Raw genomic sequence first — 144,179 nt, 5'->3', positions numbered from 1 at the left:
CCATATAAAACCAAATAAAGGATGGTTGGTGGTACAAATCCAGATAGGCACATGACAAGACAAAGGTATGCAGGGGATGACAATGGCCATTTCATGCCCAGATGTAACGTCTGCCAGGGCAGAGTAATCAACAAAGAGGCTTCACAGAAAATCTTTTTTGCGCTAGTACCTAGATGGCAACATGTCCCTGTAATCACAAATTATGCAAGTGGCGCATGGTATGTATTGATACTTCACACCATGGACAAGTAATGCATGTACCACAGCATCATGTCAGGAGGCACAGTAGTGCACATAGAAAACAATGTGATGATTAGTCAACGGTGTGGTGTACAAACAGTGAATGATACACAGATAACATAAAGCTTGTGGGGTGCACTACAATGACCTTTTCCCATCTGATCCACAGGTGACCAAAAACCGACTACAGAGGACAACACCAGCAACCTGCAGAGCCAGTCTCCCCCCCCCCCCGGAACATGGACTCTCGGATGTTGACTCCCGGGATTCTTTGGACCAGGAGCTCGAAGCTGGCCCATCTGGTGTGTCAGGGTGCAACAGGTCCCAGGACCCCAACGTCCCCCCACCACATCTGCGGCAATTCTAACATCTCTGCAGACTCTTGCTATTTTGGTTGATGCATCCTCCACCACTACCACCACCAGTGCTGCCTGCAACACTCTCCTTGTCCCAGAGGATGACCTCCCCACCCCACCAACTGAGGAGAGCAGGGAGAGGATGTAGGTGCTTACAGTGGTGAGGCTGCAGGTCAGTGGCAGCAGGGCAGGTGGGAGGGGCCTGTGCCACAACCAACACCTCCATCTCCCTCTGGTGGGCGGCAGGATGACAGTTCATCATCCTTCTCTGCGGCCACAGAGAGGGGTGAGTCCTCAGACTCCCAGGCCCTACAACAAAGGCCCCCCCTGCCAAGCGATGAAGGGTCCATCCTAAGAAAACTCTGGGAGTATCTGTTGGCTAAGCACCTGCCAAATGCCAGTCATGGAGCCAGCCATGATGGCAACCCTCTTCACCACTGCATTGACTTTTTGGACTGCCCTTCCCCCACACTGCCGTGTGAATGGCATCTGTCTGTTGGACTGGATCACCATATCTATGTGGTGACTACTCGATTATCTAATTTACCATAACTGTCAACTCACTGCTTCACTAATCACCTCAATGTAAATGTTCACCTCCCTCAAATGTCACCATTATAAATAAAAAAACTCCTTACACACATGTTGTTGTACCTGTTCCGTCTTTATTCCATGATTACAATGTACCAGGAGCCTGGAATATATGTAGGCAAGGAGAGGTGGAAGGCACCTAGGAAAACACAACAGAACAACATTCACCAGACTGGGTGTGGCATCACAGACATCACACGACACTTAACATCAAGATAATCCTACATGCACACATCACAATGGGCAACAGGTACAAACATACACATCCAGTAGATGTTCCTAAATGAACTGTCTCAGAAACATTGTCAGCCACCACTGAGTCTACAACCGGCTGCAGTCACAAATCTCACATAGACCTTCACAGCAACAGTAACATCATCAGACAATGGGTATGTTGTACATTGTCACCTACCTTCAAGTGGAGTTGCGGGTGATGAGCTGTTGACGCAGGTCAACACCTTCCTCTTCTCCACTGTCCTCATCACGGGACACCAGTTGGTTTGCAGGCTGGGGCCTTGGCTGCTCATCATCATTCTGGATCGGGGAAATCACGGTGCGAATGGCTAGGTTGTGGAGCATGCAGCATGCCAGTATAATCTTACACACCTTCCTGGGCGAGTACATCAGTGAACCTCAGGTCTTGTCTAGGTAGCGGCAATGTGACTTCAGCAGACCAAAAGTACGCTCCACCACACAATGCTTCCTCCCATGGGCATCATTGTAGCGGACGTCAGCTGGTGTCCTGGGATTCCGCAGTGGGCTCAACAACCAAGGATGGTTGGGATATGCAGAGTCACCGAGGTGTGACAAACACTGATAAAGATTGCAATGTCTCTGTGGCCGAGGATAGCAGGTCACACACAGCACGCTATATGACTAAGCATACTCACCCACAATCCATGCACGCTCAGGAAGCAGATTAGCCATCAGCTGGGGTACAATGATGTTTCGCAGGATGTATGAGTCATAGGCCGAGCCAGGTAATTTGGCACACACATGCGAGATGATCATATCTACCTGGCACACCACTTGCAAATTTATGGAGTGGTAATGTTTATGATTCCTGTAGATGTGCTCACATGCCAGTGTTGGTATAAGCCCAACATGGGCGCAATCGATGGCACCAACAACATGGGGGATATGTTCGAGGGGATAAAAATCTCCCTTCACAGCTACCAATTCAGGCCCCCTGCGGAAATGGATATATCTGCCCTTGTAGATCATCATGGCGGACAGAACATCATGCAGCACCAAGCTGAACATAGGTTGTGACATCCTACTTGCGCTGGACACTGTGTGATGGAATGATCCAGTGGCAAAAAAATGCAGGGCCATCATCACCTTAGACGGGAACGGTGTGATTAGCTGGCCGCAACCTTGTTGCAGCAGCCATTTTATCCTCTGGGAACGATTACCGGGGCTGAACATTTGTGTGAAAGCTAACATAAGGAGTCAGGGTGGAGATACTCTGAACCCATGTTTGTGAAATAGGTGTGTTAGTGACACAAGTTATGTGTCCAAATAAGTTTTCTATTTGCATGTGATATTTGCATAAATGCAGCAATCACCAACCCAAGTCCCCAAAATACCTACTCGCCGGTCACTGTCACACACTCATGAAGGCAGTCACAAAATCACTCAGACACTTATACACCTATTTACATACCCACTCACACACTTATACATCCAGTGTCATACCCACTCAGATACTCATGCACTCACTCACATACTCTTTCAGGTACTTCTGCACCTACTTGCAGACTCACTCGGAGAGTGATGCTCCCATGTACAGACTCACTCAGAAATTCATGCACCTACTTAAAGACTCAATAATAGACTCATGTGTACAGTCTCATACCTACTTAGAGACTTTACACCTACTCACAGACCCAGCTGGGTACTCATGCACTTACTCACAGACACATTCACAAAATCATGTACCCACTTACAGACTCACTCGGAGAGTCACACACCCATATGGTCACTCCCACACTCAGCCACAGACCCTCCCAGAGATTGAATTAGTCAAGTCACTCATACACTCAGAAACTAAGTCAGATATACCCACTCCCACTCACCCACCCAGTCAAGGCTCATGCATCTACTCACAGATCTACCCAGACACTCACCATCCCAGTCACAGCCCCACTCAGATACTCATGCATGTAGCCATTCACTCACCCACTCGGAGACTTATGTTCTTACTCACAGACCCATTGAGACACTCATACACCCACTTACAGATCTACTCAGACACTCATAATTCCACTTAGGGACCATCTCAGACACTCACACACCCATACATATAAGTTTTTAAAGCAGTTATGTGGTTAGTAATGGATGTATTGTAATAGAATGAATTTTTTAAATTAACATTTTTGAATGTGGTGATGGTGGTGGTGGTTGAATGTCTGCTTTTGTTTGTGATTTTACAACGTGATTGCGATCATCGCAATGTCATCGCGGTTTTCAAAAATTCCCCCCAAAATTATTTGACAAGATAATGAAAAAAATGTCCGCTAGGGTGGCTCTGACGAGAGCCTTTGTGTTGAGAGTGTGTATAAAACAGCTACAGAGAAGACTGTATGTAGAGTTTCACGTTGCTTAGAAACACCCTGTTCCCTTTGTCTGTAAAGTGAACTCCATCACTCCTATGTATTCCATGCATGTGAAAATGCAGGTTGTTGTTATAGATAGAGCACGTATTATGGTCTCTGAGGAAAGCAGAAACTGTTTTATTAACATGTTTCCTGGTTTAGTCAATCAGTGGACAGAATTGATTTGACCACTTCAATTTCTGTCATTTGCGCATATTAGAGTACACCAAAACAGTGTGAGAGAAAAGGGACATCAGTTCTGCAAAGGTATCTTTCATTAGGATTTCCAGCTCCACCCAAGTCAATGTGCCTAGGTCATTGCCACCACAGTGCACAATCATGAGACGAGGAGCTCGGCAATCCACAATGCATTCAACCAAAGCCAGCAACTGATGAAACTTTAACACTCTATGGCCAAACCAAGTAAGCTCCACATTTGGCAAACCCAAGTCTCTGTCAATACCTCTGTTTTAGGCAGCCTCTTTAGCACAATAGATATGGCTGTGGTCCATAATCCACACTCTAAGCATTTTGAAGTGAAGGAGCAATAGCAGTCAGGAGAAGGCTGAAGCTGAATAAGGTAGTTTTCCAAACGAAAAGCAGTTAAAATGGAGGTGTTTTAAATAAAATGATATTTTTCATTGGATGCTGTCCAAATGAAAGCGAATAAAATTAGTTAGTGTTTTGGATGCCTTGGCAAGAAGTCCTATTATTGTCTGCTGTTTAAATATGAGGATATGCTTTTGAATCATCTGTGGAGTAAACCACACCTGCTACATCTCATTTGGAAGTATCATGTTCCTTCTAGAATGTGCTGGGAACTTGTGACCTAGTGGTTCCACTGGTTTGCTAGGTACGCTGAGCTAAGAGTGTGTTGGGGGAAAAGGTTGTTACAGAGAAAGATAAATTTTTTAACCATTGAGGGGTTGTGACACAATTAAGTAATGGCAAGATTTAACTTCCAACTCAGGACTATGTAATAAACTGTTCTTCATTATTTAAATAGCTGTTGATTGAATGTATTACATTTGCATAGTAACTGAAAACAATTGCAATACAAAACATCAATTTAAAAATAGAAGATCATAGTGATTTATTAAATACACATTAGTAAATTCCATGGACAGTTAAAATTTTAAATAAGTTAGATCACTAACAAGTTAAAACACTTTGATGCTAGTGCAACTTGCTGCTGGGATAATTAATGTAGTCAGTGCAGAATTTGTTGCTGAATCAGGCAGTGCAATCTGTCCAGAGAGAAGCATAGCAGAGGGTCCAATTTGTACAATTGATGAGGACTTTCCGGCTCTACCTCGGTTGGAACGGCCTCTGATCTTGGGTTAAATGAAATTGCGCCATGATCGCTGGTGTTTAAACTGCCTGCAGTAATTTGTAACTGGGTCTACGTGGAGTAATAACCAGAAGGGCTGCTCCTAACCCCAGGTGAGGCTTTATTTTGTGATGCAATTTTTTGCTCAGCTAGCGCAAGAAATCACACTAATCTTCAGTTTAGTTGTGGTGTAGCTCGGTCAAAGTATGCCAAATCTGCTTGCCTCCTTGATCGAATTTCTCTTTAGTTAAAGTTTTTTTTTAGCTGTCTCCTTTCCTGCAGCAATTCCTTGCAGGAGCATAGTAAATGGGTAATGTCTCCCTGGCCGTTTTTGCACAGGTTGCAAGAGATTGCATTTGCCACACTTTTCCACAATGAAAGATTCTGGGAGCACGGGATCATGCAAGGCGAAGCTTTAAAAATGTTAGTTAAAAAAATTTGGGATATCCCAAACTAAAATATTTTTGAGGGGCCAAGATCTTATAGTTGTTCAAAGTCATTCAAGTGTGAGATCTGGCTGAAGGCTAGGTGATCTATCTGTGTGTTCCAAAGTGCCAACAGCCCAGTGCTTGCCAAAGCCTAGTGAAGGTAAATGTTTGCAGGGGAATTCTCCCTTAATTTGGATGTTAAGTTTTACAAACTTAATGCTAGCACCAGCCCTTTTCTTTTGATCTCTTCCTGATGTCTGAAGGATCTGTCCATGTCTATGTAGACTCCTAGATACTTGTAAATCACCGCCGGTTCTATTATGTGTGCACCCAAGTGCCAGAGTCTCGCTCCTTTCGTCTTATTATTAATAGACATTTTTATTGTTTTCTTTGGGTTAATTGTCAAGTTGTTAGTATCTGTGTAGTACTGCATTATGTTGAGGAGATGTTGCATACCGACTGCTGTATGCAGAAGCAGAATTACGTCATCGACGTAATGAGATTGGACAAAATTTTACCCCCCAGCCTGGGTGCATGTGAGGTGCAGAAGATGAGTGTCTGCGGTAAGTTAGCCATAAATAAATTGAATAAGGTAGGCGCCAGCATACACCCCTGTTTCAGCCCTTTCGTTGTTGTTACTTTTCTCGCAAGGTGGGTCGCTGTTCCTAGTTTCGCCTGTACCCAGGTGTCTGTGTGGAGGAGCGAAAGCATTGTAAGTAGAGTGTTTGGAATGCCCCAACAGGCTAACTTTGCCCACAGTCTGGCCCTATCCACATTATTGAAAGCAGCACTAAAGTCGATGAAATAAGAGTGCAGCTGCATTTTCTTCCATATTGCTACATCGATAAGCAAAGTTGTTAGGATGTTGGTTGTTGTGCCTGTTTTTTTGCGGAAGCCTGTCTGATTTAATGGTATTCTTTCGTTTTGCATCAACCAAGGCAGTAAATTCCTCCATCAATGTTCCCACAAAATATTTGGCCTTGTTGTCAATCAATGCCACTAGTCGGTAATTGCAAGGCAGGGCCTTATTGCCACTTTTGTGAATCGGGATGATCATGGAGCCTTATATATATTGCAAAACAAAAGAAGAGTGTCAAATGCACAGGTGTCTATGTAAAGACACAGCGGCAAAGACTGAAAAGGACTGTGAAAAAACCCCTATTATTGACACATTGGAAACCTTAGGGGGTTTTATAGGAAGCCCTCACTCACCAACCTGGTTGGTGACATGCTTTATCATCGGGCCCACCAGGAGAAGCCGAGTGCCTCCCTCGTGTGCTACAACGCCAGATTACTGCGGAGCTGGATTTTGTGACAGTGGTGTGAAGTGATGTTAAAAATGTCTAATGCTGTACCAATCACAATGATTTATTTACTGGTCAGTTTAGACATGGTTAAAAAAGGATATGTGTGGAAAAACGACCACAAATTATGATGGGAGTTTCCACTTAAAGTGGGGTCAACATGTTTCTGCCCTTTCTAAGTGTAAGAATTACGTGGGCATTCGTCAGGACCGTGTAGCGTGTACCTTGGCGGTATGGGCGCGCTAAGGCCCACCCTGACCAAAGGACGTGAAAGTTAAAACCGTTTTATGTGTAAAACAGGTGCAAAACAGAACACAAACCACAAGTTGTGGGATTTACCTCCACTCAGAGGAACCTGTGTAGTCTGGAAAGGAAAAAGAGAAAAAGAGACGAACATACATGTAGGACAAAACATTTAATCAATGTTTAAAAGTATGAAGTTGTCTGGACAGTCTCTGCGTTTAGGACGCTGTAAATTGGTCTAGAAGGAGACCTGGTGCCATAAACATATTTTAGTGCCAGAAGCGCTGTAGGGGTGCCCAAAGGGCATTACAGGCATGTGGGCATGCACTATGGCGGAAAAATGTACAGGCCGCGGGATAGAGCGGCTGTGTTTACAGCACTCGTGAATAGAGATCAATCGACCGAATAGTCGTGGTCTGAAGTGCTACCTCCTGCAGGAATAGGGAGGACACACAAGTGTTGATATTTGAGATCTCACTTGTATAGTAAAAGATCCACGCCCCATGGGTCTCGGGAGGGGGGTGGAGGCGAAAATGGCACACCCTGTAAGTCAAATAAAGGAAAGGAAAACCTCGTGAATTTGCGCGGTTTCACAATGAAGACAGACAGGACATGTACTTAGCTCAGAGTTACTGATGCGAATGATCCTTACGCCCGCAACGCCTAGCACCCTCGTGGCACCTAGCTGCTCCTGCTCCGGACCCCGTGGATGTGGGTCTCGGCGCCGGGGACGCTAATATGGCGTGCTAGTCGGGGCCGGGGAAGGCGGGGTAACCGCAACCAATCGGAGGCTGCTCTCACGCTGAGGCTTGGAGGCAGAGTCCTGAAAGCACCAATCCTGAGCCGGTATCAAAGCGAGGCTTGAGAAGCAAGATCGCTTGGTAGGCTTTAACCAAAGAGAGGTTTGGAAAAGAGGAACGAGGCTTGGGAAGCAAGTCTCCTCGTTCTGTGTGAAAGGGTTGGCATGGCAACGTATTTAGATAGCTGGGGAAGACAATCCTCAGCACTGAATTTGCCAAGATATCTGGACAACATTCACACCGTAATTGCTATCGATATTTCAAACAGAGGGAATGTTATTAAGTAATTTAGGTGGAAAAGATTCCATCAGGAAAAAGGAGAGAGATATATTGATACAGGAAAGGACAGGAGCGAGGAATTCGCTTAGTGTTGTAGCGAGCCCTCACTGCGACTGTTTAGGAACACTACAAAGTCTGACACCGCTGGGGATAAATGCTGGTAATGTAACCCAGTTTAATGTGCAGTAACCGGTGTTTACATTAGGTTAAAGGTACACTGACTATATAAGGCAAGAGTTTCAGCGTTTCAGTACTGTGGACTACTGGGGATGAATACTGGTACTGTACCCCAGTTCGATGTGCAGTAACCGGTATTTACATTAGGTTAAAGGTACACTAAATATCTAAGGCAGGAGTTTCAGCGTTTCAGTACTGTGGACCACAGGATCTGGTCGTTTAATCCATTAAGGTGTGTGCCCAATCTATACACCCACCGCTGTTCTTTTTCAAACAGTATACTAGCAGTGTTGGCAGTTGTTTCAATCTGCTCTATGATGGTCCAACTCATGTCATTTGGTGTGTGGTTATGCTGGATGAAGTGCTCGCTTAGTTTTGTAGTCACTTTGCGGCATCTGATATTGCTGCAATGCTCGCAAATGCGTTGTTTCACCTTTCGAGTCGTCATCCCAACATACCTCTTCCCACATGTACAGGTGATGAGGTATATGACGTTCTTTGAATTACAGTTGGTATGTTTCTTTTGAAACCAGGTTTTCCCCGGTTCTAAGGACAGTTCTTTTGTGTGGGACGTCAGATGACATACTCTACAGTTGGAGCATGGGTAGTGCCCTATTATTGGTGGTAGGCCCCATGCATTGGTGATAGATCCAGGGCCTAAAACAAAGAGGTCGCAGAGGAGGTAGAGGTGGATCCAACTATCATAACCAGCAACAAAGTTGGCCCACATTTGGGACCCCGTGTAACGGCCAGCCTCCGCTATTTTTCCAACAACCACCACCCTTCCACATGATGGGTTGGAATCCTTATATGCAACCCCAATTCCTCCAAAACCAACATCAGATGCCTTTTTTAGAGAGAGGCGGCAGGGGCAGGGGCAGGAGAAGAAACAACCGACAAGGCAACCAACATGTCACATGGGAAACAGAGGACCCAGTAGGGAATCATACCAGGAGCAAAACCCCGACACTAGGCACAAGTACCCAGGGAGTCTGATAACCAATCTCTCAGACAAAACTCTAACCACCATGGAATCCAAGGTCCTAGAACGAGGCCTAGGTTTCGCTCCCACTGCCAGACCTGACAAATTCAAACTCCACTGCGAGCTAGCCGAATTTTTCAGGAAGTTGAAACTAAAGGCTTTTTTTGAGTCTAAACAAGACTCTAGTTACGATGCCCCTCCATCTGATACCAATCTGAGGTTGAAATCAACATTCAACCCACCCCCACATACAATCCCAGCAGAAATTGTAGCCTTCGAACAGGCCGTGTTAAATGAGATGGAAGCTTTATCCACGCCTACACCTTTTAAGAACTTCTCTGCGGCAGAATACCAAGCCCTCACTACCCTAAAAAATGACAGCGGAATTACAATAAAACCTGCAGACAAGGGAGGGGGCATCATCATTCAAAACACCCTAGACTATGAGAAAGTCTGTATGGATCTACTCAACAATGAAACCAACTATACCCTTCTGAGGGAAGACCCCACCCCGGAACTGAGAACTCAGATCCACAACATAGTAAGAGAAGCAGAAGAAAACGAATACATCTCTAAAAATGAGGCATCCTTCCTGATGGCGGGAGGTAAAACTATTCCGTATTTCTACACCCTACCAAAAACTCATAAAAACAAAATTCCACCACCAGTGAGACCCCTAGTGTCGGGCATTGGGTCCTTACTGGAACCACTGTCAACTTTTTGTGACCATTACCTAAAGCCTCTGATACAAAAAAGTACCACATATCTCAAGGACACAAAGAATTTGCTACAACAACTTGAAAAGATTACTTTTGAGGCAGACTCGGTTATCCTGGTAACGCTCGATATCGAGAGCCTATACACTAGCATTCCCCAAGACGAAACCCTAAAAGTTCTAGCAACAGCCCTAGACTCCATCGTCTGGGATTACCAAACACCAAAGTCCTTTATACTCCAGTGTGCGACGATAGCTCTCAAGGAGAACTACTTCAAACACAAGGGCAAACTATACCTGCAAACCACTGGAACTTCGATGGGCAGCACATTTGCTCCAAGCGTAGCGGGGTTGTATGTCTATGATTTCGAATCTAGACACATCTTACCATCTGACAACCCTTTTTCCTCCTCCATAGGATTATGGAGGAGGTATATTGATGACATCCTCCTAATCTGGAAGGAAAGTGAAGCATCCCTGGAGCAGTTTTTGAACTGGATCAACACCTTGGATACCTATCTCAAGTTTACACACAGCTACAGCAGAAAAGAAGTTATCTTTCTTGATGTGGAAATCATGGTCAATGGTACATCCTTGACCACAAAAACACATTACAAACCGACTGCAAAAAATAACCTCTTGGAATTTACCAGTTTCCATCCTAGACCACTGAGGGAGAACCTTCCCTATGGTCAATATCTCAGGATACGCAGGAGCTGTAGCAGTGTCATAGACTATAAGAACCAGGCATCAGACTTAACCCAGAAACTGAAATCAAGAGGGTATCCGACCAAGATACTTGAGATGGGCAACAAATGGGCCAGAAACCAACCCCGTGAGGCCCTCTTAGAGGACACTATCAGGGAACCAGCAGAAATACCTCTAACATGTGTCACCACTTATAGCACCCTTTCCAACCAGATGAAGAAATCTATAAACAAACATTGGAGCATAATCAGGGGTAACAGAAAAGAGTGGCAGAAACCACTTTTCTCGTTTAAAACACCAACCAGCCTCTAGGATACCCTAGTGAATACCCGACCCAAGGTCGATAAACCGAACCATCCGAACCCTGGATCTATCACCAATGCATGGGGCCTACCACCAATAGTAGGGCACTACCCATGCTCCAACTGTAGCGTATGTCATCTGACGTCCCACATAAAAGAACTGTCCTTAGAACCGGGGAAAACCTGGTTTCAAAAGAAACATACCAACTGTAATTCAATGAACGTCATATAACTCATCACCTGTACATGTGAGAAGAGGTAAGTTGGGATGACGACTCGAAAGGTCAAACAAAGCATTTGCGAGCATCGCAGCAATATCAGATGCCGCAAAGTGACTACAAAACTAAGCGAGCACTTCATCCAGCATAACCACACACCAAATGACATGAGTTGGACCATCATAGAGCAGATTGAAACAACTGCCAACACTGCTAGTATACTGTTTGAAAAAGAACAGCGGTGGGTGTATAGATTGGGCACACACCTTAATGGATTAAACGACCAGATCCCGTGGTCCACAGTACTGAAACGCTGAAACTCCTGCCTTAGATATTTAGTGTACCTTTCACCTAATGTAAACACCGGTTACTGCATTAGTATTGTTCCATGTAGAATGGTCCTTATCCGCTCTCTTTTTTGTTCCGTGAGTTTTTCCCATTCAGAAGTATGGGAAATAGCTTGGGATATTACAGGATCTGCAAAGATATTGGGATCTGCTAGTAATTCATCCACTTCCGCATCAGAGAATGTGAGCCCAACATTAGCCATTTTTGTAAGAAAAAGTTAGAGGTTAACACCAAAGGAGAGTTACTCAGTGTTGACCTTGATTAGAACTCTCACAGCTGTGCGCTGCTAAATGCTATGAAACAATCAGAGAGAGAGAGAGTGTGTAAGGCACTCTTATTCCCCCGGGTTATGTATGCAAAACAAAAGAAGAGTGTGAAATGCACAGGTGTCTATGTAAAGACACAGCGGCAAAGACTGTGAAAAGGACTGTGAAAAAACCCCTATTATTGACACATTGGAAACCTTAGGGGGTTTTATAGGAAGCCCTCACTCACCAACCTGGTTGGTGACATGCTTCATCATCGGGCCCACCAGGAGAAGCCGAGTGCCTCCCTCGTGTGCTACAACGCCAGATTACTGCGGAGCTGGATTTTGTGACAGTGGTGTGAAAAGTGATGTTAAAAATGTCTAATGCTGTACCAATCACAATGATTTATTTACTGGTCAGTTTAGACATGGTTAAAAAAAGGATATGTGTGGAAAAACTACCACAAATTATGATGGGAGTTTCCACTTAAAGTGGGGTCAACATGTTTCTGCCCTTTCTAAGTGTAAGAATTACGTGGGCATTCGTCAGGACCGTGTAGCGTGTACCTTGGCGGTATGGGCGCGCTAAGGCCCACCCTGACCAAAGGACGTGAAAGTTAAAACCGTTTTATGTGTAAAAAGGTGCAAAACAGAACACAAACCACAAGTTGTGGGATTTACCTCCACTCAGAGGAACCTGTGTAGTCTGGAAAGGAAAAAGAGAAAAAGAGACGAACATACATGTAGGACAAAACATTTAATCAATGTTTAAAAGTATGAAGTTGTCTGGACAGTCTCTGCGTTTAGGACGCTGTAAATTGGTCTAGAAGGAGACCTGGTGCCATAAACATATTTTAGTGCCAGAAGCGCTGTAGGGGTGCCCAAAGGGCATTACAGGCATGTGGGCATGCACTATGGCGGAAAAATGTACAGGCCGTGGGATAGAGCGGCTGTGTTTACAGCACTCGTGAATAGAGATCAATCGACCGAATAGTCGTGGTCTGAAGTGCTACCTCCTGCAGGAATAGGGAGGACACACAAGTGTTGATATTTGAGATCTCACTTGTATAGTAAAAGATCCACGCCCCATGGGTCTCGGGAGGGGGGTGGAGGCGAAAATGGCACACCCTGTAAGTCAAATAAAGGAAAGGAAAACCTCGTGAATTTGCGCGGTTTCACAATGAAGACAGACAGGACATGTACTTAGCTCAGAGTTACTGATGCGAATGATCCTTACGCCCGCAACGCCTAGCACCCTCGTGGCACCTAGCTGCTCCTGCTCCGGACCCCGTGGATGTGGGTCTCGGCGCCGGGGACGCTAATATGGCGTGCTAGTCGGGGCCGGGGAAGGCGGGGTAACCGCAACCAATCGGAGGCTGCTCTCACGCTGAGGCTTGGAGGCAGAGTCCTGAAAGCACCAATCCTGAGCCGGTATCAAAGCGAGGCTTGAGAAGCAAGATCGCTTGGTAGGCTTTAACCAAAGAGAGGTTTGGAAAAGAGGAACGAGGCTTGGGAAGCAAGTCTCCTCGTTCTGTGTGAAAGGGTTGGCATGGCAACGTATTTAGATAGCTGGGGAAGACAATCCTCAGCACTGAATTTGCCAAGATATCTGGACAACATTCACACCGTAATTGCTATCGATATTTCAAACAGAGGGAATGTTATTAAGTAATTTAGGTGGAAAAGATTCCATCAGGAAAAAGGAGAGAGATATATTGATACAGGAAAGGACAGGAGCGAGGAATTCGCTTAGTGTTGTAGCGAGCCCTCACTGCGACTGTTTAGGAACACTACAAAGTCTGACACCGCTGGGGATAAATGCTGGTAATGTAACCCAGTTTAATGTGCAGTAACCGGTGTTTACATTAGGTTAAAGGTACACTGACTATATAAGGCAAGAGTTTCAGCGTTTCAGTACTGTGGACTACTGGGGATGAATACTGGTACTGTACCCCAGTTCGATGTGCAGTAACCGGTATTTACATTAGGTTAAAGGTACACTAAATATCTAAGGCAGGAGTTTCAGCGTTTCAGTACTGTGGACCACAGGATCTGGTCGTTTAATCCATTAAGGTGTGTGCCCAATCTATACACCCACCGCTGTTCTTTTTCAAACAGTATACTAGCAGTGTTGGCAGTTGTTTCAATCTGCTCTATGATGGTCCAACTCATGTCATTTGGTGTGTGGTTATGCTGGATGAAGTGCTCGCTTAGTTTTGTAGTCACTTTGCGGCATCTGATATTGCTGCGATGCTCGCAAATGCGTTGTTTCACCTTTCGAGTCGTCATCCCAACATACCTCTTCCCACATGTACAGGTGATGAGGTATATGACGTTCTTTGAATTACAGTTGGTATGTTTCTTTTGAAACCAGGTTTTCCCCGGTTCTAAGGACAGTTCTTTTGTGTGGGACGTCAGATGACATACTCTACAGTTGGAGCATGGGTAGTGCCCTATTATTGGTGGTAGGCCCCATGCATTGGTGATAGATCCAGGGCCTAAAACAAAGAGGTCGCAGAGGAGGTAGAGGTGGATCCAACTATCATAACCAGCAACAAAGTTGGCCCACATTTGGGACCCCGTGTAACGGCCAGCCTCCGCTATTTTTCCAACAACCACCACCCTTCCACATGATGGGTTGGAATCCTTATATGCAACCCCAATTCCTCCAAAACCAACATCAGATGCCTTTTTTAGAGAGAGGCGGCAGGGGCAGGAGCAGGAGAAGAAACAACCGACAAGGCAACCAACATGTCACATGGGAAACAGAGGACCCAGTAGGGAATCATACCAGGAGCAAAACCCCGACACTAGGCACAAGTACCCAGGGAGTCTGATAACCAATCTCTCAGACAAAACTCTAACCACCATGGAATCCAAGGTCCTAGAACGAGGCCTAGGTTTCGCTCCCACTGCCAGACCTGACAAATTCAAACTCCACTGCGAGCTAGCCGAATTTTTCAGGAAGTTGAAACTAAATGCTTTTTTTGAGTCTAAACAAGACTCTAGTTACGATGCCCCTCCATCTGATACCAATCTGAGGTTGAAATCAACATTCAACCCACCCCCACATACAATCCCAGCAGAAATTGTAGCCTTCGAACAGGCCGTGTTAAATGAGATGGAAGCTTTATCCACGCCTACACCTTTTAAGAACTTCTCTGCGGCAGAATACCAAGCCCTCACTACCCTAAAAAATGACAGCGGAATTACAATAAAACCTGCAGACAAGGGAGGGGGCATCATCATTCAAAACACCCTAGACTATGAGAAAGTCTGTATGGATCTACTCAACAATGAAACCAACTATACCCTTCTGAGGGAAGACCCCACCCCGGAACTGAGAACTCAGATCCACAACATAGTAAGAGAAGCAGAAGAAAACGAATACATCTCTAAAAATGAGGCATCCTTCCTGATGGCGGGAGGTAAAACTATTCCGTATTTCTACACCCTACCAAAAACTCATAAAAACAAAATTCCACCACCAGTGAGACCCCTAGTGTCGGGCATTGGGTCCTTACTGGAACCACTGTCAACTTTTTGTGACCATTACCTAAAGCCTCTGATACAAAAAAGTACCACATATCTCAAGGACACAAAGAATTTGCTACAACAACTTGAAAAGATTACTTTTGAGGCAGACTCGGTTATCCTGGTAACGCTCGATATCGAGAGCCTATACACTAGCATTCCCCAAGACGAAACCCTAAAAGTTCTAGCAACAGCCCTAGACTCCATCGTCTGGGATTACCAAACACCAAAGTCCTTTATACTCCAGTGTGCGACGATAGCTCTCAAGGAGAACTACTTCAAACACAAGGGCAAACTATACCTGCAAACCACTGGAACTTCGATGGGCAGCACATTTGCTCCAAGCGTAGCGGGGTTGTATGTCTATGATTTCGAATCTAGACACATCTTACCATCTGACAACCCTTTTTCCTCCTCCATAGGATTATGGAGGAGGTATATTGATGACATCCTCCTAATCTGGAAGGAAAGTGAAGCATCCCTGGAGCAGTTTTTGAACTGGATCAACACCTTGGATACCTATCTCAAGTTTACACACAGCTACAGCAGAAAAGAAGTTATCTTTCTTGATGTGGAAATCATGGTCAATGGTACATCCTTGACCACAAAAACACATTACAAACCGACTGCAAAAAATAACCTCTTGGAATTTACCAGTTTCCATCCTAGACCACTGAGGGAGAACCTTCCCTATGGTCAATATCTCAGGATACGCAGGAACTGTAGCAGTGTCATAGACTATAAGAACCAGGCATCAGACTTAACCCAGAAACTGAAATCAAGAGGGTATCCGACCAAGATACTTGAGATGGGCAACAAATGGGCCAGAAACCAACCCCGTGAGGCCCTCTTAGAGGACACTATCAGGGAACCAGCAGAAATACCTCTAACATGTGTCACCACTTATAGCACCCTTTCCAACCAGATGAAGAAATCTATAAACAAACATTGGAGCATAATCAGGAGTAACAGAAAAGAGTGGCAGAAACCACTTTTCTCGTTTAAAAAAACAACCAGCCTCAAGGATACCCTAGTGAATACCCGACCCAAGGTCGATAAACCGAACCATCCGAACCCTGGATCTATCACCAATGCATGGGGCCTACCACCAATAGTAGGGCACTACCCATGCTCCAACTGTAGCGTATTTCATCTGACGTCCCACACAAAAGAACTGTCCTTAGAACCGGGGAAAAGCTGGTTTCAAAAGAAACATACCAACTGTAATTCAATGAACGTCATATACCTCATGTAAATGTAAATGTAAATGTAAATGTACAGGAATTTATATAGCGCAAATCACCACGCGGTTTCTAAGCGCTTGCTTAGGGAACCCGTCCTGGTATTCCCCTGTTAGATAACCCCAGCAGGGTATCCGCAAGGTGAAAGCCAGGCATCCCGCCACGAGGGGCCGTTGTGGAGATTAAGCAAGCTATTGCCCAGAGTCGCAGAGTGTGAACCCGTGAATCGAGTAGGCACCGGAGCGAGAATTGTCGAGTCCATGGACATTTTAGGACTCAAGACCCCACCGAGCCGGGAATTGAACCCTGGTCCCGGGCTGACCTCTGCTTCCAGGTCTGCCTCCTCTAACCAGTGAGCCACACTTCTTCTGTACATGTGAGAAGAGGTATGTTGGGATGACGACTCGAAAGGTCAAACAACGCATTTGCGAGCATCGCAGCAATATCAGATGCCGCAAAGTGACTACAAAACTAAGCGAGCACTTCATCCAGCATAACCACACACCAAATGACATGAGTTGGACCATCATAGAGCAGATTGAAACAACTGCCAACACTGCTAGTATACTGTTTGAAAAAGAACAGCGGTGGGTGTATAGATTGGGCACACACCTTAATGGATTAAACAACCAGATCCCGTGGTCCACAGTACTGAAACGCTGAAACTCCTGCCTTAGATATTTAGTGTACCTTTAACCTAATGTAAACACCGGTTACTGCACATTGAACTGGGGTACAGTACCAGCATTCATCCCCAGTAGTCCACAGTACTGAAACGCTAAAACTCTTGCCTTATATAGTAGTGTACCTTTAACCTAATGTAAACACCGGTTACTGCACATTAAACTGGGTTACATTACCAGCATTTATCCCCAGCGGTGTCAGACTTTGTAGTGTTCCTAAACAGTCGCAGTGAGGGCTCGCTACAACACTAAGCGAATTCCTCGCTCCTGTCCTTTCCTGTATCAATATATCTCTCTCCTTTTTCCTGATGGAATCTTTTCCACCTTAATTACTTAATAACATTCCCTCTGTTTGAAATATCGATAGCAATTACGGTGTGAATGTTGTCCAGATATCTTGGCAAATTCAGTGCTGAGGATTGTCTTCCCCAGCTATCTAAATACGTTGCCATGCCAACCCTTTCACACAGAACGAGGAGACTTGCTTCCCAAGCCTCGTTCCTCTTTTCCAAACCTCTCTTTGGTTACAGCCTACCAAGCGAGCTTGCTTCTCAAGCCTCGCTTTGATACCGGTTCAGGATTGGTCCTTTCAGGACTCTGCCTCCAAGCCTCAGCGTGAGAGCAGCCTCCGATTGGTTGCGGTTACCCCGCCTTCCCCGGCCCCGACTAGCACACCATATTAGCGTCCCCGGCGCCGAGACCCACATCCACGGGGTCCGGAGCAGGAGCAGCTAGGTGCCACGAGGGTGCTAGGCGTTGCGGGCGTAAGGATCCTTTGCATCAGTAACTCTGAGCTAAGTACATGTCCTGTCTGTCTTCATTGTGAAACCACGCAAATTCACAAGGTTTCCCTTTCCTTTATTTGACTTACAGGGTGTGCCATTTTCGCCTCCACCCCCCTCCCGAGACCCATGGGGCGTGGATCTTTTACTATACAAGTGAGATCTCAAATATCAACACTTGTGTGTCCTCCCTATTCCTGCAGGAGGTAGCACTTCAGACCACGACTATTTGGGCGATTGATCTCTATTCACGAGTGCTGTAAACACAGCCGCTCTGTCCCACGGCCTGTACATTTTTCCACCATAGTGCATGCCCACATGCCTGTAATGCCCTTTGGGCACCCCTACAGCGCTTCTGGCACTAAAATAGGTTTATGACACCAGGTCTCCTTCTAGACCAATTTACAGCGTCCTAAACGCAGAGACTGTCCAGACAACTTCATACTTTTAAACATTGATTAAATGTTTTGTCCTACATATATGTTTGTCTCTTTTTCCTCTCTTTCTCTTATTCCTTTCCAGACTACACAGGTTCCTCTGAGTGGAGGTAAATCCCACAACTTGTGGTTTGTGTTCTGTTTTGCACCTTTTTACACATAAAACGGTTTTAACTTTCACGTCCTTTGGTCAGGGTTGCCCTTAGCGCGCCCATACCGCCAAGGTACACGCTACACGGTCCTGACGAATGCCCACGTAATTCTTACACTTAGAAAGGGCAGAAACATGTTGACCCCACTTTAAGTGGAAACTCCCATCATAATTTGTGGTAGTTTTTCCACACATATCCTTTTTTAACCATGTCTAAACTGACCAGTAAATAAATCATTGTGATTGGTACAGCATTAGACATTTTTAACATCACTTTTCACACCACTGTCACAAAATCCAGCTCCGCAGTAATCTGGCGTTGTAGCACACGAGGGAGGCACTCGGCTTCTATAGATCAAGTTTTTAGATTTGTTTTTATTTACTGGCGGGTGGTAATACTCAGTAGATGCACGCTTTTTGCGGCATTTGTCGACCTTAATCAGCGTTTGATTTAGTGCCGCGCGCCAAAATGTGTCTTTGCAGGTCAGGGTATGCCACTTGATGCACTGGCTTTTTTAATCAAACTTCACAACGCTAATTTTGCCCAAGTTCGCTGGCGTCAGCAAGGAAAAGTAACAAACAGGTTTCCCATTTCCAGGGGATACGCCAAGGGTGTGTACTAAGTATGGGCGCAAAATCCGTTCCGCTTGCAAAATATTCGAATTTTCGGCAATTTTGCGATCCGGGAATCTCGCGAAATAGCTGAAAAATTAGCACATTCGCTCGCGGGCGGATCCTTTTGCACATGCCCGAGTTGAAGCTCAAATATTCAGCCCAAACAACTAGTGAGCACGGTTTAGGCTAGGCAGGTGTGCTTCCTCCCCATATCTACCGCCTACAATTGGATGTAATCCTTGATGGAGGTCTTTGCATCCACGAGTTTCTCTAGCAAAATCCCTGTGTAGTTCCTGTGACCAGGAGGCTGCTTTCTTCTCATGTGCTGCTCTGATCGGTCTCTGACCCTTAATAAACAAGAGGCATGTGAACTTGCCTGGAAGCCCCACCCGTTTGTCCCCGCCACACACACACTAGGGTATGCAACGTTTTCCCGCCCTTTCCTCACTATAATGGACAGCTCACTCGAGGGACCTCGGTGCCCAAACACCTAGTGAGCACGTTCAAGGCTAGGCAGGTGTGCTTCCTCCCCATATCTACCGCCTACAATTAGATGTAATCCTTGATGGAGGTCTTTGCATCCATGAGTTTCTCGAGCGCAATCCCCATGTACCTCCTGTGACCAGGAGGCTGCTTTCTCCTCATCTGCTGCTCTAATCGGTCTCTGACCCTTTTTAAACAAGAGGCATGTGAACTCGTATAGAAGCCCTGCCCGTTTGGCCCCGCCCCACACACACCTTTCCTCACTATGATGGACAGCTCACTCAAGGGACCTCGGCGCCTTACAGCGCGGTGGCAAAGTTACAGACACACATGTGACAAATGGCAAAAAAATCCGCGAACTCGCAGATTTTATTGCCATTTTGCGTGAATTTGTGGAAGCGAATCCGCAAAATTCGCCCATACTTAGTGTGTACTAGCACCAACTCTCTTCTCGCTGTACATTAACAGGCTGATCCAGTAGTTTGAGAATCACCCTACAGATGCCCCCCGGTGGATGGCAAACTGATCCCTCTGCTAATGTTTGCAGATGACACCTTGTTATTTCTAAAACCCAGCAAGGCCTTCAGAAGGCCATAGTGCATTTCGAGGTATTCTACAAGGATTATGGTCTTACCATTAATGTGAGTAAGACTATGTTTATAGTGCTTCACAAGCACAAGCTTGTAAGAGGGAGGGTGGTCCTGAATGGTGCATTGTTAGAGCAGACCCAAGCAGACCCAAGTCTTTTCTTACCTTGGTATAACCCTGAGCTCGAAACTCGATTGGAAACCCCACACTAACCAGCTGGTTATCAAACACGCACAACTAGCAGGTGCCCTAATTAAGGAGCTTCACTTCTCATCAACACAATCTATTGCCCCAGTGCTGAAAATCTATGACACCAAAGTCAGCACGTCAGTTCTTTATGGGGCAAAGCTGTGGGGGTTTAGCAATTTAGCATCACTAACGAGCGCCCAAAATACGTTTTTGAGTGGTATAACTGGCCTTCCATCATCGACCCCATTACTGCCCCTCCTATATGATCTGGGTTGCCAACGACTAGAGGATACAGCTCACTATAGACCAGTGGCATACTGGAGGAGACTGTGGGTAACTCCAGAACTCCCCCAGTTTGCTCGGGCATTCCTCGAAGTTAGAGATGCTGACAGCGCCCGTAGAATCCCGTGGATGAGTGAGGCAAGGGCGGTGTACACTGCCATGGGCTTGAGTTCTTTGTGAGAGAATCCCACTCCTAATTATTTTCCGCCTAGAAAGGTCTTTAGAGAGCTATATTGGACAATGGTCTCTTTGAGAAGGTTTAGGCACTGTACTAGCTCTTCGCTCTCAAGAGACTTCTTGGAGCTTCAACACAAAGCTGTCTACGAGGGATACTGGGATTTTATCACGCTCCCCGGAGACCGTAAACGGTACCACCAATTTAGGGTGGGAACGCTCCCTGTAAATTCCTTTATTGCCAAATGACATGCTAATACTAACCCAAGTTGTCTATTCTGTCCATCTCAGCCGGAAAGCATAGCACATATTTTGTTTATTTGCCCAGAGTACAAGTACCCCAGGCATGCGTGGTTGAAGCCTATTTGTCTGAAGATAGGCATACCACAGGTTCTGAGGCACTAAGGAACTTAAAAAGTAATTGCACAGTACCTGTAGCTATTGCTGTCGCCAAATTATTCTGTAATGGATGGACTAACTTAACGACCACATCTCCACCTGAACTACACTGTTATTGATATGAAAAACGGAAAGTTACGTGCCTCTTTTTTTAAAAAATATGTTTGTTTTTTATGATATGTACATTGAAATAAAGACTTTATGAATGATAATGGAGCCTTTCCATTAATCAGGGATTATGCCCAGTAGTCTCACTTAAGAGAATAGTGGTTGAAATAGACTTGCCCACTCTGCCACGCTCAATTTGAACGGGAAACAACCTTTACAACGCAACTTTTACAACGCACTACAATTACAACGCAACCATTACCACGCATGACACTGCAACGCATACAATTACAACTCATGACATAAGAACGCGGTCATTACAACGCATACCATTACAACGCATAGTACCCTTACACTATCCAACACTTACCCTACTGTTGCACCCCCTGGAGTTAGAATAGTCATTTTTACCCCTACACTATCTAACACTTACCCTACTGTTGCACCCCCTGGAGTTAGAATAGTAATTTTTACCTCTACACTATCCAATACTTACCATACATGCAATGTAATGGTATGCATTGTAATGGTATGCTTTGTAAAGGTAGTATGCGTTGTAATGGAATGCGTTGTAAAGGTAGTTTTTTAAAATTCGTTGTAATGGCATGCGTTGTAATGGAATGCCTTGTAAAGGATGTTGCGTTGTAAAAAATGCGTTGTAAAGGTATGCAAAAGTATGTGTTGTAACGTCATACATCCGTTTGAACAGGGCAGGTGGGATTCCGTTTGAGCCTGGCGCCCCTTCCTTTCTTCCCTTTGAGATCTGCCATCTAATTAGGAGCAGCTCTGCAGCATGTGAGTTTTTCTCCTGCGGTTCATCTAATTCATAAGATGAATGTGGGTCTCCAACCTTTATTCGAATGGCTGCGGAATGGTGATCTGGTGATGTCATCTGTTGGCCAAATGGGGAGGGGCCTGCAGTTTGATGGTTGAAGTGATTTTTTAGATAACTGGCCTAGGTTTCCTCTAGTATGTGGGAAGAGGCACCTCCATGCTGTGGGTGGATGAATGTGTTTACCATTTTCCAGAAGCGGGTGCTATCATTATGGCTTATGTTGTAAAGGAGCTGTGACCAGATGTCATCTTCATGATTTTTACTAATGCCCCATTTCAGCTTCTTTAGTTCTGTTCTCTGTTGTTGCAAAGATGAAAGGAGACAGGTGTCCCCTGAATCATGTTGCAAGGATCTTATAGAGCCGTTAATAGATATTTTGAGGTCTTTTATTTGCGTCCCTTGTGCTATTGTTAGCCTTTTTCCTGCTTGGTGGCCAGAGTGTGCTTCATTTTTATTTGCGAAGCATGGGGTTCTATATAGGTGGTTGTAAAAAGTTCACAATATGGTATATGATTCATTTCAGTCGATTGTGAGAATATAAGATTGATTGCTGATCCGGACAGGGACTCAACATTTTCTGCCACAAATGTAAATCTCTTGTAGTTTGAGGTATAACTGGAGGCCCAGAGTGGAGCTGGCTGAATGCCGGATGGTACGGTAGCAGCTATGAAGAATTGTTGCGGGCGGTGATCGCTGTCTCCCTTGTCACCCATTCTAAAGCCAGTTATGAATGAGAACAACGACAGACTGGTGAAAGTGTAATCCAGGTCATTGAGCAAGTTGATACGGAATAATGACTGGCTACAGGGGGGATGTCGCCGGAAAATCTACCAATTAGGGCCCTGAGGTTAAAATTTTCTAGGTCCTCTGGAAAGCGTGTCTTTTTTTAATTGATTTTTCCATGGATAAAGCCACATTGAGCAGGTATTACGCAATTGGATGATTAAAAGCTTGCTTGCTTACCTTCAGACGTTCCCAAAAGATATTGGTTCAAATCCCCTGACAGAATGAGGTTGTGCGTGTCTACACTGCCTATATAGGTTGTAAGTTGGCTAGTTAGCTTCACAGAATCAGTTGCAGTGTGTTTTGGGTGGATGTCTGCATTGACGATCATTATATTGTTTTGTGCCCCTGACACGGAGAAATAAGTTTGACTGCTAAAGCAACCTCAGTTGCAGGGCCGACTTCAGATGCTGACGATATGGTGGTTATGGACATGTAAGTTGCCAGCCCTCCTGAGGAATGCCCCGATTTTCCGCCTTTTGTGGCTGGTGTGGCAAAGCATAGGAACCCCTTCAGCAAGATTATATCAAACAAGTTAAGGTATTGCAGGAATTCTGGGTCTGAAGTTTTTGTGGCTCAGACTTTAACATTCCATGAGCAGAGGCAAATCTCCATTTCTTTTTTTGCACTATTGCCTGCGTCCAATTGCCTATGTTGTCATTGTGTCTCTGGCAAAAGGCTAATAGTCCTTGTAATTAGCTTTGGATTCCGAAAGCTGCTTTGGGGAGCTATTTCTGCCTTTGGGAAATGTGCTGGATGCCCAGATTGAGAGGCCTTCGTTGTGAAGAATCACCCAGTGCCCCTCTGAGAGCAGAGATTGGGGGCATTGGGCAGCTCTTGAGACTGGACCTTGGGCTGGGGATTAAAAAAGGCGCTGGGTAGCCTGAGTTTTGGTGAGGAGTAACAATAATGCCCCAAGCTTTAAAGGTGTGGTACTCGTCTAATACTCTCTGTGCAATTGCGATTGTTATCCACGTGGCCCTCGTTGTCTCCGGCATTACTGAGTTTTTGGGGTTGAGAAACTCTGTTGCAAGAAGGTCAGTTGAGTTTAGGTCTGCGAATTTGGGAGTAGCTCGTAGTAATCTCAAGATGGTCCCCAGTTCAGGATGTCATGATACCTTTTTAAATGTACTCAGGTTTGAGCAGTGTAGAGGTTGAACCTGGTGTCATTCTGTTTGGGGCTTGCACATGGGTTGATGGATCTGTGGCGTGCAGCTCAAGGGCATGATGGTAATTAAGTTGGAGGTCTTCCATCAGTTGGGGTTGCTCCTCTTCTCTAGCATGATGGTAGTTTGGTTGGACGTCCACCATTGATTGGAGTTGCTCCTCCTCTCTGGGGGAGCTGTGATTGATTTCGGTGCTTGCCGTTGTGGGTGGCATACCTGGCGGCATCTGTTGCTGCGAAGGCAGAGTGCCCTGAAGCAGCTGGTCAAAGTCGTTCCGTAGTTGCTTTCCTTTTCTGGGTTTGTCATGATTTTGGGTGTTGGAGTTCGTGCAGATGCTAATTCAATCATTGTTGACGTGGTGATTGGCAATGTCCCTCCTAGTTTCGTCCCTTCTGGAGTCCCAGCCTCTTAGTGTTGCTGGATCTGGAGTTTCTTGAGGTGCTTTCTGTCCCTCAGACTGAATTGGATACTTTGCTGGCTTTTGCGGCAGTGATAAGGGTGTTAGACTTAGGTCTATATTGTCTTTTCCTCTATAAGCGACTGTCATATCCGGAAGCAAGTTCCTGTGTCCTGTATCGGCTAGGGGCCTCTCTGTATTAAGGAGACAATGTGGTGCTTCGGTACCTGGATAGTGTCTGGTTTGTGCCGGGACTTTGTTTTGATTGCCCTTGACTTTTGTGTTGATGTCTGATTTGGAGCACTGTTGGCTGAAGATTGAATAGGTGGCTACTTGATTGGGAGGAAGGGATTTTTGGTTGCGACTGTGAGAAGTTGGCCTGATATATGATGCTCACTAATTCTAGTGATCACCTTGTATCAGTCCAAACAACCCCTTATGGTGATTGGTTGTAAGTCAACCTTATAGACCAGCTATCCTAGTAGCGTGGACAAAAGCAGTCTTTAGGCTAAACTCTTTTGGCATGTGAAGCCAGCTGTTTTACCACAATATAACCCCTTGAATACCAGATGAAAGGACACCACACAGGTTGTTATGAAAATAAAAATATATTTATTAACTAACATACACCTCTGAACTCTTTATGAGGTCAGAGGGCTAAGCACATGACAATACTACAAAAGGAATACGAGTTCGCACAATATTTACACGAGTGCCTTAGGGGCACGACAAACCATATACTCAAAACAATGGAATGCGAGGAAAGAAAGTACTGTAAGGAGATCCAGAGGCTGGAGGATCGGTGGGACTATGCTACGAACTAGGTAAGTAAGGAGCAGGAGGCCCACGGGACTCACGTGCAGAGTGGAAACTCTCACGCGGGATGCGTACCAACGTCTATGGATCTTACAGTTTACAAAGTTACGGATTCCGGACGAACCCGGCTGGATGGAGGGGAAACAACAGTGGACCTGGACACTAGGATAGTGAACACAGACTTCAGCACCTAGAAGCTTTAGTTACCTAACCCACAGGCTGCAGGTGCATAGGGTTGAAGTAGTGTCGGGTTTGCTGCGTTGATCCTGGTGATGCCTGAAACAAGGAGTGGCTGGCAGGCAGCCAGATGGAGGAGTCCGGTGGTTCCAAGGATGGAACTAGGAAGAAGGAAGTCCTGAAAAGGAAGGGGACAAAGTCTTGGTCACTAGCCAGTGACGGTGCTGGAACCATGAGGGAACCAGATGCTGTCTCCGCGTTCAGGTGGAAGAAGGGTCGCTTCTCTCTGTAGCTGTGCGGACCAGGAGCTGTTCTTCATGACCAGGCTGGAGGCACAAACTGTCCCACGTAGTCTGCTGCTGTTGGCGGTGTCGGATCGTCGATCTGGACAACAGGCCTTGGCTAATGCAAGCCATGCGGTGGAACAAAGATGGCGTCTTGTGTGGACCAGGAGGGTCCGGGCTGCTCCTCTTTCACAAGGAAGCAAGGGCCAGTCTGGGGGACCAGACTAGCAGTGTCGAAATCTTCAGGTCGTCGTCTCAGAGGTCACTAGCCAGCCGGCAAGTGACCAGACAACAGGAAAGCAGCAACCAAGCAAAAGGGCCCCCACGCAGATCACGGGGATGCTGGGGGGCTGGTCTTTGGTGCAGGAGCTACGTCGGTGTGGGGCTTCTCAGTCCCCAATGCACTCACTCGAGGAACCCTCGGGGGTCATGCTGGAAGTGCTGTGCAGGTTTCTTCAAGATGGCCGTCTCCACGTTGCTCGTCGCATCCACGGGTCCCAGCTGTGCTGTGGATGTGGGTAGAGGTCAGAGGGGTCTGGAGGTCTGGGTCTTGTTGAGCTGGGTCGTCAGATTCCGGGAAGGAAGGACTTGCAGCAAACCGCACAGGAGCTTGATGGTGCCTGCGAAGCAGGATGGTCACTCCCTGACCATAGGGGAGATTCTTCAGTCTTCTGGTGTCCAGGAGGTCGAAGGTCAAGAGTTCTTCGTGAAAGTTGTCAAGAGTAATCTAACTGGGAATGGGACCAGCTCCTACCTTTATTCAGCTAAACGGGGCTGCTCTACGACTAGGTCCCTCCCCTGGGTGGGACCAGGAAGGGGGGTGGTTACACCTCCTATCCTTTGTCCGGTTTCCCGCCAGGGCTGGGGCTGGAGTGCCCCAGCAACTGGTTGGAACCGGTGTATGCACAGGGCACCTTGTGTGCCCCAGGCATGTCTCATTCCTTTCAGCCTTGGCCTACCTAATACACAAAGTCCTGTCTGGGGTGGTGCTAGCACCTCCCAAGGCAGGAAACCCTTTGTCTGAGCCTCCCTTGCTGGAAGGGCTCCCAGCAGCAGGAGGTCAGACTTGTGTCTGTGGTGGCAGCATCCATCTTGTGATGCTGAGGCTCGAGTTAACTTTAACCGGGGTTCACAGTTACATACATGTCGTGTCCCTCTAGAAGGGTGGAATGCTACCCCCGTCGCCAGAATTGGCAAGGGGGTAGTATTCCAATTCGTATGACACCTTACTCGACATGTTTTGATAATGTTATACCAGAGTTAGCATTTAACTGCGAGGATTATAATGCACTTAAGAGTATATGGTATAGCGTTATCATGGAACAGCTATTAGGACTTGGTTTCGCAAGCTGCAAACGGGCTCAGCTCATGCCAGAGCACCATCTCACATAATTCCAAGCACTCTGCCTTCAGGATTGTTAAGGCCTGCCATAGGAGTGACTTATAGGAATATATGTGTCCATTTTAGGGTTAGATATAGGAATACTATATCTAAAGCAAAGGGTGTTTACACCACCTTGCCCCAGCTGTCGTGCAGCCAGTTGTGTCAGATTTGGGTGGCCAGCCAGGGGTGGCATAATACATGCTGCAGCCCCTGGTAGGCCCTGGGTGCACCTATGCCCTGGGTACCTAAGGTACACTGTACAGGGACTGATAAGGTGACCCAGTATCCAATTGGATATGTACCTAAGGTACATGGAGTCCATTTTAACAGAGAGAGCAGGAAGCCTGGGGTCCTGAATAGCAGGATCCCAGGCCAACTAAGTCAAAAACCAGCAAAACACCAGGAAAAAAGTTGGGGTAACCATAGTCAGATATCCACCTTCCTACAGCGACCCTTTCTTTTCTGCTGAAGACGTTGTTTGGCATTTGTCTTTATGGTGAATGGTTCAATTTTGTCTATTTTTGAGGGTTCTCTGATGGTGCCAAAAGCCCACTTACCTTGCTGAGTGACTGAGTCTGTGCGATTGATGTTCTGAATGATTAGATTGATATAACCTCCTCTTTTGTTTCCAGGATCTGATATCGGGCCCCCAGAGGGGGAGCGTGCGGGAGTAGATGATGTGTTCCTCAGCTCATTAAGCACAGTGGTAATGATTGATGGAAAGGTTGATAGCTTATACACACTCTTACTACATCTGCAGCTCAGGTGTGCCTCTGTTTGTGCTCTTCTTATAAGGCAGTTGAGATCCCCCAATTTTAGTTTAATAGAGAAAGTTGAATGCCCATCTTGTCGGATTGATATTGTAGTGCCTTAACCGACAGTTGCATGGTATTTAGGAGAGCGACCCAAGCATTTCCATCTTGTGCAATTGGGCTCTCTGCTCCCTTTGGCTCCCCTTTAGACTTTTCCCTGGGTGGTTGTTTGCCATCCGGTGGATTTGGCTGAGTCATCTTCAAAGGGGACACTCCCGAATGGTGGTCTGGCGAATATGCTGCTAGCAAATCTTACCATTCTTGAGTGCTCAGATAGGATAAGAGCGCCCTTCCTTCCTCCTGCTTGGTATGATTGATGTTAGCTGTGGGTGATGGTGCAGTTGAGCTGGGAAGGTTAAGGTCCAAAGTTGCTAGGTTGATTTTTAGATGCTTGCTTCAGGGGTCATTTCCATGGGTACTGATAGAGAATTCTGCCTGCTCCTCCTAAAGGCTGAAGCGCTTGAAGAGGCAATGGGAGATTGGTTGTTAATGTTGCCGTTTTCCTTATGCATATGACGGCCTGATTCTGGTAGAGCAGTTGAAACATGCCCCTGCTGAGCAGCCCCTTCTGCAGGGGGCATGGATGATATTATTGATAAGTTAACTGGGTTTGCTAGGGCCTGAGCTTGCGCCTCGGGCTGGTCAGCCGTTTGCAGAGTTTGCTGGGATCCTAGTGTTCCAGTTATGGGTTCAGATGGGTTTTCATGGGTCAACGATGATGCTGAAGGTTGACTAAGATGACTCAGGGACATAGGCAATATGCTAGTTAAAGGTGTAGGTGCCTCTAGAATGTCCTGCGTGTAGTAATTGTTGGACAATGTAGATATGTGGAGAATAGTGGAGGGATATCCGGAGCTGCACTCGAATGGATCCAATCCTTCCTGACTGGGAGAAGCCTCCAGGTCCGCCAGGGCGACTGTTATTCCAGGGATATCGGATTGGACCAGGGCGTACCCCAGGGATCGTCCCTGAGCCCCACCCTATTTAATCTGTATGTTTTTCCAGTGGCACCGATTGCGGAGGGCCATGGTCTGCAAATAGTGTCCTACGCCGATGACACGCAGCTGGTTATCTCCCTTTCACGTGCGCCCGGTCTTGCAATGGACAGTTTCAGAGCCTGCATGCAAGACCTTGCTGCCTGGATGTCCACCAACTGCCTTAAATTAAATGGCAGCTAGACCGAGGTGCTCATGGTGGGGGGGAACCCATCTATCTGGTCGTCGGCGTGGTGGCCTCCATGCTTAGGCGAGATCCCAACACCCCGTCAGGAAGTTAGGAACCTTGGAGTTTGGCTTGACGCTGACTTGTCCTTTGGACCTCAGATAGGCCGTGTGGCGGGCGTCTGCTTCAGCGTCCTAAAAAGTCTACGGAAGGTCCTAGATCTCCTCCCCACGTCAGCCCGTAGAACGCTGGTACATGCCCTCGTCGCTTCGCGCCTGAATTATGGCAACCTGCTATATTTGGGAGCAACCAGTAAAGCAATAAACCGCCTCCAGGTGTTGCAGAATGCGGCAGCTCGCCTCATTCTAAAATGTCCTAAAAGATCGGCCTCCAAAGCTGCCCTTCAGACCCTTCACTGGCTCCCAGTGAGGAGTAGGGTCGAATTTAAGGCCCTTTGTACTTGCCATCGCATCCTTACTGGGAAGGCACCAGCACCGCTCCAGATTCTAGTCACCAGGTACGTACCCACGCGCGCCCTGCGCTCCTCCTATGGAGGCCTATTAAAGGTCCCTAGGATAAGGAGGGCCCACATGGGAGGAAGATCATTCCGCTACCTGGTGGCAAAAAGCTGGAACGCCCTACCTCTCAACCTCCGCCTGGAGTCATCCGAATCCAGTTTCCGGAAGAGGCTAAAAACATACCTATTTACAAGATAATCGAGCAACTCCACGATCTTGTCTACTTGAGTTCTTCTGTTTCAGCGCGGGGACACGCCACCTGAGCGTAACCAGGCGCTCTATAAAATTCCCTTATTATATATGATCCTCCGTGAGTGATATGGTTGGCTCGTTGGGCTGGGTGTGGACTAGAGCCATGGTTTGTTGTAGAAACTGAAATGTTTGTGCAGGTTAAATAGGGGACTGAAGGCCTTTGAGTGCTGCATTACTTGAGTAGAGAGCATCACCGATATCTTTTAAGAAATTGAATTTTGTATAGATTTTTGGTTGAGTTGGAGAAACCATGAGGTTAGAAGAGGCTCCCCTTCCTCTTGTTGGTGCGCTATCCATTGGATCAACCCCTGTCGAGGTTAGGGAAGTTTGGGCACTAAGTTGAACTGTGGTAGAGCAAGATTTGCACTTCTTTCCCTTTCTCCCAGCCAGCCTAGGCAGGGCGGGCTCCCTTGATCGCCCTTATCTCATTGTGTGGTGGCAAGTCACCCTCTAGGACTCCCTCTAGAGTGCTCTACTAGTGCCCGGAAATGAATGACCAGGTGAACTGAAGGTGACACCCTCCCTCCATTGCCAACCTTTTCTTTAAGTTGCCACCAATAATGCTATCTCTTTCAGTCAGGCCTGTGGCATGCGCTATGTATCGGGTCTGTTGAAAATTTGTTGAGAGCTGAAGAGGGTGTGTAGGGGAAAATAGTGGTAGTGACAGTTGTTCACTAAAGTCCCACTCATGCAGGGAAGTCTCTGGACCTCCTGTGACCTCTTGTGGGTGCTATTGCACTATGAGTCGTCTTGGTGCTGCATTCTCTGACTTGGTGCTAGTACTAGTGCTTAGTGCTGCTCGGTGCTTCCCTCTTCTTACCACTTCCCCTCACCTATGCGGTGTGGATCCTTGAGCATGGAGTGTAGAGTCTGGACACTAATGTTGGGTTGACGTTAAGCAAAGCAGGAGCGAGTTAACTAAGTGTTCTTTGCTCCATCCCTGAACCGAGCCCTGCAATCGGGACTTTTCTCTCTATGGGCAGCTCATTGATTCTGGGCCGTTGCTTTATCTCTCCAGGCTCTGCTCTTCCATATATTCGGATTCTGTCAAAATCTGAGGTCCCTGATCCTACTCAGGTGGGGGACAGGACCTGCCTACTCTGGTTCAGGGATTGCCTTTCCTACGGGCTCCCTTCCTTCGCTCCAGGCCTGGGTTTTCCCTCTACTTTGCTCCCCCGGGCCCCGGCGCTGGGCTGTGCAGCACTAGGCTCCGCTGCTTGCTCCATGCACCATGAAGCGCTGCTGCTGCTCGAGGGAGGTAAGTCCGCGGGCAGAACCGGGCACTGCTCTCTTATACCCTTCACTGCGTTACTCTCTTAATTTGCCCGCAGCTTTTAGGCGTCCATGGCTTTTTCCATGCTATTTTTTGTTTCCTTATTTTCCTAGCGTTTAACCCAGCTTTTAAACAGGACAAAATAATTTCCTCATAAGAAATGGGGGGTAGGGGAGTGGCCACGAGGAGATCCAGTGACGGAAGGGTGCTGCTGTGCTGCGGTGCCACAGTGCCGAAGAAGCGCTGACACTGCCTCAGGCATAGGCACAGGCTGGAACTCAAGCGGAAGTCACGAGCACCCGCAAGCCGCACAGAAACAGCTAAAAGGTCTTTTAGTTTTCCAGAATTACTGGGCGCACTTCCCTAGTAACCGCAAGGTAATGTTCTAGATGGTAACAAGTTTAGGCAATGAGGCGAGCGGTAATACCTCTGAACCGCTCAATTTGTGGACCAGCAAGCTAATCCACTCACAATAGAAAAACGACTTTGCCCCTGCACTCAAACAATTTAGTGAAATCAGATTGTAACTGTAGTGTTAGTTTCTTTCACTTCGTAAATAATACATTGGACAAATCTAAACATGTAGTCAATCTCCGAGAAAAAACTTATATGCATGGAAATACATAGATAGAAACACAGTCTATTCTTAGTGTGGGCACTTCTGTTTTATTGTTCCATTTCAACAGCCAACACGTGTTTCATCGCAGGGAACAAGCTGCAAATCTTCAGGGCTGGATAAAAACATAAAATATATTTTTTTTGGGAACATGTTCTTTTTGTGTAAACACATTTAGGTAGTGACTTGATAGTGTCAACCCAATGTGACAAAAGCATGCCATTTTATGTGACTTTGTACATTATTAAATCAACTTAGCTAGTGATGTCTGTGGGTCAGAGATATGTATAAAGCCCACAGGGACAGAGAACACTGGCTGGATCAATGTGTGAAGTGGAAAGGTGGAAAATTCATTCGTTATTGTCGTGACCCAAAGTGACTTAGAATTGGTGCTATTTAAAAACAAAAGAACGAGAGGTGGACATGTTGTCGTGAATTCTGATATTTACAATTTCGGACACTTGTACATATACTATTTACACACATTACTTTTCATAGAGTGAGTACTATGGTTTGTTGAGAAATTGTTTTAAGACACCTTAAATCCCTCTCGTGTGTATAGTCCATTCTGTTCGGTAAATGTCCTACCTAGATTAGGAAAGCCTTTAGGACTAGAAACAATCCCTGCGGATGTCTAGTCATCTGTCGTTGTTGAGTAAGTGAATTCTGAAGGAAATGGCCGGTCAGTGTACACGGCTCTGTTCCATGTCTGCAAGGGGTAAGGGGAAAGGAAAAAGAGAGCAAGGGAGATGAGTTTGTAAGGGATATAATGGGTTAGCAACAGAACCGCTACTAACGATGTGTAGGGTATTAGAAAATGGGCTCTCCATATTTCTGGAAGCCGAAGTTACTCCCAGTAGAGGCCCATCTTGAATAACATGGTAAAACACTCACCCTCGTGAGAAAAAGTTTTGGTAGATATTCGGTCGGAAACCCGCCCAGTCCGGGCGTGACGTGGAATCCTGGTTTGGATATCCAATTAGATTAGCGGGTTGTAAGACATCTGGGAAATATAATATGTGTAAAACCCAGTAAGGAGCGGTCTAGTCGCTGATTGTTAGAGGCGTAGAACAGCACATTTAAGATAATGAGTTGCATCATAAGTGGCATAATACAGCAGGAGCCTACCTTATTACTCCCCATGAGAAGAATTGACCGGGAGGAAAACTACGTTATCTGTGGGCGGGTACGCCGTCTTGTCAGCGTAGGCAACTAACCTATTGTAAATAAATGGCAGAGAAAAATATTGGCAGTTTTAGTTGAGAGAGCACTTCGAAAACGGCATATAACTGCTGTCTTGTGCGCTTTGCCTTACAGTAGAAGACAATAAGCCTATTTCTGAGTAGAGGGTATGGGAGCTCGCTTACCTTATAGTTGTCGATCTCCCTCTTTTAGATTTCCCGGTTGCCGTGTTCCAGGTACGGACACGTGACCGGAAGTCAAACTGACTTAAATAGTGCTGTTTCATTTAGAAAAACAACTAGACCGTCATTATGAAAACCACTCCTTATTAATAGATGGCACAGAGAAGAAGAAATACTATCTTCCCTGTTGTATAAGTACATCGTATACTTCTTTTCTTTAGACGTTTAAGAAAAAATTGTTGCCGCTTCTGTGTACGGGTATATTGCAAAATGAGTCGCAAACGGAACATTATTTGCGTCTGTGGATCTTTTTCATCCGAGGGTACATGGCCGTTTGAGTAGTGAACGTCCAAATGGCGGCGTTACTACGAATTTCTTGTTGTTAACTGCTTCTAGTGATTTAGAAGCCAGTTGAAAAAAAAAATAATAATAATTGGAAAAAAATAATAATAATTATATCCAGTTCAAGAGGGTACTCTTGGATTGCCAAGTGCACTCTCTCGTGTAATTATCAATTCGTCGGGGATGAGTGAGGTGCCATCATAAATGGCACCTGTAGTTGCAAGATTAAACCCAGTGATAGCTTTTGAAAAGACGATAAGAGGGATAGTAGTGGCATAGTTGTGCCTGTTAGTATAGGTTTATGTTACAGACATTATTATTTGTCAGTGTATGGCATCTATTTTGATTGCTGGTTAGGTTGTGACACATGAATGTAAGTACCTGTGCCGTAATATTATTTGGTTTCTTAGTTATCAGTACGTCTCAGGGTGGGTAAAATGGATCCCTCCAGTCTTTGCTCTTAAGAACCAGTTATCGTTACGTGAGCACCGAGTAAGTGACAGTGATCTATACAAACATTGTCTAGTTATGCACACAAGCGAAAACACTTATTGCTCAAAAGATGAAAATGTTCAACATGTAAGCATATAAATAACTTTTTTTTGGGTAAAGCAAATAATTACTAAAAGGCAAAAAATTGTTATTATTAATTGATGAAAAATAAATCCCAATGACTACCATATTGTTCATGAATCTGTGGTGCCTAGTCTCCCAGAAAGAATTGCAATTCCGGGTCATAGTTAAGGCCTAGCTCTATGCTTCGAAGACGCATAATCCAAGTTGCTTCTTTGCGTCTTAAAGCAAGCTCACGGTTGCCCCCCCCTAACATGGATGGGCACAGTTTCAATTCCGAAGAAGGATACTTGGAAGTCTTCAACATTAGGTTGACATTTAGCTATATGTAAAGCTACCGGGTATTTAGGGTCCTGCTTTTGAATTGCCCTCATATGTTCTGACATTCTGTCTTTCAGAGCCCTTATTGTGCTGCCAACATACTTCTTGCCGCATTGGCACTCAATTATGTAGACCACATATTTCGTCATGCAAGTGATATTCACTCTGATTGTATACAGTTCTTCAGACGGTCCATTAAAGTACTTTGTTTTATGTTTGACCCACTTGCACATGGTGCAAAAGCCACATTTGAAGAACCCATCGCTCCGTTGTGTTAGCCAGTTGGGGGTCATATCGCTTCGTGGGACCGTAGGACTCAGCCTGTTCCTTAGTGTTCTCCCTTTGCGATATGTGATCTGAGGAGTTGTTGGGATCATTTCTTTTAGTACCGTATCACCTGTTAGCAGACCCCAGTGTTTATTCATGCTGTTCCTGACCGAATATTGGAGTGCGTTGAATTCGGTAATCATTCTCACTGTTTTGTCGGTCACCTTCCTGTTGTCTTTAATCCCCAAGGTTTCAGGTCTCTTAATTTTACTTAGTTTCCTTTTGGCCCTGGTTAATGTCGTCTTTGGGTAACCACGTCTCTCGAACCTCTTCTCCATGTCTTCTACAGTGATACTGAGTTCGTCGTCTTCGCTGCAATTACGTCTAGCACGAAGAAATTCTCCTAAAGGTATGGATCTGATCTGATGGAAAGGATGAAAACTATCAGCTCGTAGAATTGCGTTGCAGGATGTAGGTTTCCTGTATAACTTGCTGTGTAAAGTGTTTTCTTTTACATAGAACTCTAAGTCCAGAAATTCTATTTGTGACTTGCTATGCTTCATAGTGAAACTGAGTTCCCAATTGTTAGAGTTAAGATGTTCGAAAAAACTCTGTAATAGTTCCTTTGTACCAGTCCATAGCAAGATGCAGTCATCTATGTAACGACCCCAAAACAAGATGGAGTCAGTGTATAGGCTGCCTTGTTTACACCAAATGTGGTCTGCTTCAAACGCACCCATAAATAGGTTAGCAAATGAGGGTGAAAACTTAGAGCCCATAGCTACTCCCCGTTTTTGTTGGTACCATTGTTTATTGAAGATGAAAAAATTGTTGTTCAGGATTAAGTTCATCATTGTGATTAGCATCTGCGTATGTGCCCAAAGAGATGCCGGCCGGTTAGACAAAACACGGGCGACTGCTTCTATACCTAAGATGGGATTAATACTAGTGTAAAGTGCGACAACATCCATAGTGACTAAGGTGGTGCCCGGTTGCCATTCAATATCTCCCAAAAGGCTTAGAATATGCTTCGAATCCTGGATGTAGGAGGGTAGATTTCTAACCAGTGGGTCCAGAAACAGATCCACATATTCTGCCAATCTTTCAGTTGGACCCCCTATTCCAGATACTATCGGTCTCCCCGGTGGAAAAGGGAGATCCTTGTGAATCTTCGGAAGAGTGTAGAGCCATGGGTATGTTGGCTTGAAGACTTTTAGATACATGTATTCGTCTTCATTTAAAAGACCTGCTTCTTTCCATTGTCGAAGTTTGTCGTTAATGGTTAATGTCAATGGGCCTATTGGGTTTTGTGCGATCGGTTCGTAACAGGAATGGTCTGCTAATTGGTTTAGTATCTCATTGTTGTAGTCGCCTGTGTTCATAACTACAATATTTCCTCCCTTGTCAGCCCCACGAATAATGATGGTGGGATTGTTGGTGAGTATAGTTAGGGCATTGCGCTCTCCTTTTGTTAGATTGTCTTTGAATATAAAAGATTCATTAAGTTTCTTTGTATTGATTTTATTTAAGTCTTCTAGAACATGTCTGTGAAAATTATCGATGCTATTGCCTCCTGGAAGTGTGGGTGTCCACGTGGACTTGGATTTAAGACCACTGGCAACCCCAAGATCTGTATCAATGTTAAGTTCCTCCAGTAGTTGCTCCATTTCAAAAGGGCTATCTTCTCGTTCAGTTAATGACAACAGCAAGTGAATTGATTGTATATCCTTTATTGTGTGTACATCACTTTCCAATACATCAGGAATGTTTCTGACATTCTTTCTAGTGGGTTTTTTACCTGCAAAGTGCTTTCTTAGTTTTAAATTACGGACAAACTTAAAGAGATCTATTTTGCTTTGGCAAACGTCTCCGGTGGAGTACGGATTAAAACTAAGGCCTCTCGCAAGTAAATTAGTCATGTCTTGAGTGAGTGGGAAAGAAGATAGGTTAATAACCTGAACCTCTTTGTTCTCATTGTTTATTTCCTTGTCACCCCGGATCTTAGTTTTTTGCAATATTCTTCGTTGCCCGCCCCTGCTCCCCCTGTGGGTTTTTGAATTGGTGCGCCTCTTGGGGGTTGCACCCTGTTGCCCTTGCGGATGCGTGCCATTTCCACTAAAAAAGCAGTGCTGGTGGCATCTGAGAGGTCCCCCATTTCAGGTTCTGGTTCACCTGTACCTGCAGTACTCAGGGATGTATTACTGGATGAAATGGAGCTGGGAGCAGACACATTACCCCCAGGTTTGCTGGTGTTGGTTGAGGGAATCATTGCATCGTATCTACGGGCGTAAGTAAAGACTCTACCATTACGGTAGTCGCCATCATCTCTCTTTAATTGTCTCGCCTTTCTCTTTTTAATCTCTGCCTGATGTTTGAGCAAGACCTCATCCAAGATAGTATAGTTCTTCACAGTAGGTTCAGGCAAGTTTAAGTCTTTTATTTCTTGTTCTAAGGTGGCAATTTCTCCTTGTAACTTAGTGGACTTGCGGTCTGCGCTTTCTATCAGAATGTCCATAAGAACAAAGGAGTTATTATTGAGAGAATATTCCCACTTTTTCATTAGATCCACATCAAGATCGTCGTATGTTGGAAAGATTTGGGAGCGCAAGCCTCTAGGTATCTGTTTTAAGCGCATGTACCGCTTTAAAGTGGTGGCATTCCACCATCGTGAGTTCTCTTGTTTTTTCAATTTTTCAAGTTTTTGGAATTTGTCCTTTAAGCCCTCTTTTCGAGGGGGACCAGAATTGGCAGTTGCTGTGTGCGTGGGCATGCCTTTGGCTAAATTTTCGAAGAGGTCCGCAGCTACTTTGTCTCTATCCATATTGGAATAGAGAGGTTTAAATTTGTATGATTCTTGAGTATATAATCGAGTGGAGAAAGATGGCGGGGGGGCAGCCCTCTCTGGAAGTCAAATTACACAGAAACAGCTAAAAGGTCTTTTAGTTTTCCAGAATTACTGGGCGCACTTCCTTAGTAACCGCAAGGTAATGTTCTAGATGGTAACAAGTTTAGGCAATGAGGCGAGCGGTGATACCTCTGAACCGCTCAATTTGTGGACCAGCAAGCTAATCCACTCACAATAGAAAAACGACTTTGCCCCTGCACTCAAACAATTTAGTGAAATCAGATTGTAACTGTAGTGTTAGTTTCTTTCACTTCGTAAATAATACATTGGACAAATCTAAACATGTAGTCAATCTCCGAGAATAAACTTATATGCATGGAAATACATAGATAGAAACACAGTCTATTCTTAGTGTGGGCACTTCTGTTTTATTGTTCCGTTTCAACAGCCAACACGTGTTTCATCGCAGGGAACAAGCTGCGAATCTTCAGGGCTGGATAAAAACATAAAATATATATTTTTTGGGAACATGTTCTTTTTGTGTAAACACATTTAGGTAGTGACTTGATAGTGTCAACCCAATGTGACAAAAGCATGCCATTGTATGTGACTTTGCACATTATTTAATCAACTTAGCTAGTGATGTCTGTGGGTCAGAGATATGTATAAAGCCCACAGGGACAGAGAACACTGGCCGGATCAATGTGTGAAGTGGGAAGGTGGAAAATTCATTCGTTATTGTCGTGACCCAAAGTGACTTAGAATTGGTGCTATTTAAAAACAAAAGAACGAGAGGTGGACATGTTGTCGTGAATTCTGATATTTACAATTTCGGACACTTGTACATATACTATTTACACACATTACTTTTCATAGAGTGAGTACTATGGTTTGACACTCGGGGTGACAAATGCAAAAACAACAATTGATGGACAGAATGCAGAACAATGTCATACATTCACCCCAGTACAGAGATCTGGGCCTAAATGCATCGTTTTTTTGCTCACCATGCCATTCCAGTTTGAACCCAGCCATATGCAAATCAGTCTTGACCCTGTGCCCCATGGTAACAGTCCAGACCGAACTGCATGCTCAGACGTGAGTCCCATGCTCTCCACACCACTGGAGTCAAGCTATCCAGGCTGATGACGGCTTATAGCCAGAAACCGGTCCTTGGATGCTTGATTCCGGTCCAGGAAAGACATGGCTTGGCAGTTCGGGCTGGACTGTTCCCATGAGGCACAGGGTCAAGGCTGATTTGCATATGGCCATGTCTGATCTGGGGTGGTGTGGAGTGCAAAAAAACGATGGATTTAGGCCCAGATCTCTGTACTGGGGTAAATGTATTGCATTGTTCTGCATTCTGTCCATCAATTGTTGTTTTTGCACCAACCAAGAAGAAGGCACGCTCACAAGGCTGTAGGAATACGCATCCTTATTTTCTAGGGTCTCCCTCGACCACGCGACTAAAGAGATGCGTTTCAGCTCCAAAGAACCCTTTGTCAATCTGATAACTTTTTAAATATATAAAAAAATGTACATTAGAAATGAAGATGTTTGTTACAACCGCTCTGTCGTCAGCATATGCAAGAACACAAAGACGTTCTAGCCCAACAACGACAGGTTTGATCCCAGAACTTCTCTCCAACATATTTAAAAAAGGAATGATATATAGGGCGAATAAAAGTGGAGAGCAGGGGCAACCCTGCCTAGTCCCTCTGGAGTTGAGCACTAGTTCTGATTCAAGCCCTATTGTACATATATTGGCCACAGGAGCACGATATAAAACCCGAAGAGCTTCAATAAACCTGGGCCAGTCCCTATCTGTTGTAGAACTCCCCATAAAAAATTCCACGTGACATGATCGAAGGCCGTTTCGCCGTCTAAAAGAATCAGCCCCAAATCACTGCCCTGCACCTTTGCTATGTCAAGTAGGGTCACAACCTTTTTGATATGATTAATAACCCCTCTACTGGGTATAAATCCATGCTGTCTTTGAGACACTAATGTAGTAATAATTTTGGCCAATCGATTTGCTAAAATTTTGGCGTATATCTTCCAATCACAATTGACTAAGGATATTGGTCGATAACACGTTTTATCTTTCTTCTCAAATACAACTATATGTGCTTGATCCCAGATTCCCGAGCGGACCCACTTTATGCGGCTTGAAAAGTTGATAGCATATCCAATTTTAGGTCAGAAAGAAAGCCTTATAGACCTCCGAGGGTAGCCTATCAGGCCCCGTCGCCTTGCCATTAGCAATACTAACTATGGCCTCTTCTAATTCCTCTGCAGTGATTGGACTGTCTGAAAGCTCTACTTCTTCCTGTCCCAGCCGCTCGAATACTAGGTTATGTAGCCCTATCTCCAAAGTCTGGCCCCCTACTTTGTCTTCTGTGTATAACTTTTCATAGAAACTGGGAAAGATTCTTAAAATCTCTTGGGGATTATGTACCAAAATGCCCTGTGGGTTTTTCATACCATCAATTCGTTGCAAGGCTTCTTTTGAGCGGAGTCTTTGCATTAGACAGGGCCCAGTGGCTTCACCACACTCATAGCAGTCTCCCTTATATAACTGGTATTTAATAGCGTTATCCTTGCTCCATTGCAAGGTAACTTTAGCTTTACATCTAGAAACATTGGATTGTAATTGTCTGATATCACCATCTGCCAAGGTCTCTTGGACTAACCTTTCTTCAACTACTTTTAGATTGAGATATAATTCCTGAGCTGCTAGCTTTACATGCCACTGTTTATGCAATCCATATCACAAGTCTTCCCCCCTATAACCAGCTTGGAAATCATCCCAAACAAACCAATATGAGGTAGAGTTACGGTTGTTTTACAGAAAATCCTTAATTTAACCGTCGCAGCTATGCCAGAAATTAAACACCTAGCAAATTTGTTTGGTTCTGTCTCAGATTACATACTCAACGCTACCAAAACCCAGATTATTTACATAAATCAAGCTACAGTTAATGAGCCTAGAATCGTTAAAGAAGTAACATATTTTGGAATCAAGATCAGGGTGTGTCTAAAGGAATTAGTTGAGATCAATTGGGGCTCCATTATAGCTAATGTAAGGCAACTGCTGGAGAGATGGGAATGTTTACATCTTTCACTAGTTGAAAGATGTAACATTCTCAAAATGAATTTTTTATCTAAGGTTCTCTACTACTTTAGGTCAGTTCCATTGGAACTGTCTCGTGTGCAGCTACAACAATTGCAGTCAATATGTGCTAGATTCTTATGGACCCTGGGGAAACCACACAGAGCAATGCATTTTATGACTCTCCCCCGAGAGAAAGGAGGGTGGTCGGTCCCTGATTTCCCTTTTTATTATTACGCCTGCATATTACAGAACTTGCAAATACTTTTAACAGGAGAAGAATTGGGCAATACTGCGGAGGCCCTGTGGTAAATAAATAAATAATACCTCTATTTTTGACTAGACATACAATAACAGATAGCTCAATAAATAAGAGTCAAGATTCGAGGTAGCTGGAGTTTGCAGGTTTTAATACAGGATAAAGGACAGGAACAGGACAACCTGCACGGGAATAGGATGGCAGGGCCCGGCAGCTGCCGGGGCAGGATCTGGGATGAGCGCGCTAACTTTAATAACAGTGCACAACATATATATACTAAAACAATTGCATTAGAGTTCATACAGTAGGCGTAGCAGTGGGCGGGATTCATAGCAGTCGCGAAAGATAAGGCATAAAGTAGGTGTAACAAGAGGCGTGAACAGGGCGTATACATAGACATGTGATGTAAACGTAACAGAATATGTCATAAAAGGGGCGGAAACATGGAGGGGGCTACCTAAGGAGCCGGGACCTCTAACCTAGTGGTGCGCGCAAGCGGGCAATGACGTGTTACTAGGAGGAACTGGGGGCTATGACTTCTGCGCTAGAAGGGGAGACTACAGTCTGGAAAGTCAGGGTGACATGTACCTAAACACTATCTAGTATCTGATGTTTAGAGAACATGTTGATAGAATCCAAAAGTTATCAGGGTAAAGGCTAACAGACTCTAAGACTGGTGCATACATAATTCTACATGTAGTGCGTGTTGAGGAATATTAAATGACCATTAATACAGTATTTCTCTCAAATGGAGACGTAAAGGCTAGACCATGACGGAAACTATTGATACGATTCAGTAGCTTAGGAATGCAGAGAAGGAGAGCTGGACAGATAACTAGAATCATAACATACTCTTGGCAGACTGGCAGGCAGAGCCAGGCCGAGCCGGGCACTGTGAGGCAGGAAGTAAGTGAAGGGTCAGGGATACAGGTGGGGGCTGTATCGCTCCTCGGAGAGGGTTCAGGAGACAGGAGCTGAATCTGAGTCCGGGCCCTTTTGAGGCCTAGAAACGGGGACTTTACAATGAAATAACGTGCACACTGAGAAGCGTGGCAACGTAACTTTACATAAGCCTAATACTCGTAGCTTTCACGAGAACTGGAAACTGGCATACTAGAGTTGGACACAACTGTAATTGCGTCTTTAACCGATCATGGGGAATACATATGCATATTAATCATGCACATACAACATAGGATGGGGAACACGTAGGGACATAGAACATGGCAAAATTTACTTTTCCACATTCCCTCCTTGTCACTACGTTTCCATCAGGAAACATCTATATTCATGATACCATCTATCATTTCATACAGTATCATTTGCTCGTCTCGAATTGTCTTGGAACGGGATCTAGGACGGGACTTAGGAATAGGAATACAAGAGGTAGCACAAATGCCGCAAATCGCAGGGCCACATTGTATACAGAGGCAGCAACTGAATATGATCGCTACTGCAATACCTAGAAAGGACAATACTTTCCATCCCCAGGCAGAAATTATACTCCAAAACCAACCGGACCATGTCCAGGTGCCTGGATTCTGGTGTAACTGATGGGCAATTTTATGAAGTCTGGTTATAGCTGAATAAACAGACGGCGCGTTATTAGGAATGAAAATGCAGCAACTAGATCCGATGACTCTACATGCTCCTCCTCTATCGGCCAGTATGACGTCAAGAACGAGACGATTTTGGAGCACGACAAATCTCATAGCAGATTGTTCTTCGGTTAAGTTACCTAGAGCGGAGGCAGTCTCATTCACAACTGCTTCAAGGGTTCTGGTTAACCTACGGATTAGCTTACTATTCTGGATAGGGCCTATAAAGAAGAAGAAACCTTTATTGAAATCTGTATACTGTTCTAGAGCAGTTTCAGTTTGATCGACAATCGGGGACTCGATCTCCCTTCTATGTCTAATATGTACTAGATGTGTGTTTCTATGATAATCGGATGGGGCTAGGAAAACTGGTGGCAGTAGGAAGGCAATGTAACAGGTTCCATCCCAATCGAGGGGCAGACGAACATATGCGGTCTGACCACAAACAAAATAAGAATGACGTGAAGCTTTGAAAATAGATTTCCCACTGTCACTATACTTGACAATAGTAGTACAATCACTATGTCCTACATGTGCGGAACCATTCTTTCTGACACATAATTCGCCTTTGACTGGTAGTACTGAAATAGCAGGTAAGTCTGGAGTAGGATCAGACTGAACATTCAGGACCATGAAATTCGAAGAATAATTACCTAAATTATAAACTTCATTTTCTAGATCTAACCCTGTTCTGTGGGGAAGACCTTGCTTGTCTGGAAAACATGTACTATTCAGAAGGGACATATCTGTTGAGGATGACGTTAACATGGACCAGGCTCCACATGAACCATTATGTGAAAACGGATAAGGAAACAGTGGCAGAACTCCCTTCGGTGTCTGGAAAGGGGGGAGTCGACCACACACCCAACAATTAGTGGCATTGCTGGTCTGGTGTGAATAATGTAACATACGGATAAATGTATTGTTGCGCATAGCAAGACGATAGGATAGTTCATGAGGAGGCAGATCACTAAATGTGTGCTCTACTGTAGCATTAGAAAACATATGTACATGAGAAATTGGGAAACATAAATGAAATGCATAACTTGTGCAGGTAACCATCACACTCAAAAACAATATAAAACTTAGAAAAATGATACATCGGATTGAGTTTTGACTAACTCTCTCACTATGGGGGTCTATCTCATACATGTCAGATACCTGTCTAACCGTTTCACCCGAGGGGGACTTAGACAATTAAACTGGCTGACTTATTTTACTAGACCGGAGCTTCTGTTTATACTCCTGCTGCGGAGTTTTCTCTAACAGGGAGGGCTTTGAGTCAAAGTCAATAGCGGGACAGTCCTTGAGAATAGGGCAATTTTTAGACTCGGAAGTGTCTGTAGAAGTATCATTGAATGTTTTAGTTCTTAGTCCATGAAATTTCTTGACGTGAGACAGGTGCACCCAGCCTTTTCTGCCTTCCAACTTCACGGCCGTACGGGTGGTCAGAAGGACTAGCTTCGGCTCCTTCCAGCGAGGTTCCAGCGGACTTGAACGATCGAAATTCCTGATTAAGACCAGGGTGCCAGGAAGGACCTCGTGTGGCTTGACTTCAGTATTGTCGGGAAATGCAGCGGCAACCTGTGAACGACAAGAGTGTAGGGCAGACATCAAGGAAGCTAGGTAATCTGTCAGCATATTACTGGAAACATCTGTAATACTGCGGGGTCTAGGTGTACCCCACATGTTCGGGGGTCGGCCGAATACGACCTCATAAGGGGACAGACCTGATCTGGAATGTGCGACCATGCGCATATAAAACAAAGCAACTGGCAGGGCAACTAACCAGTCTACACCTTTTTCTTGACAGATCTTGGCAATACGGATTTTCAAGGTTTGATTATGTCTCTCTACGAGACCGGCTGCTTCTGGATGGCGTACACAATGGAACTTCCACTGGTACCCTAACAAAAGGGAAACGTGCTTCATAAGTTCAGATGAAAATGGCTGGCCGTTATCAGAATACATGACCCTAGGGAGTCCATAGCGGGGGAAAAATTCACGAACCAGCTGCTTGGCAGTGGTCGCGGCTGTATAATCTGGGACTGGATATGCTTCTGTCCACCTGGACAAAGCGCATACAACTACAAGGACATACTTGAAACCTCGACATCGCTCCATCTGAATATAATCCATCTGGAGGACTTCAAAAGGGTGGTCAGGAGGCTGGAATCCACCTTGTTCCACCGGGACACTTTTACCTGGATTGAACTGGCAACATATCATACAAGTACGGACTTTCTGCTTGGCTGCAGCTCGTAAATGCTTGTTGAACCAAAGGTTCTGGATACTGTCTATCATGGCTTTTTCTCCTAAGTGTGCTGGACTATGTGCGATGTTGATAATGACTTGAACCATAGAGTCGGGGAGAAACCATGTGGCTTTTCCCTTCGTCAACCATCCCTGATCTGTCTGGACCCCTCCTTGTTCGGACCATTTCTTGATTTCTTCAGGAGTAGCATGTAACTGTATATCTATGACATCTTGTGTAGGGTCCTTAACTGTCATACAAGTAGTCTGTTCTAGAGTGGATGACGGTGTCTTGTTAACTGGTATATCTGGTGTCTGTGCTGTAAGCTTGGCTGTTCGATCTGCTAGATCATTACCTTGAGAAATAATGTCAGTAACTTTCGTGTGTGCTTTGCACTTCATGATAGCGATAGATGTCGGTAAATGTATTGCATCTAACAGAGCTTGAATAAGGAAACCATGCTGAATCTTGGTTCCATGAGAAGTCATGAAACCTCTCTCTTGCCAGAGCACTCCGAAGTCGTGTACAACTCCGAATGCGTAGCGTGAATCTGTGTAAATGTTAACTTTCAGGTTCTTGGCGTGTATGCAGGCTTGAGTCAGAGCGACTAGCTCTGCTGCTTGAGCAGACAGGGTGTCAATATGGTGTGTTTCAATAACTTCAGTGTCAGTAGTCACTGCATACGCGGCTACTAGTTCTCCTGTACTTGTTCTCATACATGAACCATCCACATAAAGTGTCAGGTCGGGATCTGGTAAGGCAATGTCTGTCAGATCTTGTCTTGGCTTAGTCATAGTGTTAACAACTTCCACACAGTCATGTGTGGCAGGATTTGAAGTAACTGACGGTAACAGTGTAGCAGGATTTAGAACGTTGCAGCGTCTGATTTCTATGTGTGGCTGGAACAGTGTCAGTTCATAACCTGTTAAACGTGCAATTGTCAAGTGTTGGGTCTGTGTTCGGTTTAAAAGAACTTCCACGGAGTGTGGAACTTGTACTGTCAAGGAGTGTCCTAATACTATGGAATCACTTTGTCTGATAGCTAGTGCTGTGGCTGCAACTGACTTGAGGCACGCAGGCAACGCCTGGGCTACTGGATCTAGTGTGCTCGAAAAATAAGCACAGGGCTTGTATTGTCCTGCTTGATCTTGTGTAAGAACAGATAATGCTGTACCTTCACGTTCCGTGACGAAAAGTGTAAAAGGCTTACTGTAGTTCGGTGTAGCTAGAACAGGTGCTTGGCATAAGGCTTTCTTTAATTCATTAAAACTAAGTGTATGTTCAGATGTCCAAGGGAGAACAGTCGATACGGCTGCCTCCTGTGTCGTTAACTGTATCAGTGGCTTGGCTAGAAATGCATACTTAGGAATCCATTGTCTGCAATAAGAAGTAAGGCCAATAAAAGCACGTACCTCCTTCTGTGTCTTGGGCTGTGGAAGACTCGCTATTAACTGGATACGGTCTGGTGTCAACTGCCTACCCCACTTGGACAGTAAGTGGCCTAAGTAGATCACTTGCTGGACACAGAACTGAAGCTTCGAAGGGGACACCTTGTGCCCCATCTCGGCTAGGAAATACAGAACTGTAAGTGACGCTCGCTCGCAGTCACGTTCAGAACGGGCTGTGATCAGTAGATCATCGACATATTGGAGTAGGGCAGTGTCAGTTGGCATGTGAATATTGTCTAGTTGTCTCTTAAGTGCTTGACTGTAAATACTAGGACTTTCTGTGAAACCTTGAGGAGCTCGTGTGAATTTATAGCTCCTTCCATTTAAACAAAAACCGAAAAGGTACTGGCTGTCTGGATGAATTGGAACACTGAAAAATGCGTTCTTGAGGTCTATTACTGTGAAAAATATTGCCTCAGAATCAATAGCTGTCAACAGAGATGAGATATCTGGAACAACTGGATACTGGGGAATGATACATTTATTGAGTTCTCGAAGGTCAATCACTAATCGATATACTGGGGGTGCATTTGGATCAGTACGTTTCATGACTGGAATGATAGGAGAATTACATACATTGGAGTCAGTTTCTACAACCACTCCTTGGGCAATGAGCTCGTCAATAATTTTGGATAAGGCTGCTACAGCCTCAGGTGGCAATTTATACTGTCTGATTCGTGGCAAGACTATTCCTTGTTTGAGAGTCACACGGTGGGGTGTGATTTGCATAAAACCTACATCGGTTGGACCTTGCGCCCATAAATGCTGCGGTACGTTTAACAATCTTGGATCAAAATCACGTAATACATAGTGACCTTTAAAGTCACGTAAAAACAAATGAACTCCCTCTGGGGAGCAACATATTACTGCACCTAATTCTTTTAATGTCTTGATACCTAGTAAATTTTCTGGACATGACTTCGTGAGTAACAGATCAGTAGTTCGGGACAATGGACCTACTTCTAGAGAAACTGGTTTTGAAATCTCGTTAACAATTGGCTTTCCTGAAAATCCAAGGGAAACATTTCTTGAGCCTGAGAGCGGAGCCCCTGGAACCTCGTCATGACTGATTGTAGTCCTACTTGCCCCTGTATCAATCAAAAACTTTCTATCTTTCCCTAATACTTGACTGTGTACATAGGGACCCTCTTGATCTACAGGTATCTCGATGAGAGGCAAGCCTACCTCCCTCTCTAGGCTGTTTCATGAATACTGCTGATACTCTGGATACTCTGTCTGAGCATATTGGTACATTTGCTGTGTAACATGCTGTGTTGCAGCTACAGGCTGCGATGCTGGAACTGTCTGTTGTGCATTCTGTGGTAACTGGGAAGTCTGTGTAACTTGTTCTTGTCTAGGCGGACGTGGTCTTTCTTTAGTCTTACCAGTAGCTATGTTGTGTTTCAGAACTGCACACTCGTTTATAAAATGACCTGGCTGTTTACAGTAATTGCAGGTCCCTTTAACGGGAGCTGCAGGATGACTGGCTTGATTCGGACCTCTTTTCTGACTGTCTTGTGGAACAGATTGTGCAACTAATACTTTCATTTTCGTGTCTTTCATACGTCTCCTTTCGTGTTCTTGCTCTTCCCTGATTCTGTTCTGGTAGTACTGGAGCATCTGGAGCATTTGTGACGGGGTATTAGCTTGCCAAGAACTCTCGACTTTCAAAACTCGATTTTTAACTTGTGGACTTGAATTCTCGACTAGTTTAGTAACAAAAAGATGAGGATATGACTCACTACTCGTCTTGAGACCACTATTAATAATAAAACATTTCTCGAATCTAGAATAAAAATCACTAGTATCTTCGTCTTGTTTCTGTTTGCATGCTGAGATGGCATCCCAGTCTTCCTTTTTCGTGGCTAATAACCTAGACAAAACCTGTATCAATAATTCTGGTAATTCTTTACATTTATCTCCAACACCGGTACCTGGTACTCGTATCTTATCTTCAGCTTCTAGAGCTGTCCAATCAATCTTTTTCTCTCCCACCTCCCAATCTTTTTCCTTGAGTTTTTCATATATGCCCGCAGGCAACAGGACTTTTAGCATTTTAATAATATCTGGATACGTGTATTCTCCCATACGGAGCATGTCTTTTAATTCTCGGTGGAACCCTGCTGGATCTTTGTCGTGACAGGGAATTAACTTCTTCATTTCTAAGAGTTCCATCTTGGTAACTGGGGTGTAAACAAATACTCGTTGCATTTCACCACCCTCTGTCCTAACTGGGTGTACTTCTCGTAACGGATGCTGTCTGTCTACGTAAAACGGTTTACTTTCTGGAGGTGAGACGTGAACAAAATGCGGGTTCAAAAACGTTCTATATTTATGGCGCTGTTCTAGAATGACACTAATTAAATCGGTACCTAAACCTTTCCATCTATACTGGAGTAACTCGTTCAGAACATCATGTAACGGACCTGGATCAGAATGCTGACCCTCATACAATGTGATGAGGTGCTGGATCATATACATACCCACCAGTCGCTGCTCAGCTGGGGGTAGTTTCAGAAACATTTGTGCCACGATTTCGTCTGGAAAAGTGGTAGAATCAGTAGTCCATCGGACTGCTGATCGGGCTAGTTCTTGTTCATGCATGGTACTAAGTTCACTATAACCGATTCGTGATTTCAGAATGTGATCGGTAACTTGAAATACTTGTTCAAGATTTTCTTGTTCTGGTGCTGGAGGAGAGAAAACTTTCTTGTGATCTGGACGTGAATGTCGGTCGGGAAGTCTAGTTCTACCTACATACGCTATTCTGTCGGGATTCTCGTTGTCTACCTCTTCAGTAGAAGAGTCACTTTCTTTCTCGGACACTTGTCTTGCTTCTCGTTTCTCGTGTAACCTTATTATTTCCTTACGAATTTTCTTGCACATACTCTCTATACAGTTCTGTGTCTTGTGTCTTCCCTCGGCTATATTGTCACTCCACCTGGTCAGGACTTTCATTTCTTCTCGATCTTTTTCTGGATAATCTTGTTCTCTTATTAAACAATTAATTATGAATTTTAACAGCATGAGCTGAATCTCGACTTTTCTTTTGTTCATAGCATCGCCAATACTTTCTGGATCTTCTCCTGTACGGATAAAACGATATATTCTGTCTAGATATTCCTTCATATTTGGCAGGGTGTCCAAATATTCGGTCACCTTTCTTATACGCAATGAATACAGGACCATACCATCATCGCCTGGGACTGGGTCATAACGGCATTCGGTAAGTGCTTGCCTGATTTCTGCGACGGACTGATATTTGGGCGTACGCTGTAACGCACGTTCATGTAACTCGACTAACGCTAAACGTTTATTTGGCGGCGGGGTACCAGGAGGACCTCCTCCCGCGGCCCCTAAACTGGAATCGTCGACTGATACTCTTCGTGCTGGCAGAGTGACTGATGTAGCGGGTACTTGTAATGTGGGCTGGACCAGGGGTACCGTAACAGGTGCTGCTATAGGTGCCCCGGTGGCTGGAGGAACAGGAATTACATTATTTACAGGAGCTGGCGGAGCAGTATTTGCGTATTCTGGGACTGTGTCGTCCAAATAGGACGAGAGAAAAATATCAGCTGCGGTCGGTTTGTGACGTAGCTTGGTCGGAACTAATGGCGGCGGAAAATTACTGGATGCCTCCGGGGTTGCTTTTGGCAAGCCCTCGGCAAGAAGAGGATACATACCCTTAATGAGGGCATTTCTCTGTCTGTCTGACTGTTCGGTTTTAACTCGTTCACCTATTTCGATTAATTCCCTTTCTTGGGCTCTTTCTAAGGGTTCTCTACTTAATTCTGACTTTCTGATTTCTTTTTCAGTTCTTTTATGAGATTCTTTGCGCCATAACTCGATGGCATCTTTCTGTGACTGTCTGGCTTTCTTTTTCCATAATGCTTCTTCTACTCGCATGATGCACTCGGCATCCCATGTACCCGATACGGGCCATCTATACTTTTCTTCTAACTGTTTGGTGTACTCCACCCATAAATCTAGATATAATATGGCACTTATGCCATGCTTATGATACATAAAATGACCTGGACTGTCCCTAGGCGGGACAGGAACTGCTTCTTCTAACAGACCTTTTCTAGTTCTTAACTGACGTAACTTGGAGAATAGAGGCATGACTGGGTTGGAGTCTAGACACAATACAATACACAATGAACACGATAATTACTGAAGAACACCACTTTCATACCACGACATTGAAATACATGGATGACATTTAAAATACAAAATACTACCTGGAATACTGAAAACAGAATACATGAATTTCTCGAGAACAGAACAGACTAGAACAGAAACTAGATGCACTGCTAAAACAGTACGAAACTTACCGGTCTCATAAAGAGACACGTCAGGACCCGCATCCACCTAAGTGGACACTTCGTGTTGGATCTGTGTACCCAAACCCACGGACCAGAGACAAATTAATTGACCCTGTCTAGATACTACCCCAGCAACGGTACTCACCGGGCAGCAAGAACGGAAGGCCTCGGACTGGACTGGACTGCTACGACGACGGACGGACGAACTTCGGACTTCAGTTACGGGTGGGCCTCCGGATACCTCGGACCTTGGACTCTCGGCTTGGGCTCTGGTCGGGACTCGCCGCGTTCCTCCACCGCCTCGTCTGGACGCTGGACCGCAACCTCCGTCTCCTCCGTGGGCCTGAGGGATACTTGAAGCAGAAATATCTGCACGTGCACGGTATGGTTCCGTCACGGCTGCAGAGGGTCAGGGGGCTTGCGTGGCTTCTCCGGCGCGTGGGGAAAGGGCAAGTCCCTATTCGGGCGCCATTATGTGGTAAATAAATAAATAATACCTCTATTTTTGACTAGACATACAATAACAGATAGCTCAATAAATAAGAGTCAAGATTCGAGGTAGCTGGAGTTTGCAGGTTTTAATACAGGATAAAGGACAGGAACAGGACAACCTGCACGGGAATAGGATGGCAGGGCCCGGCAGCTGCCGGGGCAGGATCTGGGATGAGCGCGCTAACTTTAATAACAGTGCACAACATATATATACTAAAACAATTGCATTAGAGTTCATACAGTAGGCGTAGCAGTGGGCGGGATTCATAGCAGTCGCGAAAGATAAGGCATAAAGTAGGTGTAACAAGAGGCGTGAACAGGGCGTATACATAGACATGTGATGTAAACGTAACAGAATATGTCATAAAAGGGGCGGAAACATGGAGGGGGCTACCTAAGGAGCCGGGACCTCTAACCTAGTGGTGCGTGCAAGCGGGCAATGACGTGTTACTAGGAGGAACTGGGGGCTATGACTTCTGCGCTAGAAGGGGAGACTACAGTCTGGAAAGTCAGGGCGACATGTACCTAAACACTAACTAGTATCTGATGTTTAGAGAACATGTTGATAGAATCCAAAAGTTATCAGGGTAAAGGCTAACAGACTCTAAGACTGGTGCATACATAATTCTACATGTAGTGCGTGTTGAGGAATATTAAATGACCATTAATACAGTATTTCTCTCAAATGGAGACGTAAAGGCTAGACCATGACGGAAACTATTGATACGATTCAGTAGCTTAGGAATGCAGAGAAGGAGAGCTGGACAGATAACTAGAATCATAACATACTCTTGGCAGACTGGCAGGCAGAGCCAGGCCGAGCCGGGCACTGTGAGGCAGGAAGTAAGTGAAGGGTCAGGGATACAGGTGGGGGCTGTATCGCTCCTCGGAGAGGGTTCAGGAGACAGGAGCTGAATCTGAGTCCGGGCCCTTTTGAGGCCTAGAAACGGGGACTTTACAATGAAATAACGTGCACACTGAGAAGCGTGGCAACGTAACTTTACATAAGCCTAATACTCGTAGCTTTCACGAGAACTGGAAACTGGCATACTAGAGTTGGACACAACTGTAATTGCGTCTTTAACCGATCATGGGGAATACATATGCATATTAATCATGCACATACAACATAGGATGGGGAACACGTAGGGACATAGAACATGGCAAAATTTACTTTTCCACAGCCCCATCTATATACCAGATGGTCTTGGGGACCGAAGCTAAGAACTGTTTGTTTAAAAAACTAGAGGGCAGCTATTACAAAAGAACACATTTTAAGATCATGGTCACAGCCTTCAAGGGATGGAAGGTAGTACGGAAAAGCCTACAGATTAAAAGTGTGTCATACTATACTCCCACCTTGGCAACAACAATATTACCTGCCATTTTTTGGGATCAGATTGTTGATAATTATAGGTTAAAAAGCATTACTCAAGTGGGGGATTTCTATGCTGAAGGGGGTTCATCTTCCTCCTTTTCAATATTGGCAGACAAGTTCCATTTGCCTAAGAATCCGTTTTTTAAGTTTTTACAAATCTATGATTGTTTTATATAAATGGCAAATCATGAGCAAACCTCATACATTGATAGAAGCTATTAGGTGCCATCGTAAGATAGGGACACTGCATAACTTGCTGTTGGAGACTAGGAGGGAAGATGTTGATATGCATGACCTTAAATGGGAAAATGGGCTTGGAGAGCAGGGTGTGTCTCTGTCACGTTCGATTAACATAGCAGGGACAATTTTAATCTTGGCCAATTTAAGAGCACAACACTATAAGACTGCATTTATTCTGTATCATACCCCTGCAAAGATGTTGAAGTGGGGTTGGGTTAATGATGGGAAATGTTTTAGCTGTGGAGCAGACACTGCTGACATTATGCATATGTTTTACTCATGTGAAAAAGTATTACATCTTGTTGAACATATTGAAAGGTTTCTGTCAGAAATAACAGGGGCTGGGATGAAGAGTTCCACCTCTCTGAGGCTCTTAGGAATTGGGGAAGATCTATGGCAGGAATACCTGTGTACAAATTCCACTATCTAATTTTTATTGCCACGGCAGAGGCTCTGCTGTGTATATCGTCTATGTGGTTACAGCAAGACGCACCAACTTTTGAGTTGTGGAGGGCTAGGTTCTTTAATTTGTTCAATCTAGAATACAGCCTCTATTCTGTCAAAGGGGTTAGAACGCATAGACTTGGTAAATATGGCTGGGGTCCCATGATTGATCCTATGATGGATTGAAACAATTTTAGAAGAACTATGAATTTGTTCTCTCCCTTTATTTATTCTATAATATTATGTGATACAAGATGTTTATATATTTTTGTATGTGCTGTGGATTAATACAAAATTATAAAAAAAAAAAAAAATGAAGATGTGTATGGGAGTTTGATGTTTTAAATGTCTAAGCATTATGTGCAGAATATATACATCTATATTATTCACATCCTGGGAGTTGTGGCAGTTTTGGTCACAATTTTAAACAGGAGTAGTGAAGTCAGAAATAAAAGATAACAAAATGTGCTGCATCTGTGCATGAATTATAAAGTAGTAATACTTGTTACTTATGTATTAGGAAGTGTTTGTTGTGGTTTTTAACTTATATGACAGGTTTGCATATACTTAGATGGTGAAATATGGATTTTGTGGTTGCAGATACTTATATGTACGATGAGACTCATGAGTATTATTAAAGATATAGAGAACTATATATTTATGGAAAGATGGCATGAAGGTGTATATCTATTATGAAATCACATGTATGTTTGCGTGATGATTTTTGTTCCTTAAGGCTGTTGAAAATTTCATGTATATGGTGAGGGTGGTGTATTTCTTTAAACATTCTATGTTTAAAACTGAGGACAGTTAACAGTGCAGAATTTCTCTTGAGTGTTCTTGTGCTAGCTTCACTTGGTGTGTAACTTTATTTACTGAATATGTTTTAAAGACACAAGAAATATTTGTGAAATGATGTAGATATGCCATTAAGAAAAGGGTTTGTGCTTTGAAAAAGTGAGAATTGTTGTTTTCAGTTTTAGAAACTTACTGATGCATGGGCACGCTGAGTAACAGAACAATGAATGCTCTTAAAGAGCCATGTATGCAATTATATATCAAGTGTTATAGCTAGACGTATTCAATCACCAAGATACTACACTCTTCCAATCACACAGGCACTAATTATGTACTTATTGAACTTCACAGGCAACACCCATGATTTCATCCAGTCACCCAGATAGTAGAAATATAGTCATGTAAATATACAGCCAATAACTATGCAGATATGGAACCACTGATGTAGTTCCTACATACTCAGGGAATCATGCAAGCACTAGCGAACTGAAGCACCTTTGAACCCAGCAGCGGCACTGTGAAAACTACAGCGGCATCTTTTTTAAAGGACTCTGCCTACCTCTCGCCGCACCCGCTCCGCGGGTGCCGCATCGTTTGTTTGGACACCGGGGCACAGCCAGGGGACTGCAGCAGGCTTACCGGGTGAGTGCGGTCAGCGGGGCTGCGAGCGTGCAGGGGACTCCATTTCCCAGGAGTCCCTGCTAGACCATTTCCCAACTTCCGGTCCGCTCTCCCCGCTGCCGCCCCCCGCCTCCCTGCTGTATTTAAGTCTCCTCCACTCTTCCACCTGTGGGACGCCCTAGCGAACTGAAGCACCTTTGAACCCAGCAGCGGCACTGTGAAAACTACAGCGGCATCTTTTTTAAAGGACTCTGCCTACCTCTCGCCGCACCCGCTCCGCGGGTGCCGCATCGTTTGTTTGGACACCGGGGCACAGCCAGGGGACTGCAGCAGGCTTACCGGGTGAGTGCGGTCAGCGGGGCTGCGAGCGTGCAGGGGACTCCATTTCCCAGGAGTCCCTGCTAGACCATTTCCCAACTTCCGGTCCGCTCTCCCCGCTGCCGCCCCCCGCCTCCCTGCTGTATTTAAGTCTCCTCCACTCTTCCACCTGTGGGACGCCCTAGCGAACTGAAGCACCTTTGAACCCAGCAGCGGCACTGTGATGCAAGCACTACTTATATTCTGAGGGACTCACTGAGGCACTATCTATGCACTCATCCAATCATCCAGGGAATATTGTTGTACTTAACCAGAAACACATGCATTTACAAGTATTAGTGAGGGATATGTGCTCTTTTTGAACCATCTGGTGAATTATATATGTTACCTGTCACACACTGTTTGCATGTACTCAGAAAAATTAGCAAGCTATATGCTGTGATATGGCTTAATGTGCAGATTTATATATGCAGTGTTTCTCAAAATTTTAATCTGGCACATTTAAGTAGAAAAGTATTGAAACACTAAATATACCAGTGACACAGTTGTAGAGAGACACAGAAATAGCTCTTATATTGTGTTTTTAGATTTACAAAAATGAGACTGTATGTACTTTTACACTTTGGTTGATGTTTATTTTAACATTGAGTACATAAGGGATAAAGTGGTCTTTTAGCATGTGTGAGTGAGTACTGAGTGAGTACATTGAAGTCACTGCTTGTGGTTATTTAGATACGTTAATTTGTAATTTTAAAACTGCAACAGAAAATAAAAAACGTTTTTCCATTATGTGTGAGCCAGTAGTAAAGTAGGTAGTACATTGGCTAGAATTAAAATTCAAATATAGTTTTTTTTTGCAGAGCAATATCTGCATAATTACAGACAGAATGCCTACAAAATCCTGGAGGAAAAGGGAACAGAAGCAACTACAGTATCTTTGCAGAACTGAGGGGCAAAATGAAAAAAATGGTGAACGAAAAAAGAGCTATTGGTAAGAGTACAAAGTCAATTCTTTAAAATATGTGGACATTACCAAAGATTATGAAATAATGGAAATAAAATTCAAACTATGAGAAAGAATAACAATGGACAAAATCTATATAACAAGAACAGGTAAGAATGTAACAAAGATGGACACACCTTACCCAGGAGACAGAAGCAATTTAAGTATTTATAAATATACTGAGAAATATGAAGAAATATAAAAGAAAGAGACATGCACCGAAACAGAAAGAACAAGTTGAGAGTGTAGTTGATAAGGCCTTTTCTTTGAAGGTGAAGCTTTTTATTTTGATTATAAATAGAATGAAGACTCTTGACAAAATGTTGTTGTGCATGAGGAGACAAAACTAGAAAAAAAGATTAGTGAATAGAAATAACTTTTGTACAATTTTTAGTGGAGAATGCATTCATACTTCTAGCACAGACTCTTTCTTTAATGAAGAAAGCTATCTCCAGGATAATAGATTATGTCATGCGATCAATTACAGCACTCCTATAGTGAAAGAGGTGATGGTACCTACAAATGTATAATAAGTTATTGGAGAACAGGTGCAAGAAAATTGAATTGTAGTAGTGTTTGTAGTATTCTACAGCAGTGTTTCAAAAACTGTGGTCCGCGGACCCCTAGGGGTCCGTGACACATTCCCAGGGGGTCCTCAGGCAGCAGCTTTAAAAGCACTGCAAAGTTCCAAGTATAATTAGAGGTGTTCGAGCAACAATAAAAGTGTCAAAATAACACCAGTAATTAATGTTTCTGCAGGAGAGAGATGAGTTTTGTCCAGTGGCAGCTTGACTTATTTAATGTAGCACAGAAGGTTAATATGCCTCTTGCAAAGAGAGTGTACCTGCAAAAAAAAATTTTTAACTTTGTTTTATCTGCATAAGTCGGTAGGTTACTGCTTTTGTCACAGAGATTCTTTATTTACTGTGCAGTTTATAAGTGACAATAGTGATCTAGCACAGTGACGTATAAACTGGCATCAAAAAGATGTTTGCAAACTGCATGGTACAAGATAGTAACTTATGTTTTTTTCCCAGTCTTTCATTATCCTGATGCTGCTAAAATAGTTTATTTGAATGGAAATAAAGTTTCATTGTTAAAGTCAAGGCTAAACACTGTGTTATGCCTACCAGTATGAATGACATGTGAATACTACAACTTGTAGTCAACTTTGCCTTATGTAACATTTTCTATACACTGGTTTACATTGTCTCTATGGGGCAGATTTACAAGGAAAGTGACTCAGTGAGTGCTGCAAGCCCTTTGGCTGCGCCGCACTTAGTCACTTTCAAAGCACAGGGTGAAACATATTTACCTCAGTATGTTGCATCTCAGTTCTCTCTCTGCTCTGGTGCACAAACTGCTGCCATGCGCCGGCACAGGCACCCTTACACCATGGTGCAAGGATCCCTGCATTGTGGGGAGATTGTTTATTTGCAGGTTGGATTCCCTTTCTTGCACAGAAACAATCATTAGAGGGGATTTCACCTTCCGAAACAACGAGGAGAAATGAATACATTTCTTCTTGTTGCGCCTCCCTACGCCTCCCTCGGGGAGGTGTAGCATTCAGACGCATTTCCAGATTTACGATTTCTCGTAAATCTGGAAATGTATCTGGTTTCATGGGTATTGCGTGGGAACACTTACTGCAAAACCCATTGAACGCACCTTTCACGCAAAGTGCTACATGCAAAGGGGGCATATTTACAAGAACAGGAAAAGTCACGCAGGGTGGCTTTTCCTGACCTTGTAAATATGGGGCTATAAAATGGGGCACCGGAGCATCATTTTTTGTGATGCACCGGTTGCGCAAGGGGCTTATAAATCTGCCCTATATGTGTGTGTGTTGCAAAGTGCTCTGACATCCTTCAATGGTATGAGTGATGCTATAAAACAAATGAAATACATGTGACAGAGGGACTATGGAGAGATGAGAGGCACTGTTGGAGGGTGATAATAAGGGAATCATTGAAGAAACCCAACAAAGATTGTTGTATCTTGGTGCATAGTAAGGTCATCATTTATTATTCTTTAAAAGCGAATACAATTCAATATATAATGATAAATGTGTTGTGGAATGCGCAATTGTTTCCTAAATTGTCTTGGGGGAGAGCCTCCCTAAGCCCCCTTTGCATTGGTTAGACTCATTCACTGCACTTGGTGTGCACCGTATGGAGACTGGCCTGAACACATTTGCGAGGGCTGCTTTGGGTTTTCCGTCTGGCCCTGGCAGGAGCAGGAGCCTCCTACCGTGAAATAAAACCAACCATTTAAAAGTTAGTCACAGAGATGCAGCCCAACCTTTCTAGCTTTTGCAGATTCTTTCAATATAAAATACTAAAAACCCTTAGTAATTTGACTATTTGTTTTGTGTGCACACCTGTGTTTATTTTTTTCGAATTACTGTTTTAATGTTTGAAATTTAAATCATACAGAGTGCTTGGGGGTCCCCGGCTTCCAGTGCTCACTCAATGGGGGGCCTGAGGAGCCCAAAGTTTGGGAACCACTGTTCTACAGCAATTCATTGATATATTAAGGTAATTTCTACATACCTTTCCAAGCTGAAGTTTAAAACACAAAATAAGTACTTAACAAGAACTGGATCCTTTTAAGGTTAGAAAGGATACCCACTAGCTTGTTTATCAAACAAAGGGGCATATTTGAAAAGAAGTGACAGAGATTGCGGTGTTTGCCTTCTTGGCTTAACGCCGCACTCTGCTTCTTTCAAAATGCAGGGCTGCACCGTATTTACAAGAATACGGTGCAGCCCTGCTTTTCACTCTATGCTGGAGCTAAATTAAGCAGCCCAGCACCATTGCAGGCACCCTTGCACCATTGTGCAAGGGTGCCTGTGTTTGGGGGAATGATTGTTTATGTGCAGAAAGGTGTCCCTTCCTGCACATAAACAATCTTGAATGGCAATTGCAACTCGTCTTTTTAAAAAGGATTGTGTTATGTGCAGGAAAGGACAGCTTCCTACACATAAACAATCATGCATGGCATATTGGTGTTTCTATGTATGCTGTACAATGCAGCACACATAGAAATAGCAAAAAAGAGGAGAAACAAAGCATTCCTCCTTGTTCGCCATTTTAAGACCACATTCTTTTTTGTCTTAATTTTGATGCTGCCTTCTATTTAGGCCACACTTGTAAATCAGGGGCAGCAGCAAAATCAATGAGTGTTGCAGCGGAATGCCCACTGAAACACCCATTCTCCTATGTAAGTAGTGTTACAATAAATTAGAAGATAATTAAACGAACAACACATAGATATTAGATACCCATTTTGCAAGATAATAAAATGCCTGCTAATGCAGTATAATTATGAAGGGCCCACAAATAAACCATAAAACGTATGATTCTTTGCAGCATTGCAAAGGGGTGTTATGGCCGGCTCTCCAGAACTCCACAATCCATGCAGTATGATGCCATTGGGGTAAACTATGAAACCAAATCTTGAAGTTGAGATTGGACCTCTGAAGGGACCCTCTTTCCTGGTGTTGTTGCAGCTGCTATTGAAGATGAAGGTCCTTCAGCCTTGCGTTGCCTTCTTGCGGCTTTTACCCTATTGCTATGGTATGTTTTTAGATGGTAAAGCATGGATGTAGTACTGAAGAATATTTTCTACTTGTACCCCTTGACCATGTCTTGTGGCATATTTTGCATTGGGCAAATCTGCTCACTATGAACTCCGCTTAACCGCATCGCTGCGGCTCATTTTCCCGCTGTGTGCTAAACATTTCAAAATCCCGCGGCTCATGACGAGCTCAGCTCGCCATCAGCGTACAAGAGGTGTACTTCATGACGAGCTGAGCTCGTCATGAGCGTCCAAGGGGTTAAAGAATATTCAGGATAAATTGGCCTATTCTTCTAATTATTTTAGTTGAAAAGTGTATCATACAATGACATTCCTTTATTTCCTGGTGACATGATTTTCTGTTTTGTTTTAAATATTTTTTTGCGGTTTTGTAAAGTTATGAAAAGATTTTGAGGGTTTTATGGTCGGACACATTTTCTATGTTTTGTTTTAAAATGATAGAACATGAATGTCATCCCACATGAATATTTTTTGTTCATCCCTCTAAAGTGGATATTTTCACAGAGTATGCATTGCACTACTTTTTGAGAAGTTACATAATTGGATTTTACAAACTCTAGGAAAACACACTGCCAACCAAAAAGAACTTTTCAAACGAAACCCCCAACCCCAGCCATTCATTCTAGCTGCACAAAAGCAAATACCCATAACCTCTAAAAACACCTCAAAAGAGAACTCAGTCTTAAAGCTACAATCTGTAAAAAGGGAAGCAAATGCTGTCAAACCTTAACAGTTCATTAAATAGAGACAGCAAGTCTTTGACGGAAAGAAAGACTAAACAAGTGCATATTCAACAACCATGGCAAGGAGAACTTACAACATAATCAGGAGGTGAAACCCATAAGGTAAGCCTGAGGGGAAGAGACCGTGCAAGGCCCCCCTCCCAGAACATCAAAAACATTGAATTACATGACCTGGGAATTGAGACTCCAAAGGATTACATACAGCATCACACTCTTGATATGAATACACAATGTAACTTTCTAGCAGGCATGAAAATATATACAAAGAGCTTACAGTAAGCATGTCAGATATTTGTGCACATACGCTGAAGTTAAAGATTTGTCATGTAGCGCTATCAGCAAGTTCAATATAAACTGGAGATTTATACGGTACATATATTTATTCCTAGATGCTTGTTCAATTTTCTGAGACATTATACATTGTTGAAGAATGAATAATGTATGGGTGACTCATAAATTGTTCAAGTCACAGTACACTTGTAAGAATTGCTCTAATGGTGTAGGCTATTCTGTTCTCTTCAGGAATATTTGTAATGTATTTTTAACAACCTGCAGACTGTAGAGCCGTGTTGTGCATTTCTTATCAGTGGCTAATGTGGAGCTGTTGACTTAAAGTTAGACTTCAAGCATGTCAGAAAAAGTATTTAAAAGGTGCATCTTATCAAGCTAAATAATCATCAAACACTTTTTTGAATGGTTTTCAAAGTTTAAGAAATTGTTGATCACATTGCTATCTATAGAGGTATTACCAGGGCAATTAAAAAAGTAAATCACACTTACGAGTAACTTTCACGTGTAAATTTACTCTTACATAAATTGCTGATTGCTTTAATGTCTACAGAAACATTACGTTTCAAACTCACCTTATTACCAGTAAAGAGAGAGCATAATATTTACTAAATGTGAATAATTTCAGAGATGTGCTTCATGTTCTGCATGTTGAAAAACCTGTTAACACTATGAAATTTAAAGAAAACTGGGTCTAGCTATAACTCGCTGAATGAAAAATGTGTAGCAACCTTTCACATTCATGGAATGACGTCATCAGTGATGCGCTCCTCCTGCCCTTACTCCATAGCTGATTGTGCTGCCTGTGTCCATGCCCAAATGGTCAGCTTGCTGCCTCTGTCCTGCTGCTTCCATTCTGCAAATTATGTCAGCATGCTGCCCCTGCCTCCATCCCCTTCCTGCTTGCCCTCTGTTCTCGGTCTGCAAGCCCCTGCCCATCTCACCTGACCACCATCGTCACATTGCTTAAAATGCCGATGCCAACCTACCCTCTACGGTCAGCTTGCTGTCTCTGTTCCATCCTTCATGCGCTCAGTTCTCTATATGCATGTCCCTTCCCCCCTCCCGCCCATTGTGGTGCATTATGAAGCACATGTCCATTACATCCTGACCTCTGTGGTCAGTATGCTCCCCTTTCCCACCTTTTGCCAGACCTCTGTTTACTCTCTGCCTGCCCCTATTCCCTCCTGCCTGCCTGTTGTGCTTCCTGCCTAAGCCCATGCTGTACCTCTCCCTCCCTGCCCCTTCCTCCTTTCTCTGTGTGTATACCCCTGCCTCCTCCCACCTAAAGTACACAGTTGATTGTTCTATCACTTCTGCCTCAACCTGTCCTGATTGGTAGGGTTTCTGCCCTCTCCCCCCTGCCCACCATTGTTCATGTATTTTCCCCTGTCGCCTGTTGGTTGTGCTAGCACCACCCATACCTCATGGACTTTCTGGTCAGCTTACTGCCCATGTTCCTCCCCCTGACCTCTGTTGGTCATGTGTGTGCTCTTGCCCCTCCCTCCTGTCCTCTGTGGTCCATTGTGCTGCCACTGGCGCTGCTCCCTGTCCTGCCTGTTCATCTTTCTTCCTCTGCCCCTCTCTCACTTTGCCCACCATTATCCGTGTGTGTGTCCCTGTCTGTCTCCTCCTGCCCTCCATGGTTCATTTTGCTGCCCCTGCCCTCGATTGTCCCTGTGTGTGCCCCAGCTCTCTGCCCTCCTGTCCTCCAAAGGTTCTTGTGATGCTCCCAATGCCTCTGCCACTTGCCCTTCTCAGACAGGTTGCTGCCCCTGCCTCCCTCACCTCTGCCCGATGTTGTCCATGTCTGTGCCTTTGCCCCCCATTGATCTACATGGTCTGATGTGCTGGCACGGCACCTGCCTCCTGTCCTGCCAGGGCAGATTGTTTCCTCTGCCCTGCCCCTCCCCTGCCCTCCTCTCCTCTCCTTTGTCTGTCTCCATGCCACTGCCAACCTCCCAAGACTCCAGCTGTCCATTGTACTGTGACTGCCCCTGCTGGCTGTCATGCCTAGTCAATATGCTGCCCCTCCATGTCTCTCCCCTTCCTTCATAATACCTGTGCATGACCCAACATGGGTGTGTTGTGTTGCCACTACCCCTGTGGCCAGGTTAGCTTGCTGCTCCTACCTCTCTCCCAGTGCCCTCTGTTGTTTGAGTGTGGGACCCTGCCTCTTCCCTGCAGCCCTGCACAGTCTGTCGTGCCGTTACTGTCCCTGCCACCTGCCATGCTGCCCTGCCACTGCCCTACTAGATGGTCAGCTTGTTGCCCCTCTCTTTTGTCCTGCACAGTTTACTATGCGTCCACTGACCCTGCTGCTTTCCCAGCCTGGCCAGCCTGCTGCCCATCTCCATTCCCCTTGCCTTCTGTTGTTTATATGTGTGCCCTTGCCCCCTCACTTCTTTCATCCACGGTCGGTTGTGCTGCCACTGCCCCTGCTGCCTGCCCTCTCTGGTTAGCTTCCTGCTCCCTCCCGCCTCTGTCCTCCACTGTCTGTGTGCATACTCCTGCTTCCTGCATTCTGCATTTTGCAGTCTGTTGTGCTGCCACTGCCCCTGCCACCTGCTTCTCCTCATTTTAGCCTTGTAGAACACTAACCATACCTGCTGTGCCAGAAAGAACCTCCTCATTTTGTTAATTACTAAAGGAAATGTTTTAAGTTGTACAGCTTTGATTCCATCTAGAAGGCTTCAGGTGTGCCACATGTCATTAGTACAAATGTTAACACTCTGGGGCATATTTACAAGGGAAGTGGCTTAACGCCTCACTCTGCCACTTCAGAAACTCAGGCTGCACCGTATTTAGAAGAGTATGGTACAGCCCTGCGTTTCCCCCTCTGCTAGCAGCCTATCACCAACAAAGGCACCCTTGCACCATAGTGCAAGGGTGTCTGTGTGCAGGGGAAGTTTGTTTATGTGCAGGAAGGCCCCACTTCCTGCACATAAACAATATTTAAATGCTGTTTTGTAATGTCTATGTGTGCTGCTTAATATAGTACACATAGAAATTGCAAAATTGCATTAAAAAAAATATTGTTTATGTACAGGAAGGGGGCCCTTTCTGTACATAAACAATCATTGGCCTTTTGCTGTTTTCATGTGTGCTGCACAATGCAGAACACATGAAAACAGCAAATACGTTGCACCAGGGTAAGACTAGGTTTTCCCTGGTCTTAATTCTGGTGCTGCCTCCTATTTACGCCTCCCTTGTAAATAGGGGGCAGCAGCGTCAGAATCAATGGATGTTGCAGGAGAACACCCATTGCCCTCCCCTTTCATGCTAAATATAGAGTGAAAGGAGGCCCTATTAAAGGAGGTGTTTAGCCATGTTAAGTGGTTTAATTCTACCTTGTTAATAAAGCGACGCCCCAATTGCCACAGGAATGTCATAAAAAGTGATGTTCCCATAGCGATAGGGGCTTGTACATATGCCTCTCTAATTGTTTATCAGAGTACTGCAGGAAACTGCAGTAGGACATAGAGAAGTTAAATGACAGACTAGTGTTGGTGTTGACAGTACGTTTCGGTCTGCATGTCAGGATATTTTACTGAGATGTATGTGAAAAACATTGGAGAGCTCATAAAAAAGTGTGATCATTTTTGCTTGCTTGTGCACTAAAAGCATAATTTCTATGTCAAAATCAATCTCCTCATTCGGTTCAATTTAATATCCTCATTTGGTTCATTTCTATAGGAAATGTTTTACATTTTACAGCTTAGATTCCATCAAAATAGCTTCAGGTGTGGCACATTTTTGTAATTAATACCCATGTTACTGTACTAATTGTTCATTAGAACACTGTGGGTAGAAGCTGCAATAGCACAGTGGGAAGTTAAATGACAGACTGCTGCTGATGTTACAAGTACATGTTTCGATTTGGGTGTCATAATGTTTAATTGACATAGATGTGACATATATTTGCAAACTCACAGGCAATATGTTCTCATTTTAGCTTTCTAGAGCAATAACCATAATATCGATGACAAAATGAACCCCGTCATTTTCTTTATTTCTAAAAGTACTTGCTTTACATTTTGCAGCTTTAAATCCATCAAGATGCCTTAAGGCATACAATAAATTTGCCATGGTAAAGAATGTTAGAGCTCTAGATGTTTATTAGAACATGGTGGGAAGCTGCAGGAGAACACTGGGGAATTATCTGACAGACTGTTCTGCTGTTGCTGTTGGAAGCACATGATTTAATCTGAATATTAGACTTTGTTCTCACATGGCTAAGGAATATAGTGTGAACTTCAAAAAATATGGTTTCATTTTAGCTTCTGATGCACATCCCATAACCTCTATGAGAAACCATGAGAGAAAACAGTTTTCTTTCACACATTGTTCATTAAATCACAGTAAATGGTCAGCTTTTTTAACAGGATATAATCTCCTTGAAACCTACCACAATTCCTAAAATTAGTATGGTACCACCAACAAAATATTTATATTGTGATTAAAGTCTGTTATCACCCTATATGAGGTGTTTTTCATGAACCTCAAAACACTACAATGCCTCTTAATGGGGACCATGCCAGTGAGCTCTGCAAAGGCCACCACAACATATTGAAAATGTTGTGGCTAGCCAATCAGGTAGTGTCTAAAAATGTGTGCTTTCCTTAATACCTTACATGCTTTTAATTCATTTCAGAACACAGGCACCATGTCCTTGAGAATTCACTAGTCACCTTTAAAGTGAGAAAGCGGAGCATATCTGGAAAGCAACAGTCGAGATATATCTAACTTTATAACCCCTTCATGACCACCCAAGCACCTCTTCAAATGCACATTTTTAAAAATCTGCTTCACCGATGTATAACAAATATTTAAATTACATGTGCATCAGAATATAATATTTGTGGCAGAGTATCCACCCACCACACTCTAAATAAAGCCTTTAGTTCTGTAGTCTAAAACAAAATGAGGTTCAAGAAATGCTAAGACTACACCATTTCTCGCGTTTCGAATAGGGAGCTTATTCAGACATGTGAATATTTATGAGTGACTTGTAACTTCTGTGACATAGGCCAAGTCCACATTAAACCATAATTTAATAATTTAAGCCTATTTAAATTGTCGCTCCTGAAAAGAGCTTTGCTCTGTCTATTAGATTTATTTTACCTATAGATACCAAACACCCAGTCCATGGATGATACCCATGCCTAACTAACCATGAAGGAGGAGGGGATGGTTGAATTGAAAGACATTTTGTGCATTTCATTCAATAACAAAACTACAATTAAGCCAACTGGCCTATTGTCTTGCTGAATATTTATGCAAAGTAACTTACAAAGATACTGGTGAACCAAGTAGGCTTCCTCCTAACAAATATCATTCACCTGGTCAATCTGGTTCAATAATTGTCATCAAACTCACAATAACATGAGATGACTGATCTACCTGGTCAAAAAGGTAAAACATAAAGCTGTGATGGCTGTGCTGGTAGGGTTGGAAACCGAGATGGCCTTTGATCAAGTTGATTGGTATTTTCGTCTTTATAAAGCGCTTTAGTAATGGGGGTGGTCTTGGTTAAGGTTTGTCTTCATGGCATTGGCAGGCTTCCCAGGCTGGGTCCAGAACGGACCTGAATGCTAGAGCATCGAGCCCCTTTCGGCTTGCTAAGGGGAATGAGGCCAGGATGTCCTTATTTATTCACCCTTAGTATTGCAGGCTTTGTGGATGGTTTAAGGAATGACCAAAACATTGTGGGTATCTCTTTTGGTCCGCATAGACAGAAGATATCCTTTTTTGTGTGATAATGTAATGTTCATCTTGCTGTCTTCAGAATCTTCTCTTCCTAACTGATATATAAACCGACATTATTTGTGAGATTAAAGGGGTTCAAGAGGAATTTAGCTAAATCAGAAATGATCAATTTAACACTATGTAAGGCAAAGTGGAAGTGTTAATACTATAAGCTACATTCTGATGGGCTATGTGGTCCTTTAGATATATTGGTGTTATCCTTACCCCAGCAGTGGTGGATGTTTACTAAGCACATTTCACCCACATTTTGTGAAATCTTTACAATGATCTCAGACAATGATATTTTCTCTTTTTTTCCAGTGTGAGCAGGATCTATGTGGATAAGAGTAATGCATTGCTCATTGTTCTTTAGTTAATAAAGGCACTCTCCATTTTAATGAATTTGGGCTTCTTTGAAGAATAGAAAAAACTCACTAAACTTTATGTGTTGGAGAAGGTGCCCATATATAGTCCATATAATTCTCTGTCACTCAAGAGACAAAGGAGGGCTTGGCATTCAAGACTTCACATTGTTTCACATAGAGGCCCATATATGAATTCGTAATAGGCTGGTCTCTTTAGGCAGTAGATAGGATTTGGGCTCACATCGAGCAGGCTGTCACTAGAGGTTCGATCTGAGACTCGGCTAAGGAAGGAAAGACACACAAATATGTGCCTAAGTACCCAATAAATACTGTACTCAAGATATGTAGACACATAGCATTCCCTTCTCCACAAATGTCCAATAATTTTAATTCCTCCTTCACATCAGCTCTCAACTTCTGTCATTTGACAAGAAGGAGGTGGTAGAATGCATCACCACACCAGATCTATTTGATGTGAACAATATCAAAAGATTTGAAAGATACAGCTTTTCAACTGAGGTGAAACTGACAGATTTCACTACAACCCTCTCAGTCACTGGGAGATGCATCCAGAAGTGAATACAGCTGCCATAAAGGATCATATCCTTTTTTGAAAAATGTTTTGCTATCACTGCTGGCTCCAGGGGCATGATCTCTAATATCTCTAAAATACTGGTGGGTGTATCTCCAAACCCACACACTGGGTTTATATGGAAATATGGGTATACCGGATAACCAGAGAGCTCTACTTTGATGGGGACTGGAGAAGGGATCATCTAAGATCAAAGGGAAAGTAGCCCACTATCTTCACTTAGTGAAACTACAAAAATGATCCATCTTCCAAACCAATCTGGAGGAGAGGATGTCGAGTGTTGGGGATTATTAATATGGTGGGACTGCAGCTTAATGAAACCCTTTTGGGAATAAAACCCAGCATCCATAAGGTATCCAAGCGTACAATCACATATTACTTGTACTGTTGTAACATTCCCTTTGATAGTACATCAATCTAAAACATCAAAGAAACTAAAGTTGAATTGTCTATTGGCAACGTTATCGCTAACCTCTCAATGAAATAAAAATAGTCTCACCATCACAAAACTGTGGCACATATGCCTTTTGAACTTCATCAATCTTGAAACGCTATCCTAAAGTCTATATACTCTATGCAATGAGATTGAGACTCTGCCGAGTCCGTTGTTGTCATATCTATTGACTGGCCTCCCATGCAATCTTGTGCCCACCATGACTGAAAGAAACACATTTGTTTCTGTATTAGGAGGGACCAAGTGAGATAGGGAACATTGAGCTTGTGTGACCTTTTTGTATGCTCTGTTTTGAGACTTTTTGACAGTTTGTAAAGGGGAGGGAGGCTTTGAGGCATTTACACGTCATAAGAAATGGGTTATGACTTCCTCTATAATGATGCCGTTCTGTAATTTAGCATGTACGTGTTTGCAAAAAACAGGTGCAGTCTTCAATTTGCCACAAAAGAAAATATTTTGTCAAAAGTATTTATTTTTATAAAATAAGCTTTTTAAATAAAATATTATTATTATGTATTGATTATATAATGATTGTGGATATTTTTCAGTAAGCTCAAATCAGAACAAAAAAGTTAACCAAAACCTTCCAGTACAAAACATATATACCACTCAGTATTACATTGTTAGTATCCCATTATTCAGAAACAAGAGGTCCATTTGTTAGGCGACGAACAACTACAGGTTTATAGATTATCACTGTGTAGTCTGTCTTCTAAGGTGTCTCAATGAAATTTGATTGAGAGTTATATATTTTTAGTAGTATCTACTAAAATGGCTAAAGTCAGTGCCCATATTTGCGGCAGCCATGTCTACACACTTCAGCTCAAAGACAGGATACCCTCGCTGGTGATAGTGCACACTACAAGTACACATGACATGACAGAACAACATAGCATAACATATTATAACATGACAAAGCCTAAGTGGGTCTACATGGGCACTGTGGCTGAATTTGCTAATCTATCAGGATTCGGTCTGCTGCATTAGTTGTTGTCCACAAATTAATAAATTCCTTGAAACAACAGGCCAATCTCCATTCAACTAAAGGGTCACAAAATTAGTCCCTTGTATTTGACATGTGTGCCGCAAACCCCAGCAATGGAAAAACACCATTTTGAATAGAAAGTCTAGAATGCTAGTAGGGGAGTCTTGAATACAGACTGTTCCATGTCCAAAAAGATTGCATTTTTCCAATGTTCTTTGAGCAATCTAGTAAATACTAAAGAATGAAATGGCGGTTTATAAAATGAGATACCTTAGTAACCACTACTTATTGACACGCATGACAGGAATAGCAGGATTTAAGAGGTGAATTCACCCAGGTTGTTAAAGACCCTGGATCTGATTCACAAAGAAATGCAAGGCCTTGACCTCTGATTATAAGTACAGTGCAATTCCATTCACGCCTGTCGGGTATTCATGTCTCTCAGGTATCCACAAAAGCATACCTGACAACTGTAAATAGTTGTATTACTTTTTAATGGTATGCAGAAAAGGTGTACAACTATGCTGTACTTAATGCCAGGCAAGAAGTGCGGTGAGAACTGATCAGAATCTGTGTTGTCTTGAGAGTTAGAGAGTACTTAGACCAACTGGGTTTATTGGCATTCACAAGCTCCTCCTTAATCCTTTGTTAACCATGATAAGGTAGAAGATTTCGCACAGAAAACGCCGGACTAACTTCCTGTGTTGTGTGGGAAGTGAAACGAAAATCCCTAAACATGTATGGGGTTGTGGAAGAGGTGATTTCAATATGGAGAAAATGTTTTTCCCATGAAGGATTTTTTTTTGCATGTGCACAGTGGACTGCCTTTCCTCAATACAGATTTATATTTTGCATACAACTCTAAATTTGAGAATTATCAAGTGTGACATGGCACGCCCAGTTAGTATGTCTGGAGAGCCATGACTGAAATAGCTTTCCAGGCATACTACTGGGAATGTATGTGAGTGTGCAAAGCTCATAACTGTGAATACAAGTGTAAGAGTGCATATACAGGTGTAGATTTGGACAATTTGTTACTCTATCCAGAACTCCCCTACTTAATGGTGATTTGTAAGTCACAAATGGTTGAAGAGACAGGCAAATGAACAAAACATCAGATTATATTAACTGTAACTGGGATACATCATCAAGGCATTTTCAGAGGAATGCATGAATCCAATATTCAAGAGGAAAGACATACACGTAGGAATGTACATGGGCAATATTAGTGTAAAGAGGCAGGCAGGATAATGTACAGAGATAATATCAAAGTGGAGAGTCATATATAGAGGAATTGAAGATGATAATATCAAAGTGGAGAGTCATTAAGAGGAATACAAGAAGACAATATCAAAGTGGATAGGAATAGCGAGGAATGATGAAAGCTAAAGTATATGTGAAGAGGCATAAAGGGGAGTAAAGGAAGACAATATCAAAGTAGAGCAGCATAGCCAGGAATGACAGCAACCAAAATCAAAGCCGAAGGGCATAAAGAGCAAAAAAGGAAGACAAGGGCAAGAAAAAGGGAGTGAACTGAAAGGAAAATAGTATCTGCTAAGTATTACATATTTACATTTGTTTTTAGAATGTGAAATATTGTACAAACAACCTTATAGCAGTTATACCTTTCTTTTAAATTCAACATGTCTGTCTCAATACCTCTGCATATTTTCAGTTAACTAGCAACAATCAGTGGAATTTTAATTATCAATAGAGTAGGCTATATTTCTTAGAACAACAAGGTGATAATTAAACAGATTAATTCATTTGAAAGCTAATTATGGAGAATGCATTGTTTTAATGGCCAAAGCAAATGAGCCCGAATGGAGTGCAAGATTGAACAGAAAGTTGAGTCTTCCTTGAAACAAAATATAACTCAACTAAAATACGGCTCATGTTTTAGATAGTTCCCTCGTGCCTGTTTACATTTGAACACTACAATTATATCACGATTTTGCGAGAGAAGACGGTGGAGTAGTGTAATTTTGGCTTCACCCTTTTATGTCACAGATATGCCATATACACATGTATGAAGTACTATATGTATATAACTGTGTGATTTAGTATCATTAACGTAAAGTGGTGCAGTTGATCGAAATACTGAAGGAGCATTCGCTGTAAAATACAGACATTTACATGAGTGTGCATACTAATGTTTTCTTATAATAAAACCCAATTGCAGTTTGCACATATATATGCATTTATGTAGTTTGGATAATTTGGATGATAGCACAGGTATGCAGATATATCTATTTTGTATAGTATCATTGTTAGAACTGGGATTTTCTGGTTGGCTAAGACTTACGCCAAAGCCAGGCAGAAACCACCATTCTAGTCAGGGCAAGGGAGTCACACGCCAAGATAACCCCTGCTCACCCCCTTGGTAGCTTGGCACGAGCAGACAGGCTTTTCCTGGAGGCAATGTGTAAAGCATTTGCACACGCACACAACAGCAACAACATCCTAGGCACACTACAAAACGAACTCCACACAAGGTTATATAAAAATTACTTTTGTATTGTCAAAACACATCAGATAGTAATCACACAATATACATTGTGCCAACTGGCACGAGCAATATTCACAAGGGATTATTTACACCAGGACAGGGCCACGTGGGCCACTGTCAGAATCAGCAATTAGTAGAACTAGCACTTAGAATAACTGTCACACCAAATAACAATTATATATCACAACCAGTAACCACTGGTAACAGGTAGGTACACACTACCGAATACTAATAACCATAGGCATAGATCACGCATGGACACATAACCTCTCTAGTATAACATACTAGGCAAAGCAAACTTCTAAGCATGAGCACCTTTAGAAGTATAACACAAGCATAAAGGCAAAGCACATTACGCAGCAATCACATTTAGGCCTAAACAGTATAACTACAGTAGGCAATCTCTCCTTCGTCTAAACACATTAGACTCCGCCTCCTAAGAGTAAATCAAATTTAGGGGCATAACTCATACATTGAAACCATCTCACTAGCATAAACCTACATAGGTAAAATAACCTCATAATCATAAACCCAAGTTTAGAGGTATAAAACACAGGGTGCGTAAAACATAATAAATGCATTACATTTCCTAGCACCACATCACTCTAGCACATAAAGCATATCAGGCAATTATCATCACAAACCTAACAGGTAATCACATTGCGCAACAATCCCCTTAGGGCCTTGCGCCCTATCCACATACCAGCCCCCTGGCCAACTGGCCATCCAAGAAGGGGCTCAAATGCCCTGTGTCCAGAATGTCAGGGCGTGCTGCCAATGCAGCGCCAGTCAGGGGTGCGCCACCGGCGCAAACCTAAACGTTGCAGCTGCCCACTAATTGCTGGGCAGCTGGGAACAACAATAGGGCCTAAACGTTGCAGCTGGCACTAAGTGCTGCGCAGCTGTAGAAGGCCTGGCCCCTCTGTGCCACCTCTGTCCCTCCCAGGGACTCTCTCCCCATTGGGGCCTAAACGGTGCAGCTGCCCACTATTTGCTGGGCAGCTGGGAAGTAAGAAACTGGGTCACAGGCTATCACTAGCCCTGGAACAACACTGCGCCAAATGCTGGGAGCACACAGGCTCTGGAAATAACATATGCCACTAGGAGCACTTCAGCTCCGAAATGAATTGTGCGCCCACCATAGACAGAGCACTGGAGCCCTCAGGCTCTGAAAACAACTGTGCCCCGTTGGAGCCACCAAGGCCCTGAAAATAATGTGCCCCAAGTCCCTCGAGGGGACTCTGCAAATCAATGGGGACCTCGTGGGATCCACACGGCCCTAAAGCAATTATGCCCCCATAGGCTGGAGCGGCCCGCTGCCATCGGGGCCGCTCTGAAAACGGGAACTGCACTGGTATGGGCAAGGGGGGGCGGGCACCGACAACGTGCCCCGACACCACCCCCCCTAAACAACAGAGTGTGGGCCCCTTTGGGCCCGAAAAACCATACTCCTCGTTGGAGCGGCCCACTGACACACAGGGCCGCTCGGATGCAGTACCTCACACGGCACCACAAAGAAACTGCCTCCAAACGTTGGAGCCACCCGGGCTCGAGGAACCATGGCGCCCTGAACTGGAGCCCTGTAGGCTCTAAACTGAATGTACCACTCCTGTTGGAGCGGCCCGCTGCCAAGTGGGGCCGCTCGAGAAACCACCAGCCACAACCCCGAGCCCTCTCTTACCGGCTCTCTCTCGGTGGGGTCTCTCCTGCGCTCTCCAGCGTTGGGGCAGGGATCCACTTCCGGGGCTCCCTCCAGCTCATGGGAGCCCCGCAACACTCCGGCTGCTTCCTGCTGGCAACCGACTTGCTTCTTACAGCGCAGGGCTTCCCTACTCATGGGAGCCCCGCCTTGCCTACTTCACCTGGTCCCCCATCTCGGGACCGGGACTTCGTGTAGAGCCCTCGAGGCTCCAGGCAGCCGTCCTCTTCCGGGGCATCCTCCAATTAGAGCGCGGCATCGGGCGTGACTACCCTTCACAACCGGAAGTCCCACCCCGTGTCAGGCACTATGGTGCCTGACTTCCTGTTTTTCGGCCCGAGGGCCGCGGTGGTGATTTTTGGGCAGAAAAGAGGGGTGAGCACCCTCGGTACCAAAACAAAACATAGAAGCGGGGTGGGCAGCCGCTAAGGCACATAAAAAGCGGGGTGGCACCCTTAACAATAGATATAAAGGAAATGAAGACGCAGGGTGGACACCTGCGCACTCAGGGGCATCCAAAGGGCAGGAGCGCTTCCCTACTCGGGAAAACGACAGCGCTCTGCCCACCAATGAAAAATAAAGCACTCTCAAGGCCCTGGGGGCACAGGCAGCACCAGGCCCCTCAGGAATGCCCCCTTTAAGCAATCAGGGCCCCAACTCAAAGGTCCTCTGTCAATGGGAAATCCAACTCTAGAAGAAACAATTAGAGTGGCGAAAAGCATTGAGACATCTCAAATGTCTGTAAAAGAACTGGATGACAAGAAAAGTGAAGCAGTTACTGCTGTAAAAGATAAAGATACAAAAGCATCTCACAAAAGGATACATGATGGACAACAATCGTATGAAAGGCAAAATTCATTTTTTTCGAAGACCAACATTTTTTCTTCCGGTGTGGATATGGACCACATGGTCCAGGGAGGAAGTGCCCAGCTAAGTTTGTGACATGTTAAAATTGTAACAAAGTGGGCCATTTTGCGAAGGTTTGTCAAACAGGTAAAAATCAAATTTAATCCAAAGCCTTTTCCAGTGAAATGTGTAGTTGATGAAGATACATTACGAGAGGAAGATGAGTCTATCAATAAAGATATTAGTAACATGGTAGTTGTAGTTCAGGATGAGGGTGTTATTACAGGAGATCCAGATGTATGTGTTGAACCTTATGTAGAGATCCAAGTAGGGGATCGTGTGCTGAATCTCTTGGTTGATTCTGGAGCACGCATTTCCATGATTATACTGGAACTTTATCAAACAAAATGGCCCAATAGAGTTCTCATTCCTCCAGACCGGAAAGCTGTCTCTTATGAGGGACGTGAGATTAATCTTTCTGGCTACATTGAAGAAATTTTAGAGTTCAAGGGAAGGAACATTTTTGGTAAGATTTATGTGGCCCAAAAAGGATTGAACATTTTTGGCTGCTTTCACCAGGTCTTATTTGGGATGGTACTAAAGCCTGGTACCAAAGAACAAGTGCTTGCCATAAGAGACAATCCTGATCTTGAAAGTCTAATCAATGATTATCCTCATGTGTGTGTTCTCAGGTGCATTGGGCCAGAGAAAGAATTTTCAACATAAGATCATTATAAAAGAAGGCTCCTGTTGAGTAAAACATAAACTTAGGAGTGTTCCTTTTAGTGTAAGATAGGATCTTGAAAAAGAACTTGATTCCTTATCCTCTAAATGTATAATTGAACCAGTGGAGTCATTCCTATGGTTTTCCCCATTGGTTGTAGCTAGACAACAGAATGGAGAGTTAAGGGTTTGTGTTGACCTTCTTTGCCTTAATATGGAAATATGGGTTGATTCACATCCACTTCCGAACATAAATGAGTTACTGACAAATTTGAAAGATGCAAAAGTTTTTACCAAGCTGGATTTGGCATCTGCCTATCACCAGGTGGAATTGGCACCCGAGTCTAGACCTTTCACTGCGTTCGTATCACCGTTTGGTACTTTCCAATATGTACGTATGCCGTTTGGGTTAGCCTCAGCGGCATCCGTTTTCCAACATCTCATGTCGGATATGTTGAAGGGCATTGATGTTTTATCTGTGTTCCAGGACGATGTTCTTATTTTTGCTCCTGATAGACCTGCACACGATGTCATATTGAAGGAAGTCTTAACAAGATTTCAAAACAATGGAGTAGTCCTGCGCAGAGACAAGTGTGTCTTTGCAACTAATGAAGTAGACTATTTAGGTCATTTAGTCAATGATAAAGGTATTCTTCCAAAGTCCAGCCTTGTTGATTCCATTGTTAAAGCTAAGGCTCCTTCTGACAAAAACACCCTCAAATCGTTCCTTGGTTTATGTGAATTTTATTCGAGGTTCATTCAAAATTTTGCTAGTGAGCTAAGACCATTATCATGCATGCTTATGAGGGGAGTTGAGTTTGTGTGGAGCAAAAATGTCAAGATGTGTTTGATTGGGTGAAACAACAATTCAGTTCTCCTACAGTTTTAAAACAATATGATCCCTCTCTTATGTGCACCCTCACGGTTGATGCAAGCAATGTGGGATTGGGTGCAGTCCTCTCTCAACAAAACAAAGGGGAATTCCAAACTATTGGGTTTGCATCCAGAGTCCAATAACCAGCTGAGATGAAGTACTCAGTTATAGAGAAGGAACTATTGGCGTGTTGGTGGGCCATCATAAAGTTCAGGAATTTTCTTTGGGGAAGGAAATTTTGTCTAAAAACTGATCATAAACCTTTGATTTTTATACTCAGTGGGAGGAACGTGAGAGATTTCACACCTAGAATTGCACGTCTATCCTCGAAATTGTTGTAATTTGATTTTACTGCTGAATATATTCCAGGGAGCAAAAATGGATGTGCAGATTTTTTATCTCGCTCTTCTGACATTGTTGAGGACAAATCAAATGTCGATGAGGAAGATAAAGAAGAGTTTCTGGTTGCTACTGTAGATCTTCCTCAGTTGTGTGCTGTGTCAGAAAATGAATGGCAACATGCTCTTTTGAATGATGTTTCTCTTGGTAAAGTCATGAAATTTATCAAGGAAGGTTGGCCTAAAGAAAGGAATCTGAGTTTTGACTTTAAGATGTATATTTAAGTAGCCGATGAGCTTACCATTGATGATGGTTTGGTGCTAAGAGGTGATAGACTTGTCCCTCCTCTAACTTTAAGAACCAAATTGGTAGAGTGTGCACATGAGGGACATTTGGGTGCTACTCTAACAAAAAAAGACTGCGACTTTCGTTTTGGTGGCCATCTATGGACAGAGAAATTGATGACTTTGTCAAGTCATGTGTAATTTGCTCAAGTTGTGATAAGGTAGCAAAGTTACGTACTACACCTTTATCCCACATACAATTGCCTTCGGGGCCTTGGATTAAGTTGGGATTGGACATTGTGGCCCCTTTCCATGCTTTGAATTCCTCGTCTAAGTTTGCTTTGGTCCTTATGGACTCTTATTCAAAATGGCCAGAAGTTAAGCTTGTGAGGGAAGTGTCTGCCAGAACAGTTGTTGAATTTCTTAGTGATGTGTTTTTGAAGGAAGGTTTCCCTGAATTTTTGGTGACAGATAATGGAACACAGTTTGTTGCATCAGAGGTTGAAGATTATCTATGTAAGTGTGGCATTAAACATCTCACAAGTTCATTGTATCATCCTCAAACCAATGGGTTAGTAGAACGTATGAACAGGGTTTTGGGAGAGTGCATACAATGGGCTTTGTCAAATAAATGTGTAGTGAGTAGATCTGTGAGGAGCATGTTGTGGTTTTATCAAACTACTCCTCACTCAACCACAGGCGTCTCACCTTTTGAGGTAATGTGTGGTCGTAGAGCGTCCACCATGTTTTGTCCAGGTTGGATGAATAAGTGGATAAAAGGAAAACAGTGGAATGATGAGGTGGCCAGGGGTCAAGTAGAACGTGTGCAGAATAAACAAAAATTGTATTTTGATTCCAAGAAGTCTGTTAAAGTTGTGGACGTAAATTCTGGTGATCATGTTTCCATCAAGACTCCTACACAAGTAAAGAGGGGATCTTCGAAATTCAGTTGTCCTATCAAACTCACTGAGCTTAGAGGTAAATCTGTCAAATTAATCAATAGACAATGGTGGAACAAGAACCGTTTAGTTAAAAATTGTCAGACTGATAATTTATTTGACAAAAATACTGATAAAAGTGATGAAGATTGTACGGGACAACTTGTTCCGAGGCGTAGTCTTCGACAATCCAAATTTCCTCTTCGCTACAGAGTTTAATGTACTATGTTCATTGTAAGTGAGCATTAGGTATTCTTTTCTTTCTTACTTTTCCCTTTTTATTCTTATTCTTGTTTTTTTTCTCTGTCTTTATTATTTTATTCCTTCCTTTCTATCTTTTTATTCTAAAGGAAAAACCTATGTAGTATTCTAGTTGTATTTCCCTGTGCTTGTTGCAAGGCCATGAGATGAAAATTCTGTACTGAGAGTGTTCTAAGGTAATGTTCTGTTCTATTGTAGTTTTCTGCTATTTGACAGTTGCCTTTGGACATTCATGTAATGTTGTGTCTCTGCTTGGTGGTCCAGCTTATGATTGAATAAATCATAAAAGAAACTTACTTGATGTGAATTATCATTACGACACTCTAGAAATCCAAAACCCTCTGGAAGACAAAGGCTTAGCCAACCTCCCCACTCGATCCTGGAAATCAGATGGACAGTAATCTACGACCCTCCCTCTCATAACCTGAGGTTGGTGCATATAGGGCAACCATCAGTCCTGTGAGACTACAGGATTATTTATTTTAGGGAGTTATGAAGCCTCATTTCCCCATAAATAAACTCATGCAAGGATATCTACACTCAGGGGTATATGTACTATGATTCAGCGCAATCTTTAAAAAAATCACTTGAAAGTACCTGCTGTGCATTCCTTGCGCCAAAGGGACATTTCATAGGTGGTGCATGGGCATTCCAATGCAGCCACCCAAGGTTTCTGATGCAAAAACCTATTTACTTAAAAAAGTAGACAGGGTTTTGCAGCAGAAAATAGCGCCCAATTTAACCAGGCCCTATCACGGAGAAATGTTGAAATGTCTCCTTTCTTTTCCGACTTTGCATGTGTGCTGCACTGTACAGGACACATAGAAAGTGGAAAAGATTTAAAGTTAGCCTAAACATTGCATTTTGTACTGGAAGGGTATCCTTCCAGTACAAAACCTATGCTAGAGTCATGGCCACACCCCTGTGCTATGATGCAAAGGGGCATATTAACAATGTCCAGCGATAATTATCGCTGGCCGGGCTTAGCGATAATTATAATATCGCAGGCTATCTCTGATATTTATCGCCCTGGTAGCGCGTAATTAAAAACACGTTACTCCAGGGCGATAAAAATTGCAGAGATAGCGAGGTCATCTCCCTTTTGCAGGAAGGGCGATGGGCGATAACCTTGCTGATACGACCCACAGGCTCGTATCATCATAATCCACCCCTATGTTAGGGATGGCTAAGTCAGGATTTTAGCAGATGTTAAATCTAATGCGTGCTAAAATCATGTGGGCTGCCTTGTAAATATTGCGATGTAAACATCAGCAATATTTGCAAGGTAGTCCATCTGGGGTATGCCCAGTAACGCCTTTTTTGCATCTCATTGGAGATGCAAAGGGAGGCGTTGGGGAAAAGGGTGCTAACATGCTATAATGCATGTTAGCACCTTCTTGTAAATAGGGCGCTGGTTTTATCTCCGCTTTTTGGTTTTGTAAGCCAAAAAAGCGGAGATAAAGCCCCTGTAAATGTGCCCCAAAGTTGTGTGTGTGGCACACTGCAGCATATTTATGTGCCAGCACCGGGGAGAGAGGGGAGGAGAGTGCAATATTTCTGTAAATATGGTGCTCTCTGCTTTTGCGTTCTCACGCAGCACAGTGCAACATTTGTGGCTGCTGCACTGTACTGCTTGAAAAGTTAGTAAATCTGGGCCCCAATATTTAAAAGGCATTCATAAAATTGAATGCGATAATGTAGTGTGGATTAATTGAATAGATGTTAATGCAGAGGTTTTCAAACTTTTTTGTTCTGAATCCCTCCTAGGTAAAATGTTTTGATGTCGGGCCCCCCTCCAAAACTTTATGGCGGCGGTCAGGGAGTGGGAGAGACATGACTGTGTGTAGGGGGTGGGGCTTATGAGATGATTTCAGGAGTATTTTTTCTATAGCTCATAAACCACACTAAATATGTTACTTTTTAAAACAGCGAATGCATCAAACAAAAACATGTATTGTCCCAAAAATACTGCTCCCCATAATTGTAGTGTTCGGACCACCTCACACTCTTGGACACCAATGCAACTACACCTGCTGCATTAAGGATAACAGCAGTCCTGAGTAGTAGTGATTAATTTGAGCCGGTGCTTTCCGGTGCTCAGGTCCGGCACTTAATTGGTTTCTGGTGCTCGGCACTGGCACCTAACTGTTCTAAGTATGGTGTTGGCAGTCTACCACCTGGTGGCACTGCTCATCTAATTTAGAGATGAGCAGAACAATGGTTGTTTAGGAATACAATATACACTAAAATAGTGCTAATACCTGCCTCCCCAGCCATTCCTTTAGCTTTGGGGACTGTCACATTTACATGCAAGAGAGATGGTTAGTAGTTGTTTTGGCAGCAATGACAAGGGCGATGTGTGGTTCAAGCTGCAGTGGCCTCCTTGTCAGAGCCCTGGCACTTAATATTTTACAAATTAGCACTGCTTTTACCTCTTGCCCACCATATCTGACCATCACTCCGATTTTGAATCAGGCTCCCTGTCCCTTTCAGAAAACAAGATCTCCCAAATTATTTCTCCCCTTTTTCTGCAAAGTCCCTCAGTCCTAATGCTAGAAAGAAAAACAAGCTCCCATGCCCCCTTTTCAAACGTCGACAGTCATATTTGTGATGCAGTGGACCCCTCAATCCAGTGGGCCCCAAGCCTACTGCATCTGCTTAATTAATGGTAACCAGCAGTGTCCACTTACACCCCTGGCACCTGAAACATTCCTCTTATATTACTGCATATGCTACATAATCCTTCATGTGCTGCATAGTAATGCATATCCAATTCTTCAGTGCAGTAAACTACTACTTACAGACATTCTATTCTGAAGGAGAGAATTATGGTATTTTCGATAATTATGCTTTATTGTGCGGAACAAGAAGACAAATGTGTTCTTGCTGCACACTTATGTTTTTAAGTGAACCTAGTTCCATGTATATTGCTGTTTAATTTTTCTGCGCAATTCACTTCTTTGGTGGTCCTCTGCCATGTTTTAAAAAAATGTTGGATGTGGATTTAGCAGCCATTTAGTCTCCCAAACCTACTTTGCGACAGGCTCACCACATACACCTGTTGTCATAAAGCCATTTGTGAACATAAAACCAACCATGTGCTTATTGCTGCACAGACTAACATATTCTCACAGCAATCTAACAAATATTAACTATCCCCTTTGCTGCTAAGCAATACCCAGATATTTTTAACAATTTCTTATTTAACTTCAACTTGACAGCTTCTGTTACTGACAAGCCTTTTTGTCCTTTCCCTTGACTCCCTCGTTTCTTTTCAATAAACCAGCCTGTCTGCCCCTGGACCAAACCTGCCTTCCTTTCATTCCCCATTCTCCTCTTACTTTTCATTGTCTTTTCCCTCTTACCTCTAAATGTGTCCTTAGTGCCCTTCGATGAGCTTGATCCCTGTGATAAATACTTCTTCCTCTGACTGCATCTATTCCCAGTGCCTAACCTGCTTCTGAAGCCTATTGTCCCTGCACCAGGGTGGGTTGGTAGGTTCAGTACTTCCCTAGAGAAACTGCTCTGTTGCAAATTCAGGGTTGTGAAGCAATTACCACTCCCAAATCTGCCTGGGTAAGAGGGCAGTACCTTACAATCCAACCAGGGCCCTGCAAGTCTCTCAGAGTGTGGTGTGTGTGTAAACGTCATAGAAAATAAAACAATTCAATTTACCAATACTGTGTGGTTCCATATTTACCACATATCTTACAATCAAGATTTAAGCAAAACAAAAGCAGCTGCCACCAGAATGAAGACTACTGAAATTTCAGTTTTAAAAGCCCAACTGTTTATATTTATGCATCTCAGTAAGTACAGCCAATTGTTAACTCAATGATACTCAATGGGTTTTAAAGCAATTATGTTGGTACACTTGCTGTTAGCAGCATATCAGTTAAATACATTCTTGAGCCATCCTCACATCGGTCAGGAATTGAAATGGGCAAAAATAAAAACTACGGGGCTTCTTTACAAGCCTTTTGATCCACCGGTGGGTCCTGTTTTGTGATGCACAGGCAGCGCAACCTGCTTCACCATATTTACAAGGACGCATAAAGTCACCCTATGTCCTTGTAAATATGACCCCTTTACACACAACACTTTGTATGAAAGGGCCGTGCATTGTGTGTTGCTGTGGGTGTTCCCACGCATCACTCATGGCTTCTTCCAAATTACCAGCTTCACGAGAAATCTTAAATATGTAAATAAGTCAGAATGCTATGCCATACACTGAGAAAATCACCTCTTGTGATTGTTTATGTGCGGGAAAGAACCCCTTCCTGCAAATAAACAATCATTCCACTCAATGCAGGCATCCTTGCACTATGGTGCAAGGGTGCGGCATCGCCGCATGGCAGCAAATTGTGCACCAGTGCAGGGGAGAGCAAAGGGATCCATCACATCATTGTAGATATGATACATCCCTGTGCTTCGGAATTATTGCGGTGCAGCACCACCAAATGGCTTGTGGCACCGCACTGCGTTAATTCCTTGTAAATGAGGCCATATATACATTTCTTTTGTTTTCAGCAATTCATCAAGAAACATCATTTAGAATGGCAAAAGCTCTAACTCTCACAAAAGCGAGACCTATTGCTATTGCGTTGCAAATGATTGTGTTTTTTTAGCAGCCTGTTTGACTACGCCAGAACCCTCACCCCTCCCTTGCAGCACTCTGATCACAGTTCTAATTCACTTCAGGGGCTGGAAGTTAAGGATGACAGCCTGGAAATGCGGCAAATAAACATTGCCGTACTACCAGGCCATCTTCATTTACATGTACTTGCAGAGCCATTTGCTCTTCCCTGGGAACCCATCCACGCATCCCCCGGGGGTATGCCCAATCCCAGTTTGAAGACTTCTGAGTGAATGTAAAAACAAAACAATGTAATTGAAAAGTGATTAAGTGACATATTAAAAAAAAATATTGCAACTTATTTGACAGTGTTTAATTGACATTCATTAAAACAAAGCGCTGATTAACAAAATCTGTGTTTGATAGCAAACCCAAATCTACCCCTTTTGTAGGCCTAACTAAACTTTCATAGTACTAAAGTGCCATCTGAGTTCCTATCGGGACTCTATTCCGCTTACATGCTTTGAGAAGGTTGCAGTATGTCTCTATTATGGCTGAAAATATGCAGATATAACTGATCTCCAAGATGCTGTGGCCTTCACTGAAGATGTTTGCAGTATACAGCTTACTCAAGGCTCTTAACGGAAAACTGAAGTGCCTCTCTCCAAAGATGTTTATGTGTCATACTTAAATACCCTTTTCTGATTATTATGAAATGGCTAGATCTTGTCATGAACGATGCGAAAGGAATGAATTAGCATATCAATTCTGGTGCACATTTACTAAAATTTGCTACACATTTTACATTACATTAATATATATATGAGCAATTGATATCCTGACAACCTAAAATACAGCAACATTTTTATGATTTTCCATGTGTAATAATACCACATGAAGCACTTGTTTATTAATGAAAAACTGTGCACGAGAATACATAAATATATGAACTGCACAAAAGTGGAAAACACAAAGCTCATGTCATGCCTACAGGTAACGTGAAATGGTGTTCCTTATGAGGTCCTTACCTAGGGAAAGGATGACAAAATTACCACCATGTCCATGGTGATTTAGAAAACCTTGGAAAACTTCTGCCTACTTCAGAATGATTACATTTTCCTGAATAGGATAGTGCTATATTTTTATGTGAAGATACTCTGCAGTTGTAAATATACTGCTAGTGACATACCTTGGGAAAGAGCAAAGAATTGTAAACTTACACAAAAGTGCATGTTTACTTTTGTGAATCAGGGCCTGAATGCCTACTTTTGTTAATGAATCATTCACATTTAACAGGTAATATGCAACATTATTCATGTTGCATGACTTGACTGGTGGGGCCCCGATCAGAGTTAATAACTAGACATTTCTAAAGGAATCGCTATTAGGTGTACAACTAGAAATGACTTAAAGTAGTAACAAGTTTGGGACCTCATCTTGAAGAGATGTGTTTTGTATGTTCAACCAAACTTTGCCAGTAACATTCACTAGCAAGCAGACACATACTGTAAGCTTTATTTCACATTTAGTAAATTGCTGGTGCAACTAATATACGCTACAGAGTGCTATTAATGCAATCACATTAATTTTATTATGTGTGCCCTTACTCATTGCATGCATGCACATGGGTAGAACGGAAAGTACATTTTAGGAGGGCACAACCTTCAATCTGTCTAAAGTCAAGTACAAGGTTTGCAGCCAGTCCTAAAACCAAAGCACACACACACACTTCTTTGCATTCTGGGACGTGTAGTCCTGTATTTATTATGGTGAACAGGACTGCAAGAATGAAAATCAACAGCTATTTGAGGGAGACAAACGTCATCACTAAAACACTCACTGAACTCAGCTCCCTGTTGTTTTATGATTCCACTGTACTAATTGAGATGTCATCAGTGTTGTCATTAGTGATGTCACTGACCATGTCATGAATGATATAATATGTGACGTCATCAGCAGTGCATTGCGGGGGTGCGAGTTATAGTTAGCCCAACTAACTATAACAGCCGAATTTCTCTGGTTTTGTATGAGTGAAATGTCCAACTAACTATAATGTCCCTGATACCTGTAGTTTTTTAAGTGAATTTCAAAGGTTTTTTAAATGCTAATTTCTAACTATAACGTCACTGAAACCTATGGTTTTTTCAGTGAATTTCAAAGGTTTTTTAAATGATAGTTTCTAACAATACCATCCCTGAAACCTATGGTTTTTTTCAGTGAATTTCAAAGGTTTTGTAAATGCTAATTCCTAACTATAACGCCCCTGAAACATATGTTTTTAAGTGAATTTTGAAGGTTTTTTAAATGCTAATTTCTAACTATTCCTACTGAGGTGGGATATGTGCAGAAAGAGGAAGAAAAGCGCAGTAAGAAGCAAGAGAAATGTAGAAAGAGGCAACAGAGGTCTAGAAAGAAGAAGAAAGATTCAGAAAAAAGCAAGAGATATGCAGAAAGACCCAACAGAGGTGCAGAAAGAGGAAAGAGAAGTGCAGAAAGAAGCAAAAGAGGTGAAGAAAGAAGAAAGAGAATAGCAGAAAAAGGCAAGAGAATTGCTGAAATAAGCAACATAGATGTAGAAAGAAGCAAGAGAAGTGCAGAAAGAGGCAAGTGAGGTGCAGAAAGAAGCAAGAGCAGTGAAGAAAGAACCAACAGATGTGCAAAAACAGGCAAGAGGATTACAGAGAGAAGGATGAGAGGTGCACAAAGAGGCAAGAGAGGTAAAGAAAGAGGCAGGAGTGGTGCAAAATAAAGAAATAGAAGTGCAGAAAGAGGCAAGAGAATTGCTGGAAGAAACAACAGAGGTGTAGAAAGAAGCAAGAGAGGTGCAGAAAGAGGCAAGTGAGGTGCAGAAAGAACCAAGAGCAGTTCACAAAGAACCAACAGAGATGTAAAAAGAGGCAAGAGGGGTGCAGAAATAGGTAAGAAGGGTGCACAAAGAGGAAAGGGGTGCTGAAAGAGGCACAAAGGGTGCAGAAAGAGCAAGATAACTGCTGAAAGAGGTAACAGAGGTACAGAAAGAGGCAAGAGAGGTGCAGAAAAAGCCAGGAAATATGCAGAAAGGGAAAACAGGGGTGCAGAAAGAGAAAAGAGGAGGGTGCAGAAAGAGCAAGAAATCTGCATAAAAAAGCAACAGAGGTGCTGAAAGAGGCAAGTGAGGTGCAGAAAGGGGCAAGAGATCTGCAGAAAAACAGCAACAAAGGTACTGAAAGAGGCAAGTGAGGTGCAGAATGAAGCAAGAGAGGTGCAGAAAGAGGCAATAGAAGTGCAGAAAAAGAAAATAATGTGCAGAAAGAAGCAACAGAAATGCAGAAAGAGACAAGAGAGGCACAGAGGTAAGTAAGAGTGGCTTGCACACCATTAGAACCAATTTAACACCCACATTTAGCAATAGGTAACAGGTGACCATTCTAGGTTTGCTAAGGGCCTTCCACCACACTGTAACACGTGTTGCTGCATTTTAGGTAATGTTTGAGCCGTTTGAGCTAGAAACAAGGCTTTTTTTGTCCAAATCTGTAGATTAAGGAGCAGATGATGAATTATGTGGCTAACGCAGAAAATGTATAATTGTGCAAAAGTCGGTGCAGCCAAACAGTCACATAATTCCAATGGCCCTGCTCATACCTCTGACTAGGTCCACAAGTGCTTCTCAGTGATTCCTTCTTTTTGTGTCTCAGTGATTTCATATTTGAGCTTCTATGGAAATGAAGAAGACTAAACCTGAGTTTACCACTCCACAACACAGACTACAATACCACATAATTACTCTCTATAACACATAATCCCACTCTACATAATTCATATACACTAAATACCATATACATTCTAGCCACATAAATTCACTGAACAACAAACCACATAATTCCACTACACACAACATACATCCACTCCACTCCCAAAAACATTATTAAAACACATTTACATTTATGACGCCAATACCTCTAACTCTCGCAAATGCGAAACCTATAACATTGCAAACACTTCTTTTACTAGTACTCGCGTTTGCAGAGTGGAGAAGAAAGGGTGCTGGGCCTCCAACCAACCCTCAGGAATTCCACTCCGAAGGACTTACAGGAGGTACCAGGAGGGCTTCTTGGCCCCCAAAGTCCCTTACAAGTAAATTGGCCTTCATCCCCGATCCCGTAGTCTGCCATCAGGAGCATTTGCAGAGTGGTGGAGAAAGGGGGGCATGGCATCCGAAGACGTTTTAGCAATCCCACTGTGTTGGACCTACTGGAGGTAACAAGAGGTGTAGTTGGCCTCCAATGACATCCTTGGGGGGCAACTACCCCTTCTATTACATCCAGTAGGTCCTACACAACCTGATTGCTAAATTGTCATAACAGGCCATGCCCCCTTTGACCACCACTCTGCAAACGCACTTCCTGGTGCTCTCTTGGAAAGGGATTGAAGTCCCCTTTGCTGCTCTGGGTCTGTTAGGGGCTAACTAGCATACCTCTTACCTTCAGTAAGCCTCTCATAGTGGAATTGCTGAGAGGTGGACACAGGGCACGCCCCCTTTATCCACCACTCTGCAAACAGTCTTGGTTCTTCTCGTACCAAGCCCCTCTCATTTGGAACCAACTCCTGCTTGCCCTAAAACAGTGCCAGGACCACCGAACGTTCAGAAGAATGCTGAAAACCGCCCTGTTCTAACCTCCTCACCTCTGCTAATGCTGCGTTTCTAAGCGCAGAGATACCCCCTCAGGGGTGATTCAAGAGCTATACAAACATCAAAATCAAATCAAATCAAATCAAACAGGCCTCCTGGCGCATTCTAAGTTGGATGTATTAAGTCTCCTTTCCTCCTGAGGGTCCTTAGGGGCTAACTAGCCCTCCTGTTACCTCCAGTAAGCACCATAGAGCTGGATTGCTGAGAGTGGTCTGAGAGCATGCCCCCTTACTACACCACTCTGCAAACATGCATCCTGGCGCACTGCTGCTCAGGGGATGACGTCCACCTGGTGATCTGAGATCCTCAGGACACAAGAGGACCTCATTGCCCCACCAACAGTGCGCCACATTTTCTGCATGGACCCCCTTCCCTGGGCCACTTTTGGCCCCGGGTACCCCAGCCCCCGGAGCATGACTACTTTTTAAAAAATATATTTATTGGGAAGGGGGCCCTGGGGTTCCCATTCCCCGGGGTTACCCTCTTTTTTATAAATAATTAAAGGGAAGGGGGGCCACTGAAGGGGGGCGAGTGGCCCCCCTCCTGTGCCCCTTCTGGCCCCAGGGACCCCATCCCCGAGGCCGGTCCTCAATGTTGGGGAGCCCCAATGCCCCCATGGTCCCAGCTGGCTCCTCATCTTCTGTGGGAGCTGGCATTGCTTTTGGGCAAGGGGAGCTGCTGACATACAGCTCCTCTTGTCCAAAGCAAAGCAGGGTTTGCAGACAGCAATGTCCTAGGCTTGGGAACCCTGGGACATTGCAGGAGCCGGCCCTGGGGAGTGGCGGTCCCCAGGGCCACAAAGTGCTTCACAAAGGAGTCTGCATGGTCCCCATCTCACATGTAAATAGCCCCAGGGAGGCAGTGGTCACTGGGGCCAGGGGTCTGCAATACACCCTGCTAGTTACATATTTGATGCCCCGGGATGGTGGTGGTTCTTGGGGCTTTGGGGGGCTGCAAGCCCCCCACCCTTATTTAAATGAAGCCCCAGGGAGGTGGCGGTCCCCAGGGCTGTGGGGGGCCACATGCTCCCACACATAAATTATAAAGCCCCGGGGAGGTGACGGGCCCCCAAAGCATAATTTAGAATTGCCCCCGGGACCTGCCACCCGGGGGGCTGTCTAACAAACAAAGCGCGGGAGACCGCGCTTTGTTTTTTTTATAATTCCGTCCAGATTCACGCACAAAAGCCCACATTTGGCCAAAATTCTTTTTAAAAATGCTTTTTTTGGGTAGAGCAGGCCTAGGGGTCAGGGTCCCCCATCCCCCGGGGAATGGCATCTTTTTAAAAAATATATATTTATTACAGTGTTGAGCCTCAGGCTCTGACCTCCCTTTAATTGTCCACTGCATCACAAAGAGTCATGGATAGAGTCCACAGCCCCAATAAGGTCTCCTGTGCTTGTCAGTGTTTGGAAGCTCTGACCCAACCACCAGACAGAGCCACAGCGGGCCCTGGGGTGGAAGTTCGAGACGTTGGGATCCCGTTTATAGTCTGCCATGTTTTAAAGTGCCCCAGGCATAGGCCCACATGTCCGGGAGGCCTCCCCAGCTTGCCCTGCATATAAATCTCTGACCAGGGCATAGGTCAGACCTTTGGCAGGCCCTGGGGTGTAAACCCTCAGCCTTGGGTTCTACTCCCTTGCCCGCCATGTCTCAATGTGTACCAGACGAGGGACCGGAGGCCCATGGAGGCCTTCCCTGCTTGCTTGTGATAAGAAGCTCTGACTGGGCTCCAAGTCAGAGTTTCGGTGGACTTTGGGCTGGAAGCCCCTGGCCCTGTTCTGTATAAAAACAATATCCCAATCTTAAAGTATATTAACCATTATAAATAAAACATAGCTATATAGCTATAAAAAAGTGAAAGATATTAAAACAATTATAGAAAAAGATATATAACCTACAATAAATTCAACATTTTAACAACATCTAATAAAACATGAAAAAGAGGTATTCTAACCTGCGATATTCCAGCAAACCCAATAATTGCAATGACATTATGGTAACACAATATTTCCAATTCAATATTTTGGTAAACTTTTCCTGGTTCCCCACTCACTCAACTGTGGAGAACTGGGTAATTCAGTGCATCTCCTTCTACCTCACTTTCCTTATTTGGGAACATTCACAGGGCCTAGAGGCAAGATTGCAGTGTGTGCTAATGACAGCTTGGGAATTGTTGAACTTTGAGCTTGTTAGGCCATACATTCTATCTCTATCTTTCAGCAAGATAGTTGGCATGAAAAATGCAAGTGTAACTTTTCCAGAGTGTTAGGGTTGAGTTCTCTCAGCAAGAACGCTAGGGTCAAACAGTGTATCTTTAGCATAATACCCAAAAGCCATCAGTTAGAAATTAATCAGCCTTCCCTGTAGCTCTGAAGAGGCCCTCAAGGACTGCACATAGGATAAAGGACTGTGCAAAAAAGAAGCAGGTTCTAATACTATCAAGCTAATCAAAATTGAGCTATTTTTTTTTTAGGAGCGACACAACTTAAAAATTAGATTAATGGATCCATGCAAGGCCACCTTCTGTGGCCCTGAGTGGCTTCATAAATTCTGAGTAACACAATGGAGCCCCAATGTGTTGCAATACTCTGCACCTGGAAGGTTGGTTCCATGGGTGTTGAGTGGGTGTTTCCATGCAACAGCCATTGATTTTGATTCATTCCCAGATTTACCAGAATTAGTAGACCTGGGAATGCCCCAAAAACCTATTTTCCTGAGGTGAGACATAATGACGAGAAATATATATTTATTTCCCCTCAATTTTTCTTCTTCCTAAATGTGTGCTACATTCTGCAGCACGCACAGGAAGAGGAAACGTGCAGGGGATTGTTTTTTTGCAGGGAGGTATCCCTTCCTGCACAAAAACAATCCTCCATACAACGCACCATGGTGCAAGGGTGCCTGTGTTGGCACTAGGCAGCCAAAAAGGCTCCAGCGCAGGGGAAACACAATAATGCCCTGTATTGACTTAATCACATCAGCGCGGTGCAGATTTACCGCGGTGCGCTGAAGATTACAAAAACCCGCGGTTCATGACGAGCTCAGCTGGTCATGAGTGTACGAGAGGTGTACCTCATGACGAGCTGAGCTCGTCATGAGCGTCGAAGGGGTTAAATACGGTGCATTCCTGTCCTTTCTCTGTCAAGCAGGGCAGCAAGGCGACTTGCTGCGCTGCTCTGCTCAGAGTTGCCTGAATTGGTCATAAATATGACCTTGATTACTTTTGAACCAGCGTAGATCGCTGGTCAAATACTCTGGGTTGCTGCTAATAACATGAATTTCAAAACGTCAGCCAGTTTGTCAGGGGTCCTACTTGACTACCTCCCCTACTGAGTAGTTGATACGTGAGGCTCATGTATATTTAGCAATTTAACATGACACCTGCACATAACCCATTACTGGAGCAGTAGAACTACAAGCTTCACTAACACAAATAAATAAAGAGACGAGATAGGCATTAGTGTAAGGTTCTGGCAGAGAATTGATACAGCACAGATAGAGGCTATGAAAGCACACCTATAAAAAGAGGACCAATAAGGGAAGGTGCAATGGTAACTTCTCCCACAAAATAGATACAACGTTTGCAGTGCTTGTGACAGCTCCCATTCCATAAATCAGGTGCAGCAAAGGAGAACAGTTAAACGATGCCCTCTGTGCCAAAAACTAAAATAATATTTACAATACAGTTGGCTGCAGTACAATTGTCTGGCAAAATAATAGATACAACATAAACAATAGCATTCCAAGCCTTCCTCATATGAGGCTGGTAGAGGAAGGAACGCAGTCGTAAAGGCTTTCTCGCAATAAAGGAGTTAAAATAGGTTTCACAGCAAACACAGCTGTGTAAATGTGAAAAACCCCTCGGACATAAAGGAAGCGCACCAAAGAAGAAGAGATACTAGCTTCTCTCCAACTGAAGACTCCTGGCCCATAACGTGATGGGGTTTTCTGGCGCATTTGAGTGCAGAGCTCCTGAAGCACTTGAACTGAATTTAGTTTACTAGTTATTACTCTTAGTTAATGCTTTTTTTCCGACAGCACAGCTAAGACTAAGAATGAGGCAAATCTGTGCTATCTGAAAATAAAGCACAAACTTAGAGAAAAATCGTCTTACATGAATACACCTCCTCCCTCAACTACACAGACTTACAATAAATATGAAAATTTTCTCTGCTGAAACTGCGTGAGTTCCATTGATAACAATCAGAAACTTGTCAAGCTGGTCTCACAAGGTGCAAACATGTATTATAAACTTCTTTACTGCAGTCCTTCCTGAACATATTGAAGCAAAATTCCAGAATTGAATCAGTTTTAAGTTACACGTCTAATGAGGCGCATGTACGACCCGGAAGATAAAATTAAATATAGGGAGATAATCCGACTCTATCACTAGCATATTTTGGATGCAAAAAAAGTATATCTGGAGCACAGAATTGACGCAGCAGAAAGTATGAGTAAAGAAATGTTTAGAATTGTACAAGAGTTTATCTCTCCTTCCTCGAGTACACCTATCCATTCTCATACAGAAGTCTGGATTAGTCAACTCAGTGAGTTTTTTATTAATAAAATTAAATCTATTCAAGGCTCTTTTCCTGGTGCGGGCCTTAGTCCAGCTGTCTGTCATTTGACCCCTACGTTACCGTCTATAAAAGAGAAAGGCCCTCTGCTATCGGCTTTCCCTTCCATCTCTCTTGCCTCCTCTCTCAACTTCTTGTCTCGGCTGCAATCGGGTTCGCCGCTTGATCCTTGCCCTGCCAAATGTCTTGGGAGAGTGGCGTCGGCAGTTAACATCTTGCTCAACCCACTGCTCAATGCCTCCCTGACATCGGGAGAGGTCCCCACGGCCTGGAAGCACGCCCTGATTCTTCCGCTGCTGAAAAAACCATCTTTAAATCCCCTTGTTCACGCGAATTATAGACCAATCTCCCTCCTTCCCTCTCTGGCTAAGGTGATTGAGAAGCATGTGCACCTCTCTATTTACAGCTTTATAGAGAGTAACAATATCCTGCACGACTCTCAATCGGGTTTCCGTGCGAATTTCAGCACGGAGACAGCTCTTCTTGAGATTACCGATGCCATCCGAGAGACTTTGGACAGTGGGGGTAAAGCTATCTTGGTCATGTTGGATTTGTCGGCGGCTTTCGACACCGTGCCCCACGATGGCTCTCCTGTTAAGACTCTGGGAGATCGGTTTCCGTGGGACGGTGTGGAAATGGTTTAAGTCATTTCTGACCAACCGCCGACAAGTGGTCTGGGCACCTCCGTTTTCCGCCGTAATGCCGCCACTGGAGGTGGGGGTTCCTCAGGGGTCCATCCTGAGCCCCACCCTTTTCAATATCTATATGCCCCTCTGGCGGCGGTGGCGGAATCTTTTGGTGCCCAGATCATGTCCTATGCTGATGACACCCAGCTCCTTTTTACGTGTAACAAGGGTGAGGATTTTGACAGCGGCCGGATCTGGGAATGTCTGGAAGCCGTGTTTGATTGATTTCAGAGGCATAGTCTGAAGTGTAACTCAGACAAGTCGGAGCTGCTTTTCTTCGAATGTCCACCGGATCCCGGCTGGAAGACATGGTGGCCTCGTGATATGTCTCCGCCCGATGCTGCCTCGTTAAAAGCTAAAAATCTGGGCGTCCTGTGTGATGTTGATCTTTCTTTTAGATCCCAGATCATAGGGCTGACAGGGAAGTGCTTCGGCATTCTGAAAATGTTGCGGAAGTTTCTCCCCCTACTATCCCTTCAGCACAAAAAAATCACTGTTCAGGCCTTGATAGGCTCGCGTCTCGATTACGCGAACGCCCTCTATCTGGGCCTTCCTAAATATTTGATGGCACGCCTGCAGGTCGTGCAGAACTCGGCTGCTAGAGCCATCTTTGGACTACAGCGAAGGGCTCGAGCCTCGGAGCTCCTCGAGAGACTTCACTGGCTTCCGGTCACCAAGAGAGTCACTTTTAAAATCTTGACTCTGGCCTTTAAAGCTCTCCACTCGATTGGCCCAAGTTACCTTGGGAAGCGGATGGCCTTCTATGTCCCCAGGAGGACTCTAAGGTCCGCTCTGCAGGCCAAAGCCGCTGTTCCCATTATTAGACGCGCGCATACTGGAGGTCGCTCTTTCCGGTACCTGGCACCTCGTTGCTGGAACGAGCTCCCCTTTTCCCTGAGAACAGCCACTAGTCTGCTAGTTTTCAGAGAGGAATTGAAGACCTGGCTCTTCTCCCAGTAACTCTGTGCCGGCCTGCGGAGGGCGTTGTGTTGTGTACTTTTCTTTTATCTCTCTTTGCCAAAGCGCCGGGACACTCCACGGAGTAGCCGTGCGCTATAGAAGAGCCCTTTATAACATAAAATAACATAACATGATGATAAATTTCACATTCTCGGGTATACTTGTGATCCCTGTTGTGTCGCTCTTACACCACGCAACCTGGTGGTTGTATTCTTTTAAATGCACTGCATTGCTGCCCTTTCCATGTAAGGTAGCGCATTTTTCATAAAAAAGGCTGATAGAGCGCGGGCTCACCAGCTCGTTTCAGCATACTCACCTGGGCCCATAAAACTATATACACATTGAACATGTAGTGTAGTTCCTATATTCCAATAGGCTCTGCGCATTGGAATAACACAAACAATAGTTTCGACGTAGGACTGAGGTCATCTAGGTCTCTACTGAATATGTTAGACTTAATTAGGTATGCCAGCTAGCTCAGAGGTCACTGGAAACTTTCTCGAATGAACAGGAAGGAGTTAACTTTCCTGATTAGACATGAAGGGATTAGTTTCTGACAACCGCATAAACATGACAACTTTGCTCCCTCCAGAACAAGGAGTATATCTCCAGAGTCGTGTGAAAACAATAGACAGTTATTTCACTCAGTCAATCATGCATACTTAGTTTCACCAGAGTGCAGAGAAATAGAGAGACGGGCGTTTTCAATAAAAGGTGTTATTTATTGAGCAGTCCTCTTTCTCATGAAAGAGAAGTGAATTGCCACAATTGCAATACTTATCATGAAGTAAAGTGCGTACAGTAAAGGTAGTATTATGAAATAATACTGTAACAGCATTGATATGGTTTCTGAGCCATATGATACTTAAAATGGATAAAATATATACATACATAAAATCATTGACTAAACGTACTCAACTTGTGCTTCTAAGATACGCCTACCCCGGTGTACCTGACCTAAGCCTAATACGTGGGAAGGAGTAAGTAAGTTGCAGTTTAAGTTAAGTTAGGTTTTTGCCAAGAATCTGCATCAAGAATTCTCTAAGGATCTAATCAGCTCCGTACCTTGGTTTCAGAATGAAGGAGGTCTTGTATCTCTTTCTCGGGACTCGATCTCCCAGCAACCCGCAAGGGTGACTGGAAACACCGGAGCTGGATTTCTCTGCAGGAGAAAAGACAGCGTCTCTCTCAGTGCGTCAAATGGGAGGGTCGGCTTCCTACGGCATTCGCATCAGCTGGGCATCGGGCAAGTAGATAGCCGCTCTGCTCCAAACCACCGTGTGTTTGCTTAAGGCAACGTTGGTATATTTATACCTGGAAGGTGCCGGGTTTGACGTAAGGTTGGACATAAGACGTCACTAAGAACTTACAGTTCTTTCTGGACTCCAGGAGTTCTTGTGCAAATCAAAACAAAAGCAGGGGGAATTCCCGGGCTTCTGGAGGCTTGGTTTGTTTAAAGAACGCGTTGTACTTTCTAGGAGTCTATGGGAGTAGCCTTCCCGTATTTGGACTGCATTGGCTATGACTAAATATGGACATGATTCTTATGCCTTTGTCTTGTTATAACCACATAAGGGCATTAATCGGGAATATTTAATTAGGGTCCTAGATACATTCAGAACACCCACTCCACGTATAATGTCCATTATTACTAAATACTAAGCAATACTAAACATATAACGATGCATGTGTTTTCCAACCCACCCCAAAATACATAAATTAAATTTGAAAATGGTATATGGTATATACACGAAAATGAGTATTTATACTGTACATTTTTCAAGCAGGGTATCATTCAGATAATGCATATAAGAATATCGGCTAAATGAATTGCAAATATTACATTTATGAAATGGCTCTTAATACAGAAAAGAAGGTCGAGACCATTTCATCACATATTTATACAATACTGTACATGTCTTAGAGGCTGAGGTAAAATATTGTCTCTAGTGTTTCTAAAAATAGAAGGTCTGTTCTCTAAGAATAGTTCTACTTTAAGCAGAGTACCATGTGCCAAAAAAAGTAAATATTTTGGAAGTGGAAAAAATAATTTCGCTTTCAGGGGAAAAAATAGTTCCAATTGTTTTCAGTAGTGTTGTTTATCAAAAAACTGAAGGCCGAATTCAGAGTTCTGGGAACGCTGTGTGCTCGTTGTTTTAAAAGTTATTCTCGTTGTTAGGAGAGAACATTATATCAGACAGGCTTGCGAAAAATTGGTCTACAACAGTAGGTGAAAGTTCGACCAAGTTCGAAAAAGTTGCAATAGTGCATATGTGAGAATCATTGCCATCATCGATGTCGGGATCAGCAATGCTCACAGAAGGTTGTACCTGTGTGGTGCTGCTTTCATCTCGTACTTCACCGAAACCTAATCGTAATGGTGAACTCTCAACGAATGCCGTCATCAGAATAGGTAGCCGCTGGGGACAACACGTTGCATGAACCGTTACCGAACCAAGCAAAGTATCGATATCCGTTGGTACTGCTGATGGTAGTGTAAGACAGACGTCCAACACGCATTCTTCTCCGCATAGCAGACATCGAAGCACAGGTAAGATGCAATCTTGCCAGATTGGTCTGAATGAAAGAAACCAAGTTGTATTCAGATCTCTTAGCCGGGCTAATCCGAGGACTCTAGTGATTCGGTCTCGGTCTAGGATTGTTTCTTCCATCGTAGCTGGTGTTTTGTCTCTGGCTTGGCTTGCCATTTCGGAGCAGAAGAATCAAAAATAAAATTCCTGCTACGAATAAAGAATGCACAAAATTCGGGAAAATGCCCAGAACTGTTTCAAAGGGTGCTAACAGTCCCGAAAAAAATTGTCTTAAATACATATGCGATGCCACTGGTATCAGACATGTTTAAGATTTGACCTAACATTTCTATGAAAAGCACGGGGCAATTTGTCGATAATAGGGTATGTATCTCTGCCGCTGTCCTTGCAACTTGCAGATCATACGTCTCTTTGGACGAGGTTAAAGGCACAGTTGTCTGTAAAAGAATAGACTACATTCTGCTTAAAGTATCAATTCGAATAGAAGAGATATTCAAAGAAGGCCTTATTGCCGCCTCCATGTCTGGATTGCTGTTTGGATACAATACTTGCATACAGCAAAGGACCCTGGAAGTAACGGTTACGAGATAGGCTTTTCCTGGCACCATGCCACAACAGCTGATGTCACTTATTAGAACGTAGCTGCCCTTGGAAAACTGTCTGAAAAAAGGCTTTATCTGTGTTGCAGGAGTGCCATGCAGGTGACATGAAAGGTTATTTGATGAACCTTCGCAGGCTCCATGCAAGTTAATACCTTGACACAGAAGTGTACCGCTTAGTGATTTGTTACAATTGTTACCACTACGAAATAATTATTTTTTCCCTTCACTATAACATTTATTTGTGTAAGGTAAATTCCAGGTTGATTTGATGTATCCTTTACCCAACCTTTCATACAGGCCTGCTGGTATGTACTTTTGCCAATACTGAAACTGAAAAGTTGTTATAGGAATTGTAATTGTTCCATGTATTATCCATTCAATGACAGGTCTCTCTGACATTGTCAATGGTAATCTCTCAAGGTTTTCAATGCTCAGAATCGTATAATCTGCTCCTTTTTGTGCCAAACTGATTTGTTTATCAGTAAGGTTAAAGTTAGAAAATAATGACGTTGTGTTGATTAGACGCCATGGCACGGAGCCTGAACGCAGGTTTTGCAACGTCCAGCCAAGTTGTACAATAGAACGCAATTGGGACTGACCATGTTGCAACATTAGCAAGTCCTGCTCTATTATATCAATAGAAGAGGATACAATGCTGTCCAGTGAATAAATTCTGGAGGACAGAGTCGTTAACCCATTGTCCACTACAGAAAGTGATTTTTCCAAATTTATACAATCAATTTCTCGTATTTTTTCAGCAGTTTCAATTTGCATTACTTTCCAAAAGTAAATTTTGCCATGTTCTGTGTCCCTACGTGTCCCCCATCTTATGTTGTATGTGCATGATTAATATGCATATGTATTCCCCATGATCGATTAAAGACGCAATTACAGTTGTGTCCATCTCCAGTATGCCAGTTTCCAGTTCTCGTGAAAGCTACGAGTATTAGGCCTATGTAAAGCTACGTTGCCACGTTTCTCAGTGTGCACGTTATTTCATTGTAAAATCCCCGTTTCTAGGCCTCAAAAGGGCCCGGACTCAGATTCAGCTCCTGTCTCCTGAACCCTCGCTGAGGAGCGATACAGCCCCCACCTGTATCCCTGACCCTTCACTTACTTCCTGCCTCACAGTGCCCGGCTCGGCCTGGCTCTGCCTCCAGTCTGCCAAGAGTATGTTATGATTCTAGTTATCAGTCCAGCTCTCCTTCTCTGCATTCCTAAGCTACTGAATCGCATCAATAGTTTCCGTCATGGTCTAGCCTTTACGTCTCCATGTAAGAGAAATACTGTATTTATGGTCATTTAATATTCCTCAACACACACTACATGTAGAATAATGCATGCAGCAGTCTTAGTGTCTGTTAGCCTTTACCCTGATAACTTTTGGATTCTATCAATATGTTCTCTAAACATCAGATACTAGATAGTGTTTAGGTACATGTCGCTCTGACTCTCTAGACTTCAGTCTCTGCTCCTAGCGCAGAAGTCATAGCCCCCAGCTTCTCCTAGTAACACGTCATCGTCAGTTTGCGCGCACCACTAGGTTAGAGGTCCCGGCTCCTTAGGTAGCCCCCTCCATGTTTCCGCCCCATTTATGACATATTCCGTTACGTTTACATCACATGTCTATGTTCACGCCTCTTGTTACACCTACTTTCACCCTTATCTCTCGCGACTGTTACAAGCCCCACCCACTGTTACGCCTACTGTATGTATTGTAATGCAATTGTTTTAACTATATATGCTTGTGCACTGTTATTAAAAAAGTTATCCCTTTAGCGCGCTCATTCCAGCTCCTGCCCGACAGCTGTCGGGGCCCCCCTGTTGGCTAGCCATCCCAGATCTTGCCCGTGCAGGTTGTCCTGTTCCTGTCCTTTATGCTGTATTAAACCTGCAAACTCCTACTACCTCGAATCTTGACTCTTATTTATTGAGCTATCTGTTATTGTTATATCTAGTCAAAAATAGAGGTATTATTTATTTATTTACCACATAATGGCGCCCGAACAGGGACTTGCCCTTTCCCCACGCGCCGGAGAAGCCACGCAAGCCCCCTGATCCTCTGCAGCCGTGACGGAGCCATACCGTGCACGTGCAGATATTTCTGCTTCAAGTATCCCTCAGGCCCACGAAGGAGACGGAGGTTGCGGTCCAGCATCCAGACGAGGCGGTGGAGGAACGCGGCGAGTCCCGACCAGAGCCCAAGCCGAGAGTCCAAGGTCCGAGGTATCCGGAGACCCACCCGTAACAGAAGTCCGAAGTTCGTCCGTCCGTCATCGTAGCAGTCCAGTCCAGTCCGAGGCCTTCCGTTCTTGCTGCCCGGTGAGTACCGTTGCTGGGGTAGTATCTAGACAGGGTCAATGGCATTGTCTCTGGTCCGTGGGTTTGGGTACGGAGATCCAACACGAAGTGTCCACTTAGGTGGATGCGGGTCCTGACGTGTCTCTTTATGAGACCGGTAAGTTTCGTACTGTTTTAGCAGTGCATCTAGTTTCTGTTCTAGTCCGTTCTGTTCTCGAGAAATTCATGTATTCTTGTTTTCAGTATTCCAGGTAGTATTTTGTCAAAACTGTTAATTTAAATGTCATTCATGTATTTCAATGTCGTGGTATGAAAGTGGTGTAATTATCGTGTTCATTGTGTATTGTATTGTGTCTAGACTCCAGCCCAGTCATGCCTCTATTTTCCAAGTTACGTCAGTTAAAAACTAGAAAAGGTCAGTTAGAAGAAGCAGTTCCTGTCCCGCCTAGGGACAGTCCAGGTCATTTTATGTATCAAAAGCATGGCATAAGTGCCATATTATATCTAGATTTATGGGTGGAGTACACCAAACAGTTAGAAGAAAAGTACAGATGGCCCGTATCGGGTACATGGGATGCCGAGTGCATCATGCGAGTAGAAGAAGTATTATGGAAAAAGAAAGCCAGACAGTCACAGAAAGATGCCATCGAGTTATGGCGCAAAGAATCTCATAAAAGAACCGAAAAAGAAATCAGAAAGTCAGAATTAAGTAGAGAATCCTTAGAAAGAGCCCAAGAAAAGGAACTAATCGAAATAGGTGAACGAGTTAAAACCGAACAGTCAGACAGACAGAGGAATGCCCTCATTAAGGGTATGTATCCTCTTCTTGCCGAGGGCTTGCCAAAAGCAACCCCGGAGGCAGCCAGTAATTTTCCGCCACCCTTAGTTCCGACCAAGCTACGTCACAAACCGACCGCAGCTGATATTTTTCTCTCGTCCTATTTGGACGACACAGTCCCAGAATATGCAAATCCTGTTCCGCCAGCTCCTGTAAATAATGTAATTCATGATCCTCCAGCCACCAGGGCACCTGTTGCAGTACCTGCTACGGTACCCCCGGTCCAGCCCGTAGTACAAATTCCCGCCACATCAGCCACTCTGCCAGCACGAAGAGTATCAATCGACGATTCCAGTATAGGGGCCGCGGGAGGAGGTCCTCCTGGTACCCCGCCGCCAAGTAGACGTTTAGGAGCAGTCGAGTTACATGAACGTGCGTTACAGCGTACGCCTAAATATAAGTCCATTGCAGAAATCAGGCGACTTCTTACTGAATGCTGTTATGATCCAGTCCCAGGCGAGGATAGTATGGTTATATATTCCGTACGTATAAGGCAGGTGTCCGAGTATTTGGTCACCCTACCGAATATGAAAGAAGATCTAGACAGAATGTATCGTTTCATTCGTACAGGACAAGATCCAGAAAGTATTGGTGAAGTCATGTCTCTCAGGAAATCTGAGATCCAGTTCATGTTATTAAAGTTTCTGATCAATTGTTTAATACGGGAACAAGATTCCCCGACTAAAGATCCGACCGAAATGAGAATTCTGACAAAGTGGAGTGATAATATAGCCGAGGGTAAGCACAAGACCAGGGGTCTCCAACCTTTTGTGTAGTCAGAGCTACTTTTGGCCAGTAAAAATCGTCGTGAGCTACTGAACCCAAATCAACTCGCGCATTTTTCCAAGAGACCCCCCACACCCAGTTTCATTGACTTTAAGCCTAATTTCATCAGAGCCCATACTGTGGTTTGAACAACATACCCAAGACCGGCCTGACTTAAGAGTTCCTTAGAACACCAAAAGGAATGACTTTGGATTTGTGGCACTTCAAGACATTTCAATCAATAGGTCCAAAATTAAGGTCCAAAATGAGGACCTTCCAGTAATAGTTGTCATTCAAATAATCATTGTAATGCGGTCCAATTAACAAACATACATGGAAAACGATCTTACCTTCAATGTGGAACTGTTTTGTTCTTATGCTGCAAATAATCATTTGGAAACGTGCTCAAGATTCTTCTCTCTAGCTACATTTTATTGTGTTTGTAATACAGGCCTGCAGTACACATTGCATTGTTCTTGTTCAAATAATAAAAAAGCTTTGCAGGGGCCTGAATATTCTGATCTGCAGCGACTTTAATCTTGGTTTTAACAATGAAACAGATTTGTGATTTCACCAGGAACTGTGACTGAACAAGTATTGATTGCGACTGCATACAAATAATTTCAGTGAGAAACTTGACACTGCATGGTGTCCAGTAATGCCTTGTAATCTGGAGTTTAGCTTGAGAGGGCAACTCTTATGGATTCATTTAAATGTTTGTCAGTCAGACGTGTGCGAAACTTAGATTTTATGAAGTTCATATCGGAAAATGCAGATTCACAAAGATAGGTAGAGCCAAATAGGGAAAAAAGTTTCAATGCAGCTGCGTGGATGGTCTTAAACTTTTCTGCATCTACAAGACTCCAGAAATTAATGTCAGATTGCCTTGATTTCAATTCAATGTCATTTTGAAGTGAGACCATCTCCATTTCCATGGTGTCAGAGTCAAGGTTCAGAGGAACACCAATTTTCTTTGAAAGGTCACTAACATCCACTTCCATGAAGGGGTCTGAAGTGAACATCACACAGGGCTCCAGTTGCTCAAAATCACTAAAACGGTCACTGAACTCTTGATTAAGCCTCACAAGGAGGTTCCTGTATTTTTGTATGTCAAGGATCTCAGCCTCAGTTTTGTTTTCTGACAGGATTTGGAGCACAGAGGGAAAGTGCTGCATCTTTCTTTTCTGTACATGCTGTATGAAAAGGTTAAGTTTTGTTTCGAATGTTTTCACAGAACTAATCATGTTGGCTATTGTCTTGTTTTTGCCTTGCAACTCGTAGTTCAATACATTTAATTTCTCTGTGACATCTGTCAAAAAGCTAAATCGAGCAACCATTCAGTGTTTGACAACTGTGTGGTATCTTCATTTCTAGACTTAATGAAAGCTTAGACTTCTGGGAAAGGAATCTTCGTAGTATATTTCCCCTGCTAAGCCATCGGATTTGAGTATGCAGTAAAAGGTCCCCATACTCAGCTGAAAGTTCTTCAAGGAACAATTTGAAGGTTCGCTGATGCTTGGTCTTTGCACAAATTGAATTAATAATTTTTACAACAGGAGTCATCACATGATCAAACCCCATTACCTTGGCACATATTGCCTGTTGATGTATAATGCAATGGTAGTTAATAACGGAGGGAAATCTGGATCTGCTTTACAATTGGCAATGAAGCCAAAATGACGCCCTATCATTGCGGGTGCACCATCAATTGTTATCGCCACTAACTTTTTCAATGGGACATTTTGTTTCACAAAATAATGTTTCACCTCATTGTGGATGTCAGATCCTCTGGTTGTGGTTTTCAGAGGCAACAGAGTTAAAAATTCCTCTTTATAAGTGAAATCTTCAAAAGCCATTCTAACAAAGATAGCCAACTGTGCAATATCGCTTGCATCAACAGATTCATAACATTGCAGAGAAAAATATTTACATGTCTTTAAATCCCGCTCCAACTGCTCTATCATGTTGACCGATAATGCAGATACCCTTCTTACCATAGTGTTTGACCCCAACTGCACATCTGAAATGCCAGACATATTTTCAGGGCTTTATTTAAAGTCTTTTAATAAGGAGTGGGCCATTAGAAGCATTGCTTCCTTCACAATTGCTCCATCTGAAAATGTTGCTTTGTGCTTGATCAAGTGATGAGAAACTACGAAGGATGCTTCAGTTGCCGCAGTGGCTTTCTTTGTTGGCTTTGTAAAATAAGATTGCTCTGTCTGCAATGCAGATTTCAGTTCATTTACTTTTTGTGACCTCAGGCTGCTTCCCTTAGGGAACTTCCTCTCAAAATGCATGTGCTTTGTTGAAAAATGCCTCTCCACATTGCCCTTTTTCCCCACTGCAACTTTTGCTCCACAGATTAAACACACACAGCTGTCTTTGATTTGTGTAAATAAAAATGTGTTCTCCCACTCTTGATGGAAGTCGTAAGTCTTTGCCCTTTTGGAGGGACCTGGCTCTTCACCCATCATTGGTTGTTGAGGCCGTAGCAAGAGTAAAAATGTTGATGAAGTCCACATCCAATCCATAAAAGGCAAGAATACCACATGGACACCTTTAATAATGCTGTAATACAGACCACTAAACCAAGGAAAAGACTTTCATCCACACGCCGAAATGTTGAAATATCACATTCACTATTAATGGTGGACCTGGGAATGCGTACAAAAAATGCTATGCCACCCCAGGTGGGGCGTAACAAGGAGAACTACCTTTATTGCTTCTCTTTTTCCCATAACTCCTATCGTGAGACCATTAATGAAATGATATATAGGTATAACCTAGAGCTCATAGAGCAGACCCATGACGCAGGAAGACCAGTGATTCCAACCTTGAGAGAGATAGGCATTGCTCTATTATTGATCATATTTTGGTATCTGAAAATGTCCTAAGATTAATAGAAACTTTGATGATGTCAGCAGTCAGCCCAGTGAACACCAGCCCCTACTATTGGTCCTTAGGATTAGGGGAGCAGAGGCAAGAAAAACAATCAGGGGGGGCAAAGGCAAGAAGCACAATCTGGGGGGCAGAGGCAGGAAAAACAGCACTTGTAAATGCAAGACCTATTTCATTTCAAAGAAGTGGCTGTCACTGTCCCAGGCTGCTTGGAAAGTGAAAGCGGGCATGGCGCGCAGAATGTTGCAGGTGAGCATGTCGTGCCTGCAGTAGGGGAAACTCATCAAAGAAAATAGTATATACAGACTAAATAAGACATACTGTGCAACAACAGAAGTAAAAGGGCCAGTCTTCATGGGAGGTTACAAATGAAGACAAGGTAGTACTAAGGAGGGAATAACAAGGCTATTTACAAATCATAAGCCAGCATTTACAAAGGACAATGACGCAAGCCAATGCAAAATATATGTGGAGAGTGGGCGGAGCTTCCAGTTCATACGGGAATAGAGCATGCCTCGCTGAGCAGCGCATGCGATGCCCAGGCTCGACCTAAAAAGTTCCTGGAAGCATGAAAGACCTTGAGCCTTGCAGGAAATATATGCATGTACTGTAGTTTCAGGGGATAAATGTATATGTATGTGGGTTGTAACATGAGTCGCAGCCCTTGGCAGGCAGAATCTGAGGCTTCCTCACGTCATTGATGGACCCCCAATACATGACCAGAGAGCACTTTTCCAGGGTTGCCCCTCCTCCCGCGGTGCCCCACAGCCACATTGCATGCGAGCTGTTAACCGGCAGAGTCTGTCTGCTCTGACAACTGTCTGGGTCGGCACCCACATCCTGCCCCTTATGCAGGCAGGAGGAAGGAACAATTGGATGGACCTATGTAATTGTGGTGATGCTTGCATGCAGCATCACTGCTCACAGGAGGTTAATCGGGAATAGGCCTAGAGCACTGTGTTGCGAGAAAGAATATGGTAGAGTCCTTGGGAAAGGAACCTAGACTGTGGGTGGATGGAGTCACTGGGATAATGAGGCAGAAAGAGATAACTGAGAATGCCTATGGTGGAAGCTTTTGAAGAGAGGTGTAGGTGCTGCCTTTTCCTGTAAAGAATAAGATCACACAATCTGGCAAATTCGGTACCCAATGGGGCAAGTGAATTTTGCTACAAAGGTGATCCCACTAAAATACCCATTCAACATTTCAAAAAGGGTGGAGCATGAGAGATGTTGGAAGTTAATCAGAAAAAGCATGTATTGAGCTCAGCAAAGGGATGAAGGAAAACCTGAGTGTAGGGTGCTTACCTAATATATTTCAATGGCATGTGAGCCCTACAGAGAAGTGGGATGGCGTAGCTTTTTACTGATGCAGCTGACAACATTGGGCGATGAGCTATCATTGGCTATCAGTGGTGTGCTATGGCGTGCTCACTCAGATAACAGCTGAGTATGATAAGATCAAACATCAGCATTCTGGAGTTTTTCACCACTATAATGGCAAAGAATTGTTGTGGCCACTTGATAAACAATTTGTTCATTGTAAAAGCTCTGAAATACCATACAGCCAGGGGGAACACCACAAGGACTAGTGTTGTTTCCTTCCACACTAGGTAAAAACTTAATTGGTAAAACAACAGAAGGCTTCCCATGCTATATCTGAGTGTGAAGTGTGTTCGTAGCTGGTCCCCCACCATGCCCGTTGGAGAGGACAAAGAGACTCATACAATAAAAAACAGAGCATGCTCATCATAAAGAGCATTATGATAGTTTATTAGATGGCCATGCATTTATAGACAATTTCCACCATGCAACAGAGATCATTTTCAGGAGGGTTAAGCCCTCTTGGGCCCTCCAGAATATTTCCATGTCTTCTGCACCCTCTTCATATCCTGCATCTGGTGCAACATGTCTAAAGGCCATCTTGCCTGTCTAAAGTGTCATGCCCCCACCGTTCCACCCCGGCCTGTCTTGCTAGCCCCTGTCCCAGGCCCATCTTGCTAGCCCCCTCCCTTAACAGGTCTGTCTTGCTTACCTTCCTCCTGGGCCAGTTTCGCTTGACCCCGCTCTCCCTCCCATCCCCATCTTGCTTGCCCCGCACTCCCTCCCGGGCTCGTCTTGCTTGCCCCGCCATCCCACCCAGGCCTGTCTTACTTGCCCTCGCCTGCCTTCCTGGGCCAGTCTTGCTAGCCCCGCCCTCCCTACGGTACCTGTCTTGCTTGCCCCTGCCCAGACTTGTCTTGCGTACTGTATTGCTTGCCCTTGCTCGGGCCAGTCTTGCTTGCCCGTGCCAGTCTTGCTTCCCCCCGCCCTTCAATCCAGGCATGGGGTATAAACAGGATACGTTTATTTAAATAATTATACCCTGTCCGATGGGGGCAGTGAACGTCCAATACTGGCTTTTGTGGCTCACATTCACACCAGATAACATTTGTAATTCCTCACATCACTGCAGGTGCACCTTTTTCCTCCCTAGAGCAGTGGTGTAGCAAAAGTCCCCCCAGCCCCTGCGCTGCCGGGAGCCGGAGCTGGGGAGGCCCCCACCAGCGCTGGCAGAAGGAACAAAAAACGGCACAAACAGGGGGGCAGAGGCAAGAAAAACAGCACAAACAGGGTGGCAGGGGCAAGAAAAACGGCACAATCAGGAGACAGAAGGAACGAAAAACGGCACAAACAGGGGGGCAGAGGCAAGAAAATAACGAGCTTACCTTCAGTGGAAGGCACGTCACCTGGCTGCTTGAGGCGGTGAAAGTCACGTCTCCTACTGCTCCGCGCTGGCACCCGTCGCACAATGGCAGACAGTGCGATGCCAACGCGTTTTCAGTAGACGATGACGTCAGACTCTCACGAGAGGAGTCTGCAGCTCCAGGAGAGGAGCGTCATCGCGTCGCGTCATCCTCTTCGCCCGGTCCACCCCATCCACAGATTACGTCCAATCAGAGCAAGGGATAGGCGAGCTACTCCTGGGGTCTCGGCGAGCTACCAGTAGCTCACGATCGACCGGTTGGAGACCCCGGCACAAGACACTCAATAGTATAGAGAGTATGTACAAGAAAATACGTAAAGAAATAATAAGGTTACACGAACAACGCAAAGAAGCACAAGTAAGCGAGAAAGAAAATGACTCTTCTACTGAAGAGGTAGACGACGAGAATCCCGCCAGAATAGCGTATGTGGGTAAATCTAGAATTCCAGACCGACATTTACGCCTAGAACACAAGAAAGTCTTTCATCTTCCAGCACCGGAACAAGGTTCTCTAGAACAAGTATTTCAAGCTACCGATCAAATTCTGAAATCACGAATCGGTTATAGTGAATTAGGTACTATGCATGAACAAGAACTAGCCCGATCAGCAGTCCGATGGATTACTGATTATACCACTTTTCCAGACGAAATAGTGGCACAAATGTTTCTGAAACTGCCCCAGCCGAGCAGCGACTGGTGGGTATGTATATGATCCAGCACCTCATTACGCTGTATGAGGGTCAACATTCTGATCCAGGTCCGTTACATGATGTCCTGAACGAGTTACTCCAGTATAGATGGAAAGGTTTAGGTACCGATTTAATTAGTGTCATTCTAGAACAGCGCCACAAATACAGAACGTTTTTGAACCCGCATTTTGTTCATGTCTCACCTCCAGAAAGTAAACCGTTTTACATAGACAGACAGCATCCGTTACGAGAAGTACACCCAGTTAGGACAGCAGATGGTGAAATGCAACGAGTATTTGTTTACACCCCAGTTACCAAGATGGAACTCTTAGAGATGAAGAAATTAATTCCCTGTCACGACAAAGATCCAGCAGGGTTCCACCGAGAATTAAAAGACATGCTCCGTATGGGAGAATACACGTATCCAGATATTATTAAAATGTTAAAAGTCCTGTTGCCCGCGGGCATATACGAAAAACTCAAGGAAAAGGATTGGGAGGTGGGAGAGAAAAAGATCGATTGGACAGCTCTAGAAGCTGAAGATAAGATACGAGTACCAGGTACCGGTCTTGGAGACAAATGTAAAGAATTACCAGAATTATTAATACAAGTTTTACCTAGATTATTAGCCACTAAAAAGGAAGACTGGGATGCAATCTCAGCCTGTAAACAGAAACAAGACGAAGACACTAGTGATTTTTATTCTAGATTTGAGAAATGTTTTATCATAAACAGTGGTTTGAAGACGAGTAGTGAGTCATACCCTCATCTTTTTGTTACTAAATTAGTCGAGAATTCAAGTCCACAAGTTAAAAATCGAGTTTTGAAAGTCGAAAGTACTTGGCAAGCTAGTACCCCGTCCCAGATGCTCCAAATGCTCCAGTATCACCAGAATAGAATCAGAGAAGAGCAAGAACACGAGAGAAGACGTATGAAAGACACGAAAATGAAAGTACTAGTTGCACAATCTGTTCCACAAGACAGTCAGAAGAGGGGTCCGAATCAAGCCAGTCATCCTGCAGCTCCCGTTAAAGGGACATGCAATTATTGTAAACAGCCAGGTCATTTCATAAACGAGTGTGCAGTTCTGAAACACAATATAGCCACTGGTAAAACTAAAGAAAGACCACGTCCGCCTAGACAAGAACAAGTTTCACAGACTTCTCAGCCACAGAATGCACAACAGACAGTTCCAGCACCGCAGCCTATTGCTGCAACACAGCATGTTACACAGCAGATGTACCAGTATGCACAGACAGAGTATCCAGAGTATCAAGCGTATTCATGAAACAGCCTAGAGAGGGAGGTAGGCTTGCCTCTCATCGAGATTCCTGTAGATCAAGAAGGTCCCTATGTTCATAGTCAAGTATTAGGGAAAGACAGAAAGTTTCTGATTGATACAGGGGCAAGTAGGACTACCATTAGTCACGACGAGGTTCCAGGGGCTCCGCTCTCAGGCTCTAGAAATGTTTCCCTTGGATTTTCAGGAAAGCCTATTGTAAACGAGATTTCAAAGCCAGTTACTCTTGAAGTAGGTCCATTGTCCCGAACTACTGATCTATTGCTTACGAGGTCATGTCCAGAAAATTTGTTAGGTATTAAGACACTGAAAGAATTAGGTGCAGTTATTTGCTGTTCCCCAGAGGGGATACATTTGTTTTTACGTGACTTCAAGGGTCACTATGTATTACGAGATTTTGATCCGAGATTGTCTAATGTTCCGCAGCATCTATGGGCGCAAGGTCCAACTGATGTTGGTTTTATGCAAATCACACCCCATCGTGTGACTCTCAAGCAAGGTATAGTCCTGCCACGAATCAGACAGTACAGATTGCCACCTGAGGCTGTAGCAGCCTTATCCAAAATTATTGACGAGCTTATGGCTCAAGGAGTAGTTGTAGAAACTGACTCCAATGTATGTAATTCTCCTATCATTCCAGTCATGAAACGTACTGATCCAAATGCACCTCCAGTATATCGATTAGTGATTGATCTTCGAGAACTCAATAAATGTATCATTCCCCAGTATCCAGTTGTTCCAGATATCTCATCCCTATTGACAGCCATTGATTCTGAGGCAATATTTTTTTCAGTAATAGACCTCAAGAATGCATTTTTCAGTGTCCCCATTCATCCAGACAGCCAGTACCTTTTCGGATTCTGTTTAAATGGAAGGAGCTATAAATTTACACGAGCTCCTCAAGGTTTCACAGAAAGTCCTAGTATTTACAGTCAAGCACTTAAGAGACAACTAGACAATATTCATATGCCAACTGACACTGCCCTGCTCCAATATGTCGATGATCTACTGATCACAGCCCGTTCTGAACGTGCTTGCGAGCGAGCATCACTTACAGTCCTGTATTTCCTAGCCGAGATGGGGCACAAGGTGTCTCCTTCAAAGCTTCAATTCTGTGTCCAGCAAGTGATCTACTTAGGCCACTTACTGTCCAAGTGGGGTAGGCAGTTGACACCTGACCGTATCCAGTTAATAGCGAGTCTTCCACAGCCCAAGACACAGAAGGAGGTACGTGCTTTTATCGGCCTTACTTCCTATTGCAGACAATGGATTCCTCAGTATGCATTTCTAGCTAAACCACTGATACAGTTAACGACACAGGAGGCAGCCGTATCGACTGTCCTCCCTTGGACATCTGAACATACACTTAGTTTCAATGAGTTAAAGAAAGCTTTATGCCAAGCTCCTGTTCTAGCTACACCGAACTACAATAAGCCTTTTACACTTTTTGTCACAGAACGTAATGGTACAGCATTATCTGTTCTTACACAAGATCAAGCAGGACAATACAAGCCCTGTGCTTATTTTTCGAGCACACTAGATCCAGTAGCCCAGGCTCTGCCTGCGTGCCTCAAGTCAGTTGCAGCCACAGCACTAGCTATCAGACAAAGTGATTCCATAGTATTAGGACACTCCTTGACAGTACAAGTTCCACACTCCGTGGAAGTTCTTTTAAACCGAACACAGACCCAGCACTTGACTATTGCACGTTTAACAGGTTATGAACTGACACTGTTCCAGCCACACATAGAAATCAGACGCTGCAACGTTCTAAATCCTGCTACACTGTTACCGTCAGTTACTTCAAATCCTGTCACACATGATTGTGTGGAAGTTGTTAACACTATGACTAAGCCAAGACAAGACCTGACAGATATTCCATTACCAGACCCCGACCTGACATTTTATGTGGATGGTTCATGTATGAGAACAAGTACAGGAGAACTAGTAGCCGCGTATGCAGTGACTACTGACACTGAAGTTATTGAAACACACCGTATTGACACCCTGTCTGCTCAAGCAGCAGAGCTAGTTGCTCTGACACAAGCCTGCATACGTGCCAAGAACCTGAAAGTTAATATTTACACAGATTCACGCTACGCATTCGGAGTTGTACACGACTTTGGAGTGCTCTGGCAAGAGAGAGGTTTCATGACTTCTCATGGAACCAAGATTCAGTATGGTCTCCTTATTCAAGCTCTGTTAGATGCAATACATTTACCAACAGCTATCGCTATCATGAAGTGCAAAGCACATACGAAAGTTACTGACATTATTTCTCAAGGTAATGATCTAGCAGATCGAACAGCCAAGCTTACAGCACAGACACCAGACATACCAGTTAACAAGACACCGACATCCACTCTAGAACAGACTACTTGTATGACAGTTAAGGACCCTACTCAAGATGTCATAGACATACAGTTACATGCTACTCCCGAGGAAATCAAGAAATGGTCCGAACAAGGAGGGGTCCAGACAGATCAGGGATGGGTGACGAAGGGTAGAGCCACATGGTTTCTCCCCGACTCTATGGTTCAAGTCATTATTAATACCGCACATAGTCCAGCACACTTAGGAGAAAAAGCCATGTTAGACAGTATCCAGAACCTTTGGTTTAACAAGCATTTACGAGCTGCAGCCAAGCAGAAAGTCCGTACCTGTATGATATGTTGTCAATTCAATCCAGGTAAAAGTGTCCTGGTGGAACAAGGTGGATTCCAGCGCCCTGACCACCCTTTTGAAGTCCTCCAGATGGATTATATTCAGATGGAGCGATGTCGAGGTTTCAAGTATGTCCTTGTAGTTGTATGCGCTTTGTCCAGGTGGACAGAAGCATATCCAGTCCCAGATTACACAGCCGCGACCACTGCCAAGCAGCTGGTTCGTGAATTCTTCCCCCGTTATGGACTCCCTAGGGTCGTGTATTCTGATAACGGCCAGCCCTTCTCATCTGAATTAATGAAGCACGTTTCCCTTTTGTTAGGGTACCAGTGGAAGTTCCATTGTGTACGCCATCCAGAAGCAGCCGGTCTCGTAGAGAGACATAATCAAACCTTGAAAATCCGTATTGCCAAAGTTTGTAAAGAGAAAGGTGTAGACTGGTTAGTTGCCTTGCCAGTTGCCCTGTTCTATATGCGCATGGTCGCACATTCCAGATCAGGTCTGTCCCCTTATGAGGTCGTATTCGGCCGCCCCCCGAACGTGTGGGGTACACCTAGACCCCGAAGTATTACAGATGTTTCCAGTAATATGCTGACAGATTACCTAGCTTCCTTGATGTCTGCCCTACACTCTTGTCGTTCACAGGTTGCCGCCGCATTTCCAGACAATACCGAGGTGAAACCGCATGAAATTGTTCCAGGAAGCTTGGTTCTCGTCCGGAATTTTGATCGTTCAAGTCCGCTGGAGCCTCACTGGAAGGAGCCGAAGTTGGTCCTTTTGACCACCCGTACTGCCGTCAAGTTGGAAGGCAGGAAGGGGTGGGTGCACCTGTCACACGTCAAGAAATTTCACGGACTAAAAATTGTTTCCAAGAACTTTTCCAAGGATTGTCAAGATTTTAAAGACTGCCGAGATACTATTCTTAAGGACTGTCCCGCAATTGACTTTGCCTCAAAGCCTCCCCTGTTAGAGAAAACTCCGCAGCAGGAGTATAAGTTGAAGCTCCGGTCTAGTAAAATAAGTCAGCCAGTTTAATTGTCTAAGTCCTCCCCTAGGTGAAACGGTTAGACAGGTATCTGACATGTATGAAATAGACCCCCATAGTGAGAGAGTTAGTCAAAACTCAATCCGATGTATCGTTTTTCTAAGTTTTATATTGTTTCTCAGCTTGATGGTTACCTGCACGGGTTATGCATTTCATTTATGTTTTCCAATTTCTCATGTAAATAAGTCTTCTAATGCTACAGTAGAGCACACGTTTAGTGATCTGCCTCCTCACGAACTATCCTATCGTCTTGCTATGCGCAACAATTCATTCATCCGTATGTTACATTATTCACACCAGACCAGCAATGCCACTAATTGTTGGGTGTGTGGTCGACTCCCCCCTTTCCAGACACCGAAGGGAGTTCTGCCACTCTTTCCTTATCCATTTTCACATAACGGTTCATGTGGAGCCTGGTCCATGTTAACGTCATCCTCAACAGATATGTCTTTTTTGAACAGTACATGTTTTCCAGACAAGCAAGGTCTTCCCCACAGAACAGGGTTAGACCTAGAAAATGAAGTTTATAATTTAGGTAATTATTCTTCGAAATTCATGGTCCTGAATGTTCAGTCTGATCCTACTCCAGACTTACCCGCTATTTCAGTATTACCAGTCAAAGGCGAATTATGTGTCAGAAAGAATGGCTCCGTACATGTAGGACATAGTGATTGTACTACTATTGTCAAGTATAGTGACAGTGGGAAATCTATTTTCAAAGCTTCACGTCATTCTTATTTTGTTTGTGGTCAGACCGCATATGTTCGTCTGCCCCTCGATTGGGAGGGAACCTGTTACATTGCCTTCCTACTGCCACCAGTTTTTCTAGCCCCATCTGATTACCACAGAAACACACATCTAGTACACATTAGACATAAAAGGGAGATTGAATCCCCGATTGTCGATCAAACTGAAACTGCTCTAGAACAGTATACAGATTTCAATAGAGGTTTCTTCTTCTTTATAGGACCTATCCAGAATAGTAAGTTAATCCGTAGATTAACCAGAACCCTTGAAGCAGTAGTGAATGAGACTGCCTCTGCTCTAGGTAACTTAACCGAAGAGCAATCTGCTATGAGATTTGTCGTGCTCCAAAATCGTCTCGTTCTTGACGTCATACTGGCCGATAGAGGAGGAGCATGTAGAGTCATCGGATCTAGTTGCTGCATTTTCATTCCAAATAACGCGCCGTCTGTTTATTCAGCTATAACCAGACTTCATAAAATTGCCCATCAGTTACACCAGAATCCAGGCACCTGGACATGGTCCGGTTGGTTCTGGAGTATTATATCTGCTTGGGGATGGAAAGTATTGTCATTTCTAGGTATTGCAGTAGCGATCATATTCAGTTGCTGCCTCTGTATACAATGTGGCCCTGCGATTTGCGGCATTTGTGCTACCTCTTGTATTCCTAGTCCCAAGTCCCGTCCTAGATCCCGTTCCAAGAAAATTCGAGACGAGCAAATGATACTGTATGAAATGATAGATGGTATCATGAATATTGATGTTTCCTGATGGAAACGTAGTGACAAGGAGGGAATGTGGAAAAGTAAATTTTGCCATGTTCTGTGTCCCTACGTGTCCCCCATCTTATGTTGTATGTGCATGATTAATATGCATATGTATTCCCCATGATCGATTAAAGACGCAATTACAGTTGTGTCCATCTCCAGTATGCCAGTTTCCAGTTCTCGTGAAAGCTACGAGTATTAGGCCTATGTAAAGCTACGTTGCCACGTTTCTCAGTGTGCACGTTATTTCATTGTAAAATCCCCGTTTCTAGGCCTCAAAAGGGCCCGGACTCAGATTCAGCTCCTGTCTCCTGAACCCTCGCTGAGGAGCGATACAGCCCCCACCTGTATCCCTGACCCTTCACTTACTTCCTGCCTCACAGTGCCCGGCTCGGCCTGGCTCTGCCTCCAGTCTGCCAAGAGTATGTTATGATTCTAGTTATCAGTCCAGCTCTCCTTCTCTGCATTCCTAAGCTACTGAATCGCATCAATAGTTTCCGTCATGGTCTAGCCTTTACGTCTCCATGTAAGAGAAATACTGTATTTATGGTCATTTAATATTCCTCAACACACACTACATGTAGAATAATGCATGCACCAGTCTTAGTGTCTGTTAGCCTTTACCCTGATAACTTTTGGATTCTATCAATATGTTCTCTAAACATCAGATACTAGATAGTGTTTAGGTACATGTCGCTCTGACTCTCCAGACTTCAGTCTCTGCTCCTAGCGCAGAAGTCATAGCCCCCAGCTTCTCCTAGTAACACGTCATCGTCAGTTTGCGCGCACCACTAGGTTAGAGGTCCCGGCTCCTTAGGTAGCCCCCTCCATGTTTCCGCCCCATTTATGACATATTCCGTTACGTTTACATCACATGTCTATGTTCACGCCTCTTGTTACACCTACTTTCACCCTTATCTCTCGCGACTGTTACAAGCCCCACCCACTGTTACGCCTACTGTATGTATTGTAATGCAATTGTTTTAACTATATATGCTTGTGCACTGTTATTAAAAAAGTTATCCCTTTAGCGCGCTCATTCCAGCTCCTGCCCGACAGCTGTCGTGGCCCCCCTGTTGGCTAGCCATCCCAGATCTTGCCCGTGCAGGTTGTCCTGTTCCTGTCCTTTATGCTGTATTAAACCTGCAAACTCCTACTACCTCGAATCTTGACTCTTATTTATTGAGCTATCTGTTATTGTTATATCTAGTCAAAAATAGAGGTATTATTTATTTATTTACCACAGTTGTAAGCAGCGTATATACCGGCGTATATGAAACGTTTTTGATGCTGTTTGCGAGGTCCCAGTATGAAATCTCGCAAGTCAGCACCGTCTTTAAGTAAAGTCAAGTGTTGCTTAATTTCAGCCAGTGTGGATTTTTGTAGCAACTCAAGGCATAGTTTCCCTACACTGTATGTTGTAACTATCCCTGGATGTTGTCTCTGGGAATATCTTGGGTCTGGCCTGGTATCTTTGAACCCCTGTGTTTTGTTCAGGAATCTGGATTTGTTCTGTTTTGGTGTAAAATATGGGATACGTCTATCTCCACATCTGTAGTGCTATTACTATCAGGTATGGGCTTTGGAATAGACGGTTTGTTCAAGTCTTTTATCTTGGCTAAACCAAGAGAGGTTGTTTGTGGAATGGTGTCATTCAGTAATATTATCTGTTCTGGGATCATGCAGGCTCTAAATAATGATTCTAAACCTTGTACCTGCCAGTCTTTTGTATCCCAGATGGTTTTTGTTTCAATGTTGTTTTTCCAAAATTCAAAACCAAATGTAGACATTTTATCATAAAATTTTTCTGAATAAATCAATTTAGTATTTGTCAACATTGTTTTCATTCCTGTCTTATTTAACATTTTAAAATAAAATGTTTCTGGATCACTGTTGTTAAACCCTGAGAAGTATGGGAATTTCTCATAAAATGTTTTCGAGCTGCCTTTTGGCGGTGTTGGACAATGTTCCCATTGGTTATAAGTAAAAACATTTCTAGGTTGAGCAGATTTATGCAAATAGTGATGACCATAATGATTATAGCAGTACATTTCTTCATAGTTTGATGAACCCTGCAAATAATCATGTTCTGTGAATTTTGCTGACATTACTAAATTTGACATCATATTATTAATATTTTCAAAGTCCCAATCATCAGAGGAAGTACTTGGTGTCATAAAGTCACTTAAGGAAACCTTGAATTTATGTGGATATTTCTTGTGTTGTTACCCCTGAGGCGGAAGCCGGGGGCAGCTAATTTGAAGGGCACTTTCATTGCATCGCGCTCCTTTAAAAAAACGATTTTAGCATTCTTTTGAGCAACTTGCACACGCTCGATTTTAATTTGGTTTTAAGTGTTGATATTTTGTGACTTTTGTAAACTTGCTAAATTTGCACTTTAAAAACTGCTCCTACCTTTTTCTCACTCCCCGCACAGCCAATTAGGTGCTGGTGCGAGCGTGGGGTGGACGCCATTTTGGGTGAGGCAGGGGTAGCGCTCTAGTTGCAGCTGCCTCCCACCCTCCCTCACTACTTAAACGGCTAAAAATCAAGGCCACACAGATTACTTGTGCTGTTACCCCTGAGGCGGAAGCCGGGGGCTGCTAATTTGGAGGGCACTTTCATTGCATCTCCCTCCTTTAAAAAACGATTTTAGCATTCTTTTGAGCAACTTGCGCATGCTCGATTTTAATTTGGTTTTAAGTGTTGATATTTCGTGCCTTGTGTAAACTTGCTAAATTTGCAATTTAAAAACTGCTCCTACCTTGTTCTCACTCCCCGCACAGCCGATTAGGCGCTGGCGCGAGCGTGGGGTGGACGCCATTTTGGGTGAGGCAGGGGTAGCGCTCTAGTTGCGGCTGCCTCCCACCCTCCTCTCCTCCTTAAATGAACACCAATCCCCGACGGCGCAGCGGGCGCGCCGACGGCGCGCCAAAGGCAAGCCCGTCTGCGCCCGTCATCGCCAGGACATCGCCTCTCACCCGTCCCCCTGGCCAAGGTCCATGAGAAGTCCGACAATACGATAAGGAGGCATTGCTTGCTCTGAACCCTGGCCAGAACTGTGATGAGCTACCGGGTCATCTAGGACAGACATGCTTACAATGTAAGTCCTGTGATTTTGCCGCACCTAGGCCCTGTCTGCCTGGACATAGGCTGGGTTCGTCTGAGCAAGCTCTTCTTACCGTCCTCCAATTGAATGTTAGGTCCCTCGCTAAACATTATTTAGAGGTACACACACTCATCCTAGATGAGTCCCCTGATGTTCCTTTCTTGTGTGAAACGTGGCTTCGCGATGATATGGCTAGTCTACCGAACCTTACGCTGCCAGAAGGCTATCTGATCAGGACTATAAACAGGGATGCTAGGGGCGGCGGTATAGCAGTTATCTATAAAGATCAATATGCTTGCTCCTTCATCAAGGAAGATATTTGGGGCTGTGAAGGAGCCCGCTTTAAGATTCTCATAGGCCCACACTTTGCACTGTCAGGGCTTTACATTTATCGACCCCCTGGACCTGCTTCTAAGTTTATTGAATCTCTTCTTGAGGTGGCCAGTTCTTTGGTAGTGGGCTCGGCCAACTTCACGATTCTGGGACATTTAAATCTCCATTTTGACCAGACTCATGATCCTATTATTAAAAATTTCCTGGCGGATCTAGCGGCCTTACAATTAGATTCCTTAATCCAGACCGCTGCGCATTCGGCAGGGCATGTACTAGATCCTTTGTTCACCAACATCCCGGAGGCCAGGACGGACGTGCCCAAACCCATGGGATGGACAGATCACTATCTAATCAAAGCCACCATGAAGGTCATGGAACCATTCAATAAGGATGGGCCGATCCGGGTCTTCAAGAGGCCTTGGCATAAACTTAAACCTAAGGACCTCCATACCACCTTAGGAATGTTTCTTTGTGGGGACAATGTGGACCCCGACACTGCATACACCACCTTCCATGACTGGATTATAAGTGGACTAGATGCCCTTATCCCAGCCAAATGGACCAAGGGGCGCAGATCCCCCTCCAACCCTTGGTATAATGACATCCTGAGATCCATGAGGAAAGATTGTAAGAAGGCAGAGCGAACTTGGAGAAGGGATTATAAAGATGGGGATAATGTATTGTACCTGGCTAAACAAAAACTTTATCATAAAGCAATTTGCTCCACGCGTGCCTCTTTCTACGCGGAAGAAATTAAATCTAGTTCTAATCCCACCAAATGTATTTTTAAACTGGTGCAAGAACTCCAGAGCAGTAGAACCCCTGCCTCCAGCATTACCTCCGCGCAGCAGTGCGAGGACCTTGCCATTTTCTTTGTAGAAAAGGTGCAAAAAATATACAGGTCATTCCCGCAGCACTCTGTGGATCTACACAACCCCACTAATACCAACATTAGCGGCACCGCCTTGACGCTCATACCAGAAATTACGTATGATGACCTGTCTAAACTCTGCAGGAAAGTCAAGTCCGGCTCTCCGGCGGAACCCATGAGGCCGGCAAAATTCATTGAGTCTCTGGCGCTCTTCCAGCAACCTCTGGCCTCTATACTCAATCTATCCTTCTCTATGGCAAGTGTCCCTACTGCCGGGAAACAGGCATGGGTTTCCCTTATCCTTAAGAAGCCTACCCTGGATCCTTCCAAACCAGAAAACTTCAGGCCAATTTCCCTGCTGCCATGGGTGTCTAAGCTTGCGGAGGCCCACGTTAACAATGTGCTGTCCCAATATATGCACCAAAATAACATTCTGGACCCATCGCAAAATGGGTTCAGGCCCGGCCATAGCACTGAGTCTGCCCTACTGTCTACGACCGAACATCTACGGATGATACTTGATGCCGGTCAGAGTGCTGCGCTGATTCTGTTAGATCTCAGCGCAGCCTTTGATACGGTATCACATGACATCTTGTTGTATCGTCTGGAGACAGTGGGGATTACTGGTCACGCCCTGAAATGGTTTCGTTCATTCTTAAAGGACAGATCCTTCCAGGTGTCAGCACCCCCGTATGTTTCTCAGTCCCATTACATCGGCCAGGGAGTCCCTCAGGGCTCTGCACTCAGCCCATCCCTTTTCAATCTCTATGTGCAGCCGCTTGCGGTAGTGGCTAAAGAGTGGGACCTTACGCTTGTTTCATATGCAGATGATACTCAGCTGGTCATCACTTTTACCGAAGGGCCATCTATATCGGCCTTGAGATTCAGGGATGGGTTGGCTGCAGTAGCCCAGTGGATGACGGACAACTGCCTGCAGCTTAATGCAGGCAAGACAGAGGTGTTGCTTGTCGGGAAGAATACCACCCACTGGAAGGAGCACTGGTGGCCATCTTCTTTGGGCACCATTCCAGCACCCAAATCATTAGTTAAAAACTTGGGAGTCTGGATGGATTCCTCGCTCAGCTTCCAGACCCACACCAAAAGAGTGGCAGCTACTTGTGTGGGCCTGCTGAGGAGCCTCAATCCTATACTGAAGTTTTTTTACTCTAAAACTCGGAAGCTTATTGTACAAGCCGCTATCCTTTCTCGCCTGGACTATGCCAGTGTACTGTTCCTGGGCACGAATAAAGCTGAGATAGCACGGCTGCAGAGAGTCCAGAACTCGGCAGCAAGAACTCTGGTGGGTGTTCCCCGTAGATGCTCTGCCAGAGCCACGATCAGAAAGCTGCACTGGCTTCCAATTGAATCCCGAATTCAGTTTAAAACCCTTAGTCTGGCATTTAACATCCTTAAATCCAGGTGCCCAGATCTCCTGTGCCCGCTTCTGACGCCATATGTGCCCCAACGCAGTTTGCGCTCATTAGGTCAACACCTAGTGATCGTACCTCACACGAACTCTGTTGCATTGGCGGTCGCTCCTTCCGGGTGCTGGGAGCCAAGCTTTGGAACTCCTTGCCAATGAACATTCGCTCTATGGAAAACTTGTCTGCCTTCCGGAAAGCTGTCAATACCCATCTGTTTCCCCCTCCTTAGGACTGCCTGTCCCAGTTTCTTCCTCCTCTATCGGTACTGCACCTGTTGATCTTCAGCGCCGGGACGCCTCTTTGCTGGGGCAGCTGTCGCGCTTAAAAAAAAAAAAAGAGCTCAATCGGGCCATAGATTTCATAATCCGTTTTGTCCCATGCTACCCCACCGGGTATAGGAATGGCTGTGATGTTCACTGATGACAGTTCTCTTTTCTCGATGTGAGATGATCTGTGTGGCTTTAGGACCAAGTTGATGTTCTGACTTGCTGTGTCCATTGTACTATATTTTCCATCAATATATCTACCCAAACATAAAGTCATGATGAGCCAATGCAGGAGGAAAAGTACACCTAACACAATCCATAATTCAATCCATGGTGAAATCAGATATGTTTCTTTGAGTTGATGAAAGAGTTCAGTTACTTTTTCTTTGAAAGTTTTTTTTGCTGGCGTTTCTTCATGTTCACTTGGATCATCAGAAAATTCATCGAAATTGATGAAGTAGCCAGATGCAGTTCTGTCAATTGTTGGATTTGCTTCCGGATTTTCTTTAGTCTTTGGATCTTTCTTTGGTACATTAGTATAGTCCAATGCTACATCATTGTAGACAGGTGTTTCTTGACGAACTGTTGCAATTTGGGTTTCAAGAGGCACAAGTTCCATGGCTTTGTTGCACAGTCCTTTTTTATTCACTGCAGGTTTATCAAAAGTGATTAGTCTCTCAGTTTGAACCTCTTGGATTGTAGCAAGGTTTGGTCTTCTGCTACTTCTTGGGAGTCCACTGGGCCTACTACTTATTATTGGCCACATGATTGTGGTTTTACCAGGTCGATGGATACAACTCTGTTCTCATTTTACCAGCAAGGGGCGGGGGTACTACTGATCTTGTTCCGCTGACAGCTAAGACAGGTACTGCTTTTCTGTAAGAAGGCCCAAATTCCTTCTTCACCGCGATCTTCTCTCTGACTAGATCCCCAATCTTTGGAATCCAGACAGGTCTTGCTGGGACAGGTGGATTCTCTTCAGTGGCTGTTGGCTTTAGCTTTGCGTTACTTAAACTTCTTCTTGTTTCATTTAAGTCCTGTAAAACAGCCAAACAATCTTTGATATCAAAGGACTTTTCTTTCACCATGTCTGATAATCTAAGTCCTGGATTATCATTCTAGTACAGAACAATAGTTCGTATGGAGTGATACCTCTTAGAGAATTTATTGGCAGATTGTTAAGACTACGTGGGACACTTGTTAAATGTTTGACCCACCCATCACCCGAACCTAATACCCTCGCCGTTATAGATTGCTTTATGTCACGTTTTTTCTTTCCACTACTGCATTACCCTCAGGATGGAAGGGGGAAGAGTACCGAAATGCAATGCCCATGCTGGCCATGGCCTCCTTGTAAGCTCGAGGGTTAAACGCAGGACCCTGGTCAGAATGTAGCATGCCAATTGCGTATGTGCCGATAAAGACTCGCAAATCTTTTATAACAGTTCTGGCGTCAGCCGAGCGCTGGGGCCTCATCTAAATGTATCTCATCTTAATAATTATGGGATCACCTTTTTCCTTCTGGATTTTTGCGTATAGATAGCCTAATGCTTTCTAATAAAGGTATCTGGGCTGGTGTCTCGTCCGGTTCACCACTGCAATCTCTATTGCAGTTCTAACAACTAGTTGCAAAGTTGTAAATTTGTACGTTCATCCCCGGCCACCAGTATTGTGATTGTAATTCTATTACAGATTTCAAGATCTCTTGGTGCCTCAGACCCATTCCCATGTGTGCTTCTTGAATCAAGTAAGCTCTCCTGTTCGTGTTTGGAATTACTCTATCCCCCACTCTAGGGATTTGAGCAAAAGGAACGGAGTTCGCATCAATTATGTATTTATTTCTGAGTGGATAGTTTAGAGGTAACGCCGCATAGTTGCCTTTCATTGAGGCGCTTACTGCTAGTAGCGTTTCACCGTCTATTTGTTTTTTAGCATGCTTTTTTATAGCTACGGAAGCCGGTTTGACAGCTGCCGCTGTGGCTCTGTTAGCCAATGAATGCCCTGCAACGTGAACGCCATCACGTTGATGACTCAGTGTATGTATCATGTGAGTCTTTCGTAGTTTTTTCTGCAAAAGAACTACCTGTTCCCAAAGTTTTTTAGGCTTTATTGTGGCACCAGTCTAATCTTTGTAACCATTTTTGATCCATGTCTGCATGTCATTATTGTAAGACTGGACGCAATAATGCGAATCGCACACTATTAGTGTGGGGAATTAGCGATCGGCATTTTCAAGCGCCATCTTTAAAGATCTTATTTCAGCTCGCTGAGCTGGACAGTTTCTGATTGATTCAATTTTGTGACCATCAGTCTGAATTTACCTAAGCGCCAGCGACCTTTAACAATCGCGCATGCTGCATTGTAAACTTGTTTTTTCACAACGTAGTATTGTGCAAATCTGTCCGTGTAGATTACACAGGTGTATTGTTCGAGAGGCAGAATTTCGATTGACAGAGGACATTCACTTTCGTATTCTAGATCTTCTAGTCTTTTCATTTTTGGATCAAAAGCGTGTTTCACGTCTTCTGCAGCAAGAGAATTTTCCCATTGTATCCATTTTGGATCTAATGCCACAGCATTTGGAATGCGCGGTCTTGTCACTGCCTCAAGGGCTGATACTGCTGTTAAAACAGATATGCTCTTGCCTTGGGCAAGGGCTCTTTCTTTTGCTACAGCAGTTTGAACCGCTGTTAGAATTGTTTCAGTAGAACTGAATTTCATTTCAGCTTGTGTGTACAAGTGTGATTTATAAGCTATTGGTACCGTTTCTCCCTCATTAGAGGTCAGGTACGTGAATCTGCATCTTCCTGGGATGACTCGGATTACAAGGTTGCGTTCGTGTGCGTGTGTTTGCAGTTTTGTTTTAGTTAACATGTCTGTTTGTAATGATCGTAAAATTTCTGTGTGTTTCTGAGTCCAATTAATTGGTTTGAAATCAGGTTTTATTAATTCACATAGAGGTTTAACCCTCTCCGCATAATTTTGAATGTATGTACTTCCGAAATTCAGGAAACCTAGTATTGATTGTAAGTTCTTCAGCGTTTTGGGTGCTTGGAGTACTTCACACTTCTCTAAGAAGTTGTCTGCTAGGCTTTTGCCTTCACTAGATAATTCATATCCTATAAACAGGACAGTTAGGTGAGCAATTCGTGACTTTTTAAAGTTGAATTTGTACCCTTCAGCTGCGAACCCAAGTATTATGGTGTTCACTCTTTTCAAATGTGTCTCCAGGTCGTCGTCTGTAAGATAGATGTCATCGACATAAGATAATGCCTCATCATCATACATTTGTAGTAACTCTGTTACCCTTGCTGAGAATAATCCTGGGCTATTCTTGAATCCCTGTGGGAGTCGACAGAATTGTTTTTGCCCTCCCATTGTTGAGAAAGCGGTCAAATACCTGCTTTCAGGTGCAATTTTTTGACAAAAGAAACAATTAGAGCTATCTAATGTTGTTTTATATTTTTTGCGCACAATGTTATTCATTAGTGCTGCACTGTGTGAGTTTTGTACTGCAAATGTTTTGCAGCAAGAGTTTAGGTGTCTGTAGTCCAAAACTAGACGATATGAATCGTCTGGCTAGGCGACAGGAAACAAAGGATTGTTCATTTGTGAGGTGCATGTTTCAATTACCCCCCGATATTCAAGTTGATCTAAGATCTCCCTGTCTTGCTTTTTAGCTTCTTGCTTAACAGGATACTGCCTTTGGGCAGTAGGTTGATTTTTTAACTGGATTTTATGGTGAGGAGAATCCTCATCCCATCCTACATGATTTTTATATAATGCAGGGGCTTGGGCCATTGCCCATTTTCTAGCAAATGTGTATTTTTTATGAATTGGAATGTGATTTGAGAAGGCAGGCATAATCATTTATTCGCCATGAGGGCACTCCCTGACAAACTCTGGTGGCCAGTCTTTCTCAGCTAGAAAGATATCTTAGCTTTTCGAAAGGTTATCCCAAAAGAGACCCTTTATTTTCCTAGTTTTGTCCCCCTCTATACGCAATGTTATTTCATATAATTTATGGGTTTGCTAACTCTGGTGTCTGCAGGTTCCACTTGAATGTATTAATTCGTGTCCACTGTCTCCAGAAGATTCATCAGGATCTTGCGAGCTATGGTCACTTCTGCTGCGCTGCCTAGCATTGTCTGGGCCCAATCTCCGTTTTTCAGTTGTGTCCTCAGAATCCTCGGCATGTTTTATTTTAATACTAGCTACCTTCTTTTTTGTAAATTGTAATTTTTTACTTTGATGAGCAGGTTCCTTGTCTTTGGACTTGACGTGCTCTTCCTTGTGTTCTGACCGTCCTCTTCTTTCCGATTTCTGTGATGAAGTCTGAAAAGATCAAGAGGGACGTGTATCAATATCTTGATATCTGTCAGGTTTTCTCAATTTATCCCTATCTCTAAGGTTGTATCTTTTCTCAGAGGGCTCCCTTTGGGGAGACTTGCCTCCTCTTTCTGGAGATCTATCTCTCCTTTGAGGAGACCTTCCTCTGGACTGAAACCGTTTTTCTCTGGGAGTGGATTGTTTATGACCCTCCCAACTCTTTTTTGGAGTGTTGAGATTATTCTTAATAAAAGTTTTTCAGGATTTTCAATTAGTTGTGGTTTTAGTGGTTTCCCACCCAAACTATCTCTACCTAGTTCTTCATAGGATTTTTCTATGATTCTGGCAAGTTCAAAAGGTTGTTCTGCTATATCTGTTTCTTTCAGTTTCTGCAGGCATGTTATATCGTCAATTGCCAATTGAACTAATTCTCTATATGCCTTTGTTAATTCTTTTAGTTTAACTAAGAGTTCTTCGGTTGACATTTTTTCAATGTCGGGATGTGGTGTGTAGCTGGCTAGAACCGGCCATGTGGCTCCTGGTCTACCTAGTGGACCGAGACTGGTAATGTGATTTTGATGTTTTAGGGCACCATTAAACCAGAGCAGGTGCTCTTGGTATGTTAGTGGAATTTCAACGTCCTCGAAAGGGTAGTATTCCTCTGAGGTTCCTCTATTTTGTAATAGTGGAAATCTTGTGTCACAGCGTGTGCTGCTGGAAAATGTATCCATGAATAGAATACCTCTGTCTGCCGATATTTATGGGCCTCTACCACAAATATGACTGTACCACCTCTTGATGATAGTCCATTTTCTATAGGTTTAAGAGGTATAGTTCTTCTTACATTTACCGGAATGATTATAGCATTCGGGTTTTCATCTTGGAGACTTGTGTCATCCGCTATAAGTTGAGCTGCCAAAGCATCTCTTTCTTCATCACCTTCCGGCATTTTACTGACAGAAAGTTTTTTGTTGCAGATCAAGTTTCAAGGAAACAAAGATTAGGTGCACAATATTTTGGAACACTGTATCCTTCAACGTTAACTAAACCAAAAACTAATACATAGGAATCTCTTCCTACTAAGTTCTGGCAGATATTAAACTTTTACCCACTCCAGACATCTATTGGAGTTTTTACGGGAAAAAGGGGTCTGTGTGAAAGGCACGACTGAGTTACTCTAGCATTTAGCGTTAGATTATCGCCTTACCAAACGTTGGGCGCCATGTAGTGTAGTTCCTATATTCCCAATAGGCTCTGCGCATTGGAATAACACAAACAATAGTTTAGACGTAGGACTGAGGTCATCTAGGTCTCTACTGAATATGTTAGACTTAATTAGGTATGCCAGCTAGCTCAGAGGTCACTAGAAAGTTTCTCGAATGAACAGGAAGGAGTTAACTTTCCTGATTAGACAAGAAGGGATTAGTTTCTGACAACCGCATAAACATGACAACTTTGCTGCCTCCAGAACAAGGAGTATATCTCCAGAGTCGTGTGAAAACAATAGACAGTTATTTCACTCAGTCAATCGTGCATACTTAGTTTCACCAGAGTGCAGAGAAATAGAGAGACGGGTGTTTTCAATAAAAGGTGTTATTTATTGAGCAGTCCTCTTTCTCATGCAAGAGAAGTGAATTGCCACAATTGCAATACTTATCATGAAGTAAAGTGCGTACAGTAAAAGTAGTATTATGAAATAATACTGTAAAAGCATTGATGGTTTCTGAGCCATATGATACTTAAAATGGATAAAATATATACATACATAAAATCATTGACTAAACGTACTCAACTGGTGCTTCTAAGATACGCCTACCCCGGTGTACCTGACATAAGCCTAATACGTGGGAAGGAGTAAGTAAGTTGCAGTTTAAGTTAAGTTAGGTTTTTGCCAAGAATCTGCATCAAGAATTCTCTAAGGATCTAATCAGCTCCGTACCTTGGTTTTAGAATGAAGGTGGTCTTGTATCTCTTTCTCAGGACTCGATCTCCCAGCAACCCGCAAGGGTGACTGGAAACACCGGAACTGGATTTCTCGGCAGGAGAAAAGACAGCGTCTCTCTCAGTGCGTCAAATGGGAGGGTCGGCTTCCTTCGGCACTCGCATCAACTGGGCGTCGGGCAAGTAGATAGCCGCTCTGCTCCAAACCACCGTGTGTTTGCTTAAGGCACCGTTGGTATATTTATACCTGGAAGGTGCCGGGTTTGACGTAAGGTTGGACATAAGACGTCACTAAAAACTTACAGTTCTTTCTGGACTCCAGGAGTTCTTGTGCAAATCAAAACAAAAGCAGGGGCAATTCCCGGGCTGCTGGAGGCTTGGTTTGTTTAAAGAATGCGTTGTACTTTCTAGGAGTCTATGGGACTAGCCTTGCCATATTTGGACTGCATTGGCTATGACTAAATATGGACATGATTCTTATGCCTTTATAAGGATATGTTTTGTTATAACCACATAAGGGCATGAATCGTGAATATTTAATTAGGTTCCTAGATACATTCACAACAAACAGGTGAACCTACACTCAATCAGTTTTGTTTAACTATTCAGGACCTATACCATTTGACTTACCAATCCAAGTTACAGACAAGAAGGGATTAGTTTCTGACAACCGCATAAACATGACAACTTTGCTGCCTCCAGAACAAGGAGTATATCTCCAGAGTCGTGTGAAAACAATAGACAGTTATTTCACTCAGTCAATCATGCATACTTAGTTTCACCAGAGTGCAGAGAAATAGAGAGACGGGCGTTTTCAATAAAAGGTGTTATTTATTGAGCAGTCCTCTTTCTCATGCAAGAGAAGTGAATTGCCACAATTGCAATACTTATCATGAAGTAAAGTGCGTACAGTAAAAGTAGTATTATGAAATAATACTGTAACAGCATTGATATGGTTTCTGAGCCATATGATACTTAAAATGGATAAAATATATACATACATAAAATCATTGACTAAACGTACTCAACTGGTGCTTCTAAGATACGCCTACCCCGGTGTACCTGACCTAAGCCTAATACGTGGGAAGGAGTAAGTAAGTTGCAGTTTAAGTTAAGTTAGGTTTTTGCCAAGAATCTGCATCAAGAATTCTCTAAGGATCTAATCAGCTCCGTACCTTGGTTTCAGAATGAAGGAGGTCTTGTATCTCTTTCTCGGGACTCGATCTCCCAGCAACCCGCAAGGGTGACTGGAAACACCGGAGCTGGATTTCTCTGCAGGAGAAAAGACAGCGTCTCTCTCAGTGCGTCAAATGGGAGGGTCGGCTTCCTTCGGCACTCGCATCAGCTGGGCATCGGGCAAGTAGATAGCCGCTCTGCTCCAAACCACCGTGTGTTTGCTTAAGGCAACGTTGGTATATTTATACCTGGAAGGTGCCGGGTTTGACGTAAGGTTGGACATAAGACGTCACTAAGAACTTACAGTTCTTTCTGGACTCCAGGAGTTCTTGTGCAAATCAAAACAAAAGCAGGGGGAATTCCCGGGCTTCTGGAGGCTTGGTTTGTTTAAAGAACGCGTTGTACTTTCTAGGAGTCTATGGGAGTAGCCTTGCCGTATTTGGACTGCATTGGCTATGACTAAATATGGACATGATTCTTATGCCTTTGTCTTGTTATAACCACATAAGGGCATGAATCGGGAATATTTAATTAGGGTCCTAGATACATTCAGAACACCCACTCCACGTATAATGTCCATCATTACTAAATACTAAGCAATACTAAACATATAACGATGCATGTGTTTTCCAACCCACCCCAAAATACATAAATTAAATTTGAAAATGGTATATGGTATATACACGAAAATGAGTATTTATACTGTACATTTTTCAAGCAGTGGTATCATTCAGATAATGCATATAAGAATATCGGCTGAATGAATTGCAAAAATTACATTTATGAAATGGCTCTTAATACAGAAAAGAAGGTCGAGACCATTTCATCACATATTTATACAATACTGTACATGTCTTAGAGGCTGAGGTAAAATATTGTCTCTAGTGTCTCTAAAAATAGAAGGTCTGTTCTCTAAGAATAGTTCTACTTTAAGCAGAGTACCATGTGCCAAAAAAAGTAAATATTTTGGAAGTGGAAAAAATAATTTCGCTTTCAGGGGAAAAAATAGTTCCAATTGTTTTCAGTAGTGTTGTTTATCAAAAAACTGAAGGCCGAATTCAGAGTTCTGGGAACGCTGTGTGCTCGTTGTTTTAAAAGTTATTCTCGCTGTTAGGAGAGAACATTATATCAGACAGGCTTGCGAAAAATTGGTCTACAACAGTAGGTGAAAGTTCGACCAAGTTCGAAAAAGTTGCAATAGTGCATATGTGAGAATCATTGCCATCATCGATGTCGGGATCAGCAATGCTCACAGAAGGTTGTACCTGTGTGGTGCTGCTTTCATCTCGTACTTCACTGAAACCTAATCGTAATGGTGAAGTCTCAACGAATGCCGTCATCAGAATAGGTAGCCGCTGGGGACAACACGTTGCATGAACCGTTACCGAACCAAGCAAAGTATCGATATCCGTTGGTACTGCTGATGGTAGTGTAAGACAGACGTTCAACACGCATTCTTCTCCGCATAGCAGACATCGAAGCACAGGTAAGATGCAATCTTGCCAGATTGGTCTGAATGAAAGAAACCAAGTTGTATTCAGATCTCTTAGCCGGGCTAATCCGAGGACTCTAGTGATTCGGTCTCGGTCTAGGATTGTTTCTTCCATCGTAGCTGGTGTTTTGTCTCTGGCTTGGCTTGCCATTTCGGAGCAGAAGAATCAAAAATAAAATTCCTGCTACGAATAAAGAATGCACAAAATTCGGGAAAATGCCCAGAACTGTTTCAAAGGGTGCTAACAGTCCCGAAAAAATTGTCTTAAATACATATGCGATGCCACTGGTATCAGACATGTTTAAGATTTGACCTAACATTTCTATGAAAAGCACGGGGCAATTTGTCGATAATAGGGTATGTATCTCTGCCGCTGTCCTTGCAACTTGCAGATCATACGTCTCTTTGGACGAGGTTAAAGGCACAGTTGTCTGTAAAAGAATAGACTACATTCTGCTTAAAGTATCAATTCGAATAGAAGAGATATTCAAAGAAGGCCTTATTGCCGCCTCCATGTCTGGATTGCTGTTTGGATACAATACTTGCATACAGCAAAGGACCCTGGAAGTAACGGTTACGAGATAGGCTTTTCCTGGCACCATGCCACAACAGCTGATGTCACTTATTAGAACGTAGCTGCCCTTGGAAAGCTGTCTGAAAAAAGGCTTTATCTGTGTTGCAGGAGTGCCATGCAGGTGACATGAAAGGTTATTTGATGAACCTTCGCAGGCTCCATGCAAGTTAATACCTTGACACAGAAGTGTACCGCTTAGTGATTTTTTACAATTGTTACCACTAAGAAATAATTCTTTTTTCCCTTCACTATAACATTTATTTGTGTAAGGTAAATTCCAGGTTGATTTGATGTATCCTTTACCCAACCTTTCATACAGGCCTGCTGGTATGTACTTTTGGCAATACTGAAACTGAAAAGTTGTTATAGGAATTGTAATTGTTCCATGTATTATCCATTCAATGACAGGTCTCTCTGACATTGTCAATGGTAATCTCTCAAGGTTTTCAATGCTCAGAATCGTATAATCTGCTCCTTTTTGTGCCAAACTGATTTGTTTATCAGTAAGGTTAAAGTTAGAAAATAATGACGTTGTGTTGATTAGACGCCATGGCACGGAGCCTGAACGCAGGTTTTGCAACGTCCAGCCAAGTTGTACAATAGAACGCAATTGGGACTGACCATGTTGCAACATTAGCAAGTCCTGCTCTATTATATCAATAGAAGAGGATACAATGCTGTCCAGTGAATAAATTCTGGAGGACAGAGTCGTTAACCCATTGTCCACTACAGAAAGTGATTTTTCCAAATTTATACAATCAATTTCTCGTATTTTTTCAGCAGTTTCAATTTGCATTACTTTCCAAGCCTCGTTGTAAGCAGCGTATATACCGGCGTATATGAAACGTTTTTGATGCTGTTTGAGAGGTCCCAGTATGAAATCTCGCAAGTCAGCACCGTCTTTAAGTAAAGTCAAGTGTTGCTTAATTTCAGCCAGTGTGGATTTTTGTAGCAACTCAATGCATAGTTTCCCTACACTGTATGTTGTAACTATCCCTGGATGTTGTCTCTGGGAATATCTTGGGTCTGGCCTGGTATGTTTGAACCCCTGTGTTTTGTTCAGGAATCTATTTTGACAGTTATTTGTGTCTGTGGGCCAGATCGACCATTTTTTCCAATCTGGATTTGTTCTGTTTTGGTGTAAAATATGGGATACGTCTATCTCCACATCTGTAGTGCTATTACTATCAGGTATGGGCTTTGGAATAGACGGTTTGTTCAAGTCTTTTATCTTGGCTAAACCAAGACAGGTTGTTTGTTGAATGGTGTCATTCAGGAATATTATCTGTTCTGGGATCATGCAGGCTCTAAATAATGATTCTAAACCTTGTACCTGCCAGTCTTTTGTATCCCAGATGGTTTTTGTTTCAATGTTGTTTTTCCAAAATTCAAAACCAAATGTAGACATTTTATCATAAAATTTTTCTGAATAAATCAATTTAGTATTTGTCAACATTGTTTTCATTCCTGTCTTATTTAACATTTTAAAATAAAATGTTTCTGGATCACTGTTGTTAAACCCTGAGAAGTATGGGAATTTCTCATAAAATGTTTTCGAGCTGCCTTTTGGCGGTGTTGGACAATGTTCCCATTGGTTATAAGTAAAAACATTTCTAGGTTGAGCAGATTTATGCAAATAGTGATGACCATAATGATTATAGCAGTACATTTCTTCATAGTTTGATGAACCCTGCAAATAATCATGTTCTGTGAATTTTGCTGACATTACTAAATTTGACATCATATTATTAATATTTTCAAAGTCCCAATCATCAGAGGAAGTACTTGGTGTCATAAAGTCACTTAAGGAAACCTTGAATTTATGTGGATATTTCTTGTGTTGTTACCCCTGAGGCGGAAGCCGGGGGCTGCTAATTTGGAGGGCACTTTCATTGCATCGTGCTCCTTTAAAAAAACGATTTAAGCATTCTTTTGAGCAACTTGCACACGCTCGATTTTAATTTGGTTTTAAGTGTTGATATTTTGTGCCTTTTGTAAACTTGCTAAATTTGCACTTTAAAAACTGCTCCTACCTTGTTCTCACTCCCCGCACAGCCGATTAGGCGCTGGTGCGAGCGTGGGGTGGACGCCATTTTGGGTGAGGCAGGGGTAGCGCTCTAGTTGCAGCTGCCTCCCACCCTCCCTCACTACTTAAACGGCGAAAAATCAAGGCCACACAGATTACTTGTGCTGTTACCCCTGAGGCGGAAGCCGGGGGCTGCTAATTTGGAGGGCACTTTCATTGCATCGCGCTCCTTTAAAAAAACGATTTTAGCATTCTTTTGAGCAACTTGCACACGCTCGATTTTAATTTGGTTTCAAGTGTTGATATTTCATGCCTTATGTAAACTTGCTAAATTTGCACTTTAAAAACTGCTCCTACCTTGTTCTCACTCCCCGCACAGCCGATTAGGCGCTGGTGCTAGCGTGGGGTGGACGCCATTTTGGGTGAGGCAAGGGTAGCGCTCTAGTTGCGGCTGCCTCCCACCCTCCCTCACTACTTAAACGGCTAAAAATCAAGGCCACACAGATTACTTGTGTTGTTACCCCTGAGGCGGAAACCGGGGGCTGCTAATTTGGAGGGCACTTTCATTGCATCGCGCTCCTTTAAAAAACGATTTTAGCATTCTTTTGAGCAACTTGCGCATGCTCGATTTTAATTTGGTTTTAAGTGTTGATATTTCGTGCCTTGTGTAAACTTGCTAAATTTGCAATTTAAAAACTGCTCCTACCTTGTTCTTACTCCCCGCACAGCCGATTAGGCGCTGGCGCGAGCGTGGGGTGGACGCCATTTTGGGTGAGGCAGGGGTAGCGCTCTAGTTGCGGCTGCCTCCCACCCTCCTCTCCTCCTTAAATGAACACCAATCCCCGACGGCGCAGCGGGCGGGCGCAGCGGGCGCGCCAAAGGCAAGCCCGTCTGCGCCCGTCATCGCCAGGACATCGCCTCTCACCCGTCCCCCTGGCCAAGGTCCATGAGAAGTCCGACAATACGATAAGGAGGTATTGCTTGCTCTGAACCCTGGCCAGAACTGTGATGAGCTACCGGGTCATCTAGGACAGACATGCTTACAATGTAAGTCCTGTGATTTTGCCGCACCTAGGCCCTGTCTGCCTGGACATAGGCTGGGTTCGTCTGAGCAAGCTCTTCTTACCGTCCTCCAATTGAATGTTAGGTCCCTCGCTAAACATTATTTAGAGGTACACACACTCATCCTAGATGAGTCCCCTGATGTTCCTTTCTTGTGTGAAACGTGGCTTCGCGATAATATGGCTAGTCTACCGAACCTTACGCTGCCAGAAGGCTATCTGATCAGGACTATAAACAGGGATGCTAGGGGCGTCGGTATAGCAGTTATCTATAAAGATCAATATGCTTGCTCCTTCATCAAGGAAGATATTTGGGGCTGTGAAGGAGCCCGCTTTAAGATTCTCATAGGCCCACACTTTGCACTGTCAGGGCTTTACATTTATCGACCCCCTGGACCTGCTTCTAAGTTTATTGAATCTCTTCTTGAGGTGGCCAGTTCTTTGGTAGTGGGCTCGGCCAACTTCACGATTCTGGGAGATTTAAATCTCCATTTTGACCAGACTCATGATCCTATTATTAAACATTTCCTGGCGGATCTAGCGGCCTTACAATTAGATTCCTTAATCCAGACCGCTGCGCATTCGGCAGGGCATGTACTAGATCCTTTGTTCACCAACATCCCGGATGCCAGGACGGACGTGCCCAAACCCATGGGATGGACAGATCACTATCTAATCAAAGCCACCATGAAGGTCATGGAACCATTCAATAAGGATGTGCCGATCCGGGTCTTCAAGAGGCCTTGGCATAAACTTAAACCTAAGGACCTCCATACCACCTTAGGAATGTTTCTTTGTGGGGACAACGTGGACCCCGACACTGCATACACCACCTTCCATGACTGGATTATAAGTGGACTAGATGCCCTTATCCCAGCCAAATGGACCAAGGGGCGCAGATCCCCCTCCAACCCTTGGTATAATGACATCCTGAGATCCATGAGGAAAGATTGTAAGAAGGCAGAGCGAACTTGGAGAAGGGACTATAAAGATGGGGATAATGTATTGTACCTGGCTAAACAAAAACTTTATCATAAAGCAATATGCTCCACGCGTGCCTCTTTCTACGCGGAAGAAATTAAATCTAGTTCTAATCCCACCAAATGTATTTTTAAACTGGTGCAAGAACTCCAGAGCAGTAGAACCCCTGCCTCCAGCATTACCTCCGCGCAGCAGTGCGAGGACCTTGCCATTTTCTTTGTAGAAAAGGTGCAAAAAATATACAGGTCATTCCCGCAGCACTCTGTGGATCTACACAACCCCACTAATACCAACATTAGCGGCACTGCCTTGACGCTCATACCAGAAATTACGTATGATGACCTGTCTAAACTCTGCAGGAAAGTCAAGTCCGGCTCTCCGGCGGATCCCATGAGGCAGGCAAAATTCATTGAGTCTCTTGCGCTCTTCCAGCAACCTCTGGCCTCTATACTCAATCTATCCTTCTCTATGGCAAGTGTCCCTACTGCCGGGAAACAGTCATGGGTTTCCCTTATCCTTAAGAAGCCTACCCTGGATCCTTCCAAACCAGAAAACTTCAGGCCAATTTCCCTGCTGCCATGGGTGTCTAAGCTTGCGGAGGCCCACGTTAACAATGTGCTGTCCCAATATATGCACCAAAATAACATTCTGGACCCATCGCAAAATGGGTTCAGGCCCGGCCATAGCACTGAGTCTGCCCTACTGTCTACGACCGAACATCTACGGATGATACTTGATGCCGGTCAGAGTGCTGCGCTGATTCTGTTAGATCTCAGCGCAGCCTTTGATACGGTATCACATGACATCTTGTTGTATCGTCTGGAGACAGTGGGGATTACTGGTCACGCCCTGAAATGGTTTCGTTCATTCTTAAAGGACAGATCCTTCCAGGTGTCAGCACCCCCGTATGTTTCTCAGTCCCATTACATCGGCCAGGGAGTCCCTCAGGGCTCTGCACTCAGCCCATCCCTTTTCAATCTCTATGTGCAGCCACTTGTGGTAGTGGCTAAAGAGTGGGACCTTACGCTTGTTTCATATGCAGATGATACTCAGCTGGTCATCACTCTTACCGAAGGGCCATCTATATCGGCCTTGAGATTCAGGGATGGGTTGGCTGCAGTAGCCCAGTGGATGACGGACAACTGCCTGCAGCTTAATGCAGGCAAGACAGAGGTGTTGCTTGTCGGGAAGAATACCACCCACTGGAAGGAGCACTGGTGGCCATCTTCTTTGGGCACCATTCCAGCACCCAAATCATTAGTTAAAAACTTGGGAGTCTGGATGGATTCCTCGCTCAGCTTCCAGACCCACACCAAAAGAGTGGCAGCTACTTGTGTGGGCCTGCTGAGGAGCCTCAATCCTATACTGACGTTTTTTTACTCTAAAACTCGGAAGCTTATTGTACAAGCCGCTATCCTTTCTCGCCTGGACTATGCCAGTGTACTGTTCCTGGGCGCGAATAAAGCTGAGCTAGCACGGCTGCAGAGAGTTCAGAACTCGGCAGCAAGAACTCTGGTGGGTGTTCCCCGTAGATGCTCTGCCAGAGCCACGATCAGAAAGCTGCACTGGCTTCCAATTGAATCCCGAATTCAGTTTAAAACCCTTAGTCTGGCATTTAACCCCTTCGCTGCTAGGCCTTTTCCCCTCCTGTGCTGAGGCTTTTTTTGGCGTTTTGGAGTAGTGCGCGCTTAGGCCCTTGTAACTTTTTGACCACATAAGGTATCCATGCCAAATTTGCGTCCTTTTCTTCCAACATCATGTGGATTCTAAAGGCACCCAGGGTTTTTGGATTCCCTTGGAGGGGTCCCATAAATTAACCAAAATATAGTGATTTTTTTGTTTTTTTCAGAAAAATGGGAAAATTGGGCTGCAAATGAAAGCCTCTGGGTTTTTCCCTGAAAATGGTATCACAAAAGGGTTTGTGGGGCTGAAATCTCCATTTTCTCAGCTTTCAGGGAATGACAGACTTTTGTCAGAGAACCGAAATTTTTCACTCAGTTTTGGCATTTTTCTGGGACATAGCCTATTTTTGCTATTTTTAGAGCTTTCCACCTCCTTCCAGTTAATGGTAGAAATGAGTTTGAAAGCAATAATGGATCCTGGAAAGCTTTACATTTTCGAACAGTAGACAAAATTCTGAATTCAGAAAGGGGTCATTTGTCTAAATCCATGAAGGTTTTGTTATAGAAACTAACAGTTAGATATTGGAATATTTGAAATTTTGTTGAAAAAAACAGCCTTTTGTCTCAACGTTTTCACCTATAACTTTTTCTAATTTTGACAGCTCTTGGAAAGCAATATACCGTTACATTTGTTAGACCTTCCTGGTTGTGGGGATATATAGGACTTGTAGTTTCACCAAGAACCCGACGAACCCAGATCCAAAAACTGAGCAGCAACTTGCAATGGTATTTTTTCATTTACTGGGTATAGTGCACTTTGTCTTGGAAAATGTATACATGGAATAATCTGTATGAAAGACACCTATGTATTTCTGAATTGGGTACAAATTATAGACTTCAGAAACAGTATATAATTGCACATTTTCAAAGTTGGGAATACTCATACTAGCATGAGAATTATTGGTCATTTTTCATAAAGATTTTTTTTTTACACAATGTCTTTCATTCAAAGGGAGAAATGCATGAAAGCTCAATTGGTAATAACAGTTGATTTACAAATCTGAATTACCCCAAGTGTCCCGATAAAAATGGTACCTCACTTGTGTTTGTCGGCCTTGTGCCTGCGACAGGAAACGGCGCAAAATGCAACGTGGTCACACCTAAATTTAGCAGTTACAAATTGACCCTTTTTTGGCAAAGTGCCTACCTGTAGTTTTTGCACCCTAGCTCTGCCGGCACCTAGGGAAACCTAGTAAACCTATACATTTTTGAAAAGTAGACACCCAGGGGAATTCAGGATGGGGTGACTCGACTGCCTACCACCAGGTTTTGTTACCCAGAATCCCTTGCAAAGCTAAGATTTTTACAAAATAAACACATTTTCCTCACATTTCTGTGGTGGAAAGTTCTGGAATCTGCGTGGATCAACAAATTTCCACCCACCCAGCGTTCCCCCAGGTCTCCCGATAAAAACAGTACCTCACTTGTGTGGGTCGGCCTTGTGCCTACGACAGGAAACGGCACAAAATGCAACGTGGTCGCACCTCAATTTCCCAGTGAAATTTTACGTTCTTTGGAAAAAGAGACTACCTTTTGTTTTTGAGCCGTAGCTCTGCCAGCACCTAGGGAAACCTAGGAAACCTATACATTTTTGAAAACTAGACACCCAGGGCAATTCAGGATGGGGTGACTTGTCTGCCTACCCCCAGGTTTTGTTACCCAGAATCCCTTGCAAACATAAAAATGTGACCAAAAAAACACATTTTCCTCACATTTCTGTGGTAGAAAGTTCTGGAATCTGCGTGGATCAACAAATTTCTACCCACCCAGCGTGCCCCCAGGTCTCCCGAAAAAAATGGTACCTCACTTGCGTGGGTAGGCATAGTGGCTGCGACATGAAACAGCGCAAAACGCAGCATGGTCGCACCTCAATTTCCCAGTGAAATTTAGCACGATTCGGACAAAAAGACTATCTTTTGTTTTTGCGCCGTAGCTCTGCCAGCACCTAGGGAAACCTAGCAAACCTATACATTTTTGAAAACTAGACACCCAGGGCAATTCAGGATGGGGTGACTCGTCTGCCTATCCCCAGGTTTTGTCACCCAGAATCCCTTGCAAACATAAACATTTGACCAAAAAAACACATTTTCCTCACATTTCTGTGGTGGAAAGTTCTGGAATCTGCGTGGATCAACAAATTTCCACCCACCCAGCGTGCCCCCAGGTCTCCCGAAAAAAATGGTACCTCACTTGCGTGGGTAGGCATAGTGGCTGCGACATGAAACAGCGCAAAACGCAGCATGGTCGAACCTCAATTTCCCAGTGAAATTTAGCACGATTCGGACAAAAAGACTACCTTTTGTTTTTGCGCCGTAGCTCTGCCCGCACCTAGGGAAACCTAGCAAACCTATACATTTTTGAAAACTAGACACCCAGGGCAATTCAGGATGGGGTGACTCGTCTGCCTACCCCCAGGTTTTGTCACCCAGAATCCCTTGCAAACATAAAGATTTGACCAAAAAAACACATTTTCCTCACATTTCTGTGTTGGAAAGTTCTGGAATCTGCGTGGATCAACAAATTTCCACTCACCCAGCGTGCCCCCAGGTCTCCCGAAAAAAATGGTACCTCACTTGCGTGGTTAGGCATAGTGGCTGCGACATGAAACAGCGCAAAACGCAGCATGGTCGCACCTCAATTTCCCAGTGAAATTTAGCACGATTCGGACAAAAAGACTACCTTTTGTTTTTGCGCAGTAGCTCTGCCAGCACCTAGGGAAACCTAGCAAACCTATACATTTTTGAAAACTAGACACCCAGGGCAATTCAGGATGGGGTGACTTGTCCGCCTACCCCCAGGTTTTGTTACCCAGAATCCCTTGAAAACATAAAATTTTGACCAAAAAAACAAATTTTCCTCACATTTCTGTGGTGGAAAGTTCTGGAATCTGCGTGGATCAACAAATTTCCACCCACCCAGTGTGCCCCCAGGTCTCCCGAAAAAAATGGTACCTCACTTGCGTGGATAGACATAGTGGCTGCAACAGGAAACGGTTCAAATCGTACGGTGGTGAATTTACATTACCTCATTGCAAAACGACCTTGATTTTGGGGGGGGGCATCTGAGTTTGTGGCCCGGGGCTCGGTGGTATTCTTTGCAAAGTAGCAAACCCAAACAGTTCTGAAAACTAGACACCCGGGAGAGTCCAGGGAGGTATGGCATGTGTGGGTCCCCCAATGTTTTCCTACCCAGAACTCTTTGCAAACCTTAAAAATAGGTAAAAATAGCACTTTTCCAAACATTTTGGCGTGGGATCGCCGTGCCGGCAAAAAAGTCCTACCACCCTGCGTTCCCCGTGTTCTCCCGAGTAAAAGGATACCTCACTTGTGTGGGTGCCCCAAAGCAGAACACGCCAAAAATGAATTTTGAAAAAAGTAGTTTTTAGTCATATTTAAGTTTTACAAATTAAGCACCCCAGCCTGAGTCACATGCCTTTGGCCCACCCACACAAGTGAGGTATCATTTTACTCGGGAGAACAAGGGAAACGCTGGGTGGTAGGACATTTGTTCCGGCAGCGAGATCCCACCCAAAAAAGTATGGAAAAGTGGGTTTTTGGACCAAAATTTCAGGTTTGCAGGGGTTTCTGGGTAGGAAAACATTGGGGGACCCACGCATGCCATACCTCCCTGGACTCCCCCGGGTGTTTAGTTCTCAGAACTGTTTGGGTTTGGTAGTTTCCAAAGATGCCTGCCAAGCCCCGGGCCAAAAGCTCAGGTGACCTCCTCAAAAAATAAGATTATTTGGCTAAAGGTAATTTTTTGGTCTCCACAGTATGAATTGGGCCTTTTCCTAAAGCAGCCGCTATGCCTACCCACGCAAGTGAGGTACCATTTTTATCGGGAGACCTTGGGGAACGCTGGGTGGGAGTTAATTTGTGTGAGCCCAGTGATGCCACGCTTTCCCACACTAAACGTGTGAAAAAACTGATTTTTTCCAAGCAAAAAATGAGGTTTGCAAGGGATTCTGGGTAAAGGAACATCGGAGGATCCACGCAAGCCATACCTCCTTGGAAGCCCCCGGGTGTCTACTTTTCAGAAATGTGTGGGATTGGTAGGTTTCCCTAGATGGCTGTCTTGCACGGGGCCAAAAACCCAGGTAACCCCTCTTGCAAAAGCTGGTGGACTTAACATTTTCACCATTGATAAATTCACCAGCTTTTGCAAGAGGGGTTACCTGGGTTTCTGGCCCCGTGCGAGACAGCCATCTATGGAAATCTACCAAACCCACACATTTCTGAAAAGTAGACACCCGGGGGCTTCCAAGGAGGCATGGCTTGCGTGGATCCTCCAACGTTCCTTTACCCAGAATCCCTTGCAAACCTCAATTTTAGCAGAAAAAAAATCAATTTTTTCACACGTTGTAGTCTGGGAAAGTGTGGCATCACTGGTCTCACACAAATTACCTCCCACCCAACGTTCCCCCAGGTCTCCTAAAAAAACGGTACCTCACTTGCGTGGATAGCCATAGTGGCTGCAACAGGAAAAGGACCAAATCTAACAGTGGTGAATATAAAATACCCTGAAGCAATATAACTTTGATTTTGGGGGGGGGGGCACCTGAGTTTTTGGCCCGGGGCTGGGTGGTATTCTTTGGAAAGTAGCAAACCCAAACAGTTCTGAAAACTAGACACCCGGGAGTGTCCAGGGAGGTATGGCATTTGTGGGTCCCCCAATGTTTTCCTACCCAGAACTCTTTGCAAACCTTAAAAATAGGTAAAAATAGCACTTTTCCAAACATTTTGGCATGGGATCGCCGTGCCGGCAAAAAAATCCTACTACCCTGCGTTCCCCTTGTTCTCCCGAGTAAAAGGATACCACACCTTAACAGAGTTACTCAAAAGTCAAACATTCAAGCACAGCTATCTATTCCTCAAAGACACACACATACAGGTTGGATTTGGCACGAGGGCGAGTGATGGTTCAGTACATAAAATTGTATTAACAAGATATTTCAAAAAAATGAAATGCTCTGTCAATAAATAAATGCATAAAAACTGAACCAGTGACTCGCAACTCGTGAGCTGTAAAGCCACGACAAGGCACCAACCGTTTTACAGGCCATTCATGAACCTTTCATACCTGATACAAAACAGACCATTGACACCATCCGAATGGAAAAGCAACACATAACAACAATCACAATAAGGGGCAAGGTACACCCTACTGCAGAAAGAGAAAAAAAACAATTATTACTGCACACCCATCTAATCCGCAAGCACACACACATACTGGTTGGATTTGGCACGAGGGTGAGTGATGATTCAGTACATACAATTGGATACGCAAGTAATTTCATCAAAAATGAAATACACTGCGTATAATTGAAAGTATGATAAACTGAACCACTGGCTCACAGCTCGTGAGCTGTAAAGCCACGTCAAGGCACCAACCTCTTTACAGGCCATTCATACACCTTTCGTACGCGTGACACATACAAAACATTCACACCGCCAGCCGCGGACCCATCACATTTCAACACTCACACCAGCAAACAGCGCCATTCAAGGGCCCATCACTTTCACACGCCCACATTTCTGACACTGCAACTACACAAAATGATGGACTGTGTGGAGTGTCACTCAACTAGCAGTGTGTGTATTGACCAACAGAAAGTAACTACTCACACACCGCCTGCCGAGCGCCAGTCCACCCACACCACCATCCAAGCACCAGACCATGCACACTGCCAGCCAAACACCACTCAGCGCACACCGACAGCCAACTACCACTCCACACACACCACCAGCCAAGCATCACTCCACGCACACCACCAGCCAAGCGCCACTCCACAAACACAACACCAGCCAAGCACCACTCAACACACACCGCCAGCCAAGCATCACTCCACGCACACCACCAGCCAAGCGCCACTCCACAAACACAACACCATCCAAGCACCACTCCACACACGCCGCCAGCCAAGCACCACTCCACACACACCGCCAGCCAAGCACCACTCCACTCACACCGCCAGCCAAGCACCTAACCATACACTCCGCCAGCCAAGCAAAAATCCACGCACCCCCCCAGCACAACTCCAATCCATGCACTATGCCAGCCAAGCACCAGACCACGCACACCACCAGCCAAGAGCCATCCACTCACACCACCAGCCAAGCACCTAACCATGCACTCCGCCAGCCAAGCAAAAATCCACTCACCCCCCCCAGCACAACTCCAATCCATGCACTATGCCAGCCAAGCACCAGACCACGCACACCACCAGCCAAGCGCCATCCACTCACACCACCAGCCAAGCACCTAACCATGCACTCCGCCAGCCAAGCAAAAATCCACTCACCCCCCAGCACAACTCCAATCCATGCACTATGCCAGCCAAGCACCAGACCACGCACACCATCAGCCAAGCGCCATCCACTCACACCACCAGCCAAGCACCTAACCATGCACTCCGCCAGCCAAGCAAAAATCCACTCACCCCCCCAGCACAACTCCAATCCATGCACTATGCCAGCCAAGCACCAGACCACGCACACCACCAGCCAAGCGCCATCCACTCACACCACCAGCCAAGCACCTAACCATGCACTCCGCCAGCCAAGCAAAAATCCACTCACCCCCCCAGCACAACTCCAATCCATGCACTATGCCAGCCAAGCACCAGACCACGCACACCACCAGCCAAGCGCCATCCACTCACACCACCAGCCAAGACTTAACATTTTCACCATTGTTAAATTCACCAGCTTTTGCAAGAGGGGTTACCTGGGTTTCTGGCCCCGTGCGAGACAGCCATCTATGGAAACCTACCAAACCCACACATTTCTGAAAAGTAGACACCCGGGGGCTTCCAAGGAGGCATGGCTTGCGTGGATCCTCCAACGTTCCTTTACCCAGAATCCCTTGCAAACCTCAATTTTAGCAGAAAAAAAATCAATTTTTTCACACGTTGTAGTCTGGGAAAGCGTGGCATCACTGGTCTCACACAAATTACCTCCCACCCAACGTTCCCCCAGGTCTCCTAAAAAAACGGTACCTCACTTGCGTGGATAGCCATAGTGGCTGCAACAGGAAAAGGACCAAATCTAACAGTGGTGAATATAAAATACCCTGAAGCAATATAACTTTGATTTTGGGGGGGGGGCACCTGAGTTTTTGGCCCGGGGCTGGGTGGTATTCTTTGGAAAGTAGCAAACCCAAACAGTTCTGAAAACTAGACACCCGGGAGTGTCCAGGGAGGTATGGCATTTGTGGGTCCCCCAATGTTTTCCTACCCAGAACTCTTTGCAAACCTTAAAAATAGGTAAAAATAGCACTTTTCCAAACATTTTGGCATGGGATCGCCGTGCCGGCAAAAAAATCCTACTACCCTGCGTTCCCCTTGTTCTCCCGAGTAAAAGGATACCACACCTTAACAGAGTTACTCAAAAGTCAAACATTCAAGCACAGCTATCTATTCCTCAAAGACACACACATACAGGTTGGATTTGGCACGAGGGCGAGTGATGGTTCAGTACATAAAATTTTATTAACAAGATATTTCAAAAAAATGAAATGCTCTGTCAATAAATAAATGCATAAAAACTGAACCAGTGACTCGCAACTCGTGAGCTGTAAAGCCACGACAAGGCACCAACCGTTTTACAGGCCATTCATGAACCTTTCATACCTGATACAAAACAGACCATTGACACCATCCGAATGGAAAAGCAACACATAACAACAATCACAATAAGGGGCAAGGTACACCCTACTGCAGAAAGAGAAAAAAAACAATTATTACTGCACACCCATCTAATCCGCAAGCACACACACATACTGGTTGGATTTGGCACGAGGGTGAGTGATGATTCAGTACATACAATTGGATACGCAAGTAATTTCATCAAAAATGAAATACACTGCGTATAATTGAAAGTATGATAAACTGAACCACTGACTCACAGCTCGTGAGCTGTAAAGCCACGTCAAGGCACCAACCTCTTTACAGGCCATTCATACACCTTTCGTACGCGTGACACATACAAAACATTCACACCGCCAGCCGCGGACCCATCACATTTCAACACTCACACCAGCAAACAGCGCCATTCAAGGGCCCATCACTTTCACACGCCCACATTTCTGACACTGCAACTACACAAAATGATGGACTGTGTGGAGTGTCACTCAACTAGCAGTGTGTGTATTGACCAACAGAAAGTAACTACTCACACACCGCCTGCCGAGCGCCAGTCCACCCACACCACCATCCAAGCACCAGACCATGCACACTGCCAGCCAAACACCACTCAGCGCACACCGACAGCCAACTACCACTCCACACACACCACCAGCCAAGCATCACTCCACGCACACCACCAGCCAAGCGCCACTCCACAAACACAACACCAGCCAAGCACCACTCAACACACACCGCCAGCCAAGCATCACTCCACGCACACCACCAGCCAAGCGCCACTCCACAAACACAACACCATCCAAGCACCACTCCACACACGCCGCCAGCCAAGCACCACTCCACACACACCGCCAGCCAAGCACCACTCCACTCACACCGCCAGCCAAGCACCTAACCATACACTCCGCCAGCCAAGCAAAAATCCACGCACCCCCCCAGCACAACTCCAATCCATGCACTATGCCAGCCAAGCACCAGACCACGCACACCACCAGCCAAGCGCCATCCACTCACACCACCAGCCAAGCACCTAACCATGCACTCCGCCAGCCAAGCAAAAATCCACTCACCCCCCCCAGCACAACTCCAATCCATGCACTATGCCAGCCAAGCACCAGACCACGCACACCACCAGCCAAGCGCCATCCACTCACACCACCAGCCAAGCACCTAACCATGCACTCCGCCAGCCAAGCAAAAATCCACTCACCCCCCAGCACAACTCCAATCCATGCACTATGCCAGCAAAGCACCAGACCACGCACACCACCAGCCAAGCGCCATCCACTCACACCACCAGCCAAGCACCTAACCATGCACTCCGCCAGCCAAGCAAAAATCCACTCACCCCCCAGCACAACTCCAATCCATGCACTATGCCAGCCAAGCACCAGACCACGCACACCACCAGCCAAGCGCCATCCACTCACACCACCAGCCAAGCACCTAACCATGCACTCCGCCAGCCAAGCAAAAATCCACTCACCCCCCCAGCACAACTCCAATCCATGCACTATGCCAGCCAAGCACCAGACCACGCACACCACCAGCCAAGCGCCATCCACTCACACCACCAGCCAAGCACCTAACCATGCACTCCGCCAGCCAAGCAAAAATCCACTCCCCCCCCAGCACAACTCCAATCCATGCACTATGCCAGCCAAGCACCAGACCACGCACACCACCAGCCAAGCACCATCCACTCACACCACCAGCCAAGCACCTAACCATGCACTCCGCCAGCCAAGCAAAAATCTACTCACCCCCCCAGCACAACTCCAATCCATGCACTATGCCAGCCAAGCACCAGACCACGCACACCACCAGCCAAGCGTCATCCACTCACACCACCAGCCAAGCACCTAACCATGCACTCCGCCAGCCAAGCAAAAATCCACTCACCCCCCCAGCACAACTCCAATCCATGCACTATGCCAGCCAAGCACCAGACCACGCACACCACCAGTCAAGCGCCAGTCCACGCACACCAACAATCCAAGCACAATCCTGCACACACCACCATCAAAATTAGAATTTTTTAAAGAAATACCACAAATCAAATGTAGAAACCTACAAATCTGCTAACACAAATTCAAAAACTAAATGCTTTGCACCAATGCAAACCTAAAAGCAAACTAAAGAATATTACAGAAAACAGACCAGACAGTACACTTACAAGCTCAATGAAACTCCCAAAACTTCATTTGTGTGTGGTACGATTTAAAACAAGCTGGCACACACAATCCAGGATTTGAAGGACAGTCAGGACAGTGCATACGAGACTCCCTCCGCACTTCTCTTCGCCAACAGACTCTACATCTTTTAGTGGGATTGTCTTTTGCAGTTGTGGGAGGAATGTATTCTGGAAAGTGGCGATCTTTCAGTCTAGCCACTTCCTCCACCACTCCAAATCTTGGCACACTTGCCTGTTTCACTAGTACAAGGCTGCCTATTATAGTCTCCTGAAACTTATCAAAAGGCATCTTTGACTCAGGACAAGATTTCTGGAAAACAACAAAAGCATTAAAGGATGCCAAGTGGAAAAGATGGATAGCCAACTTCTTGTACCAAACGTAAGCCTTTCGAAGAGCAGCATAAGGTTCCAACCTCTGATCTACTCTGTCAACACCACCCATGT

The sequence above is a fragment of the Lissotriton helveticus genome, chromosome 4_1 (assembly GCF_964261635.1).
Source record: "Lissotriton helveticus chromosome 4_1, aLisHel1.1, whole genome shotgun sequence".
Classification (NCBI taxonomy): domain Eukaryota; kingdom Metazoa; phylum Chordata; class Amphibia; order Caudata; family Salamandridae; genus Lissotriton; species Lissotriton helveticus.
Note: the sequence above shows the minus strand (reverse complement) of the source record.